The sequence below is a fragment of the Episyrphus balteatus genome, chromosome 4 (assembly GCF_945859705.1).
Source record: "Episyrphus balteatus chromosome 4, idEpiBalt1.1, whole genome shotgun sequence".
Lineage (NCBI taxonomy): Eukaryota > Metazoa > Arthropoda > Insecta > Diptera > Syrphidae > Episyrphus > Episyrphus balteatus.
In genome coordinates, this window is record NC_079137.1 from 26,360,886 (window position 1) to 26,505,064 (window position 144,179).

The window sequence follows — 144,179 nt, forward strand, 5'->3', positions numbered from 1 at the left end:
CAACATCTTTTCTAGATCCTCTCTTCCCCCCAGTTGCCAAACTCACAAAACATCTCATTGACCAAAATGATGATGGCCGTTATGTTCTCTCCCGCTTACGTGACCAACGAATATATTCAAATATTCGACTATATCTTGCATACCTTCACAATAAAGAAGACAATGTAATCGTTAATGGAATTACAAGGACAAACTTAATAGTTTCCATCAACCAAGAAGGTCTCCCTACAAATCCAGTTGATCTCAAAAAAATCTTTGTACGCTTTCATGAAACATTAAATCTTACCTCTTCCGATGTTGATAACGATCTTTCTGCCTATGCGTCGTATGTCAATTCAAATAGAATATCTCACCTCCAAAGAAGTAGGGCTGACCATAGTAAATTTTTTCGTTCCTAGCTCAACTTTAACGTCTCCCCACATACAAAATCCTCAACCTATCCCTATCACATTTTACTACCAAAATGTGAGAGGTCTTCGGTCTAAAACTCAAAGTGTATTAAAGCAATCACATGCTCTCCCTTTCGATATCTACGCTCTCACCGAAACCAACCTTATACCTAGCATTAATAACCAAGAGCTATTCCCTTCTAATTTTAATGTGTACCGCGATGATCTTAACCGACTTTCAACTGATCCCCCTTGCCGAGGCGTTTTACTTGCTGTTAAAAATACATTTGACTCATCCCTTATATCATTCTCTTCATCACCGAACATTGATTATTTATCAATTAAGATAAAACTTCCCCGCAAAGCACTTTATATAATTTGCTGCTACATTTCGCCTGCGCAACCCATTGAGTCATATGACATAGCTATTGACGCTGTTGATCAACTAATAACACAAGCTGACTCTCAAGACGATATCCTTGTTTTCGGGGATTTTAATCTTCCCCACTTAAAATGGAAAGCGTCTGAAGATCAATCGCATTTTACTGCATCTAACCCTTCCACTGCAAAAGAATGCCTTTTCACAAACAAAAAATACCAAGACTGGAAACTCGGCGGTCAACTGACGTTTGCCTACAAGCTGCAAGGTGTGGTGAATGTCGTGAACCTATCGTTGTGTTCGTGTCCAATGTGTGGTGAATGTCGTGAATCTATAAATGTGTGCGTATTAACGTCATTTACCAACGTGGTGGCTTTCACATATATTCACAGACAGTACTGTACACAAAAGGGTTTTGGGGGGAAAGACGTACGAAAGTTTCCAGTCTTGGTATTTTTTGTTTATGCCTTTTCATTGATCGACTGACTGACTCTAGCCTTTTCCAGGTTAGTAGTATTTGCAATTATATGGATAGACAACTCGACCTTATTTTCTCAACAGACCCTATCAATTCCAGTGTATCACTTTGTACACTTCCTCTTTCAATCATTGACAATTACCACCCACCTCTCTTTCTCTCTATGTTTCAGGAGTGTCCTATCAAGAACTTAAACATTTCAACTCGTTCGTTCGACTTTCATAAAGCAAAATTCCGAGAAATAAACGAATATCTTAGTAGAGTCCCTTTTAATTTTGCAAACCAATCTGTAAACGATGCCACTGCTACATTGTACGAGGAAATATATTGTAACGATGAATTACCGAACTACTTTTAAGATAAAAGTCTGAACACACTACCTGCTACAGTAAAGGTAGAAATGTGAACGGACCTTTAGTAATTAAGAAACTACCCTCTGAACGCATCCAAAGAAATTCCCTCGACTGCTGAATATCCCAAAATATCCCACTGGACTGGAAGTATGAAGCGCCCCCTCTTGGAAAGGAAGCTTCGAGAAGCAAAGACGAGAACCTTCGAAGACATTCTTGAATTCCGAATTTCAGGTATAAAAGGGCAGCGTGGACACCGACCGGATACAGTTTAATTTTGAAAGTGAAAGAGTACAGTACAAAGTGAAATAAAGTGTTGCGAATTGTTAGTAGTAGATAAAGTGATTTAAAGGTGTGTTTGTTTGAGCGAATAATAAAAGTAAATTGAGTTGAAATAAAGTGTGTTCTTATTTGAACGGAAATATAAGTGGAAATTAAATAAGTTTTATTGTGAACCCGGAACATTGACCTATTATCATTGACCTATTATATAATATGTCAATGACCCGGAATAAAACATTACAATATTGACTTTCATAGAACAAACTATGGTATAAACGAGCCTCTTAACCGAATGAGCAAACTTTATAATTTAAACGATATTGAGCAAGATGAAATTAAAAACTTTATTTCGAACCAGTGCTCCACAGACGTGATTGTCAGTTAGGCCCAGTTGTACAAATATTTGATCCGTGGATCAGCAACTTTTATTTTCTGAATTCAGTGGTAAAATTGATTTTTAGCACTGGTTCTAGGTCCATATAGGTTGAAATAGCTAAATCCACCCTTGAACCAAAGTGGATCCACTGCTAATCCGCCGAAATCGGTGGGTTAAATTCCTGATCCGAGGCTGAACCACGTTTGTACAACTGGCACTTAGTGCCAGTTGTACAAACGTGGGTCAGCCTTCGGGTCAACTTTGGTTCAAGCATGTATGTGGCTATTTTTACATATATGGACCTTGAACCAGTGCTAAACCTCAGCTATGATTTAGATTTCAGAAGATAAAAGTTGCTGATCCACGGATTAAATATTTGTACAACTGGCCCTTAATGTTTTAATTAAATTTTTAAATTGTAAATATGTTAGTACATCATTTTTAGCTAATATTAATTGTATATTGTGCATGTGGATAGTGTTTAATTGTTTTTGTCCTACTAACTACTAACACATGCACTAATGATGAACCCTCTGATAGTAGTATACAGCTTGCTCTAAGCTGACTACATCAAAGAATGTGAAGTGAAAAAAAAAAATCTCGATGTCGTTTTTTTTGCACAAAATCTATATAGATAAACAAAAAAAAACGACATCGAGATATTTGAAATCAAAACAGTTTACATGTTAAAAACAACAAAAACTTTATCTGTATAGAATTTTCAAAAATCCAGATAATTATCCAGATAATTATCCAGATTTTACTTTCTCTCGATAAAAACAGTAGTGCCTAGGTACTTTAGTTGTTGTGTTCATACAAAAATATCTGAAAATACTAACAAAAAAAAAAGTGGAGAAAATGAGGTTTGAAAAAAGCTCTCATAGAAAAAAATAATCAAAAATTTGTTTGACATGGTTGCATTGAAATGTGAATATTTCGGTATATACGCAATGCACTTTTCAGATAAAAGTCTTAAATGGATCCTGATAAGATTGTTAAACAAATATATACATAAATTTACCAAAGTTTTTTCGAAAAGTTACAAATAAAAATAAAAAAGAGTCCACGTTTGATTTTTAAAAATTCGAAAAAAAATCACTATGGCTACCTTCAAAAGCTTATAACACAAGAACGACGCAACTAATGTTAATGGTCATGGTCTTAAAATGTAGCTAAGAATATACAATGATTTTTGCTTTTTTGTAAAAAAAAAAATTTTGAATCCAAAATGGATGCCATGGCCATACAAATGGTTTTTGTTTTTTTTGTGAAAAATTTTGTTTGCATCCAACATGGATGTAATAGCCTTCCCACTTCGGATTTAAAATTAAAAAAAAAAAAAAAAGCAACATTTTTGACAGACAGCTGCCAAAGTTTATGTACTGTGGTGCCAAATGTTACATAGATTTCAAAAATCCCGATGTCGTTTTTTTGCACAAAATCTATATAGATTAACAAAAAAACACACCTATTATAAAAATTGTGGTTTTAGTACTATGTAAGGAAGTATTTAGTACTATGTCTATTGTTATACAATCAATAATAAAGTAATACAAATCAACAACACATTAATAAATTATCACTTATTGGACAACAAAACTTAAGCCTAATATCACTTCTTATCACAGATCAATTGTTGTTACTTATGGCAACACTATATATCGAGCTGATATTAGGTGTGTTTTTTTGTTTACCAATGATTTTTGGTTTTTTTTGTGAAAAAAAAATTTTTTTAATCCAACATGGATGCCATGGCCATACAAATGGTTTTTGTTTTTTTGTGAAAAATTTTTTTTTGCATCCAACATGGATGTAATGGCCTTCCCACCATTGTATATATATTTCCATAGTACTATCATGAAGTGAAACGATCTTAGGAACTCTAGTGGTGACTTGAAAAAGCAGAATTTGTATGAAAAAAACACACTGAGCGCCACCTCAACAAAGTGGCGACATGAACTAATACTAAATTCGACTTCATGATAGTACTATAGAAATATATATATATAAAAAAAACAAAAGCAACATTTTTGACAGACAGCTGCCAAAGTGTATGTAAAGTGGTGCCAAATGTTTGCATTTATTTCAAAACTCCCGATGTCGTTTTTTTGCACAAAATCTATATAGATAAACAAAAAAACACACCTATTGTTACATTGTCAAAGTCTGCGAGATGATCATTATCTATCATATGCTGCGAGAGTGCTGTAGCTGATCTCTTCTTTCTTATGTCAGCTTCATGTTCTGATAGTCTTATTGCAAGCTTACGTTTTGTTGTACCTATATATACCATGTTGCACATGTTGTTGTTGTTGCCTTTGCATGGTATTTGATACACTACATTATGCTGATTTGTTTTTTGTGTGGTTGGTTTTGTTTTTGTAAATATTGAATTTAACGTGTAATTAGCTCTGTGTGCGAAGCTGCATTTTTCTCTTTGAATTGGTATTGTTTTGTTAAGAGAGCTGTTATCAGTTAAACGTGGAATTATGTTAAAGAGTAATATCTAGGGTTGCCAGATATTACCTTTTGTGTTATTATTTGGTTATTTTTGTTTTGTATTAGGTGAAGTTTATTGTTAATTAGTTGCATCGGATCGTGAATACCCCTAATTCACGATCCGATGCAACTGGTCTAGTATCATTGCAAAAGTGCAAAAGTGTAAAATCTTACAACACTACAACAACAAAATATATGGATTGAAATTTTACAATGGTCTTGCACTTTTGCTATACCCTAACCCTATTGCAAAATAAAAATACAATGGAGTAAAATTATTTTTGACAGATGGTAGATCACCGTCGCGACGCGTCGCGTCGCCCATGATAAACAGTTTGTCTTTTTTATTCTGTTGATAATGGTTGTCGCTACTCATGTCCCGTAATTTAGTTTCTTTTGATGTAAAATAATTAGTGAAAATTAATTAACCCGAACAAAAGAAAGAATTAAATTATAAAAAATGGAAAAAAGAAGAAGCAACGGTGGAGGAAAAAAAAACATCATTCATGCTTCAATATTTACTATAGATAAGAAGAGGGGCGTTCACGATCTATTGTAAAAAAATAAAATTTTTCATTTTTACTAGGCCTGTTGCACCAGATCGTGAATACCCCTATTGATTTTTACACTTTTACACTTTTGCAATACCCTCCCTATTGCAAAAATAAAATACAATGGTGCATCTCCCAACTAACATTTCAGCTTCGGTTAAGGTATTACAAAAGCTACATTTCAGCTTCTTTGAAAACTTTAGTAAGTATGTTGGGCATGGGAAAAGGAGAACGTTATACAAGTTTGACTGTATATAAGGATCTTAAACGACGCTTTACCCAAGCTTTGAGATTTGACAGATAGCTTCGGAAGAGCTTGTATATTTCTTTAATACATGTCTTATCGAAATTAAAAAAACAACTACAAAAACAAAAAAGAATTCTTTTTTAACTGGTTTTAAATCATGAATTTTATCTTTTGATCTGATATTATATGTAACATTCCATTAGTTTTTATTAATAATAATTTTGAAAGTATATAATTTTTTTACCACACCCAGGAATCGAACTTCGTATCTGCTTGCTGTATAAAAAGTAGAACCTGCTAGATTTCAATTTACAGAAGCTGTTGTGCTAGTTGGGTAGGCGATTGAAAAATCACCGTGTAGCCAGACACATACAGTTACAGAATATTTTTTGTTTGTGGTTGTGTTTTCAACCAAACTACTTTGAGTTTTGGTTTGCAGGGCAAAGTTAACTTTATTTTATAAAAAGAACAAGTCACTGATATGGTCCGGCCACTCGGTCAAATGAAAATCGGTCTGTCTGGTAAGTTAGTCAATGTGAACTCCCCACAAAACATAAAATCTTTCATGCAATGAATTCTAGCTCATGAGAATCCGCTTTCAAAAATGACTATATATTATGCTATGAAAGATTGCTCATGTAGACTTATTGTTATGAATACAAACTATTGTGAACTAATCTTCCAACAGCCAACACGTGAAAGCAAAAATCATAACAACAGTGTTTTGTATTTGAGCATATATGTATTTTTCTTTTTATTAATAAATACAAAAAGAAAATAAAAATGTCTAATTTCAAACCACTTGACATTAAAAAATTTCAAAAACAAAGTAGCGAAGTAACTGCAGACTCACTTTATTGGAAAAATTTAAGTGTAAGCTTAGAAACATCATACATTTTTTGAACAACCACTAAAAATAATCTCAATTAAATTTCGACTACCTAGGTTCCTACATTGGTAAAAGAATTTGGAGCCATTGACTACATCGATTTCAGTCCAGTCCAACCGCACTACTTTGCCGTCACATGCTCCGTTAGAGTTCAAATTTACAATCCCATCACTAAACTTGTTGCCAAAAACCTATCAAAATTTCAAGAGAATGCTTACGGTGGTAGTTTCAGGCAGGATGGCCGACTTTTGGTTGCCGGAGACGAACAGGGATCAGTCAAGTTATTTGACACCAGCAGTAAAAACGTGCTTCGGCTTTTCAAAGGCCATAAAGCGCCCACTCATAGAACATTTTTTACCCCCGATTTATTGCACATAGCCAGCTTCAGCGATGACAAAACGTTTAAACTCTGGGACATAGGATCCGAAAAAGTTGTTCACACTTATAGTGATCACTCGGATTATATTAGAGCAGGTTGTGTAAATCCTGCTTCATCCAACATAGTCGTTTCGGGTGGGTATGATAAGAAAATAAATTTTTATGATACTCGCACTCAGCAAGTGGCGTTTAGTGTCAATCATGAGAGTGCAGTCGAGTCACTGCTATTCTTACCGACCGGAGGAATATTCATCAGTGCTGGAGGAACAGAAGTATGTGTTTGGGATGTTTTTGCTGGTGGAAAATTGCTTACCAAGCTTTCCCAACATCATAAAACTGTTACCTGCCTACGATTAGCTTCCAATGGCAAAAGGATAATGTCGGGTGGTTTGGATAGGCATGTCAAAATCTACGATGTAGCCTCATACCAGACTGTATCAACATTAAGTTTTCCCAACTCAGTACTTAGTTTGGCGGTAGCACCGAAGGATCAAACTGTGGTCGCCGGTATGGTCGATGGAATGATTTCTATTCAAAATATGGAAGAAAATAAAAGCCAAAAAAAGGAAAAGAGTAAATACAATTCGAAATTTAGGTCAGTAGATCACGATATAATCACCACTAAAAGGATAGCAGAAGCAAGTTATGACTATCATTTGCGAACCTATAAATATGCCCAGTGCCTTGACGATGCAATGAAAAACTGTGTTAAAACGCCAGAGATTACAGTTAGTGTCATGCAAGAATTAATTCATCGCAAGGGCCTTCAGCGTGCACTAGCCGGGCGTACGCATTCGTCTCTTGCGAGAATCATCTTGTTTGTTATAAAAAACATAGGCGAGCACAGATTTCTTCGTGTTCTCATAGACGTTGGTATGATTTTATTAGACGTGTATGAAGATAAATTTCATGAATTCACTGGTAAACTTGGAAAGCAATTTATTCAACTTGCTAATATTTTGCAAAAAGAGGTTGCGCTTACACACGATTTGTTAGAACTGCAGGGTGCTTTGGAATTACTCGTAGCAGTATCAAGTGTTTCTTCAGATGATAGAAACGACAACCCTATAAGTTTTTTGACAACTGATAAATGCCCAGGTATAAAACAGTCCGAAATGGCAAAAGAATCTTCTATTGTAATTGTTTAAATGTAAAATTTTAATACAAAATAAATTTGAGTTATTTTAGTAAAATAATAAAATGAATGAATTCATTTTCTAATAGTCAGGGTGGCTACTGCAGTTAAACGCTTAACTCATCGAGCTAAAAAAAAATTTTCAAATTGGAAGTGAAAGAGGGCTATTAGAAGTTACGAAAACCACAGGTCTTCCTGTTAGCATCCTGGGACGATTGTTTGGCATTAAGCATCTTATAGAGCTTAAAGTATATATTAGTGTCAAATTAAAGGTAATAACATCTTCCCAAATTATTATCAGAGGGTTTCCGGGCCAAAGGTTTTCAGTATCTTATAGCAGTCAGTTTCAAGGTTAGAAGCGAGTTTCTTCAAAAAGTGTTGTTTGGTATATTTGTCGATGAGTTAAGAAATTTTTTTGCTATAAAATAAAAATTAATATAAATATCATTAAAATTTAGATACAAAAAGATATTTTTGAAAAAGCTTGATAGTTTCTCAAGAAGGATCCAAATTATATGCTTAAGTACGAATAATTCAGGAAAAAGAATCAAAAGATACGCTGCGCCCCTTTGTACTTATTGACATAGATGGCGAGTTTTATTTTAAATTAAAGGTAAAAAGTCTACTTTTGAAAATCAGAAGTCCCCACACAAAAAATGCAAGTTTTGTCATCCAACCTGTTTTAAGGTAAGGAGCGTTCTTCACTTACAACGTTTCCTCATGCTTGGGGGTGAAACGCCAAAGCTTTGATCCGAAAGACAAATAAATTTCGAAAGAAGACGTTATTACTTTTATTTTGACATCATTGATCTTTTAATTCCAACATTAAATAACGTAAGCAGCACACCTTTTATCTAATTTTTCCTCGTACTTTGATGACTTTTAAAATATTTTGTATTAATACAAAAAAAACATGAACAAATAGCTATAAAAACTTATATTCCAGGAAGGTGCTTGGTTTTACCTTTCATTTGATACCAACAAAATTCCTTAACTCGTCAAGCTACGATCAACTTATGAAGCAATGTACTCGTTTTCACTTCGTTCTCGATTATAACGGTTTTCATGTTCTGGGGGTCTATAACGTAATACGAAAGCAGGTTGCTTCAATTTACACCAACAAAAGCAAAGCAGTAATTCTTTTTTGTTCCCTCTTTTGTTGAGCGAGAAATCTAGGCCGAGGGTTGTTTGGCTAAGAAAAGAGCCACATCATAATTTCCCTTAACGTATTATTTAGGAACTTTTTAGGAATTTTTTTGAATCCATGAATGGCGATTGCATCGACGACGTATCACGATCATAGCGGCTTTTTTATGTCGTTTTCTATTGACGAATCTCAGAATGAGATTTGTGAATTTGACAGCTGAAGGGGGGGTGAAGAGGGGAAATGGTGGACAAATCTCAGATTTCATGATCTATTTGCGTCCTGAGATTCAAAAAAATGACAAAAAAATGAATCTGAGATTCAAGAATCTGATTCTGGATTTTTATCAAGATTCACGCATACAAACACACGCACTTTCACACACACTCCTCTGTTTGACATTTGTCTGAACATTTGTTGTTGTTTTATTTTTTTTTATACGCACAGATTTCGCACACAATTACAGAACTAGATTTCATATTCTATTTGCAGTGGAAAATCTGAGAATTTTACACAAAAATCTCAAAAGTCAATAGAAAACGACATTAGTGTCACATTCTATTTGTAATTATTCAAAATGGTATGAACTCTGTAATTGAAACTGTTATACGGTTTGAGTCGATACTAAATTATTTGATCAAAGAGAAACGGTTTTTTAGACTAAATGAATCGAAAAAGTGAAAACAATGCTTGTGAGCGAATGTGAAATCAATTTATTCGATTCACTTTCTTACAAAACCAGAATAGGCCGCCTGTGCCCATGTTCTGTAACTTTTATCGCGGGCGATAAAATATTTGAACGACTTTAAAATCCATTTTATCTCATCAAAATAAAAGAAACTTCGTTCAAAATTTAAGTGTCCCAGCGAGGTATCCGTCGGAGCGGAAAATAACAGATTTCATACGAATTTTACTTTGAGGTGTACTTCCGACCTCGGAGCTAAAAATTCTCAGATTTCATACGAATTTGGCTTCGAGGTGTACTTCCGACAGGTAAAAACTCTCCGATTCGTATAAAATCGGACAAATTTCCGCTGAATTTGAAAGAAATTTTGCTTTATATGTATATGGAACTAAGTGGATTTTAGAGACGTTGAAAAACGTTTATCGTCAGTGATAATTTGCAGAACAGGAATCTGGTCAGTTCTTTTTAGTTTTTTTAATGTTTTCATGTGTATCCCCTTTTAAAGATTCTTTTATAATTTTTTTTTTTTTCAAATTAAAAGGGACAAAAGAAGAAATTAAAAACTATTTTCCATAATATCTGGAACTTTTTGAATTGAGGCTATTATTTGAGAATCGTTAATGCTTCAATGGGGGCATTCACGAATCACGACTCTAGTGGCTACGTAATCAACTCATATGATTCGCTGAATACAGTTAAAATTTCTCATCCGGCGTAGTGAAAATGGGTGCGTTCACGTACCGATCTAAGGGTATCCGGATACCTTTGTGTTGTTGTAATCCCATATAAAATATCAGCTGATCGTAAACATGTCGTCGCCCGAGAGTTGTTTTGTCGTAAACGCCAAAATGCACTTTTTTAAACTGGATATGTAGTAATAGGTTTTAGAACGTTCTCTTTTCATTTCTGTTATCAGATTTGTCCTATCGTTTACCGTTACTGAGATAATTAGTGTGCATTTTGTCGTATATCCACAAAATAAGCATCGGATTAGCGTTGGTTTGTCGTAAGCGCCAACTTTTGGCGTTTACGTAAGCGCCAACTTTTGGCTTTTACGACAAAAATTCTATGTATTTTTCAGCTTTTTTTTCTTCAGTATTGGTTTGTCGTACGTCGTACAAAACAGATACGGTAGAAATTTGGAACTTGTTTTGTCTAAGGTAAATGACCCAAATAGAATATAAACAAATATAATAAACCTACTAGAAAAGTATTTATTGAAAATAAGGACTTCATGTGCTATCAGGAAAATGAATTTAAAAACCGCCGGTCGCGGGCGCCGCTTCGTTCAAGCGCGTTGTCTTGAGCGAAGTGAAAAAAGGTCGCAGTTTTATTTTTTTATTGTTGTACACTTATTGATCTTGTCACTTCGTTCGCGCTCGCTGTCTTCAACGAAGTAAAGTGAAAAAAGGTTGCTGTTTTTATTTTATTTTTCGTTCCCGCGCGTTGTCGTGAACGAAGCGAAAAAGCGTTGCTGTGAGTTTTGTTACCCGCTCGCAAAAAACACCTGCTGGTCGAAAATTATTTTTTTAAGCCGCCATTGTTCTTCGCTAAATTTGCGTTACCTATTGTTTTACAAATTACTGATGATACTTTTACACTATTTTATAAAGCGAGCGGTAGAAAAGTGGAATATAAAAGCTCATCAATATTTAAAACATATAAAAAGTCTACCATAGCAACTTCTGTAAATTTGTTCAGCCAATGTCTTCAAATTACTAAAAAATCTAACTCGATAACTAAGGATAAGATTATTGATATTAAAAGCCTTTTCATATTTATGCCTAAATCAGACCAAGAATATTATGAAGCGTTATTCAAATCAAAAAATTAGAATAAATTCTTTAGTTTGATATTTATTTTTAATTTACTTTTATTTATGACCATATATTAATTTATTAATTTAACCAAACTTGGTTTATTTTTATTTTATGTCTTTCATATTTCATAGCCATAGGATGACTTCTATTTTTTGTTAAGACATTTTAAAAATTTTTTTTTATGTTTATGGTCATATTTTTTGGTTTTCCTTTATTTTTAATCTATTTATTTTAATAATTGAGCCTCTAAGTTAAACCAATACTACTTCTATGTAATAAGAAACTATTTTTTAAATGTTTAATTAATAAATAAAAACGAACTGTGAAATTTTTTTTATTTATTTTTTAGTATTGGAATGTCGTACGTGCGCCTACTTTGTCGTACGTGTATGGGATGGAAAAAAAAGTTGATTTTGGTGGCGTTTACGACAAACTGATTTTGGATAAAAACCTTGATAATTTGAAGACTAAAATAGATGTGACAATTTTGACAACATAAATATGAAGAAGATATCGCACAAAATATTCTATAAAAAATTGAAAAAAATCTATCGGCCAGTTTTTTTTTTATAAAAGCTCAAACCTTAAAATGCGATTTCCCAAAATTCCAAAATTGGCGTATACGACAAAACAATTCTCAGGCGACGATGTGTTGACAAACAAAAAAAATCCAAAGGTATCCTAAAGGCCCCAACCCATAAACAAAAAATACCAAGACTGGAAACTCGGCGGTCAACTGACGTTTGCCTACAAGCTGCAAGGTGTGGTGAATGTCGTGAACCTATCGTTGTGTTCGTGTCAAATGTGTGGTGAATGTCGTGAATCTATAAATGTGTGCGTGTTAACGTCATTTACCAACGTGGTGGCTTTCACATATATTCACAGACAGCACTGTACACAAAAGGGTTTCGGGGGGAAAGACGTACGAAAATTTCCAGTCTTGGTATTTTTTGTTTATGCCCCAACCCATAAACAAAAAATACCAAGACTGGAAATTTTCGTACGTCTTTCCCCCCGAAACCCTTTTGTGTACAGTGCTGTCTGTGAATATATGTGAAAGCCACCACGTTGGTAAATGACGTTAACACGCACACATTTATAGATTCACGACATTCACCACACATTTGACACGAACACAACGATAAGTTCACGACATTCACCACACCTCGCAGCTTGTAGGCAAACGTCAGTTGACCGCCGAGTTTCCAGTCTTGGTATTTTTTGTTTATGCCCCAACCCATAGAATCCGCCCTTCAAGCAAGAAAACGGAGTCCAGAAAAGACAGTCCGACCTCCGACCGAGAAAAGCGGGGTTGCACTCACACACTTGCAACTTTTTGTGTATGAACACAAAGTCTAAGAGAATCGTGGTGAAAACTGAGAAAAGGAAAAAAAAGTAGACAGACATAGCCAACAACCCTTCAAGCAAGAAAACTGAGTTCAACAAAGAAACTCCGACCTCAGACCGCGAAAATCGGGCTTGCACTCACACACTTGCAACTTTTTGTGTATGAACACAAAGTCGAACGAGAATCGTGGTGAAAAATGAGAAAAGGAAAAGAAAGACAAGGCCAACAAGAGCCAAAGCGTCATTTTGTTATTTTTTTGTTGAAGTGTTTGGTCGCGTCGTGTCTCGTGTCGTTGTTTGTATAATGTTAGTTTATTAATTATAAACAATTTTATTAAATTATAAACAATATGGAAAACAAAAAAGGTATGTTTTATATATCGCTCAAAGTGTTTGGGTTAAAATGTTTTTTCTTCTTGTGTTGTAGATGTAATCTCTAATGATGAAGAAAAATCTAGAAGGTGAAACATGCGATTGGGTATCTAAAAAAACACCAACAACAGCAGCAGCTAGAGATGAGCAAAAAATCACGACCTGTGATTTTTAACCTGTGATTGACAAATCACAATCACTACGTGTGAACAGTCTTCAAATAACCTGTGATTACCTTAACCGTGAATTGGATATTCACTTTTTGCTTTACAGTTCGCAAATTTTTTTGTTAAAAGTTAATTAAAGTGCATTTGCGGGTTCAAAACAATTCCCTTTTATACTAGAACTGTTGTAAAAAGTTATTTTTTTTCCAAAATCACAAGTAAAAAGTCATTTTATGCGTTTTCGTGAATTCCGCGTAAAATAATTCACGTTTACACTTGACCTGTTTCAAAAATTTATTTTTCCAATATCACAGGTCAAAAGTCATTTTCAATGCGTTTTCGTGAATTCCGCGTAAAATAATTCACGTTACACAAGTGCATTGGAAATTCAAACTATAACCTGCGATTTTTCAAAACAGCTATTGCAACAGTTCTTTATTAAAAGTGAATTGGTTCGACTGAAATTCACGCAATTGCTTTGGATTTTTTTTTTTTGAACTGTGATTTTTCCCAAAACAACTTTTTAACAGTTCTTTATTAAACGTGAACTGGTTTGACTGGAATTCACGCATTTGCTTTCCAATTTTTTTAACCTGTGATTTTTCCCGAAACAACTTTTGCAATAATTCTTTTGTAAACGTGAATTGTTTTGACCGGAATTCACGCAAATGTTAAGGATTTTTTTTAAACCCGTGATTTTGTTCAAAATAACTTTTGCACCAATTCTTAAGGCTTAACTACATTCACCACTTTTTGAAAAAGTACAAAAGTGAAAACATTTTTTTTCTCGCTAGCGGGATTTTTTTGTAAAAAAGAGTTTACAAATTAATTTTTGGGCGGAAAAATAAGTATTCTGCATCATTTATTTTAATTTTCTAGCCCGAAAAAACATACAAAAATGCGTTTGAAAATTTTCACTTTTGTACTTTTTCACTTTTTGAGCCAATGTAGTTATGGCTTTATGGAAACGTGAATTTAAAGCGGAATTCACGAAAATGCATTGAAAATTACTTTTGACCTTTGATTTTGGAAATAAATAGCTTTTGCAACAGTTCTTGTGTAAACGTGAATTGTTTTTATCGGAATTTACGCAAGTGCATTGGAAATTATAACCTGTGATTTTTCCCAAAACAACTTTTCAACAGTTCTTCTGTAAACGTGGATTGGTTTGACCGGAATTCACTTCACAAGTGCTTTGGAATTATTTCTAACCTCTGATTTTTCCCAAAACAACTTTTCAACAGTTCTTGTGTAAATGTGAATTGTTTTTTTTTTACCGGAATTCACGCAAGTTCGGTAAAATTAATGTTTTGTTTACCCCTCACAATCACGTATGGCTCCAGAAGAATCACGGTTTGCCCGCAAATATTTGCTGTGAAATCGCAGGTTGCCCTGATTAGAATAAGGGTTTTCAACGTTACTTTTCCCGTGATATAATAAATTTCTCCCGTAAAATCAAGAGTCGCTTAGACAAAATAATAATTTCCCCAGTATAATCACGGATGGCTTTGGTAAATCGCAGATCTGTTTGCTTAAACCAGGAGTTTTCCTCATAAAATCAGCTCCATTGTTTCAAATACACTCGTATTAGAGCTTCATTAGTACTTCCTACGTGAAAAATCGTAATGAAATGTGTATATTGGAAAATACAAACGTTAATAATGCTACGTGTAATTTTTTTTTTTTTGGATTTTCATTAATAAAAATTTAAATCACGGTTAAAAATCACAGGTTACAATCACCGTGAATTCAAAATCACAGTCACAGGTATACCTGTGATTGAAAAATCACGACTTAGCTCATCTCTAGCAGCAGCATCAAATGAAATAAAATGAAAAAAATGTATTGTATTTTATATTGTATTTATTGTGAAAATCTCGTTTGCCAAAATAAAATAAAAAATAAAACAGTTTCAGTGAAAAAAAAAATAAATCTTGTTCTTTTTTTGGTCGCAAATGCGAAATGTCATCCTTTTCTTATTCCTCTTTCTGGTAGGTTTTCGCTGCTCCGGCTCAGGTCCGCCTTCGGCTCCGTTTTCTCGGAATGGAGATTTTCACCATACCAATACATATGCAATCGACTTCGCGGTGATTATAATTTCCATACTAATTTGAGCCGCCTTCGGACCAGTTTCTGATCCGAAGTCGGACTCAGCTTCGCCTCAGGCGGAGCGGATTCGGACCGAGGTCGGACCTGTTTGCTTGAAGGGAAGAGCAAAAGCGTCATTTTGTTATTTTTTGTTGAAGTGTTTAGTCGCGTCGTGTCTCGTGTCGTTGTTAATAAAATATAAGTATAATTATAAATAATTATATCAAACTATTAACAATATGGAAACAAAAAAAGGTATGTTGTATATACCCTTCAAGCAAACAGGTCCGACCTCGGTCAGAATCCGCTCCGCCTGAGGCGGAAATTATAATCACCGCGAAGTCGATTGCATATGTATTGGTGTGGTGAAAATCTCCATTCCGAGATAACGGAGCCGAAGGCGGACCTGAGTCGGAGCAGCGAAAACCTACCAGAAAGAGGAATAAAAAAGGGATGACGTATCGCATTTGCGACCAAAAAAAGAACAAGATTTATTTTTTTTTTTCACTGAAACTGTTTTTTTTTATTTAATTTTGGCAAACAAATTAGTATGGAAATTATAATCACCGCGAAGTCGATTGCTGTGTATTGGTGTGGTGAAAATCTCCATTCCGAGATAACGGAGCCGAAGGCGGACCTGAGTCGGAGCAGCGAAAACCTACCAGAAAGAGGAATAAAAAAGGGATGACGTATCGCATTTGCGACCAAAAAAAGAACAAGATTTATTTTTTTTTTCACTGAAACTGTTTTTTTTTATTTAATTTTGGCAAACAAAATTTTCACAATATATACAATATAAAATACAATACATTTTTTTCATTTTATTTTATTTGTTGTTGCTGCTGTTGTTGGTGTTTCTTTAGATGCCCAATCGCATGTTTCACCTTCTGCCTTTTTCTTCATCATTAGAGATTCCATCTACAACACAAACAGAAACACATCACTTTAATCCAAACACTTTGAGCGATATATACAACATACCTTTTTTAGTTTCCATATTGTTAATAGTTTGATATAATTGTTTATAATTATACTTATATTTTATTAACAACGACACGAGACACGACGCGACTAAACACTTCAACAAAAAATAACAAAATGACGCTTTTGCTCTTGTTGGCTATGTCTGTCTACTTTTTTTTCCTTTTCTCAGTTTTCACCACGATTCTCTTAGACTTTGTGGTCATACACAAAAAGTTGCAAGTGTATGAGTGCAACCCCGCTTTTCTCGGTCGGAGGTCGGACTGTCTTTTCTGGACTCCGTTTTCTTGCTTGAAGGGTATTGCTCAAAGTGTTTGGATTAAAGTGATGTGTTTCTGTTTGTGTTGTAGATGTAATCTTTAATGATGAAGAAAAAGGCAGAAGGTGAAACATGCAATTGGGCATCTAAAGAAACACCAACAACAGCAGCAACAACAAATAAAATAAAATGAAAAAATGTATTGTATTTTATATTGTATATATTGTGAAAATTTCGTTTGCCAAAATTAAATAAAAAATAAAACAGTTTCAGTGAAAAAAAAAATAAATCTTGTTCTTTTTTTGGTCGCAAATGCGAAACGTCATCCCTTTTTTATTCCTCTTTCTGGTAGGTTTTCGCTGCTCCGACTCAGGTCCGCCTTCGGCTCCGTTTTCTCGGAATGGAGATTTTCACCACACCAACACATATGCAATCGACTTCGCGGTGATTATAATTTCCATACTAATTTGAGCCGCCTTCGGACCAGTTTCTGATCCGAAGTCGGACTCAGCTCCGCCTCAGGCGGAGCGGATTCGGACCGAGGTCGGACCTGTTTGCTTGAAGGGCGTTGCGTCCGTTCCGTCAATCCATCCGTTGAAGTTGAAGGATGGGACAGAAAGCCTGTTTGTCGGACCTGTTTGCTTGACCCTAGGGGTGACCCATAGAATACGTCGTATGACGGATTTCTTTTTGACAGCTCACTTCAAATTCCAAGGTGTGTTCGATATTTTATCGCTGAATTTGCACTAGGGAAGTTCTGATGCAAGAAATTTTTAACTATTATTGTTGTTCTTTTTTTTAATAAAATAAAATGCACGACTAGATTTCCTGTAGGTACTTGCTCTTCAGTTAAAAACCATTTTTTATAACAAATTATGAGTTGTAGGTATGACTTTGGCATAGTAAAATTGAACTCTACAACAGAATTTGAGTATTTAATTGATATAATTTATTAGATATATCATTAAATGCTTAGAGGATATAATATATGGAGTGCTTGTTCCTATACCTTATCCATTGTAACGCCATATACATGGATAGGGGTCGCTGCCTTCGTTTTTCAGTGCGAGTCCGGTTCCGCAGCTGTAAATAAACACGCTTGTTGATGACAGCCATCTAATGAAAATAAAATGGAGGCATGCACTCATCGAAAAACTTAAAGAAACTAGAGCCCTCTATAAAAGCTTCACGGAACTAACAGCACAAGCACTCCATATATTATATCCTCTAAGATTAAATGTTACTTTTATTACATTTTCTTCACAAATATACAATTAAAGTTCACAATTCATAAAATCAGAGAAGAAAAGAACACAGTTCTTAGTTCTGAAACTCTCCGGTGTGCACTCAGAATCAGAAAATCGAACTGGTCTATTGTTTACAACCAATGTCAAAGGATACCCATTGAATAAGAAGTACAGGAATAGGTGTATATCACACCTATAGAGTTTGGCGAGTGAAGCCACAAAAAAATTAAAAAAAAAAAACAAATTTATATAAACTGTCAAACATTTTATATAATCTGTCAAATTTCGAGCTCGTTTTTTAGGGGCGAACTCACTCTTATTGGTGATGACAAGGCGATGCAATTATTGACCGCCAATGTTTCAGCTACTCTTGATGATTTTAAAACATTTTTCAGTCTGTTTTTAGTTGAGGAAAAAAAACAGTTTAAAATTCGTATATAATTATGATGAAAAATAGCATTTGTTTCTCACGAGACCAGTTACATTTCTGTTGGCGCCCCTTGAGTGAACAATATATCTGGACTCCGACCCTTTACCAATACATGTGCATCTGTACAACTCACACTAATAAAAAGCGGCTTCACTTATTTGGATAAACACCCCTTCCTGTACTTCTTATTCAATGAGGATACCATGGTATAAAAAGACAAGGTATGATCATTAGAGCCGCCATCTTACAAAATGGGGTAATAAGGTTTTGACGTTTGGCATTTGGCAAAGTCAAAAGCAACAACAATTTCCAAGACAAATTTGTTTACAACAACAATTTCAATGGGCTGGGCTGTCAAAACCTTAAGTAGCTATAAGTTTTGACAGTTCTCGATACTCGATACAGTTCTCGATACTGAAAAATAGCATTTATACGGAAGTTTCTCACGAGACCAGTTACATTTCTGTTGGCGCCCCTTGAGTGAACAATATATCTGGACTCCGACCCTTTACCAATACATGTGCATCTGTACAACTCACACTAATAAAAAGCGGCTTCACTTATTTGGATAAACACCCCTTCCTGTACTTCTTATTCAATGAGGATACCATCGAGAACTGTCAAAACTTATGGCTACTTAAGGTTTTGACAGCCCAGCCCATTGAAATTGTTGTTGTAAACAAATTTGTCTTGGAAATTGTTGTTGCTTTTGACTTTGCCAAATGCCAAACGTCAAAACCTTACTACCCCATTTTGTAAGATGGCGGCTCTAATGATCATACCTTGTCTTTTTATACCATGTATCCAGATAGCTTGCCAAAGCAGCATACAAAAATGAAAATATTGAAAAGAGGAAAATGTTTCTTTTAAGCAAATTCCTGTTTTTTTATTGTTGCATAGTACAATCGATTTAACTTTAATTCTTGCAAATTTATTTTATTTTCAAGCTGAATAATGGCGCGAATAGAAATCAAAATAAAAAATAGCCAAATATTTATCAGCTGATCACTCGAATACCTGAGGTAGTGAGGTATGGGGGTTCACCATAAACAAAAAATACCAAGACTGGAAACTTTCGTACGTCTTTCCCCCCGAAACCCTTTTGTGTACAGTGCTGTCTGTGAATATATGTGAAAGCCACCACGTTGGTAAATGACGTTAACACGCACACATTTATAGATTCACGACATTCACCACACATTTGACACGAACACAACGATACCCTTCAAGCAAACAGGTCCGACCTCGGTCCGAATCCGCTCCGCCTGAGGCGGAGCTGAGTCCGACTTCGGATCAGAAACTGGTCCGAAGGCGGCTCAAATTAGTATGGAAATTATAATCACCGCGAAGTCGATTGCATATGTATTGGTGTGGTGAAAATCTCCATTCCGAGAAAACGGAGCCGAAGGCGGACCTGAGCCGGAACAGCGAAAACCTACCAGAGAGAGGAATAAGAAAGGGATGACATTTCGTATTTGCGAACAAAAAAAGAACAAGATTTATTTTTTTTTTCACTGAAACTGTTTTATTTTTTATTTTATTTTGGCAAACGAAATTTTCACAATAAATACAATATAAAATACAATACATTTTTTTTCATTTTATTTCATTTGATGCTGCTGCTGTTGTTGGTGTTTTTTTAGATACCCAATCGCATGTTTCACCTTCTAGATTTTTCTTCATCATTAGAGATTACATCTACAACACAAGAAGACACAACATTTTAACCCAAACACTTTGAGCGATATATACAACATACCTTTTTTTGTTTCCATATTGTTTATAATTTGATATTGTTTATAATTATACTAGTATTATAATAACAACGACACGAGACAAGACGCGACGCGACTATACACTTCAACGAAACATAACAAAATGACGCTTTTGCTCTTGTTGGCTATGTCTGTTTCACTTTTTTTTCCATTTCTCACTTTCCACCACGATTCTCGTTCGACTTTGTGTTCATACACAAAAAGTTGCAAGTGTGTGAGTGCAACCCCGCTTTTCTCGGTCGGAGGTCGGACTGTCTTTTCTGGACTCCGTTTTCTTGCTTGAAGGGTAGGTTCACGACATTAACCACACCTCGCAGCTTGTAGGCAAACGTCAGTTGACCGCCGAGTTTCCAGTCTTGGTATTTTTTGTTTATGGGGTTCACATTGACCAACTTACTGGACAGACCGATTGTCATTTGGCCTGATGGTGGAATTATATTTTTCGTTCACATTCATCAGACAATTTTCATCGAAACACATTTTTCAGCTTATTTTTAATGTATCTTTTGTCTATTCTGCTCTCAAATTTAAGAGAATGGATTATCACTGTCTGCCGGACAGACATATCGTTCAATTGACTAACATGTCCGTCCGACCACCAAAAAAATCAAAATTTTTTGAAAACCATCCGGCAAACCGGACAGGCTGTCGGATGGGTGTTCACATTATCAAAACAGCATCAGATCAGACCAAATAGCGGTAAGTTGGTCAATGTGAACCCCCCTACACCAAAAATTCTCGGATACCTTCAGATTACCGCAATTTGCACATAAAAATGAAAAAAATCAAAACTACATTTTGAATTTTCTGATGTATTTGAAGACCTAGACTAAAAAAATAAATGAGTATAAATCAGAGACAATGTAGTAACTCCAAATATGCAAAAAAATCTAAATTAAAAATTTTGTAGTTAGGGCCTTTACGAGATTATGGGCAGTATGAGAGTTTAGGCTTGACTAACTTTGTATGTCAATTTCGCATTCTAAAAGCAAGTTGAATTTTGACTACGTAGTGAATTCGCTCAAGTTAATCATTTATTGGGTGTATTCACAGTATTGACTACGTATTCGAATTTGAACTAGCTTTTGGAATGCGAATTTGCACTACAAAGCTAGTCAAACGTAAACTGTCATATTCAACAAATGAAATAAAATTTGTTTTGAGTTGCTTAATAAGCTGTTTTCCTTGTAATCCCTTTATTTTATAATTTATATTTAAATAGCTACTGCACAATTAATTTAATTTCATATGATTTTTTCATCAATTCCACCAAAAAATTAAAATCAAAATACAATAATTGTTTCCATCAACTGACTGAGAAATGTCAACTAACTTTTGTGGAATTCCAAAGAAAGTAAAGTCCTGCTATTACTTTATGCCACAGTATCATGGTTATTTTCTCAAATGAGACAATAGTGATCTTAAATAATAAAATGTTTGTCGGGAATGTTAGTATATATATTAGGGTGGTCGTTATTTTCCAAAAATTGGAATTTCTATGCTCCCAAGGGCTTATATGGTTGGAAATAAATAAAAAAAAAATATTCCCCAAGTTTCAAGTCTCTAAATTAATTTTAACCCGTGCCGAAAAGCGGTTGAAGTTTCTTATGGGAATAACATGGGGTTTTTGACCTTGTCCCATCAAATTTAAATTCCAGCCAAACTATTCGTTCTAAAAATCTGAAACTTGGCAGACTTGTACCTTATAGTTGTAGCAATCATGTGGATTTTTGTTGTGTCATTTTTTAACGGTTCCTTAGCTCAAAATATGAACTTCTGTATATAAAAATAATCTCCCAAAAAAATTAGCAAGTGAGTAGAATGAATTAATTCCCTAAGTCATTCAATTTTTGAGAGTAAAAAAATATGATCTTTAATTACTTTTTTGCATATTTCTTGCGACTTTATACATAATTCAATTAATGTTTTTTTTGCATTTGTAGGGTGATATTTAGACCTTTCAAAAACCGTTATTAAAAATGAAATTAGTTCATTTTAAGCTGATCTATTACAAAAAAGGTGAAAAACACATTTTATTTTTTTTCTAAAAAACCCATTTTTTATTTTTTTTTTTAAGTAAAAAATTATGATCTTTTCAATAAAAATAGTTTCGTAATGATTTTTTCACTTTTAAGCTGTTTTTTTGCAATTTTTTATTTTGATGATTCAAATTTTTACATAAAACCATAATGAGGCTCGGCACGAGTAAGATAACTTAGGCGACAAGAATTGATAACGGTATTTTGTAGAGGAGTTCAATACAATAATTTTTTACTATGGGAGAGGGGGTCTATCTCCCCTCGTTTATGCGGGAGGGGCATTTTTCTAAAATATGACGTAAAATACTAAAAAACTTATTAAAAATCAACGGTAACACTTACAGTTATAATTGATTTCTTTCTGAAAAGCCGGAATTGTATTATTAATTCATTCTACTCACTTGCTAATTTTTTTGGGGGATTATTTATATACAGAAGTTCATATTTTGAGCTAAGGAACCGTTAAAAAATGACACAACAAGATTTTATGACATACATAGGTATTTTTCCTATATTCTTTTCACATGGAATTACTCATAAACGAATAAGGAATTTATTATTATTTTTTTTTTTTGAAAAAAAAAATGAAAAAAGTCTGAAAAAAATGGTTTTCTTGACCGAGCTGAATATCCGAAACTATAATAGTTAAAAATCTGAAAAAAATCCACATGATTGCTACAACTATAAGGTATAAGTCTGCCAAGTTTCAGATTTTTAGAACGAATAGTTTGGCTGGAATTTAAATTTGATGGGACAAGGTCAAAAACCCCATGTTATTCCCATAAGAAACTTCAACCGCTTTTCGGCACGGGTTAAAATTAATTTAGAGACTTGAAACTTGGGGAATATTTTTTTTTTATTTATTTCCAACCATATAAGCCCTTGGGAGCATAAAAATTCCAATTTTTGGAAAATAACGACCACCCTAATATATATAACCATTTGTATATAGATATATACTTTACTATAAAAACACTTGATATTAATTTTATTTATAGTTTTAATATCGAACAATTTTGAAGTTCGATATTTTTCAATTATATAAATTATTCGATCATATTGTAACGATGAATTACTGAACTACTTTTAAGATAAAAGTCTGAACACGCTACCTACTACTGCAAAGGTAGAAATGTGAACGGACCTTTAATAATCAAGAAACTACCTACCCTCTGAACACATCCCAAAATATCCAACTAGACTGGAAGTATGAAGCGCCCCCTCTTGGAAAGGAATTTTCGAGAAGCAAAGACGAGAACCTTCGAAGACATTCTCGAATCTCGAAAATCCGGTATAAAAGGGCAGCGTACACACCGACCGGGTCCGGGACAGTTTAATCTTGAAAGTGAAAGAGTACAGTAAAAAGTGAAATAAAGTGTTGCGAATTGTTAGTAGTAAATAAAGTAATTTAAAAGTGTGTTTGTTTGAGCGAATAATAAAAGTAAATTGAGTTGAAATAAAGTGTGTTCTTATTTGAACGGAAATATAAGTGGAAATTAAATAAGTTTTAATGTGAACCCGGAATAAAATATTACAATATCCTTAAACCGCAATTACTTACAATCAAAAGCTTCTATTTTGAGTGCATATTGCAGGAAGATGAATGCATAATGATTTAAAAGGCAAGACTTTTTGTAACTAGGAATGGAAGATTGATTTTAGTGGCAACTAATTTTTTATACCATAAAAATTAAAAAGACTGCATTGTTATTGCACTTTAATTGCCAAACGACGCCCATTAACGCTCCTTTAAGGGACAACAAAACTAGTATATTTTTTTCTATCCATGACACCCAAAAATTGTTGTAAATTCTTGATTATAATGCTTGATAATTTAAGATCCATTTTAGTGATACAACGTTATCTATGAATTACATTTAAGGCCCAAAGGAACCAAAATTAGCCATCATATTTTGTTTTTATTAGTCTTTCTACTCTTGTAAAAAAATCGCTTGTAGCTACAAGTCTATCACTAATAAAAATTTTACAAATACTTTTATGAAACAGAAATATTCGCCGCACTTGTAAATTTCACTTGTAGCTACAAGTCTACTTACTTGTAATTATTAGTCTTTTGAAATTCTTTATGAAACAGAAATTTGCTGATAATTTACAAGCTACAAGTAAATTCACAAATAATTATTAGTCTTGTAGTTTTATGAAATAGGGCCCTGTTGTCATATGCGCTAGAGGAGGCTATACAAAGTATTGCATACAATTATGGGAAAGAAACGTCACCCGCTTCCATTTTTTGAAATTTTTCTTCTTAAAAACAAAAATTATTTTATAATCAGTTTTCAGACCTCGAATTGTTAAATTTGATTTATCTTTTTTTCGTTGATAATCAGTGGCGTATCCAGAAAAAAATTTGGGGGGGGGGGGGCTGAAAAATGTTTCAAACATTTTTGATAAGGTAAATGTACTACAAATTTGTCTCTTTTTTTATTCATCTTTGATCGAGAGAAAAGCGCTGTGCTGCGGTACTGAAAGTCGTTTAGTAGCATTTTACTGCTCCCGACAACTTCGTACTACTGTCTCCTTTCACATTCAAAATAGCTATTTTTCCAAGTTCTTGTATCCCAAACATTTTACACAAACAGCAAGGTGTTTAGTAATCTGTAAAAAAAAACATTTTTACGTTCGAACTTTTTCATGTGCTGAATTCAAAACTGTTTACAGATTTATTCCTATCACGTCTAGTTTTTAAGCTATACTCATCACTTTTTTCGATCTTCGATCGATTTCGAAAACTTCGAAAATTCTTCGAACTGTCAAAACTGAATTATCATCCATTTTTATTTAGTTTCTAAAGTTAAAATACTGCTACTTTGAACATGGATGCAATATTATTGGAAAAAAGCAGCATTTAAAAGAAAAAATAAGAAGTCACATTTTGCGAGACATATGAAATATGTAAGTGAAATGCAGAACATGGGTGATATTATTGCAAATTTTCAAAGAAAAATTAACTAGATAAAGTGTAAAGCGAATGAGGTTGCAAACACAGAGGCATGATATTTCATGTAGATTCATACTCAAGAAAATAAAATACGACGTGATTGCATAAGATTGAGCCCCTTGGGCCCCCCCCCCCCCCCTCAATACGCCACTGTTGATAATACTGCTGCAGTGCAATTTAGCATTTTTTTCGACTTGCTAAACAATAAGAAAACACAGAAAAATGCACCAAAGAATTTTAAAGCCTTTTAAAATAAGATGCAGGGGTATAACTCCAGAAGAAAAAAGTGTGCGTTAATTTTGAGCAGGAGTTTATATTCTTGTGTTTTTCATCGGTCAATTGAACGCAACTACATTCACAAAAAGAGATCGCTACAGCCAAAAAGTATCGACTTTATGTCGTTTTCTATTGACTTTTGAGATTTGTGTGTAAAATTCTCAGATTTTCCACTGCAAATAGAATATGAAATCTAGTTTTGTAATTGTGTGCGAAATCTGTGCGTATAAAAAAAATAAAACAACAACAAATGTTCAGACAAATGTCAAACAGAGGAGTGTGTGTGAAAGTGCGTGTGTTTGTATGCGTGAATCTTGATAAAAATCCAGAATCAGATTCTTGAATCTCAGATTCATTTTTTTGTCATTTTTTTTGAATCTCAAGACGCAAATAGATCATGAAATCTGAGATTTGTCCACTATTTCCCCTCTTCACCCCCCCTTTCAGCTGTCAAATTCACAAATCTCATTCTGAGATTCGTCAATAGAAAACGACATTAGTCATGGTATAAAAAGACAAGGTATGATCATTAGAGCCGCCATCTTACAAAATGGGGTAATAAGGTTTTGACGTTTGGCATTTGGCAAAGTCAAAAGCAACAACAATTTCCAAGACCAATTTGTTTACAACAACAACTTCAATGGGCTGGGCTGTCAAAACCTTAAGTAGCCATAAGTTTTGACAGTTCTCGATACTCAGCCCTATCGGCAAAAGAGTTTCCCTGGAAAAATTTCTCTTGTCCGAAAAATCGGTATCGGCAATAATTTTTGAATGGAAAAACTTCCTAGGAGAGATTTCCCCTATAAAAATACCTATCGGCAATGAAGTTTCTCCCCCGAAGTATTTCTATCATATTTTTTATAGGGAACAGATTTTTTGAAGCCAAAATGTACGTTTTTTTCTTTCAAAATAGATATTCTGTAAAAAATATTAAATTATTTACTTTCTTAAGGCAACAAAAAGGAAATGCAACTGGATGACGCAAAAAGAGTATATAAAAAATAAAACATAAGAAAACCTTAAAAAAAGCATGGAACTGTAGAAGACCATTCCGAGAGTATGTAATAGTCTTCTGCTTTGGACGAAAAAAATTATCAAAATCTGTGGAATGCCTCAATTTATTTTAGTTATTTGCTTATCACGTCAAAAAACAAAGATTAAGAAACCACAGATGAAGAGCTGTGATTCTTTAATTAAAATAACAAACACTAAACTAATTACATGTCCATATGAAGAAACAGAGTAGGTAATAAAAAGTAGGTAATAAGTCGGGCAAAAAATAAAAATAATTATTGAATAAAAATCCACAAATCAACACCAAAGAAAAAAAAAATATATAATTTTATTGACTATTAAACATTTTAATTGTTTTTGTGCACTAAATACAATCTAATTAGAGCTGTCAAAACTTTCGAAGAAATGTGTTCGAAAGTTTTTTTTTTGTTAAGTTGGCTGTATTTCTTTCCCGAAAACGAAATTCCGATGGAGATTCCCAGGGAAATTTCTCACGTGAGATTGCCGATAGGGCTGACTGAGTTTTTTCTAATGATCATACCTTATCTTTTTATACCATGGACTTTAGTAGCGATCTTAGTAGCGACTGCAAGTGGTTGAAAGGAACTCAACATTTGAAGCCGAAATTTCAATCATTTTTTAGTTTCATTCAGCCAATCAGAACGAGTTAACTACGTAGTCACTAGATTCGTGAATTCGCCCATTGATAGTAGTCAGAATATATTTACAAAAGGAAGCTCTTCTGCTAGTTGGATAAATTGGTTGACATTTAAAAACAAAAAAACAAGCAGATTGTGTATTTTCCGATATCAATAGTTACTATGTGTAGCCTTTCATGTAATCGTCGTGCCACCAACGTTTTCATTATTCATTTTTAGTAAGCCATTTGGCTTACTAAATTTAATCAAAAGTAAAGACATTTTGGTTCTCCCGTGAGGACTCGTTTTTGCGAAAAACAGTCAATTTTTAAGTTGGGAGCAGACACTTCTTCTTCTTCCTTTTTCTCGGCGCTGTTATGATCTCGATGTCGAGGGGATCATAACCTTCCCACGTTACTGCTTCACACTAGTGATCCGCCTGTGGGGTTCGCCGGGTTGACCTCAGAAATCGGCGGCAAGCCTCCCGGTTTTGTATTGTTCCGTTTCTGAGGCCAACTGAATGCTGGTGTTTTTGCATTTGCTTGTACCAGGAGTTTTTAGGCCTACCTTTCTTTTTATTTCGTGTTGGAACGTTATATGATATTGCTTTTTTGACGGGGTTCTCAGGATCTCTCCTTTGAACATGGCAATACCAACTGAGTCGGTCGTGTTCAATTTTTTGGGAGATGGTATTTTTAACATGAAGGCTTCCTCGGATCTTTGTACTTCTAATTCTATCAAGCTTTGTTATTCCTGCTGTCATGCGAAGCATCTTCATCTCAGCTGCCGTTAACTTACTCTTATACTTTTTGTACATTGTCCAACATTGTGAACCGTATGTGAGTGCTGGACGCACAACTGCGGTGTAGAGTCTTCCTTTCAGCTTAGGGGGCATTTTTCGATCACAGAAGATGGCAGAATTTTCCCCCCACTTCATCCACCCTACGCTTACGCGATGATTGATATCGTCATCACAAGTACCTTCGTTATTTATCATAGACCCCAGATATTTAAACTTTTCACACTTAGGAAGCACTACACCATTCAGACACATGGTAAAAAAAAAGTATTACATACATACTAAGTTAGTAAGTCTCAGAAAATGTACAATTCACAAAAATAAAACAAAATTTTTGTTAGATTAAAAATGAATATAAAGAAACAAGAGTGCAAGCTTAAAGTATTTACATTCTACTGTTTAGTTCTTCTCATTTTTTGTATGGAAATTTTATTTGTTTATTTCGGTATTCAAATTTAGTTTTCTGATTTAGGTGTCACTTTTCCACAGTTTTATAGTCTTATCATTTTCCAATGCTGCTGATGCGATGATATTCTCCGTTGGATGGCATGCCGTGCAAAGAACTGTATCTGTGTGACCTTGAAGTTTTTGAACGACTTCTTTGCTTTGTAGATTCCATATATAAACCATGTTGTCCTCACTTCCTGATACAATCCACTATAATATGAAAAAAAAATCATTTAAAAGATAATAACAACAACACAAAAAGCTGGGCAAATGCCCAGAGCGGAAAAAATTATGTGCCGCGTAATATTGGGGTCAAGTAGCATATAAAACTAACTATTTATTGACAAATTGCTCAAGGGGTCAAAAAATTTATTTACGATAGATTGAAACAAAACATAGGCCTGCTCCAGAGCCTAGCTGAAGCAGAAAGGTGCGAACAATGAGACACTTTTTTTTTAATTCACGGCTGTTCTGATTTCCCTTCGAATTCTATTTTCTCCCGTTTTCAAATTTATTCATAGGTGTTTTGAAAAACGAACGAACCTAGAATCCGACAATTTTTTGCAGTTTTCAATGGGGGTAGGAATTTGCTACCGGCAAACAATATTCTCCAATAAAAAATTGGAATGGAAATCGGAACAACCGTTTTCAATACGTACGGATTCAATTTTCGTTTCCGTTTTCAAATTCGAACGAATATTAGAACAGCCGTGATTGTTATATTTCAGAATGTTTCCAAGCTATCTTAAACAAACTTTGAAGTCATTTTAAGACATATTTTATCTTAATATTGCAGAAAAAGTTACATTTATATAATTAATGAGAGCATCACATTAAACTAAAATGTAGAAAAAGTCAAAACGTCTCATTGTTTGCAAGGGATGCGATCAGTGAGACAGGCTAAGGCGAACAGTGAGACGGACGTAAAAAAACAGAAACAAACTGACGATACCGTCAAATAAGTAAGTAACTAGAAGTTTATTTATTAAACTATGTTACTTTAACCTATTTCTTCAATAAAGTTACAAAAAAAAAAAAAAATAGGAAAAATAAACAAAAGAAAAAAACGCAGCAAAATCATACAAAAATCATTTTTGATTAATAGATTTCTATGCCTCAAAGTTTGCTTTTTTACATTGTCTCACTATTTGCTTTTTTACATTGTCTCACTGTTTGCTTTTTGCGGAAAAATATAAAATTACAAGAAAACGACAAGCAATTCTAAGCGACAATTGTTATTTTTTTATGAAAGAACATATTAATGTAAATATATGAAAAACTTCAAAGCAGGCTCCAGGTCAAAAAAAAAATACATAGGGGTCAAAATCATCAATTTAAAATAAAAACTATGTATTGTGGTTTTTGATCTCATGAAACGGACTTAGCCGCAGGAGTTTTCACAGATTGTAAGCTAACTCAATACCAACCACTGTACCAAAAATCAGCCAGTTAAAATAATTTTTCCTTGAAAAAATCTATTTTAATAGCGTTTTCGTTTGGGAATTCTTAGAAGCGTCCGGGACTGTCCGATCCGGAATGCCAAACGATCAGAGTTAGAAACTTTTTTTTTTATTCTGAAGTTTGGGTTTCTTTGTATTTGTGAAACATCAAATGCGAACGTCTGATGAAAGTTTTGTTTTGTTTATTTTTTTTTTTATTATCATTAAGTTATCTATTTTTGTTTTCTTTCTTCACATTATTTTAATATAGTTTAAAGTTTGTGCATAGTTAAAAATCTTGAAATTGAGAAATGAATAACAAAGAATGACATTTCATTACTTTGACGTCTTAAGTGTTAACATGTGTGCGTGATTCTGGTTTTGTTTCTGCCTCAAAATTCGGAATCAATTTTCTCTTCTTTTTAGAATTAGAACTGTCATTGAGTGCCAAACGATCAGTTTCAGAATCGTTCGGGAGAATTCCGGACAGTCTCGGACGACCAAACGAAAACGCTATAACTGTGCTGGTAAATTTGAGCAGCAGTCAGGAAAATCGCTAGTTATGAACAAATCTTAGCTTATTATCTCGAGAAATATCAAAAAAAATTTTGTAGGAAATTGAATGCTCCACAAATCTGTCATATAAAGTTTTGTTGTAGAATTACCCATTTCTGAAATAACCCACCAAAAAACAAAAAAAAAAAATCGTGAAAAAATGGCTTTGATGAGCTGCCCTGTCTCACTAGTGGAAATAATAGTAAAGTCACCTATGACACCGATGACCGATCAATTCTGAATAATATGCTTTTTGATTCATTAAGATAGCATAATATTCAGCTGAGCTGTATAAATTTAAAATCTATAAAACTTAAGTTATTTTGTTTTTATTAATGTATACAAAACAACACAGTATAATTTTTTTGTAAAATATGTACAAATTTATAAAGAGTTTTGTGTACTAGTGATTTTAAGAAAAGAAATACCTTAAAATAATTGACTTTCATGTTATTTTAAGTCATTTGAATATCAGTTTTTTTAGTTGAGGACAGTCCGGGAAGGCTGTTTTTGAGTATATTAGATGCAATAAAAAAGAAATGGAAACTTTTCTAAAACATATATATTCCTAGATGTGGGCCTATTTTTATAATTGGCAAATCCGAAAAAAAACTTTAATGAAATGTTATTTTGATTTAAAAAAAATGCCTGTACATCAAATTTTCCACCTCCATTTTTGTTTACTATAAAATTTAAATTAAATAAGTAAATCGCCACTAGGAAGGGTTCAAAGTGCGATCGCGCGTGCAACAAAATCGGTAATACCTTTTTAGATCTAAGTACAAAAACATAAAAGTCTGTCAGTCATCGACTACCTCTCTAACCGGCAGCATCGTTTTCGCAGTTTATCTGTCTCTACCGGTTTACTTTGTTGGTGATATCCCGCTATTTCAATCAGCATTATTTTTTTTCTCTTTGCTTTTATTCTACTTTAAGTGAGTGAAAAAAAACAACAACTAATCTAGTCTTCGACAGATTAAAATGGCCCACGGGCCGCGTGCTCCTTCGAGTGGAAGGTATGATATTTTAGACGAATATCAATCTTCCTACTCAAAACGTAAAAGAAAAAGAAAAAACCAAAACCAAAACAAAGGACTAGAAATTCTAGAAAATGAATTAAATTATGAATTCCCCACAACCCTATCCTCAAACAGTCCCAAGTTCATAGTGATCGCCCCCGCTTACGATAATAAACCTCTTACCTCATTTAATGTGTTCGCTTTAAAAAAAGCCATCGATGGCATTAGCACAGCATACGAGAGCATTACTCAACTTAAGGACGGTTCCCTTTTGATTTTAACTAAATCAGCAAAAATTGCCGAACAATTCCTCGCTCAAAAGCACCTCTCCAACCTGTGCCCCATCTCCGTCTCACTCCATAAAAACTTAAACTCATCTAAAGGCACAGCTTACGCACCTTGTCTTGAAAATGTCCCTGAAGAAACAATTGAAGAAGAAATGAAATGCCAAGGCGTTACAAAAGCCTTTAAATTCACAAAGTTGGTTGATAAAGTGTCATTATTAACAGGATTAGTCGAAAAATGTCCAGAACCTACAGGCTTAATTCTCTTTACATTTGACCTCTTCCGTCCACCACCTAATGTAGATGTTGGTTGGCACAAGGTTAAAGTCGAGGAATATTTCCCAAATCCTATGCGCTGCCAACAATGCCAACTTCTTGGCCACACCAAAAAAAGGTGCACCAGACCCGCATCATGTGTCACATGTAATCTTCCATGTCTTTCTCTACACGAGTGCACACGTGTTTCATGCGCTAATTGCTACGAAGAGCACCCATCTAATTCCAAGCAATGCAAGAGCTACTTACAAGCTAAGGAAATTCTTAAAATTAAAACAATCAAGAAATGTACCATGGCTGATGCCAAAAAAACTTTCAAAGAACAATTTCCTTCGTTCGCTCTACCCGCCGCTTTTGCTACAGTGGCACATCCAACAAAAGAACCTACAGTTAAAATTAACCCTTCTTCTTCGAATTCCACGCCAAAGGAGACTTCGGCACCGGACGCAGATTGCGCCCCAATGGAGACTTCAACTCCAGACGCAGAACCAAACACCTCTTTAGCCACATCAATTACTCCAACACCTTCCAATATTCAAACATCGAATAACACACCACAAATAAACACAACGACCATCACAATTTCTAAACATAACTATAGTAATTCAACGAATTCTCCTATCTCCAACACTACCACATCTGAAATACTCTCTCAAAACCTACCTCCTAAACCAATCGAACAATCAACGAACTCTTCACAACTTCAAACTCGAAATTTCAAACACAATACAACCACCTCCACGTCTCTAAGCACCCCTTCTATCCCTTTAATTAACGAAACTATCAATATTATACAACAAGCTCGTCTTCAATTTAACCGCCCTCCCTCCGACAATGATGATGAAAGCATCTAAAAACAATAAAATCACTCCCCTGAATCCCGACTCTGCGAATCGGGGGCTGAATCATCCGAACTCTCCAGGGAGTTCGGATGGTTCATCGCCCGGTGCGCGGAGTCGGCACTCTGGCAACCATCATCCCTCATCTACACACAACTTTTCACAGTATAACCCAGTTTATACTGCCCAAAGGTCTCAACCAAGTAAGAATTCGTTCCTTAATGTTCTGCAATGGAACCTTAATGGTTACACGAATAATTACCACGAACTCCAACTGACTATAAAAGAACAAAATCCTTCCGTAATTTCCCTTCAAGAAACCCATCTCCAATCAAATTCAGCTAATTATGTTCCTAAGCAATATGCAGGCTACTTCCATAACTTTTTTCTAAACAATACCGCTTCACAAGGAGTGGGGTTACTGATTCATAAATCAATCCCCCACTCGCTCTGTCAAATTAACTCAAATATGTATCTCCGCTATCGCTGTAGTAATTAATCTTAAAATTAAAATAACAATAGTTTCTATATATATTCACCCTACCCAACAATTCACTACTTTAGACCTTTATAATATCATCAGAACTATAAATACCCAAATTCTACTAACAGGGGATTTCAATTCCTGGAGTCCACTTTGGGGCTCACCCACAGAAAATTCTCGAGGTAAGACGATAGAAAACTTTTTAACATCTTCAAACTTATCCATCTTTAATGATGCAAGTCCCACCCACTTTTCAACGCATAAGACCTTCACACATTTGAATTTAACTATTATATCTCCTCAACTTCTTCCTTTTACCTCATGGAAAAGATTTGGCGACCTTCACGGAAGCGATCACTTTCCTTTATTAACATGTATCCGCCTCGGCGCAAACTCTAATTGTGTAAAACCCATACCCAAATATAAAACTGATGTTGCGAATTGGGACAGTTTTCAAAACAACTTACTTGAATTTCTTGAGGTGAACGCACCTTCGTTAAATATTAATCAAGAAGCATCAACTATTAACAAAGCGCTTAGGTATGCATAGAACAATTCCATCCCTCAGACCAAAGGCATAAGACAGCAATCTTTTGTTCCATGGTGGAATCCCGAAATCCACACATTGCGCACAGAAAAACAAAACTTGTTTAAATTATTTAAAAAACACCCTACAGATAACAACTAAATCAACTATCGCAAAGCCAATGCCTTGTTCAGAAGGAAAGTGAAAGAATCAAAGAAACTCAGTTTTCAGAAATTCACCGACAATATTAACCCGATGTCAACCCCAAAAAAAACTGTGGGCTGACATAAAAACTCTTACTGGCAACTACACTCCATATACTATCAAAGTTCTAACTACGGATTCTGCAATTCTAACAGATTCCACCACCATCTCTGATCACTTTGCCAAAACATGGTCTGAATATTCAAGTAATTCAAACTTTTCAATAGAATTCCAAAACTCCAAACAACGTGCGATAATCGAACCAATCACACAACAGAACTTAAGTCAAGATGCCCATTTTATAGAAGCACCAATTAATCTTCTGGAATTCGAAAGCTGTTTGAGTTCAATGAAAGGTAAAACACCTGGTTTTGATCGTGTCTCATACCCTATGATCAAAAATGCTCCTTTATCAACAAAAAAACGAATCTTAAATCTGTACAACAACATTTTTGACAGCGGCATAATTCCCCAATCATGGAAAACCGCAACACTAATTCCTTTACCTAAAAACACATTGAATTTCGGAAACAAGCAGCTACAGACCCATCTCTCTGCTTCCTTGTACAAGTAAACTTCTTGAAAAAATAATCTCCAAAAAACTATTCTGGTACACAGAATAGAACAATCTCACAAGTCGCAACCAGGTCGCATTTAAACACGGCCGCGGCACAATAGACTCCCTCCTCCATATCGATGAACTCGTTACATCTGCATTGTCCTGCAAAAACCACATTTCGATCCTCTCCTTAGACTTCAAAAAAGCATTTGACCGTATCGGAATCCACGTCATCCTGAATAATCTGATCAAATGGAAAGTGGGTGTTAAAATGTTTGGTTACAACAAATCCTTTTTGCTGAATAGATAGTTCAGGTCTAAAGTCAATAACGTGTATTCAAAATTGTACAATATAGAGAATGGTATCCCTCAAGGATCTCCATTGTCTGTTATTCTATTCATTATTGCTTACAACGACATTAGTCAAATCATCTCCAATTATAATAAGCTTGAACACACACTTTATGCGGATGACCTTTATATTGTTGCCAGATGCAACAACACGAACCAAGTCAAAGACATTTTCGAGGAACTGCCTATATAACTGGTGCACCAATTCCGGGGCCATCATTTCTACAACTAAAAGTAAACACTTGCATATTTGCAAAAAAACAAGTTGTACTAATTTTAATATTAATTTTCGCAATATGCAAATTCCAAATGTCAATAATCTAAGTATTTTAGGTATTATTTTTGATAGAAAATTTAGTTTTAAGGATCATTGTTTAGCTCTAAGAAATAAACTAGCTACCAGGCTTAACATTATTAAGTACCTATCATCTAAGAATAGTCAAATCCACTGTAACACTTTAGTTAATGTAACAAAAAGTATTATTTTATCTAAGATCGACTACGGGCTTGCTGTGTATGGTAAAACAACGAAATCAACTTTGCAAATCCTGAATTCACCTTATCATGCAGCTCTGAGGCACAGTTTGAGGGCATTCCGCACATCACCAGAGAAAAACTTACTCACCGAAGCCGGCTGTATCTCGATAGAATCTCGCAGAGACATTCTCACTTCTCGTTTATTCCTGAAGATCTGTGAATGTAATAACTCACCAATAACGGTTCTAGCTAACAAGGTTTTGAGGCGAAAGAAAACTCCAAAGTTACCATCAACAATATACAAAATATTGGAATCAGCATCGTCCCTTGGACTTAACCCAAACCCTAAACCATTGGCTATAGAAAGTCATCCTCCTTGGATGTTTCCAACTGAGAAGATCGACATATCTCTTTCAAAATACAAAAAAGAGAATACTCCCAATGAAGTCTACGTGCAAAATTTTAACAAATTGATGTCTTCTTACGATTTATCAACATGGGACGTTATTTACACTGATGGCTCTAAAAATGAAGTCGACACTGGATTGGCCGATGTTGACAAAACCGGTTCAATATTGTACGCAGAACATATTCCAGACTATTTTTCCATTTTCTCTACAGAAGCACTAGCCATCCTTAAAGCTACGGAACTAGCAGCCACTGTGGAAAAAAATGTAATCGTCTGTTCCAACAGCCTCTCCACAATTTACACCGTCCGCAACATAAAACATCAGTCCCCAATCATAAACAAAATACGTAATAACATCACGCAACTACATCCAAAATTACAACTCACTTGGGTACCAGGTCACGTTGGCATCAAGGGAAATGGAAATGCCGATAATGCAGCCAAATCGGTATGCAACTCTACAGAAATTTCAAGGTATCCCCCGACTAAAAGAGACTTTCTAAAACTTGCAAATACCTACTGGTTCCAGAAACATCAGGAAATATGGAGCCATTATTTGCATCACTACTCTGCCATCAATCCAAAAGCAGAACCACCCATTTATCCAACAACTTCTACAACCAAAATGAACAGATGTTTCCTACGTCTCCGCTTAGGACACACAAAACTGACTCACAGCCACCTTTTCACCAAAGAGAATCCACCAAACTGCTCACTTTGTCATTCAAACGCCATCCTGTCCATAAAACACCTCACATCAGAATGCCCAAAAATCAACAGCATCACAAATAATTTGTTCAAAACTAATTTATCCTCGTTACTAAAAGTTCCTTCCGAACAAAATATTAAAAATGTATTTAAATTATTAGAAACAACAGACCTTGTAAATAGCATATAGTATAAGCTCGATTTTACCTTGAGCAGCGGGCGATCGAATGGGAGAATGTAACTCCATGTTCATATACTTCACTTCGATCGCCCCCTGCAAATTTGTTTTACACTAAATATATTTCCTTCTTTTATTTTTAAGTCCAGCTATAAGCCCTGGTAGCTATCGCTGTAATATCTATATTATTATATGTGCTTTTAATAAAAAATAATAATAATAAAAGTCTGTTCATTTTCAAGCACTTTTGATTTTGTACTGTACATATAACGAATGACGTTAGATCAATTATCTTAGAACATAAAAAATAAGTAAGAAAAAGAATACAAAGAGGAATTTAAATTCGAAGCTATCGGGGGTGCAATAGGCTACCGAAAATAAGTAACGGTAAGGAAAACACCAACAAAATATTATACCTAACATTTGTCACCGCATGTCTAACAAGTTTTTTTTAAACCCTACAAAACAAGGCGGCAGCTGAAAATTCTTCAACTTGCGCTACAATCTACAGCTAAACCACTGTATTCAGGGGGTAAATCATATAAATACAAATTACACTATTTAGTCCGGTCAAATTGGACTAAAATAAGGGGGTGAGGTTACATTAATTCCCAGCAAGCTGAAAATTGGTAGGATTGTTGGAAACACCATCATAAATTAAATCTAAAAAGTCCTCATCGATCCGAGGTGTGGAAAAAAATTTACGGGGGGTCAAAGGTCACAAAAACTGGTTTTTCACGATTTTCAGCAAAACGGTAAGTCTTATCAAAAAAATTTCAATGCAAGAATTGTAGACCAGATTATTATATATAAAAAGTGTCATGACACTTTTTTTCCTAAGACCCACCGTTTCTTAGGTATAACGATTCAAAAAATTGAAGTTGAGTCGAAATCGTCATAATCAGGCCTATTCTGAAAAAAATCTCCCAACTGAAAAGTTCCTAAAATTTCATTATTTTTTAGCTTGGATTTCGTTCTTCAATGGTTAAGAATATGGGGAAAGCAAAAAGAAATGGAAATTTTCACCATTTTTCCGATAGGGGCCCTTCTCCCGAAACCATTTCCTTGAGAATTTTTGTTTAGAATAGGTCTGAATATATACAGGGTGTACGATAGAGAATGGACAGCCCTAAAACGGTTGATAGCTACACTTATGACTGTTCTAAAAACAGATAGAAAAAAGTTCTATCGCAACCAGTTCATAAAATATTGGCTTTTTTTCGTTCAGTGTATTTTAAATTTTATCATCTTATGTTTTCGTTCACTACAACCACGAATGAATGAATTTTATTTATTTCTTTTTTTTTATCATTTTCTACAATAAATTGTATGAGTACATAAACGCTTTAAAAACTGCATTGCTATTGCACATTTTCGTAAAAAAAATTTTGAAATCTATTTTTTGATGCAAAATGTAAAAAAAGTATTTTATGAAAAATTTTAAACACCTGTGGTATAAAATAAATCCATAGAAACCTAGGTGGCCAACTTTCTTAAAAACATTCTCGTTTAAGGGAAATATTTTTAAGAAAGTTGGCCACCTAGGTTTCTATGGATTTATTTTATACCACAGGTGTTTAAAATTTTTCATAAAATACTTTTTTTACATTTTGCATCAAAAAATAGATTTCAAAATTTTTTTTACGAAAATGTGCAATAGCAATGCAGTTTTTAAAGCGTTAATGTACTCATACAATTATTGTAGAAAATGATAAAAAAAAGAAATAAATAAAATTCATTCATTCGTGGTTGTAGTGAACGAAAACATAAGATGATAAAATTTAAAATACACTGAACGAAAAAAAGCCAATATTTTATGAACTGGTTGCGATAGAACTTTTTTCTATCTGTTTTTAGAACAGTCATAAGTGTAGCTATCAACCGTTTTAGGGCTGTCCATTCTCTATCGTACACCCTGTATATATTCAGACCTATTCTAAACAAAAATTCTCAAGGAAATGGTTTCGGGAGAAGGGCCCCTATCGGAAAAATGGTGAAAATTTCCATTTTTTTTTGCTTTCCCCATATTCTTAACCATTGAAGAACGAAATCCAAGCTAAAAAATAATGAAATTTTAGGAACTTTTCAGTTGGGAGATTTTTTTCAGAATAGGCCTGATTATGACGATTTCGACTCAACTTCAATTTTTTGAATCGTTATACATACCTACATAAGAAACGGTGGGTCTTAGGAAAAAAAGTGTCATGACACTTTTTATATATAATAATCTGGTCTACAATTCTTGTATTGAAATTTTTTTGATAAGACTTACCGTTTTGCTGAAAATCGTGAAAAACCAGTTTTTGTGACCTTTGACCCCCCGTACATTTTTTTCCACACCTCGGATCGATGAGGACTTTTTAGATTTAATTTATGATGGTGTTTCCAACAATCCTACCAATTTTCAGCTTGCTGGGAATTAATGTAACCTCGGATGTCTAAATTGACCGGACTAATTGTTTTTCTTTTTTCTTGGCGCCAGAGCAAAAATAACTTCTTATATACTCAGTAAAATAGGTCTCATTCGTGATGGTGGGAGAGTACGATAACTTAGGCGACAAGAATTGATAACAGTATTTTTTACTATAGGAAAGGGTGTATATCTGCCCCCGTTCAGGCGGGAGGGGCAATTTTCTAAAATATCACGTAAAATACAAAATAAAATTATTAAAACACAACTGCAAAACTTACAGTTATGAGTGATCCTCATAAAAAGCCAGAATTGTACACTTGATTCTAATTTTTAAATAAAATTATTTCAAATAATTGTTCTCGAAATAATCAACTTCAAAGTCAAAATTTGAGAAAAAAAAAGTTTAAAAAAAGCACATTAAATACCAAGACTGTGAATTTGAATATGAAATTATTCAATGAAATAAACTGAATCAATTAATTTCTAATTAAATTCTGAAAACCATATGCTTCTATGCCTTCTATTTTTTGAGAAAATTAAAAAAACTACCTTTATCAGATTTGTATTTTTTAGCTGTTTTCGTGTTTATATAAACATAATGCTTGCAAGCAGTATGCCCCCCTTACCCATCTCACTTTGATACGCCTTGAACTTCATATCTTTACCATTTTTACTTACCATTTTTATAAAAAAAAATCGCGAAATTCTTAGGACCAATTTCAAGTGGTCTAACGGCCGATTTCTTCACAGAGTCCTAACGCTAATACCGGTCCTAGTCCTAAAGTTAGTACTCAAATCAGTACCAACTCATTTCTTCACCCAAGTACTAGGTCCTAAAGCTATCAATTTAGGACCGAGTACTATTTAGGACCTGGTCCTAGCTAGCTCCTCAAAATCGACTAGTACCTAGTTGTTATACCAATCGTTAGTACTCAGATCGGTACCAAGTGATTTCTTCACAAAAGTCCTAAGCATTCGTACTGTCAAATTGGTACCGAGTATTAGTTAGGACTCGGTATTTATTAGGATCTCCAAATCGGTAGTCTAGCGGTTAGTACTTCAATCAAAGCAATGGAAGTGTAAATTTAAATGGAGTCACCTACATACAGTATTACGGGCAGAGGACAGGTTTTAGAATTTTTGATGGCTGTGTGAAAACCATCTTCCAATTTCGCACGCAAAATACATTTGCAAAAGGATTCTATTTACAAATAGTATTGAAGATTATGCTCAAACTTGTCTTCATTCTGTTCGTCCTATGACTGCTATAAAAAAAACTGCACCAAAAAAATAAAGCTGCAGTTTTTCAAAAACGTTATTTTTATTTAGATATGAATGTACATTATGAACAAACATCCGCATAGTAAACGTCTTTTTTATTACTTATTTTAAAATGATTTTTTTTTTCGGTCGGCGACTTTCCCAGGCAAAAGCCAACCTATATTCGTTGGTGAACTAGTTACCAGTCTTGCCGACACTAATGTATAAGATCCTGACATTGGGCAGGTTCAGAAACTATAGGGACTAAATATTTAGGTAATTTCTCGGTCTCTGATTGGTCAGCTGTCAAAAAAATCCTCCCAATTTAGGTAATTTTATTGGAAAGCTGACTGGAAAGTTAGGCAAGAAAATTTTCCCTAAAAATTTAGGAAAGTTTTTTTTGTCAACATGACAGCAGATTGTTTTTAATTAAAGAATTATTTTAGCAAAATTAAATTTATTTGTGTGAAAAACAACTAAAAAGAGTGCATTATCGGTTATAATTCATTTTATTTATTCATTATAGTTAAGGGAAGTTTGGTGTCTTACCCATGCGACCGGTAAAATTCTTAAATAAATTTCGAAATTTGTGAATAGCATTACATCCAAACTAATTTTGTCAATTTACTCAAATTTCCGTTCAGAAAATGACGTTGCCTAAATATCTAGTCCCTAATATTTCCTGAACGTGCCCATTATCTTCATTCTTGATTGTGACAGTTCTTAATAGAATTTATCTTCTGTTCTTGTTGGCTTCTTTTCAATCTTCACAATATTTTTGAAAAATTATTTTAATGATAATGGGCAGGTTCAGAAACGCTAGGGACTAAATATTTAGGTAATTTCTCGGTCTCTGATTAGTCAGCTGTCAAAAAAAATCGTTCCAATTTAGGTAATTTTATTGGAAAGCTGACTGGAAAGTTAGGCAAGAAAATTTTCCCTAAAAATTTAGGAAAGTTTTTTTTGTCAACATGACAGCAGATTGTTTTTAATTAAAGAATTTATTTAGCAAAATTAAATTTATTTGTGTGAAAAACAACTAAAATGTGCATTACCGGTTATAATTAATTTTATTTATTCATTACAGTTAAGTGAAATTTGGTGTCTTACCCATACGAACGGTAAAATTCTTAAATAAATTTCGAAATTTGACAATAGCATCATATCCAAACTAATTTAGTCAATTTACTCAAATTTCCGTTCAAAAAATGACGTTGCCTAAATATCTAGTCCCTAATATTTCCTGAACGTGTCCAATTTCATTAATATATTCATAAAATATTTCAAACATCAAAATATTGTCAGAATGACAGTTAGACCAGTTTTATACGTATTAATTCTTAGGACTGCGTTGTGAATTTAGATCAGGTCCTATATATGTGAAGAAATGCTTGGGTCCTAACTTTTCCTTAGGACCGAGTACTAGTGCTAGTACCTAGTCTAGCTAGACCGGGTACTAAGCTGACTTAGGACTTATGTGAAGAAATTGGCCGTAAGCGAAGCAACGAAGTTGTCTGAGCGGGACAGAGGACCCAAAAAGAGAATTTAAATACTGAGAACCTGCGAAGCGGGCCAGGCATGATATTTTTAAGTTAAAAAGCTGTTCATATTAGTCAAGTAAATGAAAATCTGATAAAAAGGATAAGTGTACAATTCTGGCTTTTAAAAAAGGTGTCATTCATAACTGTAAGTGTTGCCGTTGTTTTTTAAATATTTTTTTTTTTGTATTTTGCGTGATATTTTAGAAAATAGACACCCCCCCCCCCCCCCCTCTCATAGTAAAAAAAATATTGTATTGAACTCCTCTACAAAATACCGTTATCAATTCTTGTCGCCTAAGTTATCGTACTCGTGCCGTGATGGTTCATTCTAATTTAAGTGCAATTAAAAATCAATCAAAGGAAAACAAACAAAATAAATTTACCTTGCCGCCAGTAACAGAAAAATTTGCAAATATACAGTATTTTTCATTTTTGTGTCCAGTATATGTCTTCAAACACTTTCCCTTTGAATAGTCCCATAACTTCAAGGTATTGTCAAGCGTTGCAGCGAGAATATATTTTCCATTAGGTGAGAATTTAACGAAGCTCACTGGCGGATTGTCGTCATCGATTAATGTTTTCAAACACTGTCCGCTGGCTGTGTCCCAAATGCGACATAACCCATCATAGCTAGAACTAACAATCAAAGATCCATCGCGATTAAAATGCACAGCAGATACGGGATCCGAATGGGCGGGTAGTGTTTTCAGACACTTGCCAGTGCGAACGTCCCAAATGCGAACACTCTCGTCAAAACTACCCGAAACAATTAAATTGCTTTGTGGATTGAAGTTGCAACAGAATACATAGTTGCTGTGTCCTTTGAGTGTTTTAAGACATTTTCCCGAGCTAAGCTCCCAGATTTTCAGAGTCTTATCGTCACTGCCGCTTACAAGCAGCCGACTATCAGATGACCATGCTACATCACTTATTCCTAATTTGTGACCCGCGATTGTTTTCTCAAATTTTCCATCGTATGCGCCCCAAATTTTGATCAGCTTATCAGCGGCTTTAAGCAGAAGAATGTAAATTAATAAAAACAAAAAACCCTGTCAAATTAAATGAAATTTGGCACATACATGAGCTGGCGAGCCATTCACCATTAGGACTGAATTTAACTGCGGAAACTGCTTTTGTGTGGCCAGCTAGAGTGAATTTTAATGTGTAGTTGGGTTTCTGAAATAAAAGTGTTTAATGTTAAGCTAACTTTGGAAAATAAATAAAAACAAACCACCGCGTTGGAAGATTTATTTGATTGGCTGTTGGAAGAAGATTGTAGTTGGTTTGGTCCCGATGGAGTGCTCTGAATTTGTTGGGGTGGGTGGACGCCAGGGTGTCCGTGCACGGGGCCGATTGGTACCATATTGATGTTTAATTTTTCTGAGCAATCGAAAGCCTTGTTTTTATTTTTTTTTTAACCTCGTTTGTAACTTTTCACGAACGGAATAGATTATTGAGATTTATGAGGAATATATTTAGTTGTCTTGTTTATGGAAACTTTTTTTGTATTTTAGTAAAAGTTTATATCGTCAGAATTTACCACATTTGAAGAATTTAATTCATTTAAAATTAAAATAATGCTTGTGGACAAAATTTTTGTTCTAACATGGCGCGTCTTTCTCTTTTTCTTTTGCAAAATGCATTTAATGAATTGTCACGTCTAGCAAGAAAACGTGATAAATTGTACAGCGGTTTTTTGAGCGCGTTCTACATTTACAGGCCGCTTCTACAGAAGAGGATAGGTGCGTCCCATAAAGAGAGATCTTGAGATTTTTTTCATAACAAATCGCTGCCTCAAAACTATAATAGCCCTGTTCCATTGGGAGGTGGCAAGGTACTACTAGTAGTTTACCAGCGATTTTCAATGGAACGCACTTTTGACGAATTCAATAGCTGCGTTCCTTTGGAAATATTTATCTACTTTTTAGTACTTAAAACTACTTTGAACTACTTTGCTATATTGAAAAAGTAGTTCAAAGCAGCTTTAAGTACTAAAAAGTAGATAAATATTTCCAAAGGAACGCAGCTAATACAAATCGTATGTCAGCTATTACATGAAGCCTCAAGAGGCTTGACTCTTTTTTCGAATTTTCTTTTGATAATCATTCTGTGAGGCGCGTACTATTACACGATGCCTCTTGAGTCAAAGACTCAAATTTGACATTTCTCTTTTAATTTAAGTATTGTTGTTGTTGTATTCCACCAAGAAGCAAAAAGAAATGAAAGGAAATGTTGAAAAAAGAAAGAGTTGAAAAAGAAACGTCAAAAAAGAGTCTCAGAATTTTGGCCCACGACTCTCCGGTCGGATAATTTTTTGTTTTATCTTCTTTCTCTTTTGCACTCATTAGTTTTGAAAAGAGGCGCGCCTCTTGAGGCTTCATGTAATAGCTGACTATCTACTCGGGAAGAAGAGCATGAGTAGATGATAGTACTAGATTAACCAAAACATCTACTAGTAGTAAACTACCACCTCCAATGGAACAGGGCTAATGTTCTATGTTTCAAAAAAATGTTTCGAGAAAATCCACTTCAAAGTTTGGAGTATCTGATTTTCAACCTTTATTTATGTATTTTAGCATGAAAATAGAAAACTAACTACCGTAGCTGGATAATCTATCGATTCAAATGCTAAAATTTCTGTTTTGATGTTGGAAATCTGTTTAATTAACGTTTTTCTGTTTTGACATAGAACATTTATTTGATTTCCTTGCATTTCGAGTTGATTTTTTTATTCTATGTTCGGCATACAACATTAGGTGTGTTTTTTTGTTTATCTATATAAGGGGTATTCACGATCCGATGCAACTGGTCTTGTATCATTGCAAAAGTGCAAAAGTGTAAAATCTTACAACACTACAACAATAAAATATACGGATTAAAATTTTACAACAGTCTTGCACTTTTGCTATACCCTAGACCTATTCGGAATTTCGCTCATCTGTCAGTACCAAAAGAACAAAAGAAAATAGAAAAAAATATCTCCTAAACTAGGTGAAGATCAAAACAAACCAAATTTTTCAAGGACGCGCGCAATTTTAAAGAACTGTTGTTTGTAAAAAAAAACTCATACAAATCGATTTCAAGTGTTTTTTTGGTAGTAACGTTCTACTATAACTTAATTTAGTGTCTAAAAATCGAAAAAATTACGGAATTTAAAATATATTTCTATGCTGTATTTTTTGCTTTTTTGTTTTGTTGGTTTGTTTTTGCTGGTTTGTTTTGATTTTCGCCGAGTTTAAAACGTCAAAATAGTAACTGTAAATATAAAGAGAAGACAAGGACAAATGTTCGAACTTCCCTATTGCAAAATAAAAATACAATAGAGTAAAATTATTTTTGACAGATGGAAGTTCTCCGTCGCGTTGCCCATGATAAACAGTTTGTCTTTTTTATTTTGTTTATTATGGTTGTCCTCTTGTCGGTACTCATTTCCCGTAATTTAGTTTCTTTTGATGTAAAATAATTTGTGAAAATTAATTAACCCGAACAAAACAAAGAATTAAATTATAAAAAATGGAAAAAAAGAAGAAGCAACAGTGGAGGAACAACCATGTTAAAAAAAAAACATCATGGATTTCATTCATGCTTCAATATTTACTATAGATAAGAAAAGGGGCGTTCACGACCTATTGTAAAAAAATAAAATTTTACATTTTTACTAGGCCTGTTGCACCAGATCGTGAATACCCCTATAGATTTTGTGCAAAAAAACGACAGCGAGATTTTTTATATCAAAACAATTTACGTGTTAAAAACAACAAAAACTTTATCTGTATAGATTTTTGAAAAATCCAGAAATAATAGGTGTGTTTGTTTGTTTATCTATATAGATTTTGTGCAAAAAAACGACATCGAGATTTTTGAAATCAAAACAATTTACGTGTTAAAAGGTGTGTTTTTTTGTTTATCTATATAGATTTTGTGCAAAAAAACGACATCGAGATATTTGAAATCAAAACAATTTACGTGTTAAAAACAACAAAAACTTTATCTGTATAGATTTTTGAAAAATCCAGATAATTATCCAGATTTTACTTTCTCTCGATAAAAACAGTAGTGCCAAGGTAGTTTAATTGTTGTGTTCATACAGAAATATCTGAAAATATTAACAAAAAAAAAAAGTGGAGAAAACGAGGTTTGAAAAAAACTCTCATAGAAAAAAATAATAAAAAATTTGTTTGACATGGTTGCATTGAAATGTTAATATCTCGAGATATACGCAATGCACTTTTCAGATAAAAGTCTTAAATGGATCCTGATAAGATTGTTGAACAGATATGTATATAAAATTACCAAAGTTTTTTCGAAAAATTAGAAATAAAAATAAAAAAGTTTTCACATTTGATTTTAAAAAAATCGAAAAAAAATTCATTATGGCTACCATAAACAAAAAATACCAAGACTGGAAACTTTCGTACGTCTTTCCCCCCAAAACCCTGTTGTGTACCGTGTTGTCTGTGAATATATGTGAAAGCCACCACGTTGGTAAATGACGTTAACACGCACACATTTATAGATTCACGACATTCACCACACATTTGACACGAACACAACGATAAGTTCACGACATTCACCACACCTCGCAGCTTGTAGGCAAACGTCAGTTGACCGCCGAGTTTCCAGTCTTGGTATTTTTTGTTTATGATGGCTACCTTCAAACGCTTATAACACAAGAACGACGCAACTAATGTTAATGGTCATGGTCTTAAAATGTAGCTAAGAATATACAGATCATTTTTGGTTTTTTGTGAAAAAAAATTTTTTTGAATCCAACATGGATGCAATGGCCACATGAAAAGTTTTGGTTTTTTGTGAATTTTTTTTTGAATCCGTCATGGATGTAATGGCCATTTTACTACGGAGTTTAAAAAAAAAACATGAGCACGGCACATTTTTGACAGACAGCTGCCAAAGTGTATGTACAGTGGTGCCAAACTTGGACATATTTCAAAAATCCCGATGTCGGTTTTTTTGCACAAAATCTATATAGATAAACAAAAAAACGCACCTAATATGTGTTTATATCTTCATCAGGTTTAAAATATACCAAAAAGTATAATAATACCTGTGTAATTTGTATTTAAAAAGTGCAAGCGAAGCGCCTGAAAACAACAAAAAATATAGAAATTATTAAATTATTCTTTAATTTGTTTTGCTTTTTCACAAATAATAGTAGGTAAGCATTTTTTTTTTATTTTCAACAATTTTGAAAGAAAATTAAACCAAAATAGTTTCTATAGGGGTATTCACGATCTGGTGCAACAGGCCTAGTAAAAATGTAAAATTTTATTTTTTTACAATAGATCGTGAACGCCCCTCTTCTTATCTATAGTAAATATTGAAGCATGAATGATGTTTTTTTTCCCCCACCGTTGCTTTTTCTTTTTTTTCCATTTTTTATAATTTAATTCTTTGTTTAGTTCGGGTTAATTAATTTTCACTAATTATTTTACATCAAAAGAAACTAAATTACGGGACATGAGTAGCGACAACCACTATAAACAGAATAAAAAAGACAAACTGTTTATCATGGGCGACGCGACGCGTAGCGACGGTGATCTGCCATCTGTCAAAAATATTTTACTCCATTGTATTTTTATTTTGCAATAGGGTTAGGGTATAGCAAAAGTGCAAGACCATTGTAAAATTTCAATCTATATATTTTGTTGTTGTAGTGTTGTAAGATTTTACACTTTTGCACTTTTACAATGATACTAGACCAGTTGCATCGGATCGTGAATACCCCTTATATTTTTTGTAGTATTTGTTGTTGTTTCCTTTTTGGAGACAAATTAAATAGGAATTATTATTCTTTTTGATATATTTTAAACGTGATTTAGATATAAACACATATTAGGTGTGTTTTTTTGTTTATCTATATAGATTTTGTGCAAAAAAACGACATCGGGATTTTTGTAATCCGTCCAATTGTTTGGCATCACTGTACATACACTTTGGTAGCTGTCTGTCAAAAATGTGCCGTGCTCATGTTTTTTTTTAACTCCGTTGTAGTATGACCATTACATCCATGATGGATTCAAACATTTTTTTCACAAAAAACCAAAACCAATCGTATGGCCATTGCATCCATGTTGGATTCCAAAAAAATTTTTTTTTCAACAAAAACCAAAAATCATTTGTATATTCTTAGCTCCATTTTAAGACCATGACCATCAATATTAGTTGCGTCATTCTTGTGTTATAAGCGTTTGAAGGTAGCCATATTGATTTTTTTTTCTTTTTTTTTAAATCAAACGTGGAAACTTTTTAATTTTTATTTCTATTTTTTCGAAAAAAAATTTGGTAATTTTATGTATATATTTGTTCCACAATCTTATCAGGATCCATTTAAGACTTTTATCTGAAAAATGCATTGCGTATATCTCGAAATATTACCATTTCAATGCAACCATGTCAAACAAATGTTTGAATAATTTTTTCTATGAGAGCTTTCTTCAAACCTCATTTTCTCCGATTTTTTTTTTGTTAATATTTTCAGATATTTCTGTGTGAACACAACAATTTAACTAGGTACTTGGCACTACTGTTTTTATCGAGAGAAAGTAAAATCTTAAATCTGGATAATTATCTGGATTTTTCAAAAATCTATACAGATAAAGTTTTTGTTGTTTTTAACACGTAAATTGTTTTGATTTCAAAAATCTCGATGTCGTTTTTTTGCACAAAATCTATATAGATAAACAAAACAACACACCTAATGTATAGAAATATTTTTATACCGAAAATATGGAGTTTGAATGAAGTCAAATTTTTGGTTGTTTGTTGTTGTTTATACTAATTAAATTATTAAACTTATATGAATTTAATAGAATTATTTTTTTAATACATAGATTTTTATAAATAAAGGTAATTTTGAAATCTACTTCGGTTTAACTCAATCTACTTCCATTTTCTCTTCAAATCTACTTCGACTTTTTTTTTTGGAAGTGGTAACGCTGCTTGGCACCACAGTTCACATAAAAAGGTAATATATTCCGAACTGACATTGGTCGCCAGATTGTCAAAACATGACACTTTGGCGACCAATGTCAGCTACCGAATTCTTAATTGTTTAAAATACCGGCGAAAAACGCACAGAAACCGATAAACCACGCACACTACTAATTTTTAAACAATTATTAACCATTTTCCGCGATGAAACACGAAGAAAATTTGTTATTTTTCAATTTATAATATTTTTAAATGACATTTTAAAAATTAAAACAAAAACAAATTTCCTGTTTACTGCGATTGAAATATAAAAATTAAAGGCCGATCTGACAGATTGGTGCCCATTTTTGACAAACAAATTTTGACAACGTTCGGAATATATTACCTTATTATGTGTACTGTGGCTTGGCACTACTGTTTTTATCGAGAGAAAGTAAAATCTTAAAGGCTTGGCCACACCGGAGGGTATGCGGTAGAGGTACGGGTAGCGGTAACGATATTTGTATGAAAAAAATTCCACATCTGAACGTTGATATGTCAGTTTGGAATTTTTTTCATACAAGTACCGTTACCTCTACCCGTACCGCTACCGCATACCCTCCGGTGTGGCCAAGCCTTAAATCTGGATAATTATCTGGATTTTTCAAAAATCTATACAGATAAAGTTTTTGTTGTTTTTAACACGTAAATTGTTTTGATTTCAAAAATCTCGATGTCGTTTTTTTGCACAAAATCTACCTATATAGATAAACAAAATAACACACCTATTATAATTTTACAATCATAAAATTGATACTCGTTCATATAAAATTAATTCGTAACATAAATGTTTTTCGAGGTCTTTTTTATTTTTTTCTTATGGAAATTACATTGAGCGGCAAATCGGAAAATAATCTATATTACTTTCGGGTTTTCGTCGCTATCCACCAGGTGCCGTGATGCCAAGTGTCAATATAGATAAACAAAAAAACACACCTAATACACGGCACTTTTCCTCAGAATTGAAATGTCAAAAGATTTTTTTCCGTTTTTTTTTTTATTTTTTCTTCGACACTGACGTTTGGCTTAAAAGCCCAATTCGGACTTACTGGTTGAACAGAATGAAAATTCGCTTGTAGCAAAGAAAAACGTCGTGGTACAAGATGTCAAATAAATTCGCTCAAAATGTAGAAAAGATGAACAGAATTATGTGGCGTACAAAAATGTCAATTGCCTTGAAAAAAAAATAATTTTAACTGAGTAACCACATTAGAAACGTCAAAAGTCATTCCGCTTGTAGCTTGAAGTAAAAGTCGACTCGATTTGTACCACAGCGAATTTCCTTGCCACAGCCACAGCTACGTATTCTGGCACCAATATACTAATTTCATACTTTTTAACTTTGACAGCGACACAAGACACAAGCCACAGACACACATTCTGGTCTACCAGTTACTGGAATTTTCCCGTTGTGAACTTCCTTGCAAAAACTTGCACATGTGGTCTTCCGATTAAGTAAAAGCTTCATGAAAGAACGGCTTCATCAAAGAACGCACTTCTGCTGTCACTTTCTATATTTTCTAAACTGCTGTCACTAACTAGACAGACTAGATTCGTAAAAAAAAACTGCACACGTTTCCACCAGTAGTCAAATTTTGATTTCTACTCGTTATTAAGTATTTTATTTTAAAGTAGAATAAATGTCGTCAAAGAAATCAAAAAAGAAGGATCGATTTGAGGATGACGAAGAATTCAATGTTCCAGCACCTGTCGTAAACAAATCTACAAAGAAAGGCAAAAAAGGTCGACGAGGTGGTGACGACTCCAGTGGTGATGAATCGGTACCCAGTAGCAAAGCAACAGAAATTAACGATGATGAAAAAGAAGTTGGCAAGTCAAAAAAATCACAAAAGAAATCATCTGTCAGCAAAAAGGGTCGAAAGCAGGCGTATGATTCAGATGATCAGCCCGAAGTCGACGTACCACAGCCAGTTAAGAAATCCTCTAAAAAAGGAAAGAAATCGAGAGATGATTTCAGTGAAGATGATGACAGCAAGCCTGCTGTAGTGCAATCAAGCGACGAAGAAGACCGAGTTGTTGTTGCAAAACCAGCAGCCAAGAAGTCTGCAAAAAAAGGAAAGAAGAAAAAGAAAGATGATTTTAGCGATGATGAAGAATCTTTAGGTAAAGATGCAAGTAATCTTCCAAGCGATGAAGATGACCAAGAATATGCCATTCCTTCTAAACCTGTCCCCAAAAAGTCTTCGAAAAAGAACAAAAATAAACCAGAAATTCTTGAAAATGATTCTCTCGATGATGAAGAACTTATGGAAGAGATTATAGAAACCCTTGACGATGAAGAGCCAAATCAAATGATAGAAGAAAAAACAAACGAAACTTCTGAAAATTTGAATGAAGTATCTGAAATAGAACACCCGCCTCAGGAACAAGACGATGAGATAATACCAGGAGATGAAATTATTGAACAGGAACTGAAAGATCTTAACATCGATGAAAACAAAGGGAAAAAACTCACTCATAAAGAAAAAAAGAAACAGAAGAAACAACAAGAGTATGAACGACAAATGGAATTGATGACTCGTAAAGGTGGCCAAGGACACTCTGATCTTGACAGTAATTTTACAATGTCACAAGTACAAAAAACGGCAGGTCAAATGGCTCAGTTAGAGTTTGCAGTTGATATTAAAATTGAAAACTTCACAATTTCAGCTAAGGGTAAGTTTGTTATAGAAAAATTTACTTAATTACTTACTAAGGACGACCATGCGTCTCAAGGCGGCTACAATCAGCTGTGGATTTGGGCCTCAACCAATAAGCTTCGCCAGCCAGCTCTATCCTTAGCTCGCTGCTTCCAATTTAGCACGCCAAGTTGATTGAGGTCCGCTTCCACTTGGTTGCGCCACCTCAGACGAGGTAATTCTCTACTATGCCGTCAGGGTTGGAGTCGATGTCCATGCGCTCAACGTGACCTAGCCATCACAGGCGCTACACTTTTATTCTCTTGGCTAGGTTAGTTTTCTTGTACAACCCGTGAAGTTCGTTGTTATATCTTCTTCTCCAATCACTATCAATGCAAACGGGACCAAAAATCGCACAAAGAACTTTTTTCTCGGAACTATCCAGAATGTTTTAATCCGCCTTCGTGAAAGTCCATGCTTCTGCACCATATATCAGGACTTTGATGATAAGGGTCTTATAAAGGGTCAGTTAAGTTGCTCGAAAGAGTGCTTTGCTGGTCAATTGCCTTCTCAAACCAAAGTAGCAGCGGTTGGCAAGAGTAATTCTCCGTTTGATTTCAGCGCTAATGTTGTTTTCTATGTTTATAGCGGAGCCTAGGTAAACTAAGTCCTTAACTCGGACCAGAACAACCATATATGACTAAATGCAGGAGTCTTATGCTGTTTTCCTTCACTTCAAAGAGTCTCCTCTTTTAGTATTTATTTTTGCACTTTTAAAGGTTTTGTGTTCCTTCTCGCCACAAAAGGATACAAAAATTTTGCTCCGGAATAATTTTGACAAAATGATCATTTTTCTATCTAATGAGAATGATCTGTAACGGTTAAAGGTAAAATAGGGAAGTTGAGGCCTATGTAATAAATTATATTATGATGAATCTCATGATAGTCAAAGTCAGTCATATGGGTTGTATTATGCTTCGAGGCTGCGTTTTTTTTTGTATAAAAAGTGCTAATTTCTGGATGAAAAAAGTATTTTGACAAATTTTCTTTTTCAATGTTGGTAAGGTAAGGTAATGCATTGTACGTTTTTTAAGCACGTATCAAACTAATAAACGTTTGTGGCGGATTTTAACATTGAAATTAGCGCATCTTCTGTTGCAAGTCAGAACTGAATTTATCGCGGGAAACTATATATTACTAAACAAGAAAACATAAACAAAAAACATAGGTAGAAGCAGCAAAGTTTATTTGTTTTTAATCACTTTTTTTTACTACAAACATTTTTTTTTAAATCTAACTTATTTTTGAAAAAACACATTTTTTAAAGATTTAACCTGGTCCAGGTTTTCCTAAATATCATAAAATTTATGAGTTTTCTGGCAAACTTGTAAATGACTTTTTTGTTCATTATTGTTTTTTATCATGGATAAGAAAAAATGAATACCCTTTAAAAATTAATATCAAGACATTACTGTCATAAGTATTAATGGAGAAATCAACATTAACATGAGTAAAGGCATGTCTTAAATCATCGCTAAAGGGCATCAACTTTGCGGATAAAAAGTTACTGTAAAACAATTTTTTTCTTAGAATATATCAAAGAATCATCCCCCAAAGTGTCCCTATTTCATTCTGGGACACCCTGTATAGAAACATTTTTGGTTCAACATTCCATTCCATGAGGTTTTTTATAACAACATGAATTCCTACAATCACAAAATCCGTTAGTAATGACAATTTGTGAGAAATTTTTCCATTACGAACGGATTATTTGAAACCGCATACTCACATTTTAGTTATCATTATCACTCCACTCATAAAATTTGCTGTGGGCTCTAAACTATCAGGATTCCTAGCAAATTTTTGATACAAACGGATTCCGTAATCAGGCCGATTAAATAGGAGTAAAATTTATTTTTCCCGACAGGGTTTTTGAACACTTTTATTTTGAGATTTTTCTTATATGGAAAATATTCACAAAAAACATAGGAAGAAGCATAACTTTACACATACCTTTTAAAGAAAATTGCAATCCAATGGTGTTTTTTATTTGCCAAAAGAAAAAATGATGATCAATCGAATCGAGATTCACAAATTTGAATCTCGATTTTTATCAAGATTCACATATACATGAACATTCTACACTCTTTTCACATTTGTTGTTGTTTTTTTTTTTTAAGTTTTTTTTTTATATGATAAGATTTTGTACACGATTACAAAAAAGATTTCATCTTTCATTTGCCAGGAAAAAAATGTGGGAATTTTAAACAAAAGTCTCCAAAACAAATGGAAAACGACATAAGCAAATTTATCTATCTAAGAGTGTTAAGTAACGCACTGCAATTATTTAACATGACTAATATGTCTCGATTTTCATTTCAGGAAACGATTTATTCGTAAATGCCAATCTTCTTATCGCAAATGGCAGGCGCTATGGTCTAGTTGGTCCTAATGGGCATGGAAAAACAACACTTCTTCGTCACATAGCTACACGTGCCTTTGCAATACCTCCAAATATCGATGTGCTCCTTTGTGAGCAAGAAGTTGTTGCTGATGATAAAACTGCTATTAACACTATTCTCGAAGCTGATGTTCAACGAAAAAAGCTATTAGCCAAGTGCAAGGAACTTGAGGAAAAAATCGAGGCTGGTGACATGTCCGTTCAAGAAGATCTAAATGATGTTTATGCTGAATTGAAAGCGACTGGGGCATACTCTGCTGAAGCCAGAGCTCGACGAATTCTGGCTGGTTTGGGATTCAGTGAAGAAATGCAAAACCGTGCCACGAAAAACTTCTCTGGTGGGTGGCGTATGCGAGTGTCATTGGCGCGTGCCTTATATTTAGAACCAACACTTCTTATGCTAGATGAACCTACAAATCATTTGGATCTAAATGCTGTGATTTGGTTAGACAATTATTTACAGGGGTGGAAAAAAACCCTTCTGATCGTTTCTCACGACCAGAGTTTTTTGGACAATGTATGCAATGAAATTATTCACTTAGACCAGAAGAAATTACACTACTACAAAGGAAACTATTCCATGTTTAAAAAAATGTACGTTCAAAAACGTCGTGAAATGATTAAGGAGTATGAGAAACAGGAAAAACGCATTAAAGAGCTCAAAGCACATGGACAATCGAAAAAATCTGCTGAAAAGAAACAAAAGGAAACATTGACACGCAAGCAAGAAAAAAATAAGAGCAAGAATTCTAAAAACGCAGATGAAGACGAGGGGCCGCAGGAATTGTTAGCTAGACCTAAGGAATATATTGTAAAATTCCGTTTTCCAGAGCCATCACAGCTACAACCTCCTATTCTTGGGTTACACAATGTTACTTTCAGTTATCCCGGACAAAAGCCATTGTTCATTAAAGCTGATTTCGGTATTGATTTAACGAGCCGTGTAGCGATTGTAGGCCCCAATGGTGTTGGAAAGTCCACATTCTTAAAGTTATTGCTTGGTGAACTGGAACCACAAGAAGGCGAACAACGAAAAAATCATCGTCTTCGCGTTGGACGTTTTGATCAACATTCTGGGGAACATTTAACAGCTGAAGAAACGGCCGCTGAATACTTACAGCGACTTTTTAATCTGCCTCATGAGAAAGCAAGAAAAGCGCTTGGGTCATTTGGTTTAGTAAGTCATGCACACATAATCAAAATGAAAGATCTATCGGGTGGTCAAAAGGCTCGCGTAGCTTTAGCTGAATTATGTCTCAGTGGACCAGATGTTCTTATCCTTGATGAACCGACAAATAACTTAGATATAGAATCCATAGATGCATTAGCAGAGGCAATTAACGAATACGAAGGAGGCGTAATAATAGTTTCCCACGATGAACGTTTAATTCGAGAGACAGGTTGCACATTGTACGTTATAGAAGAACAATCAATAAATGAAATAGATGGAGAATTCGATGACTACCGTAAAGAGGTGCTGGATAGTTTGGGAGAAATTGTAAATAATCCTAGTGTGGTAGCCAATGCAGCGGTACTTCAATGATTTTGTTGCATATATTTGCTTTTAGTCAAACGCGTGGTTACTTTCATAACTGGCTCAAGCGATCGAACTGTTTAATTGAAAATTGTTATTATTCTGGTAATAAATAAATATAAATTGATTAATGCTAAAAATCATTCATATAAAATAAATATGTTTTTATAATCAATTTAAACAGTCAAGTAAGTATGTAAGTTTGTATTATTGTCATGAAAAGCTGTATCTTTGTATCGGACTCGGTGGTAAATTGTAGGTGCTTTTCATTAGAAGAGTTAAAATCAGGGGCGTATATTCCACGGTAACTCCCATTACCAATTTCGGAAAAGTTAAATTTTGTTAATAAAAGTTGGCAATTTTTTTTAAGCTAAAAAATTCAGTTAAAAATTTAAGTTTGAAAAATTCTGTTCACCATTCTGCTGTTGACGTCCAATTCTCTTCTATAAGTGTACAGTGGTAGTACACAACTTCGCTTTACTGCATTCCGCTTGACTGAAAAAATCGGTTAACTGCAACAAGAAATTTAATACGGAGCTTTTTCCAATACTTTTCATGCAAACGACTTCGAATAATAATTGAACTTCGCTTAACTGAAAACATCTTTTAACTGAAAAACACAATCTCGACTTAAATGAATATTTTCTTCTATTCAGCTCCGCATAACTGGAAATACACATTGTGGTTTGTAGTGTAGTGGTTTGGTTTGGTGAAATCGTAGAATTCAGTTAAATATTTAAGTGAGTTATAAATTTGATTACACTGGTTTACAGCCAAAATGGACACTCAATCCCACTATTTTTTTCTTACGTACTTTAACCTCAGGAAATCGGAAATCACTTTTAAAAAAAATTAAGATGGATACGTTTTCGAGATATAATTTTTCAAAGTTTCTTGTCGTTTTTTTCCAGTATACTTAGTATTCCGGCTATAAATAATATTGAGTAATAAATAACAACTAATCTGAACAGAAAAACCTGAAAGCTGATTAAATAAGCAACAAACACTGGAATAACTTTTTTGGGTCACTCCAAAAGTTTAAGTGCACTGTATCAAAACACTTTAAAAAATCGACTTTTTTAAGGAAATTTTTGCCAAAAAAAAGTTTCTTACTGACATTAAAATCTAAATCTTGCGAATCATCATAGTTTTTTTTTATGCGTAGTGCACTTTCTCGAAAAGATAACAAGATAATTTTCTTCAAAATCTATGGATAAGTTATAAAGATATGATAATTTTTGTAACGATCAATACTTTCTACTTTTTTTGTTACTTTTTGTGTTTTCGCCTATAACTTGAAAAGGATAATTGTAGATAATTAAATTTCCTATCGATAACTTTCAAAATCGATTTTTTTAAGTGTTTTGATACAGTGCACTTACACTTTTGGAGTGACCCAAAAAAGTCATTCCAGTGTTTGTTGCTTATTTAATCAGCTTTCAGGTGCCGGTTATCCTGTTCAGATTATTTGTTTATTACTCAAGATATAGCCCGAACACTAAATATGCTGAACAAAAAACGAAAAGAAAATTTGAAAATCATATCTTGAAAACCTATCCATAAATATTTTTTTAGATAAGATTTTCGAGTTTTCTGGGCTCAAATCTATACGAAAAGTATAACGGCACTTGGTGTCCAAAAAATTTTTATTTTTTTGTAAACTAGTGTTATTGCGGTTGTGTTTTGCCTTGTAAATTATTGAACTTAGTGAAAGCAAAATAGGTGTCACACGAAAAGAAAAAAGTCATACCTAAGAATAAAAATCATAAAAATGATAATCATTTGTAGTGATGGGTAGGACACAAATTTAAAATGAGTTTGTATGAGGTACTCATTTTTCGAAATGAGGTGGTACTTTGTCCCACCTCAAATGTCCCATGGGACAAACCAATTTTAGTGGACAATTTCAATTATAAAAAAAAAAAAAAATAACAATAACAATAACAAACCTACTTCAATTTACAACTCTTTCTTATTCTTCTTTTTCTTTTTTTCTTTCTTTTCTTTCTTATCTTTTTGTTTCTTTCTTTTATTTCTTTTCTTTCCTTTCTTTCTTTTCATTCTTCTCTTTTTCATATTTTTATTATTGGTTTCATTTTAGTACATTGTCGTATGTCCTCCTCGTTTTCTTTCTTAAAAAAAAAACAAACGTCACGTCCTCCTCCTCATTACTTCTAATTTTCTCCCCTCAAAATACGTACCTACCTACTTCAAATGTCCCATAACACAAAACCTCATACATTTATTTATTTTTCATTTTAAAACATTGGTACTCTTTACTCTTCATGCATTTCTTCATACACATACATTATGTACACACATTTCGTGGCGCGGTACATTCATGATTTTCCTTTTCCTCATACACTCAATTTCATTCCTCATCTGCTCATCATCATGAGAAGAGACAGAGAGAAATACGAATAAGTTTTTTTCTGGAGACGAAAGAGTAAAGAGATATTTTTTTTGTTTTTGTGGTGAGGTGTGAGGTAATACATTTTTTTGCTTCGAGGTGATGGGACATTTCAGAGTGGTGTATGGGACATTTGTATTGCCTCATGTATGAGGTACCCATCACTCATAGTATAAAAAGACAAGGTATGATCATTAGAGCCGCCACCTTACAAAATGGGGTAATAAGGTTTTGACGTTTGGCAAAGTCAAAAGCAACAACAATTTCCAAGACAAATTTGTTTACAACAACAATTTCAATGGGCTGGGCTGTCAAAACCTTAAGTAGCCATAAGTTTGACAGATCTCGATACTGAGTTTTTTCGAATGATCATACCTTCTCTTTTTATACCATGCCCATCACTAATCATTTGTAATAATCACCTTGCACCTTGTGGACTATTGAAATTCACCTAAGCAGATTAAACCCCGTACTATAAAAACCCCAAACCACACACGTCCTTTGAATATAAAATCTACAGTACTATCATGAAGTGAAATTTTATAGTTTGTTCGCTAGCTGAGTGGTCGCGAGGGCGCTTAGATCGAATTCAATAATGGGAGTAAGGAGATGAAATATACATTTCTGTTTGAAATTTGACATAGTTTTTTAGTTCGTCCGCTAGCTTACTATTTTGGCGCTGTTTTTTTTTCATGATAGTACTATAGATTTTATATACAAAGCACACGTCACAACAAAAAAGTATTGATTGAGAAAACTATAGTAAAATGGTAACACTATTCATAATGGCTGTGTTTGTGAACATTTATATAAAAGCCTTAACAGTTAGGTATACAAGATACAGTGTATTGTGTATATACAAAACACTTTTATGGCAGTGTTAGTCCACACTTCACTTATATGTACTACACTTCACTTATGTGTAACTGCAACTGCCCTCTTCAGTGTTGTCAGTTCAGTTGTCATTGTCAGTTGTGTGTGTCAGTATATTTTGTATACTCATCCAGTGCTGCCATGAAAATGTTTTGAAAAATCTGCAATGCAGATTTTTTTAATTTGGGAGACTCAATTTAAAAGATTGCGAACAGGTATCAGTATCAGCTGAATTAATTACGAGAATATTTTTCCTCTATCAAGTTGTTGAATTTTTTTAATAGTTGTATTCTTATATGCTTTTTCTTCTATAAAATCAAAATCGTACTGAATTTTTGTTACAATTTGCATTTGAGAAAATGAAATCTAGAAATCAAAAAGGAAAATTATAGAACGTTATGAACAAACTCCAGCTGATTTGAAAACTGAAGTTAAATAATAGAAAAAATTGATAGTTTTGGCAAAATAAATGATGTCTTAATTCGTCGTTAAGTTAAGTTATTCGACGTTAAGTTTCAGTTGCAGATAAAATCTGGACTGCAGATTTATGGTTCTTAAAAGTCTGGGAATAGGTTGAAAATCTGCACTACTGGCAACACTGTTCATCTCAGAATGTTATGTTCGTGTCAGTCTCACTCTCACAGTTGAATTCATTTAATTTTTCAATTATACAAAAAACAGCAGGAGCTACAGCACACAGCAACAGCAGTATGTGAAAAAGTTCATAAGTGAAAGGTTCTTGTTATCTGAATTCAAATTCATCTAAAATATTTTGTATTCATCAATTCATTAAATTGTTCCATTCTCGCTGCTTAGTCGAAACTAGACACACGTAAAACAATAGGTATACATATAAGTTTAAATGTATCCACCAATTATGTGCTTTACCTATTTCATTCGTGTTCGCTTTTCTTGTTTCTTCATCGAAACCGGTGACGTGGTCGCGATCGACTTTCTATGTCTATGGCTATAGTCATAGAGCTCATAGACCATAGTGTGTTATTATAATTAACAGAAAACTGTTGTGTGAATGCGCTCGTAGTTAAAGAAATGAAGATACTCTGAGATATTTTTTTTAAAGTTGGGCCAAAGTGAATGAAACAAAATTGGTTTGTTATTATGGAGAACTGTATTATTGTGGACTTGTCCGATGATGAGGAAATGGAGGTAGGTTTATTTTTTTTTTACTTGAATTAATGTGTCCTTGATTATGAAAGTGTTCTAAAGAGCATTTTGCGTCCTTTGGAGAAACAAACGAGATATGTAACTGTAAATTATTGCCTATACCGAATTTGAGGTAAAATAAGTTTAATGGTAAAGTTGTAATAAACTTTATTCTGGGTTTGATTGTTTTTTTTTTTTAAGCAATAATTTGGACCATTTTCATAATCATTGGCATAAATTATAAATGTAGGTACTATGTAACAAAACTCATTTTGAAGATGTAGAAGTTTAGGCATATAGGTAGGTACTTATTGAGACAAATTTGTTTGCAAATGCCAGATTGTGTTGAAAGCAGACCAGGGAGAAACTTATAAAGAGTCCAGCTGTGAGAATTGCTCTTGCAACCTCACTGATACATACATGAACAAAATTAATATATGTTTTTAAATATTTAAAGAAATCTGCAATTTGATTTAAAAAATATTTTATTCACATTAGGTTGTATTTACCCAGCTGATGTTGAAGTACAGAAATAAACGTTGAAAAGGCTCTCGGGAAAAAAATGCAGTTATTTCAAGAATACGTGAAGCAACTAGCTCTTTCTACCATGAAAAAAAATGTGAATTTCCCGCCATAAAAGAACTGGGTACTGGTATTTATGTACTTCGAAAGGGCGTACTTTTGGATTCATTTGCTTGTAATGTACTTTCCCTGATGATGGCGTTATCTTTTTTTTTATTTTATGCTGATATCCTGAAATTGTTCACATTTAATAAATTGATTTTAAGAAAGAATTGGCTCTCGAACTCCACTAAAATAAAATTAAAACTCTTAGCACTGATATTATGCATATCTCAACAGCTCTTGTTCTCCCACTTGCAAGTGAAGTTTATTATTTTTTTTTTTTTGGAAGGGGAAATTCGTTGGTGAATAAAGAAACACATACAATTACAGAATATTTTTTGTTTGTGGTTGTGTTTTCAACCAAACTACTGAGTTTTGGTTTGGAGGGTATAGTACCTACCAGTGGTACCACTTTACTTCAATTGAAGTAGATCTACTTCTTTAAAAAATAAAATCTACTTCCTACTTCTCACCATCACCAATATATCGAAATCTACTTCATTTTAAAAACCTATGTTCCAACTACTTCAATTTTACAAAAAAAAAAGGCCAAAACTTTTTTTTTTCAAGAAACAAATTTTGATTTAAAATTGTTATAAAACAAATGTATAGAAATATATTTATACACAAAATAATGAAGTTTGAAAGAATTCAAAGTTTTGATTGAAGTTGTTTTTACTTACTGTTTTTATTTAATTAAAATAAATTTAATAAAATTATTTTTTTTTTTTTTAATATACGTTTTTGTTAAAATAAAATATTTTAATATCTACTTCGATTTTTCCCAATCTACATACATCCATTTTTTCCAATCTTATTCGACTTTTTTCTGGAAGTGATAACGCTGGTACCTACACTGTATTAAGTTAAAAATTAAAATAGCACTGTGGCACCTATTACGTTAATAAATTAATTTTTCTCTTTCAAACCAACACACACGCATTGTGGCACCATATTCCTCCCCAATTCCTCAAAATTCTTCTTTTTTCTCTAAATCAATATCAATACTTTTACTTGAAAAATTGTAAAGTATGAACTTTTCTATTGACATTTTGTGCATATCAAAGCTAGTTTATACTTTTTCATATTGCTAGTATTATTTATGCATACTAGCCAATGTCTTACATCTAAAACATAATATTTTCGTGTTTTTTGTTTTGTTTGGAAAATTAAGTTTAGATACTTGATTTCATATGAACTTTCGATAGAGAATGGTGTATGATATTTTGCGGACAAAATAAAATTATTGTCGTAAATTGTTTTTTGTAATACTTCTTTTCTTTATGTTTTTGTACACACCAATTTCTTGGATTCGGTTGCTTGTGTATTGATTTTTTTTCTCAATTCATAAAAGACATAAAAGGCGCGTCTCACAAAGAAAAAATGTCATTTTGAAAGAGAGCAAAATAATTTTGTTGGACAAGTTTCTCACATTAATCCAATTTTTTTCAAATCCAACACCAACACTTCAACTGCAACTTCCCACAACTACAATCGCTTGTTTTGTCAAACAAGCGTTTGACTGAAAACTGAGAAATCTCCGAAAAAAAGTGAGCACTCAGCTGAGATTTTTTTTACTTAAAAAATCTCTGAGCTCTCAGAGATCTCTCCTAGTGGGACGCACCTAATGCATTGAATTTTCTTCCATTTACAAGAAGTCGAATATAGCACTTTTCCAATTCATAAGCCAGAAAGAGCTTATAGATTAAATATTTCTCTAATTCTTAACTAAACAAATAGGTACATAGTTTGTGACTAATTAGGTACATTTTCTAAATCCTGCATACATGCAAGTTTGTAAATTGAATTCGTTTTTAATTTTGATCGAAAGTAAATACAAACAACAAAAAATACAGAACTGATTGAGTGAGCAAAAGTAAATTATACTTCGGAGTAAATGTAAAAATATGGACTGAAAAAATTAACACACACATTAATTGTATTTACTCAAAAACTATAGTTATAGATCAAAATAAGTGTAATATTTGCAAACAATTTTGTATAATTATCGGTGCCTATAGAAACCTAGGAAAAATGTAGGAATATTTTTCTTAAATCGATCGAACTAAACTTTGGCAGACGTAAATTAATACAAAATGAGTTATTCAGTTAATTACTACTGTTTTATTTAAAGAAGCCCAAATAATGTCAAATACAAGAGAAACAAATATTCTACGGTCACAATTAACATTAAATTCTCATATTATGTATGTGTGAATTATTATTTTCAGTTTTATTTTTTTTTGTGACATTTTTAGCTTTGTTTATAGATTATAGTTGCTCTTGCTCAGATGTATTAGTTCCAATAAACTGCAAGGATAATTGATAATGTACACAGTACATACTATTGACAACTACGGAGTTTTTATTTTTTTAAGCATTTACAGCCTTATTTATTAGATTTCGCTTAACAGCTCTAAACGGCTGCATTAACTATGCATAAAGTTTTATGTAGCCTCTATGCAACGTTACATAAATTTCTATTTATAAAACATTTTCTTAGAAATAATAGTTATGCTAGGTTTGTGTCCAAATAAATACTGAAAAGAGAAAATTAGTACTTTTTATCACTACAAACAACTTAATCTGCCCGATGCCAAGGAAGAAAATCATTAAAAAAACACAAACAATTTTTCATTACAAATTGTTCACATTTATAAATATATAATCAAAAAAACAAAACATCAATATAAATAAAAAATACACATAAATCATTTCTGTGTCAAAAGAAAAAAAAAAAAACAAAAGGCGTGACAAAAGAAAAATTAATAAAAAAAAACACAAATTGGTGTACTGCGAACAAAAAATTCAAAATGTTCAAATGACATTAAAGAAAAAAAAAATATTCTTATTCAGACTTTAAACAACCGGAAAACGCTTTAGCTTATTCAACCTCTATGCAACGTTGCATAAATTTTATAAATAGGAAATTTCTGTTTAAAGGCATTATAAAGAGTGCATGTTATGTACTATCTATGATGGGTTTATAAATACGGCTGTTAATTTTCTTTTAATTTATTTCTGCCTTGAAAAATAGGCTGGTTCGGTTTTGATTTGACAAATTACTGTTGTTAATTTTACTCCACAATATTAATATAAATAAAATTACAACACGCTTGTTGTTAATTTTAACAATTTTTGAGTTATGCCGGTTTTCTAAAACAGCGACGATACGTTTTAAATGTCTTACGCCTCTTTCCGACAGAATTTTTTATGGAGAAAAAAAAGTGGGTTTTATGTCGAATTCCTTTCAATTGAAAAATCGAATTTTCGGCGATCTCGAAGCGAATTTTTTCTGAAAATCATGTTCCATAGAAAAAAAAATTCGCCTCAAACGAAGCAGAATTCGAATTTTTTTTAATCCCTCTTTTTTGAGAGATTTACACGGATTTGCACACACACTTGGAACATTTGACATTTCTCAAACGTCAAGCTGAAAGTTTTCTTCGTGTTGTTTGTTTATTTGAGAACACCAACTTCAAAAAAAAGAGTAAATTTTAATTGAATATCGTATTTTTATTGCGGAAAAATATGAAATAAATAAAAAAAACAATGTGCGATCAAAATATATTTTTTCCTGGCATAGTTCTTGTGAAAAAGTCAAATTACTGTGACTTTTCTTCTCGTAATTGTCGTCAGAAAATTTTTTCTCTGTAAAACCACAGCATACGGCCAAAATAATAACCTTCTACTTCATCTTCACTCAGATCTTAATAATAACTGCAATTTCCCTTTGATTCTGATTAACATAAATCTATATTACCGAAGAAAATAAACAAAATTATTGATCAAAGGAATCTCTGGTTTTATTTTGCAGAAATTGTTTTGGTTTCAGCTTGACGTTCGTGTAAAAATTGTTGCCAAATGACACACATACAATCGCAAAAAGAATTCGGTCTGTTTTCATGTTCCTTTTTAAGACCAAAAATTCGATTTTTTTGAGGCGATTCAAAAAATTGAAAGGAATTCGACATTAGACAAAAATTATGTTTTACAAAATTGTAGCTGAGGTTATTCTACAAAAATTTTCATATAAAGTTTTTATTGTATCACTTACCGTTTAGACCAGGCATGTCAAACTTGCGGCCCGCGGGCCGCATGCGGCCCACAACGAATATCTTTGCGGTCCGTTCCACATTTTTATTAATTTTGAGTTTTAGATTATAATTTAGATTTTATGTTCACAGCTTTCGGCACACATGCACCTCCTTTTTTCCTAATCAACAAATAAATATGGGACAAAACCAAACAAAATAACAAATTTTATAAGATCTCGTGACTTAAATCAGGGTAAATTATGTGATTTCTTAAAGTGAACTAGGAAGCGAATATTCTGAGTTAACCTACAAAAAAAATGGTAAATGAAAAATAAATAGTTTCATCATTCTTTCTGTTTTTTTTTTTACAAAATTGTTTTACATATAAAAATTGTAGCTTAACATGATCTGCGGCCCACACAAATTTTTATCTCGCTGTTTTGGCGCCTTGTAACCATTGAGTTTGACATGTCTGGTTTAGACATTACAACATTTCAAACTATTCCATGTTTTTGATTAAAATATATTAAAATATTAAGAAAAACATATGCGAGTTTGAAGTAATTTCTAAACGGTGCACAATTTTTTGTAAAATAGCCTCAGCTACAATTTTGTAGAAAACAATTTTCGTCTAAAACCTACCGTTTTTTCAAATAAAAAGGGCCCTACTAATAATCAAATTTAAAGCTCACTTTAATATTAAACTAAATTCTACATGTTTCAAGATACCAATAACCAATCTAAAAGTCAGTTTAAAAGCTAACGCTCTGTTAAATTTTATAGTTGAGTTTCCCAACTGTAAAATTTAACCGAGCGTTAGAACTTAAACTGACTATAAAATTGGTTTTTGGTATGGTGAAATATGTAGAATTCAGATAAATATTAACGTTAGGTTTAAATTTGATTATTGGTAGAGTCCAAAATGTTTTGACCTTTGACCCCTTATAATGGGACTAGCGGACAGAGGAAACCTTAGGACTTTTCATAGATTGTAAACCACCCTAACACCAAGCTGTATACCAAAAATCAGCCTGTTACAAATTTTTTCTTTGAAAAATCTATTTTTCCTGGGCTAATTACAAAAAATGCATTTGAAATTAAAAAAAAATATTTATTGCAAATAAAAAAAAAATTGCATAAAAAAAAATATTTATTGCAACTGAAAAAAAATTGCATATTTTTATTGCAACTAAAAATATTTTGCATTAAAAAAATGTTACTGCAAGTGAAAAATATTTGCATTGAAAATAAAATTTTTATTGCAAATAAAATATTTTGTTATAAAAAAATTTGTGTTGCAAATAAAATATTTTCTTTTTCAGCATTGAAAAAAAAAATCAATGCAAAATGTGTGCCTTAAATATTTTTTTTTAATAATTCGTCGAATTTTTTTACAATTTTGACTATTTGACCATACATTAGCTATGGGTGTTTTCATAAACGTCGGAAATCTGCGTCTGTCCAATCGTCTTTCTGCTTTGCTGCATTAATGAACACACCAATTCTGCAGAAAGTTTGCAAGCCTGCGTTGGTACAATTTTCAGCAGTCACTGAGTGTTCATAAACGTCAGAAAAAAAATTTTTTAAAATTACCACAGAATGAGTTTTGTTTAAGCAAAAAAATATTTCTTTTTCAGTCCCCGAAAATATTGTTTTTAATAACACGAAAAATTTGTAAACCGTGTTACATTAGGGTGGCTAAAAAAAAATATTTTCTTCTAAAAAAAAATAATAAAAACACCGAGTAGTTCACATTTAAAACAAATTATCTATGGAAAAAATATTTTTAATTAGGGTGTTCAAGAAAGTTTTTTTATGCGTTTGAAAAAAAAAATGATTTTTAGTGCACAGAAAGTTTGTTAAGTGCGTTTTTGCTATAGAAATATTAAATTCATGCGGAATTAATTAAATTGAATTTGGTTGAATTCCAAGCGTAAATGTTAAATATACCATTTTTCTGAGCCCCCTTATTTCTGAACTACCCCAATTTTACATTATATTTCATAAACCATGTTTTACAAACTTTCTCTGCAGTGAAAAATAATTTTTTTTGTAATTAATTAAAAAAAAAAATTTGAACCACCCTAATAGAATTTTTTTTTTTCTTCGATAATTTGGTCAAAACAATATCCACGTTGATTTTTTTGGAATTCTTCAAGCAACTGTGGAAGATAACATTTTTTAGAGCCACCCTAATACGAAAAAAAATTAATACAAACTCATTATCTCAAAAAACACGATTTAGAAATTTTCTGTGTCATTAAAATTTAAATTTTTCGAAAAATGCAAAAAGAAACATTTTTTGCACCACCCTAATTAATATGTTTGCTTTTCATTTTTTTTAATAATATTTACATTTATTAACAAAAAAAAATCGAATCAAGAGTCAAATAAATTTCTTCTTGAGTTCTGCAGCAATAAAATTTTGGCTGCGCAATCTGCCCGATGTTGACGACATACTGACGTTTATGAACAGCAGAACTGCAGTTGGACTAAGTTAGTCCGATCGCAGATCTGACTTTATGAACACGACTACCGCAGGCCTAAGTTAGGCAGACGTTTATGAAAACACCCTATTTCAACTTTAATGTACAGCCAAATAGTCAAAATTATATACATACATAATTATGTAATATCCAGGATACCTAACTCAAATATATATTTAAACAAAATATAACGGCTTAAAATATAGTTTTGTATCCTATTATTTCAGTTTTTTTTTAAATATTATATTAAATACATACATAGATAATTTGGTTGTTATTACATGTTTAAATAAACATATCATTGTATACTTGTGCCAAATTAAAAAAAAAAATATTGAGAAACAAAAAAGTTATGGAATTTAAATATGATTTTCATCGTTTGGTCGGTCCCATAGTGGATCGCCTTAGTACTCTTTTTACAAAAAAAAACTTCCTGAAACTCACCTAAGGGAACATGCATTTAAAATAATAACTATTCTGAGTTTAATTTTTTTCTAAACTAATAGCATTTCTTGAAATATAGACCAGGCGTCCACTGCAGAAACGCTTTACTCATCGAGCTAAAGAAAATTTCAAACTGGAAGTGAAAGAGGGCTATTAGTACATAGTTACTCGTACAAAAACCACAGGTCTTCCCGTCCGCATCTTGGCACGATTGGTTTGGTAAAGTGCATTGTGATTTCTCCTGAATTACTTATGTTCATTTTATGGATAAACGCTTACGTCTGCGATCGAAAAAATAAAAAAATAGGTACCATAATACGGCGTGTCTACCTATGAGGTAGTGTCCTTTTAGGACGGTGCAGGGTCAAAAGTCCACAGGCCAAAAGTCCATAATGGACTACTGGCTCACTAGTGTGGGTCATAGCTCCATAAATCAATTATAAACTTACAACCCACCCAAGTGGGTCAAAAGTTCACACAAAATTCCTATGGACTTTTGGCCCATCGATTAAAAATTTATAACCAATTAGGAAAGCCAAAATTCATAATGCGGCTGAACTCTCATCTTCTAAATTTCTTCGCAATATAATCTCCAAAACATTTAAATTCGAGTGAATATAAGAAAATTACTTTAATAAGTATTCAAAACTGGAACACTCGTCAATTTTCGAAAGTTTCTTCATTAAATGTCCAATTGGTGCCATGAAATTAGTCCAAGTGAAATAAGAACAATTTTCAAAAATTGGTTTTACTTCAATTTTCAACATTTATACAATAATTTCAAAAGCTTTTTAAAACATTTGAATAAACATTTGAATACATTAAATGAAAAAATCCTGTTTTGGCAATTATATGATAATACAGAACACCAAAGATGTTTATGTTATAACTTGGTAAACGCGATGCGGAAAAAAATTTGTTCACATGAGAATCTATTTAAATTGCACAAGCCAAACGCGAAGCGGAAAAAAATTGATTCTCCAGTGGGCAAAATTTTTTTCCGCTTCGCGTTTGGCTTGTGCAATTCAAATAGATTCTCATGTGAGCAATTTTTTTTCCGCTTTGCTTTCCGCCAATTAATTGGGATTTATTAGTTTTTAATATCCGTGTGATAATTAATTAGCCCGCTTTGTTTGCGTGGTAGTTCCCCATATCAGTGACGATTATCACTATGAGACTCCAAACTAATCGTCTTTTGAACAAAATTTTGTTCTGTTTTGCTTTGTTCCAGTTCTCGAAAATTACTTCAATAAGCTTTACAAACGAAACACGAGTCAGTTAAGTCATTTATAATCGATTGTCATAGCATTTGTGTTTCAAATCGGATTACGGACGATAATTTTACGTTCAACTTTCTTGTAAAAAAAATTACACTGTTCAACAAAATTTAACTTTTTTTTTTGCCACAAGAACCAAAATATACTTTTCTAGTAGTTTTTGGGGTGCTGAATCCGAATCTGAAGTCAGAAAAATTTGATTGGCCTCCGTTTTTTAAATATTACCGTTATAAAATGCTAAAAAACGTCATTTTGGCTGTTTTCGAGATTCTGTTTTTATGTGGGGTAATTCATTATAAACAAATTTGTAACGGTTATTATAACAACATATATTCTTCTTTCTAAAACTGTTTAAATTTTGCCGATATCTCTTTTATTGCTCCAGATATCTTAAGTTTCATTTAATAAGCCAAAGAGAAACTAAACTTAATCTAAAGTATAAGTCACTGGTCACAGAATTTTTGCCACAAGAACCAAAATATACTTTTCTGAAGGTTTTCGAGTTGCTGAATTCAAAGCCGCAATCGGAAAAGTTCTATTAGCCTCCGTTCTTGAAATATAACCGTTATAAAAAAACCGTTTTTTTTGCATTTTATAACGGTAATATTTCAAGAACGAAGGCTAATAGAATTTTTCTGATTGTGGATTCGAGTTCAGCAACCCAAAAACCATTAGAAAACTATATTTTGATTCTTGTGGCAAAAAAAGTTTAATTTGGTTGGCCAGTGTTGTTTCTGATTCAAAGACCGCTACTTAAATTTTAAGTATCTCGGGCAATAAAAGAGATATCGGAAAGATTTAAACATTTTTTGAAAGAATAAAACTAGCTCTTATAGGCAACGTTACAAATTTATTCATAATGAATTACTCCACATAAAAACATAACCTCGAAAACAGCCAAAATTACGTTTTTTGACATTTTCTAACGGTAATATTTCAAAAACGAAGGCCAATCAAACTTTTCTGTCTTCAGATTCGGATTCAGTACCCCAAAAACTACTAGAAAAGTATATTTTGGTTCTTGTGGCAAAAACCTTGTTGACCAGTGTTATTAGACAATAATTATTATAGTAAAGTACTTAAGTTTAAGATTAAGACCTTACATATATTTATATCTTTATGTTTTTTTAAAAAACAGAACTACTTTTTGAATCCAAACATAATTTACAAGAAAAAGAAAAAAAAAATCCTTTTTTTTCTTTTCTCATTACATCACTTTTGTATATGAAAAGTTTACAAAAAAAGTTTACAAAAAGGATGCAAATGAAAACATGAAAAACTTAAAAAAAATATATAATATACTTATAATATACAGGGAGTCCCAAAAGTAATGAATCAAACGAAATATGCTGATAGGCCAGCTTTAGGGATCTCAGAATTTGGAAACTTATTCATCCCATATCCTTGCGGTTTTTTATTTAATGCAGTTTTTGTGAAAATTTGAAAAATACCGACTTTACAATAGTACTCGTATTTTGCTTTCAACAAAGCAAATTTCACAAAAACTCCATTAAATCGAAAACCGCAAGGATATGGGATGAATAAGTTACAAAATTCTGAGATCCCTAAAGCTGGCCTATCAGCATATTTCGCTTGATCCATTACATTTGGGACACCCTGTATATTATATATTTTTTTAAAAAGTTTTTGACGTTTTTATTTGCACCCTTTTTGTAAACTTTTAAGCTATTGCATAGATTTTAACGCAGGCCTTGCATGGGGAGCTAACCAAGAAAAAACGTAACGAAAAATTATTACACTTATGATGGTATGTGTGTATATGCATATGATACGATTGTACGAAGCTTGCATGGATGTGTGAATGGTTTTGGTTCAGAAAGAGAGGGTTATATAAATTGTGTTAGACAACAAAGAGAGGAGTAAGGAAGAAGACCATTAATGCTGCGTCTGCAGAATAAATCAGAAGAAAAAAAAAATTATGTGTATTTTCTTTTCTTTTCTCTTCCCATTCTTCTGTTTCTTGTTCAACTTGTTGTGGTTTGTGAACGAGTAAAGCGTTGCGTTGCGATTGTAGAGAAAATGTATTCTTGTGTTTTCTTATTTTTTGGTCTGTACTCTGTAGAAGTTTATGATATGACATTAGATTCTGTGTATGCATGTTTTCAAATGTGACCTTGTTGCAATGCAATAGCTTAACCGCGGCAGTCCTCGAGTGCCACAAGTCTTTTTTTTGTAAACTTTTCATATACAAAAGTGATATAATGTACAAGAAAGTTGAACGTAAAATTATCGTCCGTAATCCGACTTTACAAACAACCACTTTTTTTAACGGTTATAGCGATCAAGAAAAAATTTAAAATATGTAGGTAGATATTTTGTTATGTTTTCGTTCGATTTGAAACACAAATGCTACGAAAATCGATTATAAATGACTCAAAGAATTTGTATTATTATTTTTTGCTAAAATTCTATTTATTTTTTTTTTATGATGCAAATTTATTTTTCGTGCCAGCTGATTAATATTTGAAACAAATTGTTCCATTGAAGTGCTTCAAATATTTCCTGTTCCACCCAAACGAAAAACTTTTTTTGGGTCTGTATTTCAATCAGGAAAAAAAAGAGAGTGGGTAGATTACGTATGTCGTATGTGTCAATTGACATAATTTTTCCTGATCGCCAGTGTTGCCAGAATATTTTATAGGCAAGTAGCCGATTTTGGAAAATTTTGGAGCGTAAATCAATTTTTTGTGGTAGGAGATTTTTGATTTTTTTTTTAATTTTCAGATAACTTTTGTTTATCAGACTTCAAATATAACACGGTGTTACAAAAATGAGGTTTTAAAATATACGCGGGCGGAGACCTATCAGGTTTTGTAGAGCTAGTCGCACTGAATACGAAACGGTATTTGAAAATCCCCTAACACCCCCAAAATCTGGAGTTACGGGCAAAAAACGGTTTTTTGGACCTTCACCCATTGAAAAAATTCTAGCTTCGACAATTTTGTACCCATTTTCGATTTTTTTACAGTTTCTGATAGAAGATAAATATACCTTTATAACAATGTATAAAACATGTAACTCGGTTAAACAACTTAGAATTTATAAGATGTCAAAGTTCAAAAATTCAATTTTTTTTGTCATTTGCCCAACTTCGGCATCAATTTAAAGTTTATGTTTTCAAAACAACATGCTATTTAAAAAATATATTCATAAACTATATCTATTTCCCAATCAATCGAGGTATTTTTTATGAAAATCACTCCAAAATTGGCTTAGAAAAAAAAAATTTTCGATTTCAACCCAGATACAGAAATTCGAACTTTTAGGTATAGAACAAAAATGTTGTTTCGGCACGTAGTAGGATAACCTGGGCGTCAGGATTTGATAACGGGTTATTGTAGAGGAGCTCAATATAAACATCTTTTTCTTTGGAATGGGGGTCTATCTCCCCCCGTTTAGGTGGGAGGGGCAGTTTTCTAAAAAAAAATTATCAAAATAAAAAAAAATTATTAAAAAACAACGGCAACACTTACAGTAATAAATGATACCATTTCCAAAAGGTAAAATTGTGCATTTGATTCTAATTTTTAAATCAATATAATATTCCCAATAGTTTTTGAAATAATCGATTTCAAAGTTAAAAATAGGGGAAAAAATTTTTTTTAAAACTCATTTTATACTATTTTTGGCCAGACTGTGAATTTTAGTAAATAAATTACTTAAACAGAAAACTGCATCAATTGATTCCTTATCGAACCGTGAAAACTATATGTTTCTATGTCTTCTAGTTTTTGAGAAAATTGAAAAATAAAAACAAATAAAAACAAAAAATATTTTGAAAAAAGAAAAATCTGATAAAATAATTTTTCAATTTTCCCAAAAACTAGAAGACATAGAAACACATAGTTTTCACGGTTCGATAAGGAATCAATTGATGCAGTTTTCTGTTTAAGTAATTTATTTACTAAAATTCACAGTCTGGCCAAAAATAGTATAAAATGAGTTTTAAAAAAAATTTTTTCCCCTATTTTTAACTTTGAAATCGATTATTTCAAAAACTATTGGGAATATTATATTGATTTAAAAATTAGAATCAAATGCACAATTTTACCTTTTGGAAATGGTATCATTTATTAATGTAAGTGCTGCCGTTGTTTTTTAATATTTTTTTTTTATTTTGATAATTTTTTTTTAGAAAAATGCCCCTCCCACCTAAACGGGGGGAGATAGACCCCCCTTCCAAAGAAAAAAAATGTTTGTATTGAGCTCTTCTACAAAAACCCTTCATCAAATCCTGGCGCCCAACTTATCCTACTACGTGCCGAAACAACATTTTTGTTCTATACCTAAAAGTTCCAATTTCTGTATCTGGGTTGAAATCGAAAAATTTTTTTTTCTAAGCCAATTTTGAAGTGATTTTCATAAAAAATACCTTGATCGATTGGAAAATAGATATAGTTTTAGAATATATTTTTTAAATAGCATGTTGTTTTGAAAACATATACTTTAAATTGATGCCGAAGTTGGGCAAATGACAAAAAAAATTGAATTTTTGAACTTTGACATCTTATAAATTCTAAGTGGTTTAACCGAGTTACATGTTTTACACATTGTTATAAAGGTATATTTATCTTCTATCAGAAACTGTAAAAAAATCGAAAATGGGTACAAAATTGTCGAAGCTAGAATTTTTTCAATGGGTGAAGGTCCAAAAAACCGTTTTTTGCCCGTAACTCCAGATTTTGGGGGTGTTAGGGGATTTTCAAATACCGTTTCGTATTCAGTGCGACTAGCTCTACAAAACCTGATAGGTCTCCGCCCGCGTATATTTTGAGTGTTACACCGTGTAATTGGTGGTAACACACACAAGTTGTTGTTGTTCATTCAAATTCCTCAATATAAATTGATTACACAAGCAGCTGCCTGCAAGTATGAAAATACACAAACCTCTTCTAATAATGAATTAAAAATTTGACCAGTGGTCAACTTCTTTCCGCTCATCTCCCTCCTTGTATACGAACAACGAATTGTTGTCATACGAATAGAGTTGGAGAAAAAGTGAAAGAAACCGAATGAACAATAACAGACTTGTCTGAGTTAATAAAAATGCTAGTCGGTTCAAGTGAACTTGATAATTGGAAAACCTGTTCGGGGTTATGAATTCTCAAGTGGCAGCGGTGGTGCGAAGCGTAGTGCGTCGGCCTCCCAACCGCTAGGTCGTGAGTTCAAGCCCAGCTCGGGCAATTTTCAAAATCAATTGAACATAAGCGACTTAGCACCACTGAAAGGAGTCTGATGATCGGGTTGGTCCCCGTGAAATAGCTATAACTCCAGCCTATGAACTTGGTGGTAACACACACAAGTTGTTGTTGTTCATTCAAATTCCTCAATATAAATTGATTACACAAGCAGCTGCCTGCAAGTATGAAAATACACAAACCTCTTCATATAATTATTTGTTTTTCATTTTGTTGATATATTCTGGGTTTTAAGCTCATTAACGGGTGTTAAATTGAATTTGTAATACATGGAAAAGTATGCAAATTGGTTGTCTCTGTTCACATATTTGGTGCATTTTTATTGTAAAATCCTTTGGTTTCGAAGGAGCCTCAAATCGCCAAGTTCAAAATTAAAAGAGCCAAATTACGATAAATCGTAAATCAAAATTTTAAGAAGCGAGTCAAATGTTCATATCTAGCTCTGGCAACACTGCTGATCGCTATAAACGACCATCAGGAAAAAATATTCAATTTCATAGGTACTGCTTCTTTTTTCCCCATGCATTTTCCTGATCGCTATAACCGGCCCTCAACATGAGTTACTAAAATAATGTAACGTGAGTTACCTATGTATATTTTATCGAATTTTTTCCCCGAAATATTGAACAAATATTTGGTTTTGTCACTTATTATAAAAGCTTAAAATAAATTAAGATTCTAAAGGCCCGACTATAATAGCCATGAGCGCGCATAGGCTTATGTCAAAATCGAACCAACTGCTTCGTCCTGTTTTCTGAAAACATGAGGACTAACCATTATGAACACATGCGCGCATAGCCTTTCTGTCACAATTATTATTTTTCTGTATCACATTTTTATTGAGTGAAAATTAAAATAATTCTTCCAACCCCTTGCATCCATTTTCTTCTGAGAAATTTACTCATGCCGTGCGGTTAAAGTTAAAGAATCGCGCATATACGCATTATGGCTATCCCATAAAATTTGTGTGTGTTCGACAACTCACACATGCCATTTTGACATAAGCCCATGCGAGCTCATGCCTATTATAGTTGCGTCTCAAGTTTTACAGAAAAACTTCATACTGTCGTGTCCGATTTATGTAACGTAACAATATTTTCGTATCAATTTATATTCAAACTGACAAAAAAAATATCTATTTATGTATTGGAAAATTTTTCTGATTGTAACGTGAGTTTTCATGAAATTGCCCTTAATATTACCATAATAATATGTATACTCCTAATTTAATATTACCTTATACAAGTGCACTGTGCAGTGTGCACTAGTACTTCATTTCAAAGACCTTTTAATTAATGCTTTAGTCTTTCGCTTCTTTGTAAGTGAGAGAAAACGAGCCATGTATGCGATGCAAAAAGTACCTTCTCTTTTTATTCATGTTTAGAAGACTTTCGCCTGTGTTAATAAAGTAACAAAATAATTGGCTTTGTTACTTTTTTGTGCTAAAAAAAAGTCCGGTTCATGTTTTCTAAAATTCCAATGTTACTACCTACCTACTTTTATTATTTTTTTTTTTGTTTCGGAAATATTTTCCAATTGAACGTAGTGAAAAAAACAATCACTACAACTTGGTGAGAGAGGTAACACTGCACAGTGGGTACCCTCCCATACAAAGTGCGGTCAAAAATATAATGACCATTTTTTTTTAATGAAACGCCTGTATTATCATTATCAGTTATCAGTTTTTAAAATTTTTCGTTATTTTGAAGAAAAATAAAAAAAGTCAAAAAAAAATTTTTGTTTTTAATAAAAAAAAAATTGTTAATGCCGGAAATGGAACCTGACTGTCAGTTGAGCACCTTACCCCTACCCTCTAGTTCAGTCTTTTATTAAAATAATAGTGCAAAAGGAATTTTTTTAGTTTTACGTTGTAATTTTTTTTTCTCCGTGTAACGTCATTTAAACTTGTATTACTCGAAAAGGGGAAAAAAACGGCGCTATTATTTCGAAAGGTAGGACAGTACTCTTTATTTGAGAACTAAAATTGTAGAGGGCACTCGAAGGCAAATCAACTAAATCTCCAATTTAATGAAAACTAAGCTAAATAAAAATGATTAAAATTGCTTCGCTAACGAGCCCCATTACAATTAGCCTTAATGTTATTTAACAATATAATTTATGTTTTTAGGAAGTATTAACCTTCTCGTTTAATATCCATAACAATTTTATACTGTTCACAATTTTTTAACACCCGCTTTCACTATCGCAAGTTCACACCTTATAACTGCAGCGATAAGAAAACTGTAGCTTCTTTATATACCGACTTTGAATGGCTATTAAGAAATGAAAAAAGGGGTAACCGTCAAACTTTTTTTGGTTTTGGTTCGATGTGAGATTGTAGAACGTTGTTTAATCATTGGATTTAAAAAAAACTGACATTTACTTTTTTTATTTTTGACCTATGGGGGAACCCACTGTGCACTGGTTCCATTTATTCTTTTGTTTACACATGCGCGTTTTATGAACATATACATTTCACAAGTATTTTACTGGTTATCGTTTGAGTATTTTAGTATACAAACATAATATACAAACATGTAAGGGCCATTTTTTTCACTCGGAGTTGAACACAACTTGAGAATTTTTAATATAAATATAATATAAAAATTCTCAAGTTATGTTCAACTCCGAGTGAAAAAAATGGCCCTTCCCTAAAGCTACTACTTCTCTATATCTCTACTATAAAATATGAATTTGTGTAGCTGTGTATGAGATCGAGTTATTTTTGCTTTCATGTTTTGTTGAGTTTTAGTGAAGAAGTAGTATGTCGCAGGTTAAGCAGGAGAGCGGTTATGTTCATTTCTTTAACAATTCAATGCTTGATATTTTTCAAACAAGAAAAAAAAATACTCAATTTGTATGATTTGTTCTTATATCTGTGTTTTCATAGTATTCTCGAATTGTTTTTGTAAATTGCGTTAGTTTTAAGTTGCCATTGGCGTTGTGTTTGAATACTTTTTAGTAAATGAGAGCAAAAAAAAAATGACATATTTGTTCATAAAGAAAAAATTAAAAAAGTCATCAAAATGGATACCGTTGCCATTGTTGATCTGTCTGATGATATTGAAATAGAGGTTAGTAAGTGTCATTATAAATTGAGTGTTAAAAAGTTCTTTTTGATAAAAAAAAAATCGATTGTTTACTTAGGTTTCAGTTCTAAGCGTACCTAAAAAAGAAATTATTTTAGGTACTTTTGCCTGTTTCAATTATGTAAATGCAAATTGTTGCAAAAATGCAACAAGTCACTACTTTTAGTATTTTATAATTCGCAAAGATTTTCCAATTCAAAGAAGTGACAGACAGCATCACTACAACTTGATCGTAGTGGCAACACTGATTTTTTTTTTTTTTTTTGTTTCTTCTCTTCTGTACATACCAGGCATGGAAAAGTCGATACAATTGTATCGAATTCGATACAAATGACCCTGCAAACCATACCTCAGTCAGTAGTTTAGGGGAAAATACAACCACCAACAAAGTCTACTTTGAGGATGTATGTGTTTGCTTATTTACCAAAATCTCTCCCCTCAAAAAATATTTATTTATATTTATCTTCTTTGATAAATGGGAGGAAAAGAGCGCGATGTATGCAATGCACAAAGTTTTGTCTCTTTCGTAACGTTTGATTTGGCATTTTATATTTTCTTAAATTTAATTTAATAAAGAGTAATTTATTAAAGAGTCCACCTTAATTATGTTTGAATTTTTTTCAATTATGCTTTATTTTATTTAGTTGTCACAATTTTTGCCGGCAGAATAATGCTTCGAACATTATTTGTCCGCGCAAAATTAAGTGGAGACTTTTTCTTTACGGCGGCTTCAAATATGCTTGAAAAAATATTCAAGACAAAATCTGTCCCGAGAAAAAATTTTTATGAGAAATAAAATTTTTCCCGATCAGCGTACTAGGCTTAATCAAAAAACATTTTCTGTGCTCCATTTGGTGAATAATAATGAAAAATAAAACAATTTAATTTAAAAAAATAAATAATCTTCCCAGTGTTATTTGTGAAAAATATTTTCTCTAAACAATCCACCACACAAATTCTTCGGCACGCCACAAAAATTGATTTCCACCATCAAAATGCGTTGCTAATTATTTTGCTGTTTACTCGGAAAAGGTTGACACCACTTCACAGCTCCAGCCTTGTGCATTTAGAAAAAAAATCAAAAAAAAGATACAAAAACCACCACCAAAGTGCAGAGCATTTTTTTTCTTTTTCACTATTCTCATCTGGCCAGGTCACAGACGCGCGCCCAGGGATCTTTTTTTATTTATGTGTTTTGTTCTCAACAAAAAATTGTTTAAAAGAATTGTTTGTTTGTTTTAAAGATTTTTTTATTTTCAAATGAAATTAAAATATGGATTTTAGCAGTACGGATATAAACCGGTGAAATACTACTCCATAAAAGTACTTTTAAAGAACAAGTTTAAGTGGTTTTTCTGTAGTTAAAAAAGTACTGGTAAATATACATCAGAAGAACTTCCAGATGTGCTTCGCTGATGTACTTTTAAAGTACATTTGTCTGTACTTTAAATGGAGGAGAAATTTATTTCAACTTGCATGCAAGAAAGAGATAGCTGCTTCACGTATTCTTATATACCTACAGAAAGTATATAACTGAGTTTTTTCCCGAGCTCCTATCTATTTTCAGTGGAAAAGAAGTACTTCTTTTACGTACATATTTCACCGGTTTTTTCTGTAGTTCTACGTTTGTTGGGCTGCGACTTACGTTCACACGAGTCGAAAAGCTTCGCCGCACGGCAAAAATCGACTCGTGAAAAGTCCCATTAGGCTTCAGTTCTAAGCGTACCTAAAAAAAAATATTATTCTAGGTACTTTCGCCTGTTTCAATTATGTAAATGCAAAATAATTGACTTTGTCACGTTTTTTCTCTAAAAGTGTACCGGTTTATGTTTTATAATACCTAATTAAATTGTTGCAAAAATTCAACAAGTCACTACTTTTTTAGTATTTTATAATTCGCAAAGATTTTCCAATTCCAAGTAGTGACAGATAGAATCACTACAACTTGATCGCAGTGGCAACACTGATTCATTTTTTTTGTTTTGTTTCTTTTCTTTCTCTTCTGTACATAGTATATACAAAATAAAATGTGCACATGCATATCCATGAAGCACGAACGCAATACGCAAGTACTGGCTTCAGTTTATTAATATATACAGACATAATATACCTTTGTATTTGTATAAATATTTTCAAATATATATTCTACTCACTCATCTACAACCACTGTAATCTGTATATAAAATAAATTTTTTTTTGTGGCTGGCCTTGTTCTGTGTGTGAGATCGAGTTTTTTCTTTTGTTCGTGTTTCATTTAGTTTCATATTTCATTTCAACTGAACTAGTGTGTCGTAGATCGTTGGCGGAGCATTTTTTTGTATTGCTTTAAAGAAAGAATACGCGACCGGTATAATTTTTGTATCAGTGTGTTCCTAGAATTCTCTTTCTCACATGCCCACATTCAATTTTTTTTTTTGAAGATTGCGTTAGTTTTTGGCTGGTGTGTTATTATATTTTCAGTAAATGGAAATAAGAGAAAAGAAAGAAGATTTTGTCTTGCAAGAACTAAAGTGAAGTTAATAAAAAGAAGACATTTCATTAAAAAGATTATCAAAATGGATACTGCTATCATTGTTGATCTATCTGATGATATTGAAATGGAGGTGAGTGGGTATCTTAATTAATTTAGTGCTATACAATTCTTTTTGAGTTTTTTTTTTCAATACTGTGCGTACCTTAACAAAAAAAAAAAAAAAATACAATGCATACACATTCTTATTCGTGTCATGTGTGCAACATATTGAGCTATTTTTCGAAATATCTTCAGCTTATTTAATTTTTATTTGTAGGTACCTATGCAAATAAGATTTTGAAAATTAGGAATGATTATTCATTTTTGCCCTTTGCTTTAAATTAATTTAGTATTAAGACATTAGCTACAAAAATTCAGCCCAGGTAGGAAACTCTTGTGCCGGTGTGCGGATATGTGTGCTGTATGTGGGCTAAATTGGACACCGATTTTCGGTGTCAGACAAGGAGCGAGTAAAATCAAAAGATTTTGATTTATTTGTATCGGTGTGATGTCTATGGGGATGCGCGCACACAATTACTATGTTGTTGTATCTAAATTGTTGTTGAGTGCGGAGCGTCGGTAGTTTTTTCAATAAAATATCAATTCGTGATTGCGAATTCTGCTAATTTTTCCTCTTTGAGATCTCTTCTTTGTACAATTTTCAGTACACTGGTGTGCACACAAGTGTGGTGATTATGGGCCGCTTTATAGTCAACAAAGAACCAGATGATGGTAGCCTACACGGTCAAAAGTTCTGTCGTAGTTTTTAACCTTCCGATTACACATTTAATATGGGTGCTAGGATTAAATTAAAAAAAAAAATGACACAAAATTTTAAACGATTTATTAAAATGTTAAAGCTATTTTAGTAAGTTACTAAGTTAAAAAGAAGAATTTGCTTATTTTAAACGATTTTAACAACTTCATATCCCTTAACATTTTACTAAAGTTAAAATCAAAAAATGGCTGCTTTAACTTTTGGTAACTTGCTAAATTCATATGAAATCTGTAATTTTATATTTCGTTTTAAAACACATTCATTATACCTACATAAATTTAAGATGAAAAAAATTAAAAAAAAAATATTCGGCGATATCAGGACTCGAACCTCGAACACATTGAATAAGCAGTTCATCGCTTTAACCACTCGGCCACCACACCATGCTTGCGCACGTTGGCAGTTTGTCTTGTTGTATTTTCTTTTTTGATTTTATACACAGTTTTTAAATATTTTTTTTTATTAATTTCAATTTTTTTTTGTTATAAAAACCTTATTTTTAACACAAAAACGTTATGTATGAAAATATAAAAAAAAAAAAATTAATACAAAACTAATTCCTAGCCACCTAAATTATAACTTTTTCTTGGTTATAATGAAATTATGCTGGCACAAAAAGTTCTGAGATGTAAAAGTGTATCAAGTTCAAAAGTTTGTTCCAAATTTGTACCTATCAATTAAATTTTGATTGTTCTCTTGGCAATTTTTCTTCTAATTGCCGATTTTTTAAACGATCAAAATTTAATTGATACAAATTTAAAACCAAACTTTAGAACTTGGTACACTTTTAAATCTCAGTACTTTTTGTGCCAGCATAATTTCAACATACGAGAACTTGGATCTTTTTTTAACAGTAATGTTTTTTTTTTGTGATTTCACTACGTTTTGCAAGGTATTCCTGCTTAATTAAAAATCTATATTATTTGGGTATTCTAGCACCTTTCCTTAGAAAATCTCAAATTTTCGATATTTCCTGATTCTTTAAAGTCTTATTAGTTGTGTGAAGGTAACCACGCCCCCTGGCTAGAATACTGAAATTTTAATTTTTTCCTTTCTACAAACTACCGGCTATACCATTCTACCAAGTTTTAAGATTTAACGATAGTCAGAAGTGCTCTATAAAGCTTCGTTTTCATTATGCGCGACTTTCACGCGCATCAGGTTCGTCCGCTGCAAATTTGACAGTTAAATACGCGTAAAAATGAGTTGTCTACCGCGACAGTCGGAACAGTTGGCAGTTTGGCACTTTGAATTTAAGTTTCGCCAAGCAACCACATTCACAGACTTCACGTGCTCGAGCAGCAACTATGTACCTTTATTCTATTTCACCAAATACTCAAAAAGAGGAAAAAATAAAACATGCAACAAGGTAAAACATAAAATTTTCACAAAATTCTTGACAGTTTAACATTTAAACGCGAACTAAAAACCCATTTCGAATGGATCGTCGCGTGGCATGTTCGAGCTGACGCGCTAAGCAACTAGGTATTCATACTGCGCGTCTGCCGCAGTATGTTTCCTGTTACTAAGGGTGTAGTGCAAAAGTTGCAAGAGAACTTGGCTGGGGACCAGAGATCCAAATGAGTATGTTCGAACCTGTTCGAACAATTTTAATTTTTTAAAATAATCGTTCGTGCTCGATCGTTTTTTCTCTATACTCGTAAATCATCTTACTCATAAACAAAAATACTCACAAACAAAACCATACAAATTGTTTGAACTCTTGAGTATACTCGGTCCTCAATACCCACTGACAAAATTACTCGTAAACAGATCGACTGTTCATAAACAAAAGGCTTTACTCGACATGATCGAAAGTGATCGAAGTGATCGAACGTGATCGAAAAATCATGAACAGTTTGAACAATGAAAACAACCACTTCCAATTTCTACGCTCTATAGGTACCTGTTGCATATTTTTTTTTTATTTAGGTTTTGAGGGTTGGTTGCTTGCGGTACAACTGCAATTAAAGCAGGTTATTTTAATTTTACAATTGTGGTTTTAGAAAGGGTTCATCAATGACTGAGTAGGTCATAATTTTTAACTTAATTTAGTTTATTTAATTTTTTGTATCTAACATCAAGTTTTATTTAATTTTTCTTTTTTTTCTGTATTTTATTCAATTTTATTCTAATATGTTTTTCTTCATTTCATTATGTTGTCAAATAAATTAATTTAAATAAAACAAATGTAACTTGACATTATTAGGGTTTTTCGGATTATCCGCGTTATATATATGTAAATATAAAGTGAGTTCACTACTGTACTCACCCCGAACGTTTCGCTTCAAATTGCAATGAGCGTGGTCACCGGGAAACTGCCAGCGAGATGTTATTAGCGATTTTGGCTACGCAAGTTGTAGCGGGGCGTAGGAGGTTCCGTGTTTAGTTGCAGGCTTGCAAGTTGGGAGCAAACCGTACTCACTGTATCCTTGTTGGTGTGAAGCGGCAATTGTATGGAACGTGACGAGTTTATTAAGGGGTCCCACGTACGAGAAAGCTTAAAACTGTCGTCCCGATTAAAATTTTGATGTCGTTTCATTTCAATCGCTTCACGAACCAGGCGCGGTATATAGTGAGGCTCTTTTGCTAGAACCTTAGCTTGATCGAAATGGATCCAGTGGTGTTCATCTGGATGATCGAGTATATGCTCACATATGGCAGACTTTTCCCTTTGTTTTTTGCTAACAGCGCTAATGTGCTCTTTCAGGCGTGTAGCAATACTCCTCTGAGTTTGTCCTACATATGAAGAACCGCAACTGCATGGTACTGCATATACTCCGGGTGTTTCGAGGGGAAATTGATCTTTTGGTGATTTTAGGTAGCTTATCACCTTTTTGGGTGGTAAAAATATGGATTTTACACCACTCTGTCGGTTACACCCTTTACATAAGGCAGGAAAGCTTTTTTGTCGAGTTGGCACTCTTTCTTTTCCTGTGAAGAAGATGGCTTCCACGATCTTTGCTTTTTACTATAGCCATTCGCTTCTAGGACTTCGTCCAACAACAAAAGTTCTGTGCTGAGATGATCGCTGTCACAAATTCTTTGAGCACGTTGAAAAAGTGTGGAAACGACGGATCTCAAATTTGCTGGATGGTGGTGGGAGTCAGCATGAAGGTATATGTAACTTGCTTTTGTGTACCAAACTGATTCTCTTTTATTTATGCTACAAGAAAAACCACCCTCGAACACAATGAACATTTCCTTTCCAGTTCGAGTAAATTCGATCACATTGATCATGAACATTTTGTTCACGATCATTTTACTCGATTTTACTCGAAGAGAAAAATGATCGTTTGAACTCGTTTGAAATGTAGGGTAACTTACGTTACGAGTCATCATACTCGTGAACAGTAAAGCTCGAACATATTTGAGTTGTGTTGATTCTGTTTGTTCGAGATCGTTTTTTCGAGTAAGTACTCGATGTTCGTAAACAATACTCGACTTGTTTGGTTCTCTGCTGGGGACTACCGTGTCCCTTGATATTCAAAGTATCAAATTTAAATAAAATTTTTTTATTGCCTTTAACCAAAATGTTCGTAAAAACTACCCCAACAATTTTAACAGTGTAGTTAAGCATGGGTGCGATTCTGTTACCCTGAACTGTAAACTAGGCTGTAGCAAAAAAATATTTTTAGCATGAGGAGCACTTAACTTACATAGGCCCAATTCAAACGGATAGTATATAAATAATACAGTAAAATAAGGAAAAAAAAGGGGTAAATCTCTTAATGAATGTTAGTAGAAATTTTTTTTGCTCAATATCTTCCTTTTGCCATTCTATAACATATCTCAAAAGTCTAGAAAAATCTCATGTCCGCTTGTCGCGATTTCAAGGTCAAATCGCGAAATGGAGATTTTCAAAATTAGCAAAAATAGGCTATGGTATTATATACACATATGATACATGATTTCAAGGTATTTTTTAATGCTGATTCCAAAAAATCCTGTTATACCTGTTTTTCATCTTTCAACCCATATTATTATAACAGTTGCTAACAGTTCTATTCCGTTTTAAAAGAAGAACCTTTATGATTTTAAAATTGTCGTGTTTAGTTCTGATTTTACTTTGACTTACAGTGTTTTTTTTTATCATTCTATTACGTTTTTGTTTTTGCTAATTGGAGATTTTTGGGGATTTGGAGAAAATGGGAGAAAAAATTATTTATTGGAGATTTTGTCCATTGGATGCCTTTCCCCATGGCGATTTTGTCCATGGGGTCAAAAATTTTCTGGAGATTTTATCCGATTGAGATTTTATTTTTTGGAGATAGTGTAGGTTTCCCTAATCGCATGATTCACTACTTGAACATATTTGTCTTGGACATAATAATTTGCTTTTTTTTATTGAATGGAAATGATAGCTTTTTTTATTACCTTATTATTATTAGCTTTTTCGTCCTTTATTTCATCTTCAAACAATAATCCCATCCATGGTAACATTTGTTATGAAAATCAACAGACACTTCCATTTATTAATAATTTTGACAAATTTCAAGTACATTTATAATTTGTTCTTCAAAAACACAATGCCATAACTGTAAAAGAATGTCATATCCATGCCGCAAGAGCAACGGCCGGCGTTAGTAGTAGAAATTGGACACTGGGGATTTGGAGATTTCGTGGAGATTTTGGCAAAAAAAAAAATTTTTCTTTGGAGATTTTGTCCATGGAGATTTTCTCTTGGAGATATTGGCAAGTTGGATTATATTTTTTGGAGATTTTGTCCCTCGGTGATATATTTTTTGGAGATTTCATACGACTCCCATTTGGTCCTCAAATCAGTATAAGTTGACATACCTTTGGGTAAGATGACATATTACCTTTGGATAAGATGACATACCTCTTTTCTTAATTCTTAATTGCAAAGCTCGCAAATAAATTGTTACATTTTGTGAGGAACAGCGGCACACAATGCGTGGCAATAAGTGAATGTAGTGCATGCCTAGCAACATAGCCAATGCTCTCCAGGACGCGAAATGTTGGATATCTCAATTTTAATGCAAGACACATACGTCACTATGTTCTGAAAAGTCCGGTTGAGCTGCACATCATTATTTTGTAATATGCGTCGTTTTGTAACTTTTCAAGCTTTTTATACTACGTTCCGGGTAAAATAACATACATATGTCAACTTGGACGGACGAGCGTCATGAGTCATGACATTTTACCCGACATGATCAAAAATGGTTTTGATCTTAAAAGCATAAAAACTACACGATCTGTAACCTAACTAAAACAAAAACTTCATAAAACACAAATTTCTGTATTCATAAAATACTTCAGATACAACATTGTACCCACCTTAACGGAAATATCTTCGATAGAACTTTTAATAAAAAAAAAATTTACGTGTGCAAAATTCTTCTGTCTGCTCTTGAAGATACACTGTTTCAAAATTCAAACTAAGGAAAGTAACAATAATTGAGAAACTGACATTTTAAAACTGTACATTTGGGCGAGTTTAAAAGAACCATAATAACTGTGGTTGCTGAGAAAATGCCAATATGGCGTCTTGCCGACTATGTCATCTTAAGCAGATCTCCCCTAAGAAAATTTTAGCAAAATCCTACTATGTAACTTTTTGCTACTTTCGCATCTGTTCGCAAGCTAATTTCAATTGTACTTCCTAGTCAAACCAATCTAAATCTTCCAAATAAAACCCAAAAAAAGATTTGACATGACTGGAGCTGTATAATTTTCAGTTTTTACAGAATTACAGAGATCCATTTTTTGCGAGTTCGAACACATTTTTTGTAGAATCGAATTACATAGTTGGGCCCCAGGGTTTTTCAGAAAAGCGATTTGAAATATTTTTATTCTTATAATCCTGATTTTCTTCAAGAATTTATGCGAGAAACTAAGAATCGTACAAAAAAAAAAAATTACTTTTTGGTACTCTACCGAATGGTATAGTTCACTTTCTAAAAATCTTTAAAAAAAAACAAAAAAATTGAGAGCCTTGTGTCGTTTTGCATGAAAATAATTTCTGTTCTTGTCATATTTTGCCAGCAATGCTTGAAAAAGTATCGTTTAGCATTAAAATAAAACCTTTATAACCCGATTCTCCTCCATATGAGTAGTCGCAAGTCACAACTTCTATGACTATTCCTTTTCCTTGTGAGGATGCTTGTGTAAAAATAACACCAAAACCAACAACAACATTTGCGTATGGTATACTTTACATTAATTTTCAGAACGTGAAATAGTTTGATATATCATGTATGTTAACCCTAAAAGTTGTAATCTTAACCCTCTGTCGGCACACGGGTGCGAATTTGGCAGGGCAAAAATAAAAAAATTACGATTTTTCAAAAAAGTGGTCACAAAAAAGTCTTTATAAGGGTAAAAATATTTTTTTCGGAATTTTGAATACAATATTCGAATTCCTCGGAATATTCTACATCAATTTCATACTTGATATAAAATATTTTGACCGAAAAAAGTTCTAGTGACATGAAAAAGTATAAACCAAATTCGCGCCCGTGTGCCTATCCCATCACAAAAAAGAGGTGTGCCTACAGAGGGTTAAATATGTTAAATTGTCGAGATAAATGAAAAAAAAACTTTTTGTTAAAAAAAAATAATTGAACTTTTCTTGTAATAAATACAATATTATGTAGTAATATAAAATAGTTTTAAAAAGTAAATTTGGAGTTCAAGAAATAAATAGTAACTTCTGGACCCGCTATTAAAACAAACTAGTTCAAACACAAAAATAAATCAAAATGGATATGGAAGCAGAAAATAAATTAGTTCAGAATTTCGTAAACACAAAAAAAAGGAGCTACATACTAGTATGTATACTAATTTAATCTAAAAACTTATACTTATAATATTAACACACAAATATAATTTAATTTAATTTTCAGTGACGTTTGATTTTGATAAAAAAGAACTTTTATACTACAACCTTATATTCAATTAACGTTGCATTGTGATTAAAATATGTATATAAGTTTTTGCCCCAGAAGTATTTAAAGTATTGGTTCAAAATTTTGTAAACACAAGTATATACATAAATAATGACAAATTAATGTTGAATGTTGAAAAATGTTCGGTAGACATTTATTCAAAATTTACATTAAACAAAATTAAAAACAATTAAAAACAAACGCGACACGTCCCTGAATGCATTTCGAAGCAGTTGAGCTTCATATTCAGCAATCACGACTAAACCATAGCGTTGTGTTGTTAGCTATGAATATTTCGAATATACAAAACTATCTGTATAACAACACCAATATATTTCGAAATGAAGAGAGTACAGCACAAAGTATGTGGGATCTCCTACAGCGAACTTGAATAGATAAAGCCAAAACACTGTTTAGGGGTTTCAAAAGGACAAAATCAACAAGCGAAAGAAACATAGTGGTGGAATGATGAAGCTAAAGCAGTTGTAAGTAAAAAGAAAATGGATTTAAAAGCTACGTCGAAGTGCCACTCTAATAATACAGAGCAAAAGTCACGCCTTAAATCGTATATCGGGAGTTAGATGAAATTTCTACCCCGGCTCCTGGTGCTGTTCAAGAGCAAAACGTGAATAAGGGTGCAAACATCTTCAAAATAAGCGATCAAAGAAGAAGAAATGCTCAGAAGATCTGTTCGCCAAAGTTCATTAGCAATGCTCAAGGCCAACTACTTGTGGAAAACGACGAAATTCAGCACAGGTGGCAACAGTATTGTGACGAACTTCTAAATGAACAATTTCCAAGGCTATACTTCCAATAGCTTCACCTAACTTAAGCGAAGTAGTTAGTCGAGTAGTTAGTGAGGCTGTAAAATACTCCAAAAAGGGAAAAGCTGTTGGGCCAGACGGAATACCCTCAGATTTTTAGAAAAAGATGGGAGACATCGGGTCTAGATAGCTCATGATTCTTGTTTCCAAGCTTATACGAGCTGATCGCATGCCTTATCAAGAGGGAAAGTTACCTTCTTCCAATATAGAAAGGAAAGGGTGATACGTGAAGCTGTGATAATTACCGTTCGATTAAGCTGATGTCACACACCATGAAGATCGTTGAGCGAGTCTTGGGTAGCCGACTGTGAAAAAGGATAAGGCTATCTCATGACTAGTGCGGGTTTGTCGCGGGAAATCAACCACAGATGCAATCCAGAGTATCAGAATCATTATGGAAAAACATCCGAGATTCCTTTAAGGATTTGCATGTCGTATTGGTTGATTTTGAAAAAGCATTCGATCGACAACCACGAGATCTGACGATTGTGATGACGATATTAATCATCGCGTAAGCGTAGGGTGGATGAAGTGACGAGAAAATTCTGCGTTCTTCTGTGATCGAAAAATGTCCCCTGATAGGAAGACTCTGTAAAACACAAGTACATTTTTGAGAAACACTCAACATAGCTTTGGAGCCACAAAAGAGAACAAATATTTCACGATTTCGTAAACACAAAAAAAAAACAAAGCACATTTTAACGTACCTATGCATTTAGATGGAACACAAATAAAACCTTGTATTCAATAACAAATTGATTCAAAACTGAAAGCAAAGAAAAGTTATCCGTTTTTCCAAATTATCGGTTTTTTAAATAATCAAGGATCGGCAAAGGTTTGATGTTCTTGTATTTAGTATGTTAAATAATGTTTAAGACTACTCACATTAATTAACTACGTTATCAACCCCCCGAAAACTTGCTGTTGGCTTATAAATTAAGTCTAGTACGCCGCTCATGCGAAAAGAACTTTTTTTACGGTCTCCACCAGGATAACGAAACGCTTGCGAAATCTCAATGGAAAATTTATTCATGTATAGTAACAAATTGCAAAACAAATAAATGCAAACACTTATCTCAGAAAAGCATGCAATAATAAAATGAACAACAAAATCAAGTAAAAGAACTCAAATGTTCACACACAATTAATAACCGATTCCTTTGGAGGTGGGAGACTACTCATGAGTAGATGATTAGTAGATCTACTACTACAAATAACACACAATCTTCTATTCGAGAATATAGGATGTGTGGTTGGTTAACACAGAGAAAAAAATAGTCATTTTTAACTATTTTCATAGTTAAAAGGGATAACTATTTTAAATAGTTAAAAATAGTTATTTTTAACTATTTTAATAGTCAATTGAAGTATTTTACAATTTAAATAGTCAATTATAATTATTAAAATAGTTATTTGTGACTATTCAGACTATCAGATGGAGGAGGGGCTATAGGACTATATACAAATATACAATGCATTTTTTTTACAGGGGGAGGGTAGTGGTATCTCCCTCTGTCTACCGGGGGGGGGGGGAGGGGGGGTTTATATTAAAAAAAAAAAAAAACACTAAAAATGAAAAAAAAAATAGGCATTAAATATTTTTTTTATTATATTTAGAATCGTTTTTTATACAATATCCCAAAAGTAATGGTTCGAACGAATATGTTGAAAGACAAAAATAAGGGGTCGTGGAATTTGACAGCTTGTTGCGCTCTCTGTTCATAATTGATTTTTGTTTCACTGAAAAATTAGTAAAAAATAAATTTGAACAATTAATAATAATTATTTAATTTCTTACTTTTACTTACTGAAAAAAATTGTATGATTTGACACTGGGTTCCTCGAAAATAGAGATTTTTGTTTAAAAAGAATTAAACGAACAACATGTTTAATTTTTTTTTAACAAAAATCTCTATTTTTGTACCCACACGTCTTGAAACTTGTACTCGCACTGGCACGCTTCGACGTCTTTTCATCTGTAACTATACGACATCTTGTTTTCTGTAACTATATAAAATAGTTACTTTTAACTATTTTGCTTTGGCATGTGACTATTGTAATAGTTATTTTTAACTATAAATATAATAGTTAAAAATAAAATGCTAACGGAGTTATGAATATCAAAGTTACGCGCGTCAAATTTACGCAAAACCGAAGTTACGAAAAGCCGAAGTTATGAAAGACCGAAGTTATGAAAAACCAAAGTTATAAAAAACCGAAGTTATGAAAAACCAGAGTTATGAACAACAAAGCTATGAAACGTGGTTTTTGGGTTGGCAACCATTGAGAGGAACCATATACGGGAGGAGACACCAAAAAGCTAGAGCATTATAGGTTGATTCAAGGCAAGAAAAAAAATCAACGGTTACACCAAAAATAACGTACTGTACGTTTTTGTAAAGCCAAAAACTATTTCTTTTAATATGTTTTTAAATAAAGCTGTTTAATTGTTTAGTTTTTGAAAAATTAGTTTTCAAAATCAAAATTTTGAAAAAAAGTGAAAAAATAAATTTCGAACTTATTTCTTTCAAAATTTTATGTATTTAAGAACTGATTTAAATTACATAATTTAATGTTCTTACCTATTTGTTTTTAAACGAAAACTTAAAACTGGATCCAAAAAAGTCTTGTCGTTTTCGATTAATTAAAAAAAAAAAACAAAACTACTTTTTTCAAAAAAGCCATATATTTTTTGAAAATTAATTTTTCAAAAACTGCTCCATTAAACAGGTTTATTTAAAAACAAGATACAAGAACAAGCCTTTGGCTTTACAAAAAAGTACAGTACGATATTATTGGTGTAACCGTTGATTTTTAATAATTTTTTTGCAAATCAAGCCATTTTTTTTAGAAAATCCCCCTACCGGTTAAACGGAGGGAAATAGACACCCCCGTCCCTTCCATTTTTTTCTTGCCTTGACTCAACCTATACGCTCTAGCTTTTTGGTACGTTCCTCCCGTATATCGTTCCCCTCAATGGTTGCCAACCCAAAAACCACGTTTCATAGCGTTCATAACTCTGGTTTTTCATAACTTCGGTTTTTCAAAACTTGGGTTTTTCATAACTTCGGTTTTGCGTAACTTTGACTCGCGTGTCGCGTAACTCTGTCGCGCATAACTCTGGTATTCATAACTTCGTCGGTTTCCCGTTAAAAATGACTATTTTAATAGTTACGTAATTAATTTTAACTATTTTAATAGTTATTTTTAACTATTTTGTTTGGATATAATGACTGTTATAATAGTCATTTTTAACTATTTTGTAAATATTTTCTGTTCAAAAATAGTTACTCATCAAATTTCACAGAATTCTTTAAAATGACAATGCAAATAGTTACAAAATAACTATTTTTTTCCCTGAGTGTAGTAATAGATATCTACTCATGAGTAGACCATAACTGATCACTTTGAAAGGATACCTCTTAAAAAAACTGGTAGACATTTTTTCCAATTTTGCTGGTGTAACAGCGCACAGCACACTTATATAATGTTAAGGTAGTATATGATTTAGCAATCAGCCATACTCATTCTGTAGTGGATATGGATCCTGTGATACATCAGTTATTTTTTGAAAATTAATGCAATAAATATTTACAAATATTTTACTCTTTTTTGTTTCTTTCAGAACATGAGAAAGAAATTGGATCGGAAGCGGTTCAACGAACTCAAGAAGTACATTCCATTCTTGCAATATATTACAGCTCATGATCCTGTAAAAAATGAAAAATATGTCAAATTACTCCAATGGTTTAATTCAACCAAAAAGTAAGTATGTCTTTTGATTTGTATGTTTTAATCAAATAAAACAAGTTATTAGGAAGGTTTCGTTTTTATGCGTGATTTCCAATACTACGAGACGATTTGCAAAAAAAACAAATTGTTTTAAAATCTACTACTATACTCTGTCCAATAAAAGTTGGCAGTACAGGTGTTATGGGAGGGCTCTTTTAAAATCAGTGGGACCTAACGATTTCCCAAAAGCAATTCACGAAAAATATGCCTCCGAAACACATGGTATGTATTGTTGTTGTAATTTCTGTATCAAAGCCTGGTACGCAGTTCGCGCTAAATTTTAGCTCCCATACAAATGATCGACAAAAATTATCAGAGCTAAAACGTAACGCATGCGTGGGGTCGGGCTGTGTCTTAAATGAGTGAATTTTTTGTTTTGTTATTTTGGAGTTAAAAGAAAAAATTATTTTTTTTTTCGTTTTTGTCAAATTTTACCGACAACGCTGGTACCTTTTCGAAACTTTTTTTTTGTATATACGGTATCTCTGTGTGAGCTTTTTGATGTGATAGACATATCCAGAAGGCGTGAAGCAGAGTGAGATGCTAATGCCCTATCTTCCCTTAACTGCAGAATTTTATCGGACAGAGTATAGGGTTTTTAGCGTTGCGTAATATAGTTTCATACTAGTAGTGTGTCACAAATATTGGGCAATTCATGCAACTCTCAACGATCTCGTCTTCTCGTAGTTTCGCAACATTGTGAATCATCCATAAGTGACAAAAATCTAATAATATCGTTTTCCTTCACTCCACTTAAGAGTACCTTTTGGTACTTAGTTTTTCCCTTTGCATTGCGCCCTTTGCAAGAGCAACAACTCCTTACTCGGGTGTAGTCTTACAACATGGGAGTTTTTTTGGATTAACTCCAGATTTTGAGTCAGATTTGTACCTATTGACATCCGGACTTGCAGGAAGTCTTACGATAATTTCGCAAATTATCTCATTTCGAATGTATTGAATGTATTTCTTTTGCATGATAGTTCACCACCGAAGAAATAAATTTAAAGTGAAAATTTGAACTTTAACTCTACAAAAGTCGACTTAGAAGACCCCATAGTGGAACGAATAAAAATATTTGGATTTAAAGAAACTTTGCATGTATCCAACTTCGCCCGACTGCCGTTCTTAAATTTTATAGTAACCCTAAAGGGGAGTATGGCAAACCTTTCGCACTTATTTATTTCCACGTTGCCATAATATTTAAGCCAGATTTCTATTTTATTTCTTTTCAAAATTTATTTTGCAAAATGTTTTTTTCCAAAGAACATTTTTTGTGTAACTTTTGTTAATAGATTTTTTACAACCGGTATTTAGGGTTGTAAAAATATAAATTAAAATAAAAATAAATTTCATTAAAAAAAATATTTGCATTAAAAAAAATATTTATGGCAACTAAAAAAATTTTGCATTAAAAAAATAGTGATAGTTATCCACAAATTATCTCATTTCGAATGTCAAATCGTGTAGAAAAAATGTTTTCTTTTAAAGAGATAACGATGAACGCCCTAATTGATTTCATTGAAAGAGCGTTCCATTAAAAATCGCTAGTAAACCACTAGTGTCACCCTCCAAAGGAACAAGGCTATCGATTTCGTTGAAAGTGTGTTGCGTTGAAAATTCCCAGTAAAATTCTAGAAGTATGTACTTTGCCAACTCCCAAACGAACAGGGCCTGTGCTTCACGCTAGAAGAAAAAAAGAAATTTAATACTCCGGAGTAATTTTAGTACTCTGTATAAACTCCATAATTTTGTTCAGAATTACACCTAATAAGCCTTCTTTCGATGTTTGTGTATTCCTACACCGCCTTCAGAAGTTGAATTTGGAGTATAACTATACTCCTCAGTGGCGTGAAGGAAAACAAAAATAATTTTACTTATTTTAATGAGTTTATTTCTATTTAGCTTTCCAGCGAGAATTGCAACAACATGTGAATCTGCTATTAAAAAACGATTTCAGACCCTTCATAAATCTATGGTGCGTATAGTATTTTTCATAAATCATAATAATTTTCTAATTTTCGTTATCATACAATTACTTTAGGTGTTTCCTCCTCATATAATTTCGATTTTTGAAGGCGGAGGAGAAGCAATTGATCTTGTTTCAGATGATGATTGCCCTGAGACATCGGAGAATGCAAAAGACAAAAGCAGCAACAACAACAACAACAACAATAAGGCTAACAACTCTTCGAGAAATATTGAAATCACTAAAAGTAATGCTTCACAGCAAAAACAGCAAAACTCCAAAAACACATCTGAAACATCAAATTTTCAATCAATAGATGATATTGAGGAGGGAGAAGTTTTACAAGACTCCGAAAAAGTTGTTGAAGATGTAAGAGTGAAGAAAACACGCAATGTGTCCTTATCTGAAATTTCATTAAAAGAACCAAGTTATGAAAGTAAAGACCCTGCGACGAAGGACGATAACGATGAAACTATAAATCAAGACTTATTTAGTAGAATTGACAATCTTGATGAGGATTCTTTAAAACCAATTGCTTTAACTGAATCTCCGAATCATTTTGACATAGGAAAAGAGTCTACTCAACGCAAAAGAAGTCCAATTTTAAGACCAAAAAACTTATCAACAGATAACTTATCAAATATTTCTGATGATAATCTGCCCTCAAACGAAATATTAGTTCAAAGAAAAAAAAAGAAAAAACACAAACACAAGAAAAAATGTCAAACTTCTTTGGTTGATGGATCAGAAACCGAAAACCATGATTTGGAGAGAGAGAAAACACATGAAGAAGATCAGAACGATTCACCAAGACATCAAAAGAAAAGTTCCAAAAAGAAAAGAGAAAAATTGAAAAAAACAAGGTCATTGTATGTTTCTGATGATGAGGATGACCAGCCAAATCCAGTTAAAAATTATGTAGCACCTGTTAAATCTGTTAAAATATCAGAATCGGAGCTTTTTCAAAGAAGAGATTCTTCGAAAAAAGAAACGAGTACTTCTGAAAAATCTGTAATGGATTCTAACACTGTAGTACTTTTAGATTCAGAATCTGATGAAGCTGAAAGCAATACTTTGGTTCCTGAAGAAAAGATTAAAACCAATTTTCAAACCGAATCAAGTTCTATTTCAGAGCCACAGCCATTTAGAGTCGAAACGGTACACAAGCCGTCCACTTTAATTATTGGAGAGAAAACGTCTTCTACTTATTTATTAGAAAAATCAAAAGAGGTCATACAATCCAGCCCTAATAAAATGAAAGATCTTAACAACATGGATCTCAACGAACTTAACGACATATATGCCAAGCTTTGTGAAAGAACGGGTATTCAACTAGAAGAGCTTTTGGGTGATTTAGTTACCAAATCATCGGTGACCAAAAACGAACACAATACAGATATTATAACAATTCAAGATACTAACAATTATAATAATGAAGCCTTTGAAGTTTGTTATGATTCCTACAATTTGGAGGAAGAGCATCTTCAACAAAATCAGTTTCAACAAGTTAATCATCAACAAATTCAACATCATGAGCAGCTGCATCAACAAGATAATCATTACCAGCAACAACTGGAACAGCAACAATTTCGAACACATCAACAGCACCAACACCAACAACAACAACAAGCTTTTCCGAATCATATGCATGGCTCATCCAATCATATCCAAAACAATCTCTCAGTAAACTACACTTACCAGAATTCTCTGATGCCGAAATTAAATTTAAATGATCCTCGAATCGTGCAAAAACTGAAACAAATAAAAGACTCGCCAATTCATAACTTAAGCATCCGTGAGTCTGCCACTTGGCTCATGAATAATTGCAATTCCCAACGTCCAACATATAAGAGTTTACCACCAGTTGTAGTAAAACCGACTTCCAGTACAGCCACAACATATGGAGAGCATAAGCGACTAAAAGAGTTGGAAAAACAAGAATCCGAACTAGCGAGACAAAATAAGGAAAGAGAGAGGAATCGTTCACCAATCGAAGTGCTGGAAAATGTTCTTAAAGCTCGTTCTGTTAGTCCGAAAGTTGATAGTACACAAAAACAACAATCAAAAGATTCGTCTGGATCAGAATATGGTGAAAGTGATAAGGGTAAAACAAAATCAAATGCAAAGCGGAAAAATTCTTCTGAATCTGAAAGTGTTACCACAGGTAGAAGAACTGCGGATTCGCGAACTAATGAAGACAAATCTGAAGATGAGGAAACGGTGGTTATGAGTTTTGGAAGACCCAAATCAAGGGCACGCATTGTTTCATCATCATCTTCTTCATCAAATGACACCATAGAGTTTCCACACTGTAAACCTTCCACTGACAATACAGAATCAAACATAGCAAAAGTGGTTAAAATCGTTATGTCCGCATTAAATCAGTCAAAGGATAATTTAGTACTAACGCCATCAAAGTCGCGAAGAAATTCAGCTCGAAAGTCAACAGATTCTACAAAAAGTGATGCAAAATCACAAAAATCCAACAGTAACTCTGTTGAAGATGGACTTAATAAAGTCGAAGACGCTTCATCAAATAATAAAAACAGCAATAACAATGGAAAATCAAAATACAAACGCCCACGTCGAAAGACAAATGATCAATTAAATAAAACGCCAACAAAACCAGCTCAACCAAAACGAGGTAACAGGGAACTAGAGAATCTTAATTGCACATTTAAAGAATACAGCGATATGTTTGAAAAGTTTTTGCTGCCAACAAATGATGGAAAGAGGCTGTGCAGCGCTGCTGGTAATCCCACGAAGATGCCTGAATTCAGCTCATCAGATGGTTTAAATACAAAAACAAGAAAAACTGCAAAAAATGGTGATAGCACAGATAGCGAACTTGATCCTTCCACTAAAGTTGTTAAGGCAGCACGAATTGGTTTTCGAAGAAAGACTTACGGTGCAGAAGAAACACAACCAAGAGGAACAAACAAGTCATCGGGCTCTATAAAAGTTTGTTTTCGGCGTTTGTCAGAGCGCGAAGGGTTTAGCGTTGAAAACATACATGATATAGAATCATCAGATGAAACTGATGAGTTTGACATCGAGGAACACCGTAAAATCAAAAGTGGATTGCAAATGACATACAAAAATATCAATAAGGATCCATTTAATCCGGTATTGAAAGTAACCTTAAGCAGGCTTTCAACAAATGAAATAAAGAAGTGGATAAAATGTGATGAAGTTAAATCAAATAATTTGATTTCATCGATTCCTACACTTATAGCCCAAACCACTAAACCTCCAAATGAGAATGATATTTCAAAACGACGTGAAATTGGTGAAATGCCTATTCTTGTTCCATTTACTTCTAAGCCAGTTGTTACTCCCAAAAAAACAACACCAAAAGGTCCATTACATTTGAATAACGATAAAAGCATGACTCTTAATTCAACTAAAACTTGTGCCATTTGCAACAAACGGCCCAATGATCTAACAAATCATTATATCGTACAACATCAAACTGAATCCTATACCTCTCGCTTAACTTCGCAAGATATTGACAATCTTGAAGCGAACATAACTTTAGCTGTTCGTCACCGAAATCGCTATAGAGTGACGTGTGCATTTTGTCAAGTTGAGCTTGAAGATAATTTTGTAAATTTCCACGCCCACTTCTCTTTTCATACTGGCGAATATGGATTCAAGTGTGCTGTTTGCGATTTGGTAAAACCCTATAGAGAGGATATTCGTTCCCATCAATATCGGACTAGTACATGCTTAAATGGTAAAATTCGATCAAATTACTTGTATTCTCCAGATTTGGTAGTAATTTATTTGTATGTTTGCAATTTGTGCAACTTCGTTCAACTGAACGAAGCAAATATTCACAAACACCAACGTGATCACCATGGCTTTCGGCTCGAAGATCCACAGAATGTGAAAAAGGTTATCATTGCTGCTCTGGACAATGGAGAAATTTTAAATGAAATTATGCCTGCCGATCGGGATGAGGATGACTTCCCCACTCCTCCATTAGAAAAAGATAATCAGCAGTTGGAGCAAGAGTTTTTAGATGAAAACCCACTTGACATTAAGGACGTTTTGGTAGATCAGGAACTTCCTAACACATCACAAATAGCTTCGATTGAAAATCTTCTTCAAGATATTAATGTGGATAACGATGCGTTGGCATATGAAATGGCCCCCAGTCCTGAAGATGGCCTGAAGTTGCTCCATTCCCCTTCGGATACGTCGGCAAATGTAATGACTGTCGTACATACTTCTAATGACAACACATGCCAAGAAAGTCATAAACCTATAATGGAACCATTGGATCAAAAACCAGAATTAAAAGAAATAAAAATAGAATCTGTTGCAAATGAGCGACTGGAAATGCCAAAAATGATTTATCGACAAATGTTTGGAGATTCATCTAATTACTTTGGAATGTATAAATGTACCAATAGCGGTTGCTGGTTTAGCTCCAATGAAGCTGAGAGATTTATTCAGCATGTAGCGACCTCTCATGACAGCATCAAACGCAAAATCAGTTTGGATTGCGCTTATTGCCAATTTAAAACTACTAAGGCTCAGAATATTGTAGGTCATGTGCGCGCAAAACACGCAAATTGCCGATATCAATGTGCTGAATGTTCTTACCGCAGTACGATACCCGGGAACGTTGCCATACACAGAAGAATGTGCCATAAAAACAGTACTCTAGATAAAGGTATCTACGAATGTGCCAGTCGTGTAAGCCAATTAAGTGACAGATTGGCTGATCTAAAGCAGAAAATGGTTGCAAATATTCCGCCCTTAAAATGTCCAGGTAATTAAATTTATTTTTTATTTCTAAATTCTATTTATGTATATTCAATTCGGATGACAGTTCTTCTTCTGGAAAGAAGACGTTCAACGCAGGCCACCTGAATTTAATGCCGTTTTTAATTGGCAATCTATACCCCGTTTGTATGGCGATTTGAATCCGAATTGAATCAGGATTTAGGTCTATATATACCTGAATCGAATTGAATCCGGATTTGTCGATCCGATCCGACTGGGGGAGCTGAATCGAATCGAAAATATGCATATATACCAAACGAATTGAATACTCGAGATATAATTTATGGTGGAAATTGTGTGTGATTGTCTTCTTATTTGAAAATTTTACTGTATGTATGTATTATGATATCTAGTTTTACTTGCACTTTGTTTTTGGTTAGATTTTTCTATTTTACTGCAAATATATTTAGAAGAAAAATTGTGTTTTCGATTCTATTTCAATTCGATTCCTCGATCTGGTACTTCCATATACCTGGATCGAAATTTCGATTCAGTTTCAATTCGATCTTTAAATCGGTCATACAAACGGGGTACTAGAAGCAACAAAAAAAGCAATCTGAATGCGTTCAATTTGGCAAAACTGACAGTTCTGATTCTGAAAAAAAGAGAATTTCTCTTCTGGTTTTAAAAACAGAATAGGGGGGTTCACATTGACCAACTTACCGGACAGACCAGCCGCCATTTGGTCTGATCTGATGTTGTTTTGATAATGTGAACACCCATCCGACAGCCTGTCCGGTTTGCCGGATGGTTTTCAAAAAATTTTGATTTTTTGGTGGTCGGACGGACATGTTAGTCGATTAAACGACATGTCTGTCCGGCAGACAGTGATAATCCATTCTCTCTAATTTTAGAGCAATATAGGGTAAAGATACATTAAAAATAAGCTGAAAAATGGGTTTTGATAAAAATTATCTGATGAGTGTGAACGAAAAATATAAAACGGCCATCAGGCCAAATGACAATCGGTCTGTCCGGTAAGTTGGTTAATGTGAACCCCCCTAATCAGAAGCAGAATCACTCACATATTCATAGATTTATGTAATGTCGAATTCCTTTCAATTGAAAAATCGAATTTTCGGCGATCTCGAAGCGAATTTTTTTTGAAAATCATGTTCCATAGAAAAAAAAATTCGCCTCAAACGTAGCAGAATTCGAATTTTTTTTAATCCCTCTTTTTTGAGAGATTTACACGGATTTGCACACACACTTGGAACATTTGACATTTCTCAAACGTCAAGCTGAAAGTTTTCTTCGTGTTGTTTGTTTATTTGAGAACACTAACTTCAAATAAAGAGTAAATTTTAATTGAATATCGTATTTTTATTGCGGAAAAATATGAAATAAATAAAAAAAAACAATGTGCGATCAAAATATATTTTTTTCTGGCATAGTTCTTGTGAAAAAGTCAAATTACTGTGACTTTTCTTCTCGTAATTGTCGTCAAAATTTTTTTTCTCTGTAAAACCACAGCATACGGCCAAAATAATAACCTTCTACTTCATCTTCACTCATATCTTAATAATAACTGCAATTTCCCTTTGATTCTGATTAAAATAAATCTATATTACCGAAGAAAATAAACAAAATTATTGATCAAAGGAATCTCTGGTTTTATTTTGCAGAAATTGTTTTGGTTTCAGCTTGACGTTCGTGTAAAAATTGTTGTCAAATGACACACATACAATCGCAAAAAGAATTCGGTCTGTTTTCATGTTCCTTTTTAACACCAAAAATTCGATTTTTTTTTTTTGAGGCGATTCAAAAAATTGAAAGGAATTCGACATAAATGTCAGTTGTCAGCATCAGCAGTACAAAATGTTTACAGCACAAATACAAATGAAATTTGGCGCGAATACACATATATGTGAAACATGTTAAACTCAAACAATAGGTCTGTTCCAGACTTTTTGTGCACTAAATTAGGCAGTCTGTCAAATTAATGAGAGTTGGGAGAGAATTCTCTCAGTAGGAAATAAAACTACGAAAAACTGCCAAAAAGTCTGGAACAAGTTGAACACCATTATACAACACAATATCATATTTTATACTTAATTCGATAAACGTTAACACTTTTTTAATGCAAAAAACACGTAAACGCGATTCAATTTAAAAATCACTACAATTTTATTTGTTTTCTTCTTTATTTATTTGTTTGATATACGTCAACTTTTCATTTGACAGAACTCATATTTCTGCCGGAAGAAATTCTTTGGGCTACATTTGTCAGGGTGGGGAAATTTTTTACTCTCTCGTGGGCGCTCTCTTCTACACAATTTTTGAAGTTGGGAACAGACTCTGACCAAAAATAACAAAATATTACTGAATTCGGCAGTTGCAAACTGAGTGTGGAACGGACCTAATACATTCACACCAAACTTCAGATTCTTCGGAATAAAAAAAAAAACTGTTCAATTGGGATTCCGAATCGAAGAACAATTCCGGATTGCCAATTAAAAACGCCATAAGATCTAAATTTTCAGAGGCTCTGATTGGTCTAATTTTCAACAAAGTCAACAGGTTGACTTGCTTGTGAGTTTTGTTGGAATAAGTGTTAAAAATACCTTTAAATCATGTCGTTTATGTTGGTATACATATAAAAATCTAAATTTTTCTTATTTTTTTTTTAATCTCAAATATTTGTGTCAGATCAACATGAATAAGGTGCATGTTGACTTGCTTGTGAGTTTTGTTATAATAAGTGTTAAAAATACCTTTAAATTATGTCGTTTATGTTGGTATACATATAAAAATCTAAAGTTTTCTTATTATTTTTTTTTAATCTGCACCTAACTTAGTTTAACCTGGAAAACTAGGACTTGCGGACATGAGATTTTTTTAGATTTTTGACCTTAGTTATAGAATATGCAAACAAATACAGAAACAAGAAAATTATGTCGTTCTCTTTCACTCCAATGAGAGTACCCTTTTAGTACTTATTTTTGCACTTTGGAAGGTTTCGTGTTCTTTGACGCCACAAAAGTGTAAAAAAAAATTACTCCGGAGTAATTTTATGTCGTTTTCTTTCACTCCAGTGAGAGTACCCTTTTAGTACTTATTTTTGCACTTTTGAAGGTTTTGTGTTCTTTGAAGCCACAAAAGTGTAAAAAAAAAATTACTCCGGAGTAATTTTAGTACTACGGAATACCCCGGATTTACTCCACATTTTTAGTCAGATTTACACCGATTTGCACACACACTTATGAATTTGAAGTTTGACATTTTAAAATTTTGTTTGAAAAGTGGAAAATGCGAAAAGTTTTTTTTTTCAAACTCTGTTGTTATTAACAAAAACAACCATTATGAATATATTTTCTATTGTATTATATTCCGCCAGATATATTTCTTCCATTTTTTTCGTTAATTCTTCACTTTTTCCAAAATGAAATTGAAAACCGAATAAAAAAAATTTTCAGCCAGTGTTCTTCATCAATAACAAAAAAAATCCTGTGCCATATAGCAAAAAAATCCCATTTTTTTTCTGCGTTGATGGGATATTTTTATTTTACAATTATCAAACTAAAGGTGTGTGTCAATTAGGCTGAAAACCCCGATCAGAAGCGTAATGAAAAATATACCAAAAGTAAAACTAAGTGCGCTTCTACACGAAGACGAAAAGCGCGAGACGCACATAAGAGGAAGAGAGAAATAAAGTTCGAAAAAAAGGGAAGGAAGATTTTCTACCGTGAGTCTCCGGTAAAAAAATTTGTGAATCTTTTTGACGTTTCTCTTTGATCTTGTTCTTTTTTTGCTGTTCTGTTTTATTTTATTGTGTAAATTCACAAACGCATCACTGCAGAGATGATTTGCGATCATTCCTGTAGCACGTTCATAAACACAAAGAAATAGCATCACTTAAAAGTCAATCGTTCGTTATTGCAAATTTGGATAAACTGATGCGCAAATATCAAACAAAAAAGCATCAAGAATTTTCTTGATAACTTGGTGATGCCGAAGCGATTTGGAGTAAAAATGAAGGAAAAGGACAATGAAAAGTATTTAATCAAATTCTAAATTGTTTATAAATGAATAAATTTGAAGAAATTTAGGGAATATTTTACCAGCACACAAATTAAACAACTAATAGAAAGCAAATTAATATATGAAGGTGAATTTATTGGAGGCAGAAAATCGAAGTCAGTATTGTGGAGGAATGTTCTGGAGGAGATAAAATGTGAGGCTCCAGATTTTAATTATAACAAAGAGTTTTTATTAGTATATTTCCATCATTAAAGCCTGGTACGCTGCAATTTTAGCTAAGATAAAATTCCCATACAAGTTATCGATAACTTGTATGGGATCCATTTTATCTCGGCTAAAAATTTTCGATAATTTGTATGGGATCTAAAATTTAGCGCGAGCAGCGTACCAGGCTTAAGCAAAAATTGTTTTTAAACGTAAAACTTTTTGTCGATCAGCATCGCATCGTCATCAGCTGAGCAACGATCAGCATCGCAAAAAAGCAGTGATGCGTAATCACTACCAAAAAATTTGACGTTTGTGAATTTACCCATTTCGTCGGTTGCGCAGTCTTCCTCGTCGGTTGTGTATCATTTGCGTGTATAGTAACGTTTTTAATTTATTCAAAAGTTTTCGTTGCACATAGACCCCACTGTTTGTTGTTTGTTTTTTGTACATTCTGGTGTTTTTTTTTTTTAGAATTAAAATACATAGTCTGCTTCTACACGAAGACGTAGACGCACAAGATGCACATAAGAGCAAAGGAGAAATCGATCTTTTTCTCTCCCTTGTTCTTATGTGCATCTTGTGCGTCTACGTCTTCCTGTAGAAGTCATCATACGAAAACAAGAACAAAATATAACCAAAGAAAATAGCTGTCAAATTTGCGTCTTCAAAAAAATACTACGTATTTTTTCGCGGGACGCACCGAACCGAAAATCAAAAGGAAATTTAAAGATAATTTCTGCACCTTGCGTCTTTGTGTAGAAGCAGACTTATCAACGAACGATTATTATGCTTCATATGTTATTAATATTAAATTTTTTTTTTTTTCAATTCATAAAATTTTTCCTTAGGCCTGTTATCACTATTTTTTTCATGGAAATTATCCATTTTTGGCTTGTCATACACACAATTACAAAAAAAAAATTACTCCCATTATGTTCTTTCACTCCAGAAAAAGGAGTAAAAATTTAGAGTACTCCTTAATAGAGTGAAAGAAAACGACAATAAATAAAGAAAAAAATGTCAAAACAGAAATCAGCTGATGAAACTAATGTCGAATTCCTTTCAATTGAAAAACCGAATTTTCGGCGATCTCAAAGCGAATTTTTTCTGAAAATCATGTTCCATAGAAAAATAATTCGCCTCAAACGAAGCAGAATTCGAATTTTTTTTAATCCCTCTTTTTTGAGAGATTTACACGGATTTGCACACACACTTGTAACATTTGACATTTCTCAAACGTCAAGCTGAAAGTTTTCTTCGTGTTGTTTGTTGATTTGAGAACACCAACTTCAAATAAAGAGTAAATTTTATTTGAATATCGTATTTTTATTGCGGAAAAATATGAAATAAATAAAAAAAAACAATGTGCGATCAAAATATATTTTTTCCTGGCATAGTTCTTGTGAAAAAGTCAAATTACTGTGACTTTTCTTCTCGTAATTGTCGTCAGAAAATTGTTTCTCTGTAAAACCACAGCATACGACCAAAATAATAACCTTCTACTTCATCTTCACTCAGATCTTAATAATAACTCCAATTTCCCTTTGATTCTGATTAAAATAAATCTATATTACCGAAGAAAATAAACAAAATTATTGATCAAAGGAATCTCGTGTTTTATTTTGCAGAAATTGTTTTGGTTTCAGCTTGACGTTCGTGTAAAAATTGTTGTCAAATGACACACATACAATCGGAAAAAGAATTCGGTCTGTTTTCATGTTCCTTTTTAACACCAAAAATTCGATTTTTTTGAGGCGATTCAAAAAATTGAAAGGAATTCGACATAAACCTCTGAGGTGTTCGATGTAAAATAAAACCCGAGAAACTCTCGTTTTTTTTGACAATTGATTGACATGAATCAGAGTGCCCTGGAGCGGGAAAACAACTTTTTGTGCACTAAATTCGGCAGTCTATCAAATTAATGAGAGTTGGGAGAGAATTCTCTCAGTAGGAAATAAAACTACGAAAGACTGCCAAAAAGTCTGGAACAAGTTGAACACCATTATTCAACACAATTTCATATTTTATACTTAATTCGATAAACATTAACACTTTTTTAATGCAAAAAACACGTAAACGCGATTCAATTTAAAAATCACTACAATTTTATTTGTTTTCTTCTTTATTTATTTGTTTGACATACGTCAACTTTTCATTTGACAGAACTCATATTTCTGCCGGAAGAAATTCTTTGGGCTAAATTTGTCAGGGTGGGGAAATTTTTTACTCTCTCGTGAGCGCTCTCTTCTACACAATTTTTGAAGTTGGGAATAGACTCTGACCAAAAATAACCAAATATTACTAAATTCGGCAGTTGCAAACTGAGTGCGGAACGGACCTAATGATTCTTGATAATGGATATGAGAACCTTAATGCAAAATTTGGTTCCTCTACCATAACTTTTAAACCTCTACTGCATGAATTATGATCGAAGTAATATAAATTTTTTTTTTACAATTTTTTAGCTTTATTAGGGGTTGAAAAAAGGTATTACATACAAATTTTTATTTTTTTACATATATATAAATTTTTGGAAACATAAACCATATATGGGTTAGTATGCAGCAAATTGATTTCCAAACAAACATTTAAAACATTTAAACAACTTTAAATGCAGTTTTATTGGTTTTTAATTCTTTTCAAATATTGCATTCAAAAATTTGTGAATAAATCAAAAATTTAAATTTTTGAAATTTTTTTTGGAAATTTTTGCCGTTTTTATACGTTTGAATTTATTTTTCTCGAACTACAAAAGATATGTTTACAATATTATTTTAATGAATTTTGTTTAAAAATTATTCACCTAAAAAACTACATCAAAAAAGTTGCAAACAAGAAAGGTTAAAGTTTTTATACGTTTGAATTTATTTTTCTCGAACTACAAAAGATATGTTTACAATATTATTTTAATGAATTTTGTTTAAAAATTATTCACCTAAAAAACTACATCAAAAAAGTTGCAAACAAGAAAGGTTAAAGTATTTAATAATATTTATTTATTATAAAAACGGCAAAAATTTCAAAAAATTGACATTTTTGATTTATTCACAAATTTTTGAATGCAATATTTGAAAAGAATTAAAAACCAATAAAACTGAATTTAAAATTGAGTGATAGGTGAAAGCAAAAACTACGAAAACAGCTAATAATTTCAAAAACCGAAATAAAATATAAAAAAATTTTTTAACGGGAAATTTTGAATGTGATCTTTTAAAGTAACTGTTTTCCAACCAGAATTATCAAACATTAAAAAAAAATATGATTTAACTCGAGAGAAAAAAAAATTTATGTACCTATGAGTTAAAAATTTCCCATACAAATTTGTATGGGGAAAGTATGACCCTAGAGGCACGGGTTAATGACCTCCGAAAATTTTTTTTTCTTCCGGATTGCCAATTGAAAACTTTATTAGTTAGGACTCGATATTTGTTAGGAACTCAAAATCGGTAGTCTAGCTATTAGCACTTGAATCAAATCAATGGATTTAATATTTTTTTCAAGCGATATTGCAGATAAATAAAGAGAAAAAAAGAATAATTTTCATTTTTTTTTTTGTTTAAATTTAGTGGACTTTGTGAAATTTAATTCAATTTAAAAATTGAAATGACCTGTAGTCGATATATTGCAGATTTTTTTATTTACTTATGTAAGTGTTGTATCGATTGATAAGTGCGCTTTTTTTTTTAATTTACAAAGTAACACAAGAATTTGACTTTTGGACCAAACCAGCAGCAGATTTTGGGTGTATTTTTGCAAAGGCTTTTAAATTGTGCTTATGATATGTACAAGCCTTGCAGTAGAGGCGATTTGCAAGACACTCGCTTCCGACAACGAGGCTGTACAACGAACATTACCTCGGGCTACATAATACATAATATATAGGGCTGTAAAAGTAACGACAAAATGAGTACCTGCATCAATAATATTGTTACTCGTTACTTTCGCATGTTTCGTATATTTCGTTACTTTCGCACGTTTCGTATGTTCGTTCATTTCGTATGTTTTGCATGTTTGATACTTTTAGTACGTTTACTATGATTAGTGGAATTTTTTTTTGGAAAACAAAAACAATATGTATAGTCTAAGAAGCTACATTTTTAGGCCATAAACATTAAGAGGATAATGGGCAAATTGGTCCACCTACAGTCCACGAATGAGATATACATCGTTGGAAAGCTTAGTTTTTGTCATTTTTGTATATGGACGGACACATCTGTAAATCATGGGGTTTAAGCAGTATGTACATGGCAACGAAAATTGCAATTAATGAAAAAATTAATCGCATTATTTTTCCGTTAAAACTTAAAATAACAAAACGTATTACTTTTGGTGACATGTCGTTTTTAAAATTTTTTCGTAACACAATATGCATTTATTTAAAAAAAAATGTTTGGCCACATTAATTTTCATTTGAATTCATTAAAGGAAATATAAATATATAGGTATAACAGTTTATGAAAAAAAAATTAAAAAGTATTTCACTTTCGAAGAACTTTTTTTACTGAAGTTTTTGAAAAAAAATTAACTCATTTTTTTCAAAGTTCAGTATTATTATTATTTTATCATTTAACAGCCCTTATTGTAAAAGGTTAAATAGCGAAAGTTTTAAGGTGTTGTTTGTCAAAGTCTTAGAGAAAATCAATTATTTTAATACAAAAATTAGGTTAAAAAAAATTCCAATGAAATTGAAGTAATTTTTTAATTTCAAAACTGCAATTATATTACCTTTTTCTTTTCCGAATTCAACTTCAAATTTTTTTGTTAAGGTTTTTTTTTCAAAATTCTGCGTTTGAGGACCATTTTTTCAAAAACTCTTCATTAAATTTAGTGAATACAATTTATGTAATGATAGCAATAAGCTTCTCGCTTTTTAAAAATGTATATTTAAATATTGTTAGTGTTGCCGTTGTATTCAAAATATTTTAATTTTTTTTTTTGAAGTCAGCTTGGGAGAAAATTGCATTTATCGCTTAAACGATGGAAGATTGTCCCTCACTCCCATATATTCTTTTTCCTTAAATTACATAGAAAGTCTTTTTATGAAATTAAAGCAAAAAAATGGTTTTCTTCAAAAAAAATTTAATTTTTATTTAAAAAAAAAACAAAACTGCAACATTGGCAATTTTTAACCTATAGAGGTTAAAGTATTTTTATATTTATATTTATATTATATTTTTAATAACCGACGTTAAAAAAAAACATCAAAATCAGAGCTGGTCGGCCAGGTTCCCTAATAATTTGCTTTTGTTAGTCCACTATTAAAATAATTAATTTAAATAGAAACAGTTTTGGTTACATGTGACAAGCGGAGGAAGCAAAATACTGTTCCAACGTAGGAATTTTTGAAATTTCACCAAAACTGCATTCAAACGAAAACCGTAAGGATTTGGGATAAACAAGTTACCAAATTCCTAGAGCCATTACTTTTGGGACACCCTGTATAATTAGTTATTCAGTGCTAATACCTTTCATTACGATCTGAAAAAAAAACAGCTTTCCTATATTTCGTTCCATAAAATCCTTTTTTTTTATTCAAAATTGCATTTCTTAGACATTTAAAAAAGTAGTTTATCTCCATTGATTAAGTTACAGGACAGGGGTAAAGGGGTTTTTTCAAAATTCAAAACTTTGGTTCATGTGACCTGCTTTGAATCCGTAGATTATTATGCATTGCACCTAATCACTTTAAATTTACATCTTCGAAATATTTTTCGTATCGCATTTATCAACTAAATTTTTTCCAAGTTATATTTTAAATAATTTACTTTAAAATCTAAAATATATCTTTATGTTTTATTTAATTTTAAGATTGTTCCGAAAGCTTTTATGCCATCTCATCTTTAAAGTCTCACATCCAAAAGACACATCCGTCGAGTTTCAGGAAACTGGATCCTATTGCTTTTACTGAGCTAGCATGTCTGCATTGTAAAAATGAGTCAAATGATAAAGAGAACATGCGAATTCATTTGGCGTTAGAACATCCAGATGAAATTGGTTATGTGGCAGAAAGGAAACTTAAAAATATAGGATGTGTGGTAAGTTAAATGTCTGTTTAGAACTCCTTCAATTCATAATCATTATATTTTTTCCCAAACAGGACGCTGTAGAAAATCTTAATATGATCAATATAAGTTTGGCTGTTGCCCCATCCGACATATATACTGCTCTGATTGATGAGTGTGACATTATTGCTACTGCAACAGACGATGTTGGCCCAACATTAATCGAAGATGCTCCCCCTACAAAAGTTATCAAACCAAATCCTGCTGAAATCCTAACTGAAGACGTAGCATTGATATTGCCGAAATCTACATCTCCTGTCGTAGCAAACATTTCTGTGACTTCAATGGAAGAAGAAAAACGTCTACGACCTTTGCTCGAACTTCTCACCGAAAACACTGGCCCTCCTCCATCTAGCTTATACCGTTGTCCTGAATGTATCGCTTCATTTTTACATTATGAACTTTGGCAAAAACATATCATAACGCGTCATAAAATCACGAATACAGTAACATGTCCTTATTGTTCGAAGCAATTCTCACTTGAATTGGCAATAATTCATTTTGAGAGCCACCGTCGTCATGAATATATCTGCTATCATTGTGTAACGAGCTTTTGTTCAAGAGAAAAGATATTTCAGCATTTTGCATCCTTTCATCCCGAATTTCGATCAACAATCGAAAGAAAAGTTACATTTGGTGATGTGTCGTTTTCTATTTTCAAAGAAAAAATAGTTTCAATTGGACCAGTTGATTGGTTACCTTTATTTCAGAAATTATCTGACGCCTTGCGCCAGCAATTAAAAACAAAGCTCCAACAGAATCAACACAAAGAGTGGCTGGCGGGAATTTCTGCTCCATGTCTCGCGGAGCTTGAAGTTCCTCAGTATATCATGAATGGACTTCCACGCTACAAATGTCTTTGCAAATCATGTCCTTATGTAGGATCAGACGAAAATGCATTAAATATTCATATGAATGCACATGTAGCTCCCGACAAATACACGTGCTCGCACTGTGCCATAACTCAAAGTAACCCATGTTGGGAAAATATAAAAGACCATAAAATGCTGCATAAACAGGAATTGTACATTTGTTGCGTATGCAGTTTTTTTTATCATAGTTCTGCCGGAATGCTTAAACACATAGAAAAATTTCACAATTTCAGAGATGTTCCAGTAATAAGCATGTGGAGAGATGAAATTAACTATAAAAATTCCTTATCTATTGTTTTTCCAGAGAAAAAAATGACCTTTTCAACAACAGATACTTGCTTTTGTTGTTCCAAAATTATGAAAAGGAAAATAGTCCCACATTTGAAAAAAGAACACAAAATAACTCTTTGTCCAAAATGTGTTATATGTGATGCAATAATTTTAACTCATCTAGACGCAGAGATTCATGTCAAAGAGCATAAGCAGAATTCATTTAGATTGAAGTACGAAATACTTACGCCTTTTTTATACAGAGCGATAGTCACGTCAATAGCTCCGTTTAATTTCGAAACCCGATTAATAAAAGAAAAGCGACCGTCTCAAACTCAAGACATAGCTGCCTCAATATCAAAAAAAATAAAACCTAACGAGGATATTCCTATTGAAATAAAGAAAGAAATTGTTGTTAAAACCGAGTTCGAAGAAGAAAACGATGAAACGCCAAGTACTTCGATTAAATGTGTGAACTTACAAAATCTTATGCAAAATCAAAATAACTTGACTCAAACAGGAATTATTTCTGTGCAACCAATCTCAGCAATAACAATTGGAAATCTTCAACAAACTCCATATCAAAGAGAATCCGTTGGGCGAAGTTATATTCCAAACTACACAGTGATAACAAACAATGCAGGGCTAATTGTTCCACAAAATAGTTTTGGAAATAACGTTCTGATACCATCCATAACAGCAACTTTTCCAAACCCACAAGAAATAATGCCTGTTTTGAGAAATGAAAGCACATGCTTATCAGTCAACGAACAATTACCAATATGTTGTGAAATTAATCTTCCTGAACTTGCTCCAATATGCGGCAATTGCAACCTTGAATGCACAGATTTCACAAATTTAAAAACTCATTTTGCATCTACTCATTCAAATGTACGATTTTTATTTCGGTTAGCACGACAAGTTGAATGTATGTACTGTTCTTTTCGGGGTAGGGTACACTATTTATCAGCGCATCAGAGAAGCTTTCATAGCGATAAGATGCCCTTATGCCGGAGCCTAATAGATCCCAATCGCTGTGGTATTTGTAATGAGATTTTTACCAGAGCTCCTGCTGTCAATCAACTTCAGACATTTGTCTGTGCATGTCCAACACGTCAGAGATTACTTGCAGATTGCTTGGATTCAAATACATTAGCATTGCTACAAAGTTACGGTCAACATTTCGCCCAGTATACATGTGATGTGTGCAACACTCCTTACAACCGCGAACAATTATGTAGAGAACACATAGTCAAAGCTCATAAAAGAGCTTTGTATCCCAGACTGACTAACGTAGGAATGATGTTTGTTTGCTTCTCGTGTGAAAAAACAGATACATCTATTGATCGAATTATTGAGCACATAGATACAATACATTTTAGAGTCAGAGGAGACATCCCTCCTAATTGGAGATCTGTTTATAAAAAGATAAATATTATTTATCGAAAGGGCCTTACTATTTGTGCTGAGGACTTAAAAAATACACAATACTGTCACGATATAGAAAGTTTTAAAAAAGCTGTGAAAGATTCTGAAAAAGTGTTAATTTAAAAAAAAATTATTTTTATTTCTTTTATTTAAATTACTCTGTAAATAATAGTTTTTAGTTGTCGACACTCAGTGTACTAAAGTGTTCACCAAACATTTTCATACATGTCCGAGTTGTAAGTAATACTAACTTATACTTGTTTATGAAAACTTAAATAAAATAATATAAATTATTGTAGTTTCCAAATATATTTTAAAGAAGAGTATTATAGAGTTACAAACAACTGTTATTTAAAAAAATCATATTGATTGTTATTTATTGAAAAAAAAAGAAAATATTTAGATTTAGTCGTTAATGCGTACAATAATATTTTTTTTTATAACGAATGAACTCAAAGTTTATTTTTAAGAATTATTTTACGTAGTTTAAAATAAAACTTAAACTTTTCAAAGCCTTTAAATTATCCGTCTTTATGATGTAAATACGAATGTCTATTAGTAGACGGTATTAACATTAAAGCCTAGTACGCACATCGCGCTAAATTTTAGTTCCCACAGATTTCTCTCTTAAATTAGGCCGAGCTAAAATTAAAACAGAGTTTTGCGCAGCTGCAACTAAAAATCACATTTTCATTTCTAACTGTATATTTTTATCAGTCAAAATTAGTAGAACCGTAAAAACGATGAAGAAAAAAATGTCAGATAAAATTTAGCGCTATCTGCGAACTAAGCTTTAAGCTTGAATAAAAGAAAAAATCATCTAAAGAAATATGTATTTCCGAGACACAGCTAGGTAATACAATTTTGATTGAATCATTTGCTTTATAAATAAACTCTTCTCATAGTTGATTAAAATGATAGCAAAATGAAATATTATAATTCTGAATCACGTAAGTAGTAAAATAAAAAACTATATAATGATGTTCGTGCAATCTTTTGCCCTTCAAAAGCACATTGCACAACATGGGGTAGTATAAACTTCAACATAGAAACCGGATTCATCTCAAGGTACAATAACGGCCATATTATTCACTACTTTAAAAATACATCTGGATGTAAAGAAATTTAAATCCCAAAAATAAATCCTAATCCATAACATTCACTACTTTAATCCAATCTTTTATCAAATTTGCGGATTTGAGTGATTGTTAAAATTCACTTTAGTCCAAATTAAATCCAGAGTGAATAATATGGCTGTAAGGCTTAAGAATTAAACAAAACAAAAATGTTTGTTATAACTTATAAATATCTTCATACTAACCATTATTTTCAAATTCCATATAACCTTCGGAAAGGTGAAGAGATACTTATGGGCAGCGTTGCCAACCCATTCAGTCAAAATTATTCCTCACTTGAAAAAAAATTATGCCTTTTCAAATAAATTATGCCTCAATTTAGATTTCTTAGTTTGTGTTGTGAAAAATTATACACAAAAAGTGCAAGAACGCAAAACGAAATGTTTAATTAATTAATTTATACATTAAGGCTACTTATCTGTCACGAAACAGCAACTAATTTTCTTCGAGACAAATTTTTCAAGGAAATTCAGATATTGCTTTACATAATTGGAAGAAATTAACGACAATTTTTTTCACCAATAAGGAATAATCGACTATTTGCAAGCGTTTTAGATTTTTTTTATAGGAACAAAATTGCCTTTTTGCAGATTCTTTTCTAATTAAATTGATTAGTGAGGACAAAATTCTTCAAAAATTAAACATTACCAAGAGTTATAAATGGTAAAAAGAAATTCTAGTAAGAAAATGTCGAACAACCTTTATTTATAAGTTATAATTATAAAATAATAACTTTAAGTCTTTTTTTATCAAAATTTAATAACATTATTTGAAACTTTTAAAATATAAATCAAGATTGGAGTGAAAAAAATTATGCCTTTTTGGCAAAAAATAAGCCTCAATGCCTTTGCTAATAGAATTATGCCTAAAAGGCATAATTATGCCTCAGTTGGCATCGCTGCTTATGGGGGTTTCCACGGGTAAAAAAAATCAATTTATTTTTGATCTTAGTCTGTCAGATCACAAACAGGGGAATTGTTTTTGCATTCCATGGTGCAAAATAAATTGATTTATTTTTGATATACGATCAATGCAGATCTAGATTTTTTGGGATCAGCTATCAGCTGCAACTTGAAAGAAACAATTTTTTTCTTTTTGTTTGTAATTTATTTCGGTCGGGAAGAGTTTTCTTCTATTGATGATATTAAATAAATACTAAATAAATACATTTTTAAAAGATGTAAGCAAGTTAAAAGGAATTGGCAGATTCATAACAAAACACGTACACGAAATTCACTAATACAGTGCCTAAAAAAAAATCAAATCGTGTTCCATGTACGACGAAAAAAATTGTTTTGATCTAAATCTGAATTACCCACGGAAAACCCCATTAATAACGGCTGTTCTGGGGTGGAATCGGCTTAGGTGATAGTTGATTGTCACCTTTTTGATTGTCACTTTTGACCATTACCTATTCTTTGCTCTGAGTAAAGTATCACCAAATCCTACAAATGCAGACATTTCGATGGGGTTGGGGTCGAAATTCTGTATGGGCCAAAATTCGGATTCCAAAATTCTGTATTCCAAAATTCTGTATTTTAAAATTCTGTAAATTCAAAATTCTGTATTTTAAAATTCTGTAAATTCAAAATTCTGTATTCTAAAATTCTGTAAACACAAAATTCTGGATTTCAAAATTCTGTATTCCAAAATTCTGTACTCCAAAATTCTGTAAATGATAAAATTCTGTATTTTAAAATTCTGTATTCTAAAATTCTGTAAACACAAAATTCTGGATTTCAAAATTCTGTATTCCAAAATTCTGTACTCCAAAATTCTGTAAATGATAAAAGAAAAATTGTTTTGATAGGGTCAATGTGGGTAAATGTAAACAATTTCATGTTGTTTTTTTCTTTTGACTTTAGATTTTAATGTTTTCACGGAACAACTTCACAGGTATCTTCAAATGCAAATATGAAATGATGGCAATTCTTCTTTATAAATATAAACAAATATTTCCCAAATTGTTGAAATTACTGTCAAATATGGCATGTTTACAAATACCCCACCATGTTTGTGTTTTTTTTACAAATTCGGGGTAAATGTGAACACTGATTTAAAATTTAGAATTTCCTCTTTATCATATGGATAACGACTTGAAAAACGTTCAAGAAAGTATTTGACAAAAACTTTTTCAAATTCCAATAAAAGTTTTTGTATTCTTCTTTTGATTCTTTATATAGGCACCCAATATGCATCCTGAGCAGCTCTGAACGTCATATTTTTTTGTTTTTACGTCAAAGACCGATTTTGCATCATCATCCACTGAAGATGATGGATTTGTATCAGTAGTAATTGACTAAAAATACATTATTTTTATTAAAACAAATAATTTCAGCAAAAATATATGTTTGTATTTACCCCCAGAATACGTTGTTTACATTTTCCCATCATGAAAAATATTCTGGGGTAAATGTAAACACATGCAAATCGACATAAATGTCCTGTATTTTAAAATTTGTTTGTTTCACATAGAATCTACATCAAAATTCGAAACTAAAAAGTATTTGCAAATTGTACTGACTTAATTGAATCTGCAAAAATTTTTAATATTTCTAAAAGACTAACGACTTGTTTGACACTTTAAAAAATTATCTTTCACGGAAAATAACCTCGTCGAATGAATTCTCCTTTGACAGCATTGAGTTTGACGCATAAGTTAAAAGATGCATGCGTCCGCGATTTGTACTGATGTATGCGTCAAAGAGACTTAACTGAAGCTTGTTATCAGCCATGTTCTCATTTACCCCTGTTTACATTTACCCACATTGACCCTAATGAAAAAAGTGCGCACTTTTTTCATTATCAAAACAATTTTTCTTTTATCATTTACAGAATTTTTGGAGTACAGATTTTTGATATTTTCTATGCAGAACCTTGAAGCAGTTTGCGTTCGACAGTTTAAGTTAAGTGTTATGAGTTAATCGTGATATAAAATGAATTCAGAAAAATGGAAAATATTCAATTATTAAAACCTAATAAAGGAAAGGATAAATTGTGTGTCGATGGTTTTATGTTTAATAACGAAGAAAGAACAACTTACAAAAAAAAAAAACATGGAAAATGAAATATTTTTTTAATGAAAAATCTCGGAAAATTTTTCGGAAAATAGGGGGTGCTTTCATAAATGCATGGTTGCGCAAGTCTGACGAATGCAAAGCTTTCATTAATGCAAATGACAAATTTCAGGTGTTCATAAATGTAAAACGCAAATATTTGCAGCGCAAATGTGAAATGAAAAAATTCCCATGCGCAATGAATTTAAACATGACGTACAAAATGATACAGCTTTCCTTTATTTCTCAATTCTATCAGAATTTTGAATGAAAATTCAAAATTCAAGTCAAAATAATAAAAATAGCTGCGAATTTCTTGCATATAATAAATTTGTTAATATTTGGAGAAATGTTTAAAAAAAAGATTTTTTTCTTAAAGGATGGAAATGGTTTATTTTGAAGAAGAGGCTGAATTGAAACTTCAAACTTTTGACAAAAGACTCAAATCAGAAAAAGTGTTCATAAATTCAAAGTAAAATACATGCGCAAATAGTTTTTCTGACATTAGTCTGATCGCAAATGACCGCATGTAAACAAAGCAACCATGCAATTATGAAAGCACCCAGGGTACTAAACTCAAATTAGTCATGTACTTAATAACTCTATTCGAATTTTGTCGAAAAAAATTGAATTTTTTGAGAAAAATGAAATTCAAGCCAGCAGAACATGAAAATCTCGGAAAACTTATCGGAAAATGGAGCGCTTAATTCAAATTATTCGAACATTCAATTATTTATGTCCAATTTTTTCAAAAAAGTGGAATTTTTTGAAAAAAAAAAAATTCAAGTTAGTAGAACATGAATTTGTATGGAAAATGAAAATATTTTTTTTTAATGGAAAATCTCGGAAATTTTTTTCGAAAATTGGGTATTAAACTCAAAGCACTTAATTATTCAAGATAATTTAAAAAAAAAATTTCTTTCGAAGATCACAGAAAAAAAATTATTTTTGTAAAAAAAAATTTTTTTTGAATTTTTGTTTGGTACCTAAATATTAATCTAAACCCGAATTTTTTACTAACAGTTTAAGGCATTTTCTGGTAATTGCTCTGCTAACTTTAAATCGAGTTGGCAGAACATTAAGTTTTTCTAAAAGAAGGGGAGCACTTGATATAATTTTGGGGTACTTGCTCTGCTTACTTGAGGGACATGTTTTAATGTAGAGATTTAGAATTACAGAATTTTTAAAAGCAGAATAATGGATTTGCAGAATTTTGAAAAACAGAATTTTGGATTTACAGAATTTTGACAGAATTTTGGATTTACAGAATTTTGAAATACAGAATAATAGAAAAGCAGAATAATGGAATACAGAATTATGTTCATACAGAATTTTTTCTTCAGATACAGAATTTTGGTCATACAGAATTTTGGAGTACAGAATAACGACCCGTTCCCATTTCGATGAGCATTCGACTCACACGCTGGAGACCGAGGTTCGATCCCTACCGGTTCCCAATTTCATTTTTTATTTCTTAATAAATATTAAATATTCTATATTTTTTCTTCACAAGAAACCATATTTGACTCAACGAACTAAAATTTTTGTGTTAGTTAAGAATATAATGTAGGTCGCCGTTGAGGATTTCAATAACAATAGAAAGTGAAGGTGACACCTAAATAGCTGTCACCCACAAACCATAACTAAAAGGTGATCGTCACTTTGATAATCACCTTACGTGGAGCAAAAGTATTTGAATCGGTGATTGTTAAAACAACATAAGTAACATTTTTATTTTTTTTTTTTCAGGAGAGACAAAAAACTCTGTATTTTTGACGACGCGGCCGCATTGACAATTTTAGCTTTAAATTCGGTTTAGAGGCCTTGTTGGGAGTTGAAACTAACTAAAAGTTTTAAAAAAATATCTTTATCAAAGAAGATTTAACAAAAAATAAATATTTTTCATATGTTGTTTTAACACCCAACGTTTTGTTGGGAGTCAAAACCACTTAATTACTTGGAAATAATGTTGTTTTGACACTCATTTTACATCCAGTATTAGCAAATTTAATGGAAATGAATAAAAGACCATCATAATTCAGCAATTTAATTGATACATACATTAAAAAACAAGAACATTAAACAAATAGGCGAAAGTGGAAGTTCCACGGCCAGCAATGAATTTGTTATTTTTTGACGTAGTTAAGTCTTACTAATATTGTGCAAAAGTTTTATCCTTGTGCCGTAGGTACTTCAAAATAGTATAAAATGCATTTTTGCATTTAACACTTTATTGATTGTTTCATTGAATTTTAATGTTAATTTGAAGTCAAAAATATGATGGTTTGTAATTTTCCCTGAGTTTAAAGACCTTGATTTTGAATATCAAACCAATAGAACCCAAACTAGAAGCCTTTAAGACAAGATTTACGATTTTTTTTTTCATCTTCAATTTTTTTTTCATTTTCAATTCTTTGCTGGTATTAATAGCTTGAAAACTCTAGAACAAAATGTCGAAGTTAATGGCTCAGGGAAAATAACAGAGCATCATATTTTATATTCAAAAACTGTAAGAAACATCAGTTTACTTACTTCGTTTTTCCAGCGTTGAATGTAAAAAAACAAATTAATATGAAGTACTTAAGGTGTTTTAATACTCAATTTCAAAATTGGCAGAAGAGATATGTTGTTTTAGCACTAAATGCGTATTTTAACCTCGAAATTTTATATGATCCAAATATCAAATCATATATCTACCCATAAGCAATGCAAAACAGTTATAAAAGTGGTTTCAAAAAATTTGTCACTTATGTTGTTTTAACAATCACCGATTCATTTATTGTGATGATCAACAATCAACATTCACCTTAGCCGATTCCACCCCAGATCACATTCTGGGTAGTTGTAATGCACTAATACACCAAAGATTCAAACACCTGGGTCGCTACCAGGTCGATGAGGATAAATTACACTCTATGAAAATACCCCAAATACCTACTTAATTTCCTGAAAGGAATTAGGTTAGAGGAGGAGCTATAAAATTAATGAATGAATGAATGAAGAACTAACTCATATAGCACAACAGATCTTACACCCGAATCAATCAATCGTCAACGTCCTAATATTGCTAAGCATTTCGGATTAAGGAAAGGCATTCAGAGCAAGATACAAAATAAAGGGCCGAACACGATGGACTTTATCTTCATAGTGGAACTGCAAAATTTTCAAGAACACAGGACATAAAATACATTTCAAATCAAAAAAATTCAAATCTTAATAACGTTCTTAAATAATAACGTTTTAATTTAATTCTTGTGCATAATAATATGTATTTTTACCTACTTTTTGCTTAGGGGGAAGTGGTCACCCTTCGTACACGGTCACCCTTCGTACAGTGAACATAAAACAAAAACTAAACGGTATTCAAACACGTGCTTACTAGTGTGCATAGACATAGTAGGCGCCGAGCTGCTAGATAAATTTTGAATCCTAAGTGCAACGGATTCGGTCGCCACAAGACTTTTAGTGTTTTTTAGTGCTCTGAGTAATTTTTTTATGTACATTTGATGTCATGTTGTGTTTAAGTTAAGTATGTTTTTGGCTAAACATTAATGAAGAATTGTTGATTAAAGTGTTAAATTTGTGTTTTAATTATAAATATTGCAAAACCTCAGTACATTTTTTCAAAAATCGATTTTTCTGCATTATGTACAGCTTGGGGAGCATTCGTACAGTCAAACATGGGGCATATTCGTACGCATACGTATGCCCGCCAGTAAATTTTCTTGAGCAGATAACAATCAAAACACGGAGATACAGTTTTATTGAAATGAAATTTAAACCTCTATAATAAGTTTTTCGCATTCTATAGTAAATTAAGGTTGGTTTTTTTATATATGTAAATAATAATTTGTTTCAGAATCGTCGAATCGCGAAAAATTAAGTTTTTTATTTGTTTTTGTTTTTTTCTGAGTCAAGTTCAATTAATTAATACATTAATAAGTAATTAAATGTTTTAAAACTCATATTTGGCATTTGACAAATCAAAAGTTAGTCAAACTAACGTTTTAAATATCCTGTACGAATGTACCCCATGTGCTGTACGAAGGTACCCCACGGGTGGGGAGGATTCGTACAAAAATCTAATCCCAGTAAAATGGCTATAACTATTTAAGCCTTTGACTTAGAAGTGTCAAATTTTTGTAAAGTGTAATAATATACATACATATTACAAATAAAGTCCATTTTCTCGAAGCTGGAGTGAGTAAATAAATAACTAAAAAAAAAATAAGTAAAAACTGTACGAAGGGTGACCACTTCCCCCTATTATAAGGTTTTTGTATGATTTATAGAACTTTTTTATATATAGAATTAAAGGTAAAACATAGGGCTATGTAAAAATTGCAAAAAAAAGTACATGTCACCACTGAATATTTTGATATTTCGATGTGCCAAAGGCCTCGCTTAAAAAAATCACTTTTTGAGAAGTAACCACCTAATATGATAGAATTAGAAGTACGAAGATCCGAGGAAGCCTTCATGTTAAAAACACCATCTCCCAAAAAATTGAACACGACCGACTCAGTTGGTATTGCCATGTTCAAAGGAGAGATCCTGAGAACCCCGTCAAAAAAGCAATATCATACAACGTTCTAACACGAAATAGAAAGAAAGGTAGGCCTAAAAACTCCTGTTACAAGCAAATGCAAAACCACCAGCATTCAGTTGGCCTTAGAAATGGAACAATACAAAACCGGGAGGCTTGCCGCCGATTTCTGAGGTCAACCCGGCGAACCCCACAGGCGGATCACTAGTGTGAAGCAGTTACGTGGGATAGTTATGATCCCCTCGACATCGAGATCATAACAGCGCCGAGAAAAAGGAAGAAGAAGAAGAAGAACCACCTAATATGCATTATTTTTTTAACAAAGAAAAAGATTTTTGATACAGATTTATAGACAAGAGGAATACCTTTCATTTGATACCAATATTATTGCTGTACATCCATTATTACGCATTCTACGATTAATTGTTCGAAAAAATAGCTGAAATCTTGATTGTGAAATCCGAAACTTCAAACTCAAATATCTCCAAAACCCCACTAACGAATTTGAAAATATTTTACCCATGTAATGTGCTTATCGTTACCTTTCATTTGACACCAATTTCGTTAGTGCACACACTGGGCCCAAGCTCCATAGAAAAATGTGCCATCTCCTTTATATACAAATTTATAATGAGTGATACTGAGGATGAAGTTTTATGTGAGTTTATAATAAAAAAATTTGTTTCGGTCATTTCATTCAACTTTTGGCTAAAAATATTTTTATAGTCAATGCAGCTACATTCGTAGTCAACGACTTGTTGGGTTTTTCACACGTTGTTGAGAATCCTGCGGCATATGGATTACAAAATGAGACACAAAGAAATTCTATGAAGAAATACTTCCTCGGTACAGTGATGAAGAATTCCGGCAACATTTCCGTATGTCACTGGAATGCTTCGATGTACGGAACTATTTAACAACTTTTGCACCTTCTTTCCTATTTAATAATGTTTTATTTTAGGATCTCTTATCAAAACTAGAAAATGCGGATGTCCAAAATATGCGGAAAAAGCTTTTGTTCACAATTTGAATGCTTAGTAAGCAAGAAAGGTTTTTTATCGGCCGGAGATAGATTCCATCCATGGGGGTAAGCCTTGTCGTGGCTGATGGGCTTACGGTGACTACTACTATGAAGCTTAGAGCTATGCGATCGCGAAACTTGTTTTCGCAGAAGGGCCTCCCATGGTCGACAGGTCGAAGCGGAGTAGGCTGCTGCTACTAATTACCCCCCCAACGAAGGAGTGTTCCCACCAAGGCACTTCCAACAAATGACGGTAGTGGAAGAATTCGTTTTTAGAATCAACGGTAGCGTCACCAGTTCCAGTAAGGCCGAACTACTTGGTGAACAACTTATACGAGCTACTCAGACATATTCAGAGCACAGGTCTATAAGGAGCGGCTTAGCCAACCTCTCGTCCTTGGAGTCATCAAAGGGCCTGGCCCTCCAGGTTGGGGGCTTCTGCCGTCGTCGGGGTAACTGCTCGACCAGAAGTAGGATGTAGTTATGGAACGACGACAAGCCTCGGAAACGGATGGATTTACTGATGACGACCCTAGCAAACGAAATAAGGACAACGAATTTCGAATCTGTACGTGGATTGTTAGTTCCCTTAACAGACCTCGTGCAGTCGAACAATTAGCGGAGGCCCTCGACTGCTATAAGGCAGATATAACTGCCATCCAAGAAATGCGATGGGAAGGGCCGGGCAAGAGAAAATTGAAGACCCACGATATCTACTACGGCGACTGCAACCGGCAACAGGGCACATTTGGATGTGGATTTGTCATCGGAGGCAGACTTAGGCACGTTCTGAGTTTTAACTGTGTCAACGAGCGCCTCACCACGATCCGCATAAAGGCTAAATTCGCCAACATAAGCCTGATATGTGCACACGCCCCCACGGAAGAGAAAGACGATACCACCAAAGATAATTTCTACGAGCTCCTCGAAAAAACCTACGAGCAAATCCCAAGCTACGACATTAAAATTGTCCTGGGTGATTTTAATGCAAAGCTAGGAAGAGAAGATATCTTTGGAAGCACAGTCGGAAAGCTTAGCCTGCACGACAACACATCCGATAATGGATTTAGGCTAGTCGACTTTGCTGCGGGGCAAAGTGTTGTCATAGCAAGTACGCGTTTCCCGCATCTCAAGATTCATAAAGGGACATGGAAATCTCCAGATCAATCAACTGTCAACGATTGACGCTAGACATTCCTCCAGTATTATGGACGTCCGAACGTTCCGAGGAGCCAACATTGACTCTGACTACTACCTGGCTGTAGCCAATGTACGGATGCGGATTTCCAGACCAACACAAGGAAATGTTGTGAGGAAGTTTAACGTCGGACGACTACAATCGCAAGAGATTGCCAGGTCCTATTCCGATCGCGTCTCGAATAACCTCTTAAGAAGTCCTACGCCGCCAGCAGCAAGTATAGATAACCAGTGGCAGCCATGCCAAGAAGCCATTAGAGATGCCGCCTCTGAAGTGCTGGGTTTCACAAGGCCACCACAACGAAACTCCTGGTTTGATGATGAATGCCGGCAAGCACATGCAGCTAAACAGAAAGCATACAAAGCGGCGCTGCACAGAAGGACCAGAGCTGCCAATGAGCTCTACAAGCGGAAAAGAACAGAAGAACATCGGCTTCTCAGGAGTAAAAAGAGGCAACACGGAAAGATTCGATCGTGGAAATAGAGGAATGCTATAACAGGAATGAAGTTCGTAAGTTTTACCAGAATGTAAAAAGAACATCTCAGGGGTATAAACCTAGAACTGAAGCCTGTAAAGACCAACAGGGAAACATCGTAGTAGAGACGCAAGCGATGCTGAGAATATGGAAAGACCACTTCTGCAATCTCTACAATGGCGATGCCGAAGCCAACCCCGCCCAAAGACAGATTGCACCATTCAATATCGACAGTGAAGGCCAAATTTTAGTCCCCCCGACCTGGAAGAAGTGAAGGCTAAAGTCAAACAAAGCCGCTGGAGCTGACGGACGGCTTGCTGCCGAACTATTTAAAGCAGCAGGAGATGACCTGGTTAGGAGTATGCACCAGCTCATCTGCCGAATATGGTCGGAGGAAAGCATGCCCACAGAATGGAATCTCAGCATCGTGTGCCCGATCCTTAAGAAAGGAGACCCTCTAACCTGCGCCAACTACAGAGGAATCAGCCTCCCTAACATCTCATATAAGAGTCTCTCTGCCGTACTATGTGAACGTCTGAAGCCGTTCGTCAACAACCTGATAGGTACTTATCAGTGTGGCTTTAGACCCAGGAAAGTCCACCATCGATCAAATATTCACATTACGGCAGATCTTGGAAAAAACCCAGGAACAACAAATCGATACCCACCACCTGTTCATCGATTTTAAAGCCGCGTATGACAGTATATACAGAGATGAATTGTATAGAGCTATGTCTAGTTTTGGCATCCCTGCAAAGCTCGTCCGGCTGTGCAGGATGACGATGGAGAATGCACTCTGCTCCGTCAGAGTCGGTAAAGACGTAACCGAAGCATTTGATGTCGAAAAAAGTTTTAGACAAGGCGACGCACTGTCATGCGATTTTTTTAACATCGTTCTTGAAAAAATTATACAGAACTCAAACGTCAACACCAGAGGCACCATCTTTCAAAAGTCCGTTCAGCTGCTTGCATATGCCGACGATATTGACATAATCGGAAGAACTCAGCGTGATGCGTGATGTCAATGGCGCTTTTGTAAGCATTGAAACGGAAGCGGCAAAAATGGGTTTAAGGGTCAATGAGGGCAAAACCAAGTATATGCTGGTCAAATAAGGACACTCAACACCGACGCATTGGACAAAACGTCACCATCGACAGCCATAACTTCGAGGTAGTAAAGGACTTCATCTACCTAGGCTCCGCTATAAACACGGACAACAACATCAGCGCTGAAATCAAACGGAGAATAACTCTTTTCAACCGCTGCTACTTTGGCTTGAGAAGGCAATTGACCAGCAAAGCCCTCTCTCGAGCAACTAAGGTGTCCCTATACAAGACCCTTATCATCCCAGTCCTGCTATATGATGCAGAAGCATGGACTTTAACGAAGGCGGATGAAAACATCTTGGATTGTTTCGAGAGAAAAGTTCTTCGTGCGATTTTTGGTCCCGTGTGTATAGATGGTGATTAGAGAAGAAGATACAACAACGAGCTTTACGGGTTGTACAAGGACGCTAACCTAGCCAAGAGAGTGAAGGTGCAGCGCCTGAGATGGCTAGGTCACGTGGAGCGCATGGACAACAATGCTCCGGCCCGGAAAGTTTTCGACTCCAACCCAGAGGGACGGCGCAGTAGAGGAAGACCTCGTCTGAGGTGGCGCAACCAAGTGGAAAGGGACCTCAATCAACTTGGCGTGCGCAACTGGAAGCAGCGAGCTAAGGATAGAGCTGGTTGGCGAAGCTTGTTGGTTTAGGCCCAAATCCACAGCGGATTGTAGCCGCATTACGGCGCTGGTCACCCTAAGTAAGTAAGTAAGGAGATAGATTTGATTTCGCAAAAAGCTTTGAGCACCATGTTTTTGTAAGGTCTTAGAAGCCATTATTAGCTTCAGCCCAAGTGGCCTCCAAAAAACCTATACCCAAGCATAGCAGAAGTTAGTAGAAAATTACTATAATTAATCATGATACACTTACGGCCAATTTCTTCGCAAAAGTAAAGCACGAGAGCCATAATTAACAACTATTTTCGTGCCGATGATTGTACTTCAATAAAAAAAAATTGTTTTGAAAACAAAAACCAACATATCTCATACCAGGAAGATTTTATTTATAACCCTCTGTCGGCGCACGGGTGCGAAAATGGCAGGACAAAAATAAATAGTGGTCACAAAAAAGTGTCTGTATAAGGGTGAAAATATACTTTTTTGGAATTGCGAATACAATATTAGAATTCCCCGGAAAATTCTACATCAATTTCATACATGATTCTTTATAAAATAGTGTGACCGAAAAAAGTTCTAGCGACATGAAAAAGTATAAACCAAATTCGCAAAAAAGAGGTGTGTCACAGAGGGATAATATTAAAAATTGTTTCTTTAGTGCTTTAAGGAAAAAGCCGATGGCAAAATACCTGGAGTTATTGGTGCAATCGATGGTTGTCACATTCAAATAAAACAACCTACTGGAAATCTTATTGACTACTATAATAGGAAGATAGATATTTACGTGGGCGCCCCATCCCGCCTGTATGATGCCAGGGTGTTTAGAAACAGCAGTCTTTTTGATAAAATAGATGAAATCGTGTCAAACGATTACCATATTTTGGGTGATGCTGCATATCCTCTTTTAAGAAATGTTCAAATCCCAATCCGGACACCTGAATGCAATTCAAAAACGTTTCAACACAGCGCACAGCATGGGAAGGGCTTGTTATCGAAAGAGCTTTTGGATTGCTGAAAGGCCGATCTCGTCGCCTTAAATACATCGATGTCGATACACCCGAAATGGCAGTCAAAATTGTGGTTGGCAGTGTTATTCTGCATAACCTAACCATATAACATTATTTCAAATAGACCGAAATTTCGAAAACTCCTTCGATGACATATGTAATTTACTTTCTTTTTTTAATAAGTCAGACAAAAAAATGTTTTATTTCAGTTTGAATAAAATGAAAAAAGTAAATTTTTTTACTTGAAAATGTATTTTTACTTTAAAAAAAGTAAGAAAACAACTTAATTAACTATATAATACAAAGTTGTGAAAAAAAATAAATAAAATTCATATAATTTAAAATTTAACAGTAAAAATATATTTTGTACCAAACGAATAACAATGGTACCTTAAAGTAACTTTTAAATGAAAACTTAAAATAAAATGCACGACTGGGGTCGCACGTACTTGCTCTTATGCTAAAAGTAACTCTTATGTTAAAGCTTTTAATTCAAGAAAATAAGAAAATTTTTAAATTGATATTTCCAAGAAATTTCATAAGTAGTATAAAAATTAAAATCTGTTTTTATAATTAACTAGCTAACCCCCACCCGCTTCGCTGTGTGTACTTTTTAAAAAAATAGAACTTGTTTGAAAATACATTTAAACCGAAAAAAACTGGTTTATTGTAATGAAAATTAACCAATTTATTGTAATTTATGCAGTTATTGGACATTGTTGATAGAATAGCGGCACTTGATTCGGAAGGCCGAATTACACTTCAAAACAATTTTTTCAATGTAAATTCAAAAAATGAATTGATTCAAAATGTATTTCCAAGTATAAAGACAAATTACAAAAATCATACTTGGCTGAGTCAACGTTCAATAGTGGCTGGTACAAATAAAAATGTTTCTGAAATCAATGCAACAATTTTAAACTATATAAATGCACAATGTTTTGCCTACAAATCGGTTGACCTTATCACAAATGAAAGCAATGTATCAAATTACCAAACGGAGTTTTTGAATTCATTGGATATACCAGGACTATAATGTATCAAAAAGCCTTGCCATATTATTAGGCCCAAGCGAAAAAATACAATTTTTTGGTTCATGCTGCTGAATTTTTAAAGTTTTTGTCGAAATGTCTTTAATTTTTTTTATCCCATTTACCTGCCCTTATCATGTAGATACGGATTGCCTTAAAAAAAAGTCAAAGAATTCATACTTTTTGATACAAAATAACGTACATAAGGGATAAGCTCCAAAAGACGTTTCCTATGGAATTCATGCCGGGAGAATTATCAGACCGGTCCAATACTTGAATTTGTATATCGAGGAATAACGTGACATTCTTAACTTTATGGTAAGGACCCAGTCTTGCATAGATATAAATGCTTCGAGTCTCGAGCCTATTCTGAAATCGTAGAATCAAAACGTTCCCAAGCTCCTTTTGTTTTGGTCTGGCGTTTTCCACAATATAAAAAGAACCTCATCCTTTTCCTGAAATAGCAGCACAGCCAATAATGATCAGAGGATGTTTTTTTATGTGATAAACGTACTTGCCTGGTCTTATACGAAAAAAAAAACTACTCCAAATCTTAGAAAATTACGTACTATCCAGACGATCAGAGCTTCTATGTTTATGCAAAATGCGATCCTTGCCATTAAAGTTAAGCATGTCACGTTATTCCTCGGTACAAAAAATTAAGTATTGGACCGGTCTGGTAATTATCCGGGCGTGAATTCCATAGGAAACGTCTTTTAGAGCTTATCCCCTATTGTACGTTATTTTGTATCAAAAAGTATGAATTCTTTGACTTTTTTTAAGTCAATCCGTATCTACATGATAAGTGCAAGTAAATGGGACAAATAAAATTCAAGATATTTCGACAAAAACTTTGAAAATTCAGCAACATGGACCAAAAAATTGTATTTTGTTCGATTGGCCCTAATAATATGGCAAGGTACTGTAGGTGTTTCATTAACCTGCATATTCAAAGGCAATTTAAGAACCGAGTGTGCTGTACGGCCACCATCTAATAACATGGCTGCAATTTCCAGAGCCAATGCTATTTTATTTTCAGATCGTATTTATGCTAAAAGTAATGATATCAAAAATGTTTTTCCCGTACCATCGGGTGCATCTAAGAAATACAAACCACAACTCTGATTGATGACACCTTGCATAATAGTGTCATACTTCGGGAATTGGTTTGCACAAATATTCTTAATTCAACGCAATTGTATTGCCTTCCGCGTAGTATTTCTTGATCAAGAACATCTTGCTCTTCACGATTTGGAGCAACCAATCCTAATTGTGCCAATGCTTTATTCGCATATACATTTTTTCATTTTTTGTAATCCAAATGTGGATTTAATGTCACACGGCGCATTCGGTGTATCTAATCCTAATCACGGAAATTATGCTAAAGTTCGAGTGGATTTGGAGGATTAGATGTGATTATATAACTGAGAACAATATGATGTGGCGAAGACAAAACAAATGCACCAGGAAGCGTTGAGTCCCAATGAGTGTCTGCTTCAAGCAAATTCAAACGTTGAGAGGCATCACAGACATACTATAAACAATAATAACACTGGTTAACAAAATTAAACTTTTTTTTTGTTGCCGAAACAAAAATATACTTTTCTGAAGGTTTTCGGTGTGCTGAATTCGAATCCGAAGTCAAAAAAAATTAATCAGCTTCCGTTTTTGAAATATTACCGTTAGAAAATACAGCACTTCGGACCTTATTCTTTTATACAGGGTGTCCCAAAAGTAATGGATCAAACGAAATATGCTGATAGAGGAACTTAAGGGCTCTTAGAATTTGGTAACTTGTTCATCCCAAATCCTTACGGTTTTCGATTTAATGCAATTCTTGTGAAATTTCGAAAAATCCTTACTTTGCAACAGTATTTTGCTTCCTGCGCCCATTATTGATTTTTGTTTTTTAAAATTCTTTTACAAAAACATTGGCAGATAATTAGGAACAATTAATTGATCAAAATGTTTTTTATCCTATACGCCATTTCGCTGCAAATTAACTAACAGTTTCAAGTTTTATAAAAAATCAATTTCTAACTTTTATTTGAGAGCAAAACCGCAAAAAAAATTTGTACGGTGTGAGAATGGTTTATTATTTTAAAAAGTTGCCCTGTTATTCTAGTTTTCAAAAATGTATAAAAGTTCGCAAAGTTGCAGTTAGATCGCATAATATTACAATTTGAATTCAACAAAACAGGGTTTTTCAGAACAAAAAACAACCAAAAATAAACACATTTTCTCGAACTGTTATTTGTTTATTTTTCTTTGAACAAAAGTCTCTATTTTTGTTTGTATTTTTGCTCTGAAGAACCCTGTTTTGTTGAATTCAAATTGTAATATTATGCGATCTAACTGCAACTTTGCGAACTTTTATACATTTTTGAAAACTAGAATAACAGGGCAACTTTTTAAAATAATAAACCATTCTCACACCGTACAAATTTTTTTTGCGGTTTTGCTCTCAAATAAAAGTTAGAAATTGATTTTTTATAAAACTTGAAACTGTTAGTTAATTTGCAGCGAAATGGCGTATAGGATAAAAAGCATTTTGATTAATTAATTGTTCCTAATTATCTGCCAATGTTTTTGTAAAAGAATTTTAAAAAACAAAAATCAATAATGGGCGCAGGAAGCAAAATACTGTTGCAAAGTAAGGATTTTTCGAAATTTCACAAGAATTGCATTAAATCGAAAACCGTAAGGATTTGGGATGAACAAGTTACCAAATTCTGAGAGCCCTTAAGTTCCCCTATCAGCATATTTCGTTTGATCCATTACTTTTGGGACACCCTGTATATGGAAAATTGTTTAAGCATATTTAGTGGTTTTTATAAGAACTATTTACCACCTTTTTAAATCTGTTTAAATCTTTCCCATATCTTTTTTCTGCCCGAGATATCCTCAGTTGTTTGGTATTTTTATAAATTTTATAACGTCATTATCTTCTTTATGATATATGAAGCCAAACCCACTGACTTCAGTTTAAGATATCTCGGGCAATACAAAAGATATTGAAAAGATTTAAACAGGTATCGAAAGATGAAAAACAGTTCTTATAGAAACCGTTACTATAATATGCTCAAACAATTTTTTTTATACAAAAGAATAATATCCGAAGAACTCAAAATAACGTTTTTTTGCATTTTCTAACGGTAATATCTCAAAAACGGGAGCTGATTGGTTGTTTTTGACTTCGGTTTCGAGCTCAGCACACCGAAAATCTTCAGAAAAGTATATTTTTGTTTCGGCAACAAAACAATTGTAAACCAGTGTAATTATTTTGAAAGCCTGTCTAAATATATTTTTTTACAAATAAAGCTTAGTTAAGCTTTTTAAAAAGCAAGAGTGTTTTTTCACTCGTACAAATTGACAGCTATGTATGTGAAAGTGGGAGAAAAGGTATTATTTTTTTTTGATACAAACCATCTACATATTAATACCTTTCAAACAAAAAAAAAATTACCAAAATCGGACCAGCCAAACGCGAGTTTATCGGCCACACACACTTAACGAACTCATTTTTATATATAAGATTAAACACTATTTTAAATGATGTTTTACAAAAAAACAAGTATGCCATTTTATTACTTGTACAAAAAGATATTTTTAGCAAAAAAATTTCGAAAATCGTTAGAGCCGTTTAAAAAAAAAATAATTTTCTATATATAAAAAATATCTTACATTTTTCAAAAAAAAAAGTTGGTATGCCTTTTTGAAGAAATAATTAATTTACACATAAAAACGAAATTTCAAAAATTTTCATTGACCTGTTTGCAAAAGATTGATTTTTCAAAAAAAAATTTTTAAATATTTTTTAAAAACTCAAAAATAATTTTTTTGAAAATTTTCTATTTTTTAGATATTACCTTTATCTAAACGCTTTTGTATAAAAATTTTCGTTGAAATCGGGTTTGTCTTGTACGAGATATTCAGAAACCAAAAAAACCGTTCTAGGGCAGGTAAGGTTAATAACGGGACAAAAAATATTTTTTTTATTTCAAAAGTTGGCTCTTATGTTAAATACTACACACACAAATTTTAATCAAAATCGTTTGAGCCGTTTTTAAACAAAATTAACTTTTCTATTTCCGTTATATGTCAGGTAACGTTAGTTTTAGTCATAAAAAAAAATTTCTCTAGAGAATCACCAAAAACTGCTAACTACCAAGTTTGAAGAAAATCACTTCACTCGTTTAGGCTGTAGCTCGAGGTATATACAGACAGACAGAATTGCCGGACCCACTTTTTTGGCATTCTCCATCATCGTAATGTCATGTAAAATTGTTATCTCGAGTTCGATTTTTTTTACGAATCCTATACTTGCCCTATAGTACCTATATCGCAAGTAAAAATCAGAAATCAGGTTATTTATTGAAAAAAATAAATAAATTGCATACCTTAAAAATATCTTAAAACCTGTTTTCACTTCAGCCCAAATGAGATAATTTAGCACATTAGTTCAGTTCAAAGGAGATGGCACATTTTTGGGCCCAGTGTGTTCACTAACGAAATGGGTATCAAATGAAAGGTGACGGTAAGCACATTACGTGGGTAAAATATTTTCAAATTCGGTAGTGGGATTTTGGAGATATTTGAGTTTGAAGTTTCGGATTTCAAAATCAAGATTTCAGCTATTTTTTTGAACAATTAATCGTAGAATGTGTAGAAAGGACTTTTTATATTGGAAATTAGTTAATCATTTTTTTTTTTCTAGTACATCATTTTTATATAGGAGTTATACTTTCAGAGTAACAGAACCGCAAAGTAGGTATATTATTCTCAGTAATTCCGCACTTAACTCTAAGGGTTGTTTAAAATATTTAAAATATCAAAAAACACACAATTTTCGGTAGTGTAACTCTGAAATAATAACTCCTAGAGAAAAATGATGTACTAGAAAAAGAAAGATTAACTAATTTCCAATCTAAAAAGTCTTTTCTAGTTTTCTGTCCGACCAGCCGTTCTCGAGATATTGAGACATATGCGTTTTTCAAAATGGCGGTCGCCCCACAAGACCAAACAATACGCAATCTGAGATTTGTACTTGGGATAAACCCCTCTTCAATACTGCATTCAAACTTAGCTGACGTCATAGCTTTTTCCAGATTTTTCCCCATTGACTGAACTATAGTTTCTATTCTTATTATTTAATAGGCATATTTCAGCGCGTTTTTGTGTATTTTGCTTATTATAAGGTTTTTGTATGTTTTAAAGAACTATTTTATATATAGAATTAAAGGTAACACATTAAGCTATCGAAAAATTGCAAAAACAAGTGGATGTCACCACTGAATATTTTGATATTTCGATGTGCCAAATGCCTCGCTTAAAAAAATCACCTTTTGAGAAGTAAATACCTAATATGTATTATTTTTTTTAATAAAGAAAAAAACTTTTGATACAGATTTATAGACAAGAGAAATACCTTTCATTTGATACCAATATTATTTCTGTACACCCATTATTACGCATTCTACGATTAATTGTTCGAAAAATTAGCTGAAATCTTGATTGTGAAATCCGAAACTTCAAACTCAAATATCTCCAAAACCCCACTAACGAATTTGAAAATATTTTACCCACGTAATGTGCTTACCGTCACCTTTCATTTGATACCAATTTCGTTAGTGAACACACTGGGCCCAAGCTCCATAGAAAAATGTGCCATCTCCTTTCAAGTTTAATTTTTTATACTCATTTGGGCTCTAGTGAAAGCAGGCTATTAGTTGTTTTTTATGTTCATATTTTAAGACAAATTTCAAAGCTAATTTTAAAGCTATACAATTAGTTAACTTTTGTACTTTTATTTTTGTATTAAATTTAAAAACTAATTTTATATCAAAACTAGTTTTGTGAATGTTGAAAACTGCCAAATAATTCAAATAAACATTAACAAAACCAGTTTTGATATAAAACAATTTGTTTTAATTTTTAAAAAATATTTCTTTCAGCATTCATTAAGTTGTTTTTTTAAGGACTTTCTCCTCTAGAGCCCAGTTTGCTTCTTCTAAATCTAATTGCCTTTTTCGCATTTGCCGAATCTCAGTTAGTTCATTTAAAATTTTTCGGCAACAGCTATTTTGGTTTTTTCTTTAGATATTGCTTCTTGTCTAGCAACATCAACCTTACTCGTCCTTTTAATACTTGTACTTGAGGTGGGTGATATGGAGGTTGTGGGTGAGCTTTGTAAACTTTCAGTATTGGCAGTATTCAGTATTGATGACTGTTCCTGAAGAGGTGACGATGACTCGAATGTAGGACACTGGTGAGCACCAGCATCAAAGTTATATGCATGACTTTTCAACAAAACCTCCATATCCGCAAATAATGGCCTTCGTTTCACTTTCGAATTTTGCAAAGCTTCTTTTTTTTAATGCATTCTTCTAAAAAAAGAAGAATGCTCTGATGATTCTACGTCGATAAGAGCAATGTTTCTGTAAAAAAACGAAAGATAAAACTGGTGAAATTTTTTTAAACAGAATGTCCAAAAATATATGGAGAAAAAACCCAGCACCGATACGAATGAGAACTTTATACTACGTTTCCACCCACCCTATTTTTATGAGTAAAATATTACGTAATGCCTTCTCCTCTTCTATATAAATATAAAATATAACGTAGGTTCCTTGAATTTTATAAATTGTATACTATATTATAATAGAAAGTATATATTATAATAGATATTAGCCCTGTTCTATTGGAGGTGGTAGTTTACTACTAGTAGATGTTTTGGTTAATCTAGTAATATCATCTACTCATGCTCTTCTTCGCGAGTAGATACGATTTGTATTGAATTCGTTGAAAGTGCGTTCCATTTGAAATCTCAATTCGCAAGTAAACTACTAGTAGTACTTTGCCACCCCCAATGATAATGCGGACACCGAACGGATACAGTTAAATTATGAAAATGACAGAATACAGTACGTGGAACGTGGTGAAAGATTTCAATATTGCTTGTTTATGTAGGGCATTAAAGACGGTGCGGTAAAATAACGCCGAATTCCAAAATTCGGCCTTATTGCACTCTGTCAAAGTGAAATAACTCCGAGTCCCAACTGAGAAATAAGACCGAATGTTAGAAAAGTGAGCATAAAATCAGAACGCAAGTTAACCGGTATGTTAACCTTGTGTTTTATTTTCAAAGGCATATAAGGCTCAAATTTATTAAGGCACAATGGCCACAATACCAATTTGGGACTTTTGTACATGTCCATCCCATCGAGGTATAGGTTCCAAAAAAGTTTTGGGTCTTATATGCCTCTTAATTATTCATTAACCTAGATTAGTTTCAAAAAGTGATAAAAACGTGGCGCAGAGACATAAGGCCCAGGGACATAACGTCCACTTTTTATTAATGGAAGTTATGTTCCATTTGAGTGGGCCGACATTTAATTAAAGGATTATATCCCACTTGAGTGGCACATAAGCTTAACTGGGACATAAGCCCCACACTTTTCCTTTTCCACATATAAAACAATAATGTCCAATAATTACTTTTGTTATATTTTATTCGTGTTTTGTTCCAGATTCTTTAAATGCAAAAGAAACTTTGAATACACCCAACCTCGCATGATGAGCGCGGGTAGAACTAAGCCAGCTATTACACGAAGCAAAATAAGATACAAAAAAATAGCTGTCAGATTTGCGTCTTATAAAAATACTACATGTAGAAGCGCGCGACGCACCGAATCGAAAATCAAAAGGAAATTCGAAGACAATTTTTGCGCCTTGCGTCTTCACCTAGTGTGGATCCAGATAAAGAATAACTTAAGAGTTTTACACCCTACTTTTTCTTCCCCATAAGATAAGTTTCACTTAGCTTAATTTATGTCAAACATTGAATTCGGAGCAAACCATTAAGTAGGACTTAATTACTTATTTGGAACTTAAATAGTTAGGAGTCGTATCAGGGAACGGGCCTAATTTACCTATCTTCCACTTTGCAGTAAATTTTTTTTTTCTGTAGGTTAAAAAATACGCGAGTTATAGATAATTAATAAAAATAATTAATAATCTCGACTTCTGTTCATCCTCGGTAAAAGTGTGTTATATAAAAAACGCAGACAATTAAATTTCGCGCCTTTTATGATAATAATTTCTACTTAAAATTCTCTACGACTCTGCTATACAACTTTTTTTTGTGTCGCTATAAATACAAAAGTTATTAATACTTTTATGTACAAAAATGCTCTTTTTTGTCTGTGGTTTTTATCTTTACTGTTTTCTTAATTTTTTTTTCAACCAAATCTTGAATTTTAAATGATAAGTGAGTATATTATAGCCTTATCTTACAAGAGAAAATTCAAGACGTGCAATATTTTTATTTTTAAGTCTCTTCATTTGGTAAAAAAAGTGTATTAAAAAAAAGTGTTAAGAATGTTTGTTTTTATAGGGATACAATAGTTTCTCGGTTTTTTAATAAATAAAAAGTGCTCAAAACTTAAAAACTTTTTTTTTGCTTTATCTTTTACTTTTTTGGCTTGTAACTTTTAATATTAATTTTATTAATATTCAGAATATCGAAAAAATGTTCTTAACATAAAATAAAAGACGCGAAATTTAACTGTCTACGTTTATCGTACGAGTACGATAACTAAGGCGGTGAAAAATAATAACGGTATTTTGTAGATTAGTTCAATACAATCATTTTTTACTATGAGAGGGGGGGGGTCTATCTCCCCCCGTTTAGGCGGGAATGGCAATTTTCTAAAATGTGACGAAAAATAAAAAAAAAATATTAAAAAACAACGGCAACACTTACAGTTATAAATGATACCTTTTTCAAAATCCAAAATTGCACATTTAATTTAATTTTTAAATCAAGTCTTTTCAATCAATGGTTTTCGAAATAATCGATTTCAAAGTCAAAATTTGTGAAAAAAGTTTGAAAAAACACATTGAATACAATTTTTATCATGACTGTGACATTAAATATGAAATTAATAGATGAAATAAGCTGCCTTAATTAATTTCTAATTAAATATTGAACACCATATACTATGGCTTCTAGTTTAAAATTAAAAAAAAGAAAATTATCTTTTCATCAGATTTTCATTTTCTTGGCTATTTTCGTCAATATTAACAGCTTTTTAACATTAAAGTATCATGCCTGGCCCGCTTTGAAGGCTCTCAAGATTTAAACTCCCTTTTGTATCCTCTGTCCCGCTCAGACAACTTCGTTGCTTCGCTTAGGCCATTAAATTGGTCCTAAGAATTTCGCGATATTTTTAAAAAGAATACTTAAAAATAAATAAAAATGATAGAAGTAATGAAATTCAAGGCGTATCAAAGTGAGATGCCTAAGGGGGGCCATGCTGCCCCCCTGCAACCCCCCTGCTTGGGCACACTATAGGATTTGGGGTGGGGTCAAGATTAGGTATATACAAAGTTTCTTTTGGATTCGAAGAAACTTTTAAATTTTGAAAGAAAACCAATTCTTAAAAATTAATAAAGACGCGATATAAGTATGAAGCTCAAGGCATTTCAAAGTGAGATGGGTAAGGGGGTGCATGCTGCCCCCTTGCAACCTCCCTGCTTGGGCACACTATAGATTTTGCGGTGGGGTCAAGGTTGGGTATGTACAAAATTTCTTTTGAATTCAATAAAAATTTAAAATTCTGAAGAAAATTTGCCTACACCCAAACTCAGGGGTTGCGACAGAGGGGTTGCAAGGGGGCATACTGCTTGCAAGCATTATGTAAACAAAAATAAAATTAAAAAAATACAAATTTGATAAAAAGGAAATTTTTAATTTTCAATTTTCTCAAAAACTAGAAGACATAGAAGCATATGGTTTTCAGAATTTGGTAAGAAATTAATTGCGGCAGTTTATTTCATCGATTAATTTCATATTAAAATTCATAGTCTTGGTAAAAATAGTATTAAATGTGTTTTTTTTTAACTTTTTTTCCCAAATTTTGATTTTGAAGTTGATTATTTAGAGAACATTTAATTGAAATAATTTGATTTAAAAATTAAAATTAAGGCCGTGTGTGAATTGCGTTAAATAGTTAAATCCGTGTTAAATTTTTGACACTATTGAGGTGAACAAAATAATTTCAAAAACAGAATTTATTGTTTAAAATTTTTTTTGCCTTTTTTCTGCCATGATACTCCTTTTTAATAAAAAAAAAAAAACAAAACAAAACTCAAATTTAACCAGGTCCCGGAGCCCAATAAATTTTTAACAGCTGAAAATTTTTTATTCATCTCAATAGTGTCAAAAATTTTACACGAATTTAACTATTTAACGCAATTCACACACGGCCTAAGTGTTCAATTCTGGCTTTCGAAAAAGATATCATTTATAACTATAAGTGTTGCCGTTGTTTTTGAATATTTTTTTTTTATTTTTCGTCATATTTTAGAAAATTGCCCCTCCCACGGTAAAAAATTATTGTAGTGAACTCCTCTACAAAATACTGTTATCAATTCTTGCCGCCTTAGTTATCGTACTCTCCTGTACCTACAACATCATAAATGCACTAGACTAAAATGCATTTATAAATTTTTTCCCAGACCCCCATATAGCAAAATGTAAAGCCAGAACTATAATTGGCGGATGGAGTCGGAAGCTAAGCTACTGTCAATTGTTGTTGTTTTCTTTGTATTTTCGATAAGTTTTCATCCGTCGAGTGCGGTTGCGATCGCTGTTCCCCTCCGTTTCATCCGACGCTTCATTCAATTATAGTTCTGGCTAAACTTTCCCGTGTTAATTTACCATATTTCATACTCTACCGCGAGAAAAGAAAAGAAGGGTGTCTTTACGGTTATTTTACTTGCCTAGGGGGCAAGTAATGGTTTCGTTTTAAGGCCTAACTGTAATATATGGACGGGAACGGAAGCCAATGTCAAAACCGAACGAATCGTTTCTTTCCGATCGTCAAACGCATCCGTTTACCCATAATTGTTTTAACCGAACGAATCGTTTCTTTCCGATCGTCAAACGCATCCGTTTACCCATAATTGTTTTAACCGAACGGAAGCATTATTATGTCAGTTGTTTTTGTTTTAGAAAATTAATTTCTTTCAGCATTATTATGTCAGTTGTTTTTGTTTTCGAAAATTAATTTCTTTCAGACTTACAAAATTTTATGTAAAAATTAATAGAAAAAACATATTTTAAATTGATTAAGATTTATTTTGTATAATAATTTATTTTGGTGTACCAGAGAATTAAGCAATGATAAACAAAATTGTAATCCCACTCAGGTGCTTCATTTCCAGCCATTTCACATTCTGCGGTGTTGGGCAGAAATTTATAATACTAAATCTTTTTTATAATATTTTAAATAAGTTTATTTGATAAAATAACAAAACTTATAAACGTTCTGTGTAACAAAAATATGAATTCACTTAACTTTCATTAAAAGTTTTTTTCTTTTTGAAGAAATGTCAGATTTGCGGACGTAAATTGACTGATTTGCATGTACATATTTGGGAATTTTCGTACGTCAACGTACGCACCCTTCCGACTATTATATTTGGGCCTTCAAACATTTTTTTTTTGAGGTTTTATCAAAACCAAGTTTACCATGATGATGGAGTAGATCTAAAAATTGGTTTTCGTCATGCTGATGCCGTCCGGTCCGTTGGTCTGTGCGTCCATTTGTACATCGAGCCTAAACGGATGAATGGATGTACTTGAAATTTGGTACTGATGAATTTTGCGTAATTTTTAACGAATATCTCAAATATAAGGTTTTCAATATCAGTTTCAAACAGACATTCAAAGCAGATAGACGTGCAGCGGATAGTTTTAAACACTTAACAAAAACAACCACCAAATCTACCAGCGAAGGGTTTTACCTGCGACGATTTTCAAAAGTTTTATTACCCTGTGGTAATAAAACCCGAAATCATTAGCAGAGTTAAGCTACCTAAGCCAACCCTTAATTAATGTGCGCATGAAAGTTTTTCTTAAAACATCGTGCGAGGATTAAACTAAGTGGTGCCATATAATAATTAAAGTAAAAACAATTAGCAGCAATTAAAAATGCTTGAGCCTTTTAATCTTGAAAGTGCGTTTATTGCCCTGGAAGAACTAATTAAGAGGATCATCAACGACCTGGGTCCTGAACACGGACCGCGAATCAATAAAACCCTAGGAAGTTTTATCACAAGGGATGATCAATTGCAGAAGAACAAAGAAGACAAAGCCGAAGACGAAATGGAAACCGAAAGTGAAGAAAGCTCATCGACACACGCCAACGATGAAGTGCAAACCAGCCAAGATGAGCCAGCCAGCGAAGAAGAGGATACTTGTGATTCTGCTTCCAGTTCGGAAATTGATGGTGAATCTCCCCAGCCAGGGCAGAAGAGGCCTAGGAAATCCGGAAAAGGAGCAACTGCAGCCAAAAAACTAATAATCACGGATTTCTACAAGCCATCAACAGCAACAGCCCAGCATTCTCCGAATAAGCAGCCAACATCAGCCAGTCCAAACAAGCAGCCAAAAGCACAACAGTCACAAGCTGCAACTCAGCCACCAACAGCTAAACAACCAGCAACAGCAAGTACAACTGCCACCCAGCCAACGCCTCCAATCCCCACCACCAAGGCAACAGGAATGCCACCAATCTTCTGTTTTTCCGCTAACATCGCGGAAATCAGCAGATTCTGCAAAAATAAAAACCTTAAGGTGACATTTAAAAACCGGAGCACAAAGACAACCATCATTTCAACTGGGAACCGCCAATCTTTTGAGGACATTAAAAACTTCCTAAAGGCGAGGAAGATCCAATTTAATACCTTTACACCCCGAGAAGATAGGAAGAACCTACTGCTGCTGAAAGGACTTTACTTCACACTCGCAGCAATTGAAATAGAAGATGAACTTAGGATCGAGTATCTCCCAGTCATCAAAGTCACTGAATTGAAGTCCAAAAAGGCACAGGGCAAAGAATTCAACAACTTCGTCGTAGAACTAAGTAAGAGCTGTGACATCGCCGAGGTCTACTCAAAGACCTTGATAATGAACCACCGGGTTCATTGGGAGCGTCTTAGGACCAACGACATCGTGCAATGCCGAAACTGCCAACGTTTTGGTCACGTTGCCACAAACTGCGGCCGCCAATATGTTTGCGTTAAGTGCAAAGAAGACCATGAACCAGGACAATGTAGAAGGAAGGAAAACACCGGATCGAATGTATGGTGCGCTAACTGTAAGAAGGAAGGACATCCAGCTAGCTTCAAAGGGTGCCCGACACTGAAAGCTAAGCTTACCGGAAGGAATAAGGTGCTGGCGGAGAAAAAGTCTCACCAGGAGTTTGCTGCTAAGTCAGCATGTACCATTACCCGGCTAGCAGTGAGCTATGCAGCAATGGCCCTAAAAGCACAACCACCAAAGGCAGCAACACCCAAGCCAATAGCACCAATGAAGAACCAAACACAACAACAGCAAACCAGGACTCCAGCAAAGAGCATCCCAGTTAAAACAGGGCCAACTAAGCCGACCAGACCAGCATCTACATCAGCACCACCACCGATAAATCTCAACAACGAAGTTGAGCGCCTCTTCGGAAGTGACCTCTTGTCAGTGATGCAGAAAGCCCGGAGTGCCGTTCCATCTAACTATGGGCTTCTGAGTGATAAAGATAAGTCCGCGGCCTTAGCCACCTTCATCTACACACTATCATTAAAGAAGCTCCGTATACTGACGTACAATGTCAATTCATTGTACAGCCTGGAGAAGAGGACATCATTCAACTTGTTCTTGAAGAACAACAGCCCAGACATCGCCCTCATCAGCGAGACCAACGTGACACGGAAAAATAACATTGACATCGTTGGATTTAACACCTTCCGACAGGACAAAGCCGAGAACCGCAGAGGGACTGCAATTTTTGTAAAGAAAAATATAAGCACCAGTGAAACCATCATCAAAGGACTCTTGACCAGTGAAGCTACTGCCGTAATCTTAAACCTAGGAAGAGATGAGACACTCACCATAATAAGCGTGTACTTCAAATGCAATTCCACGGCCAAAAACATCCAGAGCGACTTACAGACCCTCAACGGCATATTCTCGAGAAGCACTTATGAACTCATCGGCGGTGATTTCAATGCTAGACAGCACCTTTGGATGGATACAACTATCAACACTGAAGGGAAGGCAATATCCGACTGGTTGGATTTCAACAGTGCCCAACACTCGTTAGTTGTAATTTCTCAACCGAAACCAACCTACCCAAGAACACCTTCAACATTGGACTTCTTCTTATTAACATCAAATTTTGTGCATATTCATCCTGATTTCTGCAACTTTATCTGTTCAACAGTATCCAGCGACTCGGACCATGAAGCAGTTCAGCTCAGTATTAAGCTTCATCAGCCCATCAACTTAGTGACACAACCAGCGGAACACTTCATCAACTATAGGAGATTGGATATAGACAGGCTGCAGAGAGAGGTTGAACAATCCATCACTTTCCCACCACACAACAGAAATCTCCAGAATGTTGAAATTGATGCTGCTATTGATTCTCTGGAAACGGCAATCACAAGTGCACTGGACAATCAAAAACAGCCGAAGACATCAAAGGACCGCTACCAACATCTTCCAGTACACGTGCAAAATTTATACGCACACAGACAGCGGTTAAGAAAACGCCTCCAAAGGATCCACCAGCGGGACTTAAACACATCAAATGCCAACTACCGGACAGTGTGGAGTGAGCAGTGCACCAACATCATGCTCCGTAACGCCATTCAACACTTCAACAACACACAGTTCCAGAAGAGACTGCAGTCAATAAAGCCCGGACCTGATGCCTTCAAGAATATCAACCGAATTGTTGGACAGAAGTCACCAATGCCGAAAGTTATTAACACCAACAATGGAGAAGCAACAACATCTCAGGAAAAAGCAGAAGCATTTGCAGCCCACTTCGAAGGTAAATTCTTCTTACAGGAAATGGAAGCATAAATCCGAAGGACCTTAGTACCTAACATCGATGTAGCAACATTCAGCAACACCAATCCCGCAAGTGATCCAGTTGACAGCCCAAACCTGAGCACCCCAGAAGAGAATACCAAAATAATTAGCCTATCCAAACCTAAGAAATCAGCCGGACCGGATGGCATTTCCAACTTCGTCATTAAGAGGCTCCCGCAGACAATATTAATCTTCTTAACCATTATCCTCAACAACTGCATCAACAACAGCTACTTCCCGCAGAAATGGAAAACTGCAAGAATCGTGGCAATTCCTAAGAAAGGTGCGAGGGACATTATATCTAATTACAGGCCAATTTCTCTTCTCAACAACCTAAGTAAGCTCTTGGAAGAGCTGACACTGAGGAAGCTCAAGAAGTTTTGCAGCGATTTCAACATTATCCCAGACATGCAGTTCGGCTTTCGGGAGAAGCACTCCACACTGCATCCGCTCATGAAGTTCCACCAAGACATCACCTCAGCTTTGAACAACCATCAAGTTACCGTCGCATGCTTTCTGGATGTCGAGAAAGCATTTGACAGCGTATGGATAGAAGCCCTTATCCATAAACTTCATTTACTAGGCTTCCCTGTAGCACTAATAATAATAGGCTGACGATTCGCTCACATACTACAAGTCCGTCTCGCCAACGATAGCTGCCAGGAAAGTTGAAGCTCACATTCGAAAACTGTATGAGTTCTACAGTAAATGGGGTATCCGGATCAACTCATCAAAATCGGAATTACTGTGCTTTAGAGGAACAGGAGGACGAAGCATTCGGTCAGCGAACCCCACAGGCGGATCACTAGTGTGAAGCAGTAACGTGGGAAGATTATGATCCCCTCGACATCGAGATCATAACAGCGCCGAGAAAAAGGAAGAAGAAGACGAACAGGAGGACGAAGCATTCGGTCAGCTGCAAACTGTAGGAGCATCACACTTACACTACCTGATGGTACTAAATTGGCAGCCAAACGCAACGCGAAGTATTTAGGGATCAACTTTAACGAGCTCCTGAGGTTCAACTTTCACTCTAGGTCTGTCCTGAAAAAAGCCAACTACGCCTTCCATCGCCTTCACCCCCTGATGAAGAGAAGAAACGGATTAAGCCAACCAACGAAACTCCTGATCTACAAGCAGCTTCTTCGACCTGTCATCGCCTATAGCTTTCCGGTATGGTATACCATTTCCAAGACAGCCATGAAGGAACTTCAAATTTTTGAGAGGAAAATCCTGAGGATCTGCACCGGACTTTACTTCGATCGACAGCGACAAAAATACTACAGCAACGAGCGACTTTACGAGGAAGCAAACATCATGACGTTGGAAAAGTATCTGCTGCAATCTGCAAAGAAACTTGTCGGAAGCATCGCCAACCACCCCAATCAGCTGATGAGAAGCATGAGAACCCAACAACGACATCCCAAACCCAGATAACTTAGTGCTTTGGATATTCTGGATGAGCACAAAATTCCAACCGACAACGAGGAAGTAGTTTACTTTTACGCCGATACGCAATCGGCCTACTACCGCGGCTAAATGCCATACCACCCAACCCACCATAATCAATACCACAACTGGACAACCGGGAAGGAACACCCCGATTATAACCTAGTCAGCAGACTTGTAAAATTAAGCCTATTCATGTACTATATTTAAATATATTTTATCTTTTATCCATTGTATAAGGTTAGGCCCCATATGTGCCAACAAATTTTATATCAATCAATGTATCTTATTAGAAATAAGTTAAGCTTAAGTCAATTGTATATAGTATGTTCAATAAAACAAAAATTGAAAAAAATTGAATTGGTTTTCAATATATTGCAATTTTCACTAAAACGGCTCTAACGATTAAATTGTATGTATATAATAGGTGTGTTTTTTATTACCACCGGTCTTAACTGGACAAAAAAAAACGCAGTCGGGGCTAATCAATTTATATACATGTTAAATGCAACAACACTTTAGGGCTTAGTTGTTTAGCCCGGAGAATTCTCTGGGCTTAACTTTTTCAACAGATTTAAATCTGTGCTACCAAATTAACTTGTTCGTAAATTGTTTAGAATTTGTTTAAAAGCATCAAAACTGATGTTCGGAATGACAATTATTATTTTAAATATTTATTTAATAGTAAGTTAAACTTTTTTGTTTTCAAAAACACACAAGAAACCCCAAAAGCGAAAAATATGACAACTTTATATTTTTTGTTTCAGCTGATTTCGGAACATTTAGTATGCAGTGCTGCCAATTTTTCTCGCTAAGCCCCAAGGCGTTTTTTTTAACCAGTTAAGCCCGGTGGTAATAAAAAACACACCTAGTGTTCTAGTGATTATTATTTTAAGAAAACTGCACACGGTGGTCTTGAAGAGGCGGTAGGTTTTCAAAAATGGATCCCAAAAGTAATGATGCAGATTTGTTCGAAATAATTTCAGGATTCTAAGT

General features: G+C 33.4%; 5 protein-coding genes and 2 long non-coding RNA genes across 9 annotated transcripts; 5 read left to right on the forward strand and 2 right to left on the reverse strand.

The window, feature by feature from the left end:
• Positions 1 to 6,218: 6,218 nt before the first annotated feature.
• On the forward strand, positions 6,219 to 8,023 carry LOC129920153 (U3 small nucleolar RNA-associated protein 15 homolog). Its single transcript, XM_056001376.1, has 2 exons — positions 6,219 to 6,424; positions 6,497 to 8,023. Exons 1-2 carry the CDS (start codon positions 6,335 to 6,337, stop codon positions 7,964 to 7,966), a joined length of 1,560 nt encoding a protein of 519 aa, XP_055857351.1. The 5' UTR covers positions 6,219 to 6,334; the 3' UTR covers positions 7,967 to 8,023.
• Positions 8,024 to 25,401: 17,378 nt separating this feature from the next.
• LOC129920162 (uncharacterized) lies at positions 25,402 to 26,782 on the forward strand. Its single transcript, XR_008773198.1, has 3 exons — positions 25,402 to 25,660; positions 26,040 to 26,428; positions 26,492 to 26,782. It is a non-coding gene; the product is annotated as an uncharacterized LOC129920162 (long non-coding RNA).
• A 1,539-nt stretch (positions 26,783 to 28,321) lies between these two features.
• Positions 28,322 to 43,623, reverse strand: LOC129920157 (protein will die slowly). The gene is made up of 4 exons (XM_056001384.1): positions 43,191 to 43,623; positions 43,039 to 43,135; positions 42,343 to 42,968; positions 28,322 to 28,647 (listed from the first exon to the last, which is right to left on the reverse strand). Exons 1-4 carry the CDS (start codon positions 43,320 to 43,322, stop codon positions 28,459 to 28,461), a joined length of 1,044 nt encoding a protein of 347 aa, XP_055857359.1. The 5' UTR covers positions 43,323 to 43,623; the 3' UTR covers positions 28,322 to 28,458.
• A 6,834-nt stretch (positions 43,624 to 50,457) lies between these two features.
• On the forward strand, positions 50,458 to 55,741 carry LOC129920152 (ATP-binding cassette sub-family F member 1). Its single transcript, XM_056001375.1, has 2 exons — positions 50,458 to 51,625; positions 53,971 to 55,741. Exons 1-2 carry the CDS (start codon positions 50,590 to 50,592, stop codon positions 55,590 to 55,592), a joined length of 2,658 nt encoding a protein of 885 aa, XP_055857350.1. The 5' UTR covers positions 50,458 to 50,589; the 3' UTR covers positions 55,593 to 55,741.
• Positions 55,742 to 59,540: 3,799 nt separating this feature from the next.
• LOC129920149 (uncharacterized) lies at positions 59,541 to 112,521 on the forward strand. Of its 3 annotated transcripts, none has more exons than XM_056001369.1 (6): positions 59,541 to 60,033; positions 91,860 to 91,999; positions 93,929 to 94,001; positions 94,068 to 98,772; positions 108,783 to 109,009; positions 109,072 to 112,521. In XM_056001369.1, exons 1-6 carry the CDS (start codon positions 59,962 to 59,964, stop codon positions 111,727 to 111,729), a joined length of 7,875 nt encoding a protein of 2,624 aa, XP_055857344.1. In that variant the 5' UTR covers positions 59,541 to 59,961; the 3' UTR covers positions 111,730 to 112,521. The 3 variants fall into 3 exon arrangements, with proteins under 3 accessions (XP_055857344.1, XP_055857345.1, XP_055857346.1); XM_056001370.1 differs by lacking the exon at positions 59,541 to 60,033 and adding an exon at positions 76,762 to 77,191; XM_056001371.1 differs by lacking the exon at positions 59,541 to 60,033 and adding an exon at positions 79,510 to 79,809.
• LOC129920163 (uncharacterized) lies at positions 89,874 to 91,945 on the reverse strand. Its single transcript, XR_008773199.1, has 4 exons — positions 91,841 to 91,945; positions 91,654 to 91,781; positions 90,043 to 90,241; positions 89,874 to 89,974 (listed from the first exon to the last, which is right to left on the reverse strand). It is a non-coding gene; the product is annotated as an uncharacterized LOC129920163 (long non-coding RNA).
• Positions 112,522 to 121,848: 9,327 nt separating the features above from the next.
• On the forward strand, positions 121,849 to 122,550 carry LOC129919183 (craniofacial development protein 2-like). The gene has a single exon (XM_056000033.1). The coding sequence runs from the start codon at positions 121,849 to 121,851 to the stop codon at positions 122,548 to 122,550; it is 702 nt and encodes a 233-aa protein (XP_055856008.1).
• The last annotated feature ends 21,629 nt before the right edge of the window (positions 122,551 to 144,179 follow it).

Excerpts from the sequence above, each read along its gene's own strand:
- LOC129920157 (XM_056001384.1), bottom strand. The coding sequence starts at position 43,322 with ATGGTACCAATCGGCCCCGTGCACGGACACCCTGGCGTCCACCCACCC. Across the intron at positions 43,136-43,190 it reads ATAAATCTTCCAACGCGGTG|AAACCCAACTACACATTAAA; the intron begins GTTTGTTTTTAT and ends CTTTTATTTCAG. Across the intron at positions 28,648-42,342 it reads TTTCTGTTACTGGCGGCAAG|TGGATTGTATCAGGAAGTGA; the intron begins GTAAATTTATTT and ends TTCATATTATAG.
- LOC129920152 (XM_056001375.1), top strand. The coding sequence starts at position 50,590 with ATGTCGTCAAAGAAATCAAAAAAGAAGGATCGATTTGAGGATGACGAA. Across the intron at positions 51,626-53,970 it reads CTTCACAATTTCAGCTAAGG|GAAACGATTTATTCGTAAAT; the intron begins GTAAGTTTGTTA and ends TTTTCATTTCAG.
- LOC129920153 (XM_056001376.1), top strand. The coding sequence starts at position 6,335 with ATGTCTAATTTCAAACCACTTGACATTAAAAAATTTCAAAAACAAAGT. Across the intron at positions 6,425-6,496 it reads TTTATTGGAAAAATTTAAGT|GTTCCTACATTGGTAAAAGA; the intron begins GTAAGCTTAGAA and ends TCGACTACCTAG.
- LOC129920149 (XM_056001369.1), top strand. The coding sequence starts at position 59,962 with ATGAAACAAAATTGGTTTGTTATTATGGAGAACTGTATTATTGTGGAC. Across the intron at positions 94,002-94,067 it reads AGACCCTTCATAAATCTATG|GTGTTTCCTCCTCATATAAT; the intron begins GTGCGTATAGTA and ends CAATTACTTTAG. Across the intron at positions 98,773-108,782 it reads TCCGCCCTTAAAATGTCCAG|ATTGTTCCGAAAGCTTTTAT; the intron begins GTAATTAAATTT and ends TTTAATTTTAAG.
- LOC129919183 (XM_056000033.1), top strand. The coding sequence starts at position 121,849 with ATGGAACGACGACAAGCCTCGGAAACGGATGGATTTACTGATGACGAC.